The sequence below is a fragment of the Nyctereutes procyonoides genome, unplaced genomic scaffold (assembly GCF_905146905.1).
Source record: "Nyctereutes procyonoides isolate TBG_1078 unplaced genomic scaffold, NYPRO_anot_genome, whole genome shotgun sequence".
Taxonomy (NCBI): Eukaryota; Metazoa; Chordata; class Mammalia; order Carnivora; family Canidae; genus Nyctereutes; species Nyctereutes procyonoides.
Genome location: NW_026575123.1, coordinates 512,340 through 656,518, shown reverse-complemented (window position 1 = coordinate 656,518; position 144,179 = coordinate 512,340). Strand labels below are relative to the sequence as shown.

Below are 144,179 nucleotides of genomic sequence, written 5' to 3'. Positions count from 1 at the left end.
TCTCTCTCTCTCGAATAAATGAAATGCTTAAAAAGTAAAAAAAATTTAAAAATGTTTATTTAAATTCAATTTGCCAACATATACTATAACACCCATTGCTTATCACATCATGTGCTCCCCTTAATGCTCATCACCCAGTTACTCTATCCCCCCACCCATCTCCCCTTCCACAACTCTTTGTTTCTCAGAATCAAGGGTCTCTCATGGTTTGTCCTCCTCTCTAATTTTTCCACTCAGATTCCCCTCCTTCCTTTGATCCCTTTCACTATTTCTTACATTCCACATATAAGTGAAACCATATGATAATTGTCTTTCTCTGATGGATGTATTTCACTCAGCATAATACCCTCCAGTTCCATCTACTTTGATGTAAATGGTAAGTATTCAACCTTTCTGAAAGCTGAGTAATATTCCATTGTGTATACATATACCACATCTTCTGTATCCATTCATCTGTCAAAGGATATCATGGCTCCTTCCACAGTTTAACTATTGTGGACATTGCTGCTATGAACATTGGGGTGAAAGTATCCCATTGTTTCACTACATCTGTATATTTGGGATAAATACCCAGTAGTGCAATTTCTGGGTTGTAAGGTAGTTCTATTTTTAACTTCTTGAGGAATCTCTATACTGTTTTCCAGAGTGCATACACCAGCTTGCATTCCTACCAACAGTGTAAGAGGGTTCCCCTTTCTCCACATCCTCACCAATATTTGTTGTTTCCTGTCTTATTAATTTCAGCCATTCTAACTAGTGTAAAGTGGTATATCATTGTGGTTTTGATTTGTATTTCCCTGATGACAAGTGATGTGGAGCATTTTTCATGTGGCTGTTGGCCATGTGTAGGTCTTGGGCAGAAGACATGAACAGACATTTCTCTCTCTTTGGAGAAATGTCTGTTCATGTCTTCTGCCCATTTCTTACTAGGGATTCTTTATTTTTGTAGTGTTGAGTTTGGTAATTTCTTTATAGATCTTGGATACTAGCCTTTTATCTGATATATCCTTTGCAAATATCTTCTCCCATTCTGTAGGTTGCCTTATAGTTTGGTTGAGTGTTTCCTTTGCTGTGCAGATCTTTTTATTATGATAAAGTCCCAATAGTTCATTATTGCTTTTGTTTCCCCGGCTTTAGAGACATGTCTTGTAAGAAGTTGCTATTGCTGATTTCAAAAAGGTTGCTGCCTGTGTTCTCCGCTAGAAGTTTTATGGATTCTTGTCTCATCTTTAGGTCTTTCATCCATTTTGAGTTTATTTTTGTGTGTAGTGAAAGACATTGGTCCAGCTTCATTCTTTTGCATGTGGCCATCCAATTTTCTTAACACTATTTATTGAAGAGACTGTCTTTTTTCCATCAGATATTCTTGCCTGCTTTGTCGAAGGTGAGTAGACCATAGAATTGAGGGTCCATTTCTGGGTTCTCTATTCTGTTCCATTGATTTATGTGTCTGTGTTTGTGCCAGTATCATGCTCTATTGATGATCATGGCTCAGTAATATAGTTTGAAGTCAGGTATTGTCATGCCCCCAGCTTTGGTTTTCTTTTTCAACATTCCTCTGGCTATTTGGTGTCTTTCCTGGTTTCATACAAATATTAGGATTATTTGTTACAAATCTGTGAAGAAAGTCCATGGTATTTTGATAGGTATTGATTGAATGCATAAATTGCTTTGGGTAGCATAGACATTTTCACAATATTTATTCTTCCAATCCATGAGCATGGAATGTTTTCCCATCTCTTTGTGTCTTCTTCAATTTCTTTCATAAGTGTTCTGTTGTTTTTAGGGTATGGGTCTCTTACCTCTTTGGTTAGGTTTATTCCTAGGTATCTTATGAGTTTTGGCACAATTGAAAATGGGATAAATTCCTTAATTTCTTTCTTCAGTCTCATTGTTAGTGTATAGAAATGCCACTGAGTTCTGGGCATTGATTTTGTATCCTGCCATATTGCTGAATTGCTGTATGAGTTCTAGCAATCTTGAGGTGGAGTCTTTTGGGTTTTCTATATACAGGATCATGTCATCTACAAAGAGTGAGAGTTTGACTTCTTCTTTGCCAGTTTGAATGCCTTTTACTTCTTTTTGTTGTCTGATTGCTGAGGCTAGGACTTCTACTACTATGTTGAACAACAGTGGTGAGAATGGGCATTCCTATTATTTTCGTGATCTTACAGGAAAGACTCTCAGTTTTTCCCCATTGAAAATGACATCCACTGTGAGCTTTTTGTAGATGGATTTTATGATATGGAAGTATCTCTATCCCTACACTTTAAAGAGTTTTAATCAAGAAAGAGTTTTGTATTTTGTCAAATGTTTCTTCTGCATGAATTAAGAGGATCATATGGTTCTTGCCTTTTCTCTTATCAATTGATCAATCACTTTAATGATTTACAAATGTTGAACCACCTGTGCATCCCAGGAATAAATCCCACTTGGTCATGGTGAATGATCCTTTTAATGTACTGTTGGATCCTATTGACTAGTATCTCAGTGAGTATTTTGACCCCCATGTTCATCAGGGATATTGGGCTGTAATTCTCCTTGTTGATGGGGTCTTTGTCTAGTTTTGGGATCAAGGTGATGCTGGCCTCATAGAACAAGTTGGAAGTTTTCTTTCCATTATATCTTTTGAAACAGCTTCTGTAGAAAAGGCATTATTTCTTTTTTAAATGCTTGGTAGAATTCCCCCTGTAAAGCCATCTGGCTATGGACTCTTTTTTCTTGGGAAGTTTTTGATGACTGTGTCAATTTCCTCACTGATTATAAGTCTGTTCAGGTTTTCTATTTCTCCACTTTCAGTTTTAGTAATTTATAAATTTCCAGGAATGCATCCATTTCTTCCAGATTGCCTAATTTGTTGGCATTTGGTTAATCATAATGCATTCTGAAAATTGTTTTATTTCCTTGATGTTGGTCATGATCTATCCTCTTTCATTCATGATTTTATTAATCTGAGTCTTTCTTTTTAATAGATTTTCTTTTTAATAAGTCTGGGTAAGGGGTTATTTTTATTATTAATTCTTTCAAATACCAGCTTCTAGTTTCATTGATCATTCTACTATTCTTCTGGTCTCTAAGTCATTGAGTTATGCTCTAATCTTTATTATTTCTCTTCTCCTGCTTTGTTTAGGCTTTATTTGCTGTTCTTTCTCCAGCTTCTTTAGGTGTAAGTTTAGCTTGTGTATTTGAGATTTTTCTAATTTTTTGAGAAAGTCATCTATTCAAATGTATTTCCCTCCTAGGACAGTCTTTGCTCTATCCCAAAGATTCTGAACACCTGTGCTTTCATTTCCATTAGTTTCCATGAATCTTTTTAATTCTTCTCTAATTTCCTGGGTGACCTACTCATTTTTTAGTAGAATGCTCTTTAACCTCCAAATATTTGAGTTCCTTCCAAATGTCTTCTTGTAATTGAGTTCTCATTTCAAAGCATTGTAGTCTGAAAATATGCAGAGAATATTTTCAGTCTTTTGGTATCAATTGAGACCTGATTTGTGACCCAGTATGTGGTCTATTCTGGAGAACGTTCCAAGTGCAGTTGAGAAGAATATGTGTTCTGTTGCGTTAGGATTGAATGTTCTGTATATATCCATGAAGTCCACCTGGTCCAGTGTGTCGTTCAAAGCTCTGATTTCTTTGTTGATCTTCTGCTTAGATAATCTGTCCCTTGCTGAGAGTGGAGTGTTGAAGTCTCCTACTATTAATGCTTTATTATTTATATATTTCTTTACTTTGGATATTAATTGGTTGATATAATTGGCTGCTCCCCTATTAGGAGCATATATATTTGTAATTGCTATATCTTCTTGCTTGATAGATCCTTTAAGTGTGATACAGTGTCCCTCTTCATCTCTTACTATAGTCTTGGTTTAAAATCCAGTTTATTAATATGAGGGTTGCTACTCCAGTTTTCTATTGAGGTCCATATGCATGGTAAATGGTTCTCCATCCCCTCATTTTCAGTCTGTTGGTATATTTAGGTCTAAAATGAGTCTCTTGTAGCTTGCTTTTTTATCCAGTCTAATACCCTGTGCCTTTTGACTGAAGCATTTAGTCCATTCACATTCAGAGTAACCATTGAAAGATATGAATTTAGTGCCATTGTATTACCTGTACAGTCCCTGTTTCTGCAGATTGTCTCTGTTTATTTGGGCTGCCTCTTTGCCTACAGGATACCCCCCCCCCCTTAATATTTCTTGCAGAGCTGGCTTGGTGGTCACATATTTTCAGTTTTAAGGTAGAGTTTTCCATCCTCTCCATTTGCTTTGAAATCTAACTTTTATTTTGTTAGGCACTACTACAGAAAGACTCTCCCAAAATGATCAGACAGTAGAATCTTCGGAAAGTTTGGCAGCCATTTCACAGATTTACATTTGTTTGATAATAACTGCACTATTTTGCGAAGACTTAGTTTCCCTAATAAAGAATTTTGTGTCTATGCCCTCAACTAATTATATTTCACCATAAAGTTTTAGTAATCAGACAAGAATGTTATTCTCAGTAATTATTCTCAATTAAAAAAATGTTTTTATAAACTGCTTTTGTCTTTATTTTTGCTTGTATATGGATTTTTTTGACATATTAAAACTCTTGCTTTTTTTAGATTTAAAAATTTTTTATTTATTGATTCATGAGAGACACACAAAGAGAGGCAGAGACATAAGCAGAGGGAGAAGCAGGCTTCCCCCAGGGAACCCAATGTGGGACTCCATCCTGATTCCAGGATCACTCCATGAGCCAAAAGCAGACGCTCAACCACTGAGCCACCCAGGCATCCCGTTGTTTTTAGTTTTTATAAGACAATTTTATTGAATCATTTTATTAACTTTAAAATTTATTTTCCCATTGATGATTTCAGCTTTATATTTTAACATGTAAGTTAAAAACACAATCTCTAAAATAAATAGACTAGGTTCAAGTCCTAGTTTGTGCAATTTGTTAATCCATGTGTGCATGAATTTCCTTGCCTATTAAATTGAAATAATAGTATCAACTACTTCATTGTATTACTGTAAGGATGGAATGTATTAATAAATGTCACATTCTTAGGATAGTACCTGTTCTATGGCAAGCACTTAGCAAATTGTCCTTGTATGGTGCTATAGCAAAATAGTGACATTTAATCTCTTCCTTATTATTTTTCTGGTGAAAATCAGATATATTGTTTGAGGAAAAAAAATGGCCTTTCAACTAACTATCTTTCCTATGTCTCTGAATATATAAGAAATGAATGAAAGGGCATTTGTAGCAGAAGCTACTTGTTTATCTTGTGACACTCTGCTCTGCAAATCCAACAAGCTCTGTTAGAGTCTGGTTTTTTTTTTTTTTGCTTGAGTGTTTGTTTGCTTTTCACCTTCAAACTGAGTCTCATGTGTTCAGCAGATGTTTTTAAGCATGGTAGAGTTAGATCTCAGAATTTAAACTATTTATTTTTAGAGTATTTCCCTCCCCTCTGCATCTTCAGTGGCACCTAGATTATTCCAAAACCACAGCAAAAAAGAAAACAGACTAAAAAAAAACTATTTATATAAGAGCAGGGCAATAAGATCCTCACACAGAGCCAGATTTTTCTCTCCCAATGTCTCAATAAGGATGGATGACCAACCATCTTGATCTACTAAAGTCTGTCTTACTAGCAGTAATGAAATCCTATTTCCCAGGAAGTCACACCCCAGGATGCAAAAAAGATTTTTGGAAATGAGAAGTTGGATAAAAACACAAATGATGATACAAAATAATACGGGCTGAAGACAACACTGTTTTGAATGTCAAGTGTATATGGCATTATCAGCCTCTTGTAGGTACTGTTTTTTTCCAACCACTCATATAGACAACCATAATCTGTGGATCACAAAATGGACCCTTTATTATTTCATCACTCAAAGTGATGCTACTTAAACATGTAACTTAAGTGTGTCATGGTCATAAACATTAACAATCCATCCTTAACTTTGTGAACTAGTTGTTGTCTGTATTAAGACAGTGTTACTTTAATTTTTAACATTGTGACTATTTTGATTATGTAGTAGGAGTTCAGATAATGAAAATAAAAATGCTTGCATTACAGTCTTAGTCAGTTTGGGCTGCTATAAAGAAGACATCATAGACCAGGGAGCTTAAGCAACAAATATTTCATAGTTCTGGAGGCTGAAAGTTTGAGATCAGAGCGTTATCATGATCCAGATCTGGTGAGACCCCTCTTACTGGTGTTCAGATGATTGTCTTCTTGCTCTGTCTTCACATGCTATAGAGAAAGACTTTGTGTCTCCCTCTTTCTTCATTGGGGCAGTAATCCCAGTACAAGGGCCCCAGCCTACCATGAAGTACTCTAACGCTAAGTGCCTCCCAAAGGCTCCACCTCTAAAAACCATCTCATTAGAGATTAGGGTCTCCCTATGTGAACTTTGGGAAGATACATTCAGTCCAGGGCATATACCAAAGCCAGCATCACCCAGACATTACAAAAAACAAAACACAAACCTAGATGTGTTATTTTAATGATAGATGAAAGGACATATGCAATTGGATCAAGATGCTAGTCAAAACAGCATACCGCACAATATGCAGAGAAAAATTTGGGATTAAGCATGGTGGAGCAAAGGATATAAAAGACCATGAAGACTGAATCTCTCAAAAAACAATAATAATAATAAAGAGAATGGGAAAACTTTTGGAGGTGATGAATATGTTTATGGCTCTGGTGATAATTACACAGGTGTATATTCATCTACAAACATCATTGTATGCATTAAATATATACAGTTTTTTGCATATTAGTCATACCTCAAAGTTATTTTAAAGAAAAATACTGAATTTCACAAGTCTCCAGTATGGTGACTATCCCAAAATCAAACAAAAGTTTTTTTCATTTCCCAAAGCAATTACTCAGTTAAAAATATAACTGCCACTGAATTTTTTGAGCATACCACTCAAAGGGACACACAAAATTGCATCTGTCCTTGAATTGTTCTTTGAGAAACTAAGTAAAATTACATTTCCTGATTTAGGGTCACAACTAAAATGTCTTGTGGGCAAATTTTGATGACACATGTGTCTGTTGGTCCTTGGAGGATAGAGGCATTTTTTTTTCAGCTCCTACCAAAGATCATGATTTCAACAGCATATCAAGTAACTTTTATCAAATTATGTTCACAAAAATGTCCTCCTTAGATCCTATGCACTCTGATTTAAAAGATGAAATTTCAAATCCTCCTCTTGATTTCTATGAAGACTTTAACAAAACCACAGAAAACATAAAACAAAAAATTGTTAATATCTTCTCCAAATACAAACTAGATTAATCATGTTTGTCAGTCCATTAAAATGCAAATTTTGACAAATTCCTTTTAGTCTGTAAATTTTTACCAAAAAAAAGAAGAAAAATATCTTGCATGTTATGTACACAAATGGCTAAAAAGGGTGTAATTTGCCTACCTGTAGTAGTGAAGCTTCCATAATGAAAGATTTATTACTTTTCAGCTTTCTTAAAATGTGCAGAAACACTTAAATAAGATTTCTGACATTATAGAAATGGAAAGAGATAGCCTAGTCAGACATGTGCTCCCAAGATGATTGTCATTGTTGCTGGCCATATCAAAGATGTGGAAATGTTGACCTGTCATAAAATCTTATTTTCAAATTACAGGGCAAAAAGAGTGTCCTTCTCTGATTTGGAAATGCATTGAAGATAAGAATGGATAAAGGGATAACAGTAAAACAGAATTTATGTATTTCTCCAAAACTGTTTAATGATATTTGAAGAAGTCATACAGAGCACCCAAAAGGAGAAGCTGCCTGAACCCAAGTTATTCAGTGTTATATGTACATTGCAACAAATACACAGCAGGCAAATTACCTCATTTTGGAAATAAGACTATTCCATAACAACAACAACAAGTCATCAGAAAAGAACAACCAAATAAAGGAGGTCTTCTTAATTTCTTTACTAAAATTGTGACTTATTTGGAATCCAACATAAGTTTTACAAGTTCAAACCATTCCTATGCTTTACAACCATTTCCCTGATAAAGAGAGGTTTAAGTTTGATAACATCCAGGATGCTTGGGAGTGTTCTAAAATGATAGACATTTAGACATGAATAGCCTATATGAAAAATTTATACATGCAATGAACCTGATTGACAGCCAGTCAGTTTTCAAGAAATTATCAAGGAAAATAAATTACAGGGAAGCCGATCTATGATTTGAAAAGGGAAAAGAGCTTTATTTTTTTAATTTTTATTTATTTATGATAGTCACAGAGAGAGAGAGAGAGAGAGAGAGAGAGAGAGGCAGAGACATAGGCAGAGGGAGAAGCAGGCTCCATGCACCGGGAGCCCGATGTGGGATTCGATCCTGGGTCTCCAGGATCGCGCCCTGGGCTAAAGGCAGGCGCCAAACCGCTGTGGCCAGGGATCCCGGGAAAAGAGCTTTAAAAGGAGAGTAAACAAAACTTCTGAAACATGGATTCTAGTAAATTCTTTTGGCCCAGACATCCTTGGAGCTCCATGAGACAAACATCTTCTCATATGAGTAGAGAAAAAGCTGAAAAACAAAATAACTGAACAAAAAGTCTAACTTCTTTCTCAAGAATAGCAAAAAAATAAAAATCTAAAAACTGCTATGCAAATAAACTATAGGGTTGACAGAACTGAGATTACAAACTATTTAAAAAGAAATGAAAATCAAAGATTCTTCATACCACAACCACCAGAGCAGAAGAAAAGTAATTCTCTGAGGAAAATGTTTGACTTAAAATATGCTAATCAAAATATGCTTAACAGACCATAAATTATGATCTTCATGACTCACTTTATGAAATTAAAAATATTACCAAAAGCTTTCAGAAACTTGAGTGAATTAATAAAGATCAAAGTAAAATAAGTAAAATAGAAAATCGCACTTAGAAGAGTAGTGAAATCTAAAAGCAAATTATTTGAAATAAATGTAAAAACTAACCTTCTTACGAAATTTAAGAATAGAGAGCCATAGATTACAGCATTGGAATAAGAAAGGATATGTAAGTTCTGCCTAAACAAGCAATGAATAATTTCTGAGTGAAGAACTTATGTACTAAATTTATGTGTTAGTCAGCCTGAGACCAACTAACTTATGCCTGCTGTCCTCAAATAATTATTCCTAGTAGCCATTTTATCTCAAAAGTCCTAAATTGGGCAAGATATTATATAGTTTCACTACTTATAAGACATTATTATAGTGCATATCAGCACAATAATTTGAAAATAAAGAGAAAGTAGACTTTTCCTAGTATAAAGTAAATGACTAAAATTGACACAAAGGTAACAGAAAGCTAGAACAGAATAAATACCACTTAAAGATTAGCAAGCTTATTTTATCAATAAAGACAGCTAGATATGGTTTCCTGAGCTATAGTTAACCTTTAGCCAGCTGGGGACTTCAATAATTTCAACTATCCCCATCTAAGATCTCCACTTCATTTTATAAAGTCAGCTTAATGCCATATCCCAGAGATAAGACTCCAGAAATGAAAATTAATCAATACCAGTTAGGAGCATAAGTAATTCTAAATGAAATGCCATTAAATACAGTCTAGTAATATATCGAAAAACAGATTTTACTCATAGATACAAGAATAATTCAGCATCTAGACATCTTTCGATATATTTTATTATTATGTCAACGTTTATTCATTGGATTCTTCACTTATCAGAAATACAGTTTCCTTTAAAAAGTCATTTCTCAAGTTTAGATGCTGCTCTATAATTGTGCTGGTGACAAGTACACCTGAGCCAATGTAGAAAGCATTAACAGATATTCACAATATTTTACCATTTGACATCTTGAGTCACTGAAAGAAAGTCCACAAATATTTACAGTTGGCCAATCTTCTAAAAGCAGTAGTCATTTCAGAAGATGGAGCATATTTGAAACAAGTTCTTCCTGGAAGAAATTTTTAAAAGATGTTCAGATTAATTGTACAGCTTCCATGTATTTGTGAGCAACTGGAGACTTGGTTAAAATACATATTTCAGAAACAAAGTGTGAAACGAAATATCCTCATAATTGGTCGGAAAAGTATGTTCTATATATTGTCATGGTATTCTAAAGGAGAACACAATAGACTAGGATTAAAATTTGTAAGATTTTCCACCACAATACTAAGAGAGACAGCACATGTAAAGAAGCACATACAGAGAGAAAGAACCATGAGAAGTAGCAAGCAGAGCAAGAGGAATGGAAGAAAGATAAAAAAAAAAAAAGGCAAAGGGAGGATGAGCAGCTGGTTTATGACCTTTCTTCCAGCCTCAGGATGTCTAAGGGGTTTATCTTTGGTCAAATCCTCCTTGAACTACTAATTCAAATAATTTATAAGAGTATCTCAGAAGTAAGATAATGAGAATGTGGGTAAGGTCACCCTGGACTCACTGTCAAGTTTATTGAGTAAAGAGTAATCTGAAAGATAAGGCTCAGACATTGAGTAGGGAAAGGATTACTGTGTAAGCAGAGAAAGATAGGGGGGTCCTGACTAGGATCCTGGCAGACAGAGGCTCCGAGACAGAGAGTAACCAGAGATAAAGGAACAAACCAGACCATCGTGCCCTGGATGTCAGGGGTTTTTTAGGGCAGCCACATTGTAACCACAGAAAATGACCAGACCTCAAAGAAGAAATAAGCCATGAAGGATGCTATCAATAGTCCTTGCTCAAATCAAGATGGCACAAGAATCTCAGGGCCACAAACTTCCCCATCAATCCTCAAGAAAAGACTGCCACTAAAAGCCCTGAGTGGCAACCCATATGGGGCCACTCTCATTCTAGAAAGCTTTTTTTATTCCTTACTGCTCTCACCTTCACTTAATAAACTTTCACTTCTCTTCATCCATTTTTGTCCATGAGATTCATTCTTTGACTCTGTGAGACAAGAACCCTGTAATAACACCAGAGAAAGGAGCCAGTCCCATATGCCTGGGATGAGCACTGGAAGAGATTATGTGACTAACACAGCATAAAAACTGAAAGTACTGATGTCTGATGGCTGCCAGGGCTGAGGTGGTCTCAGCAATTCCATTTTATTTATCATGACCTTATGACCCCAGGGGTCTGAAGCACTATATGATTTAGGGATTCCAGAATGTCATCCTGGGAGACCTCTGTTACACTGTTCCTGAAAATGCTGTGTTTTTCCTGCCTTATATATTTTTTAATTAATGTATTTATTTGATAACGAGAGAGAGGGAGGGAGAGTACATGAGGAGGAAGGGCAAAGGGAGAGGGAGAGAATCCTAAGCAGACTCCTCACTGAGCAGGGAATCCAATGTGGGGCTCAATCTCACCACCCTGAGATCATGACCTGAGCTGAAACCAAGAGTCGGACACAACAGACTGAGCCAGCCAGGTGCCCTTGTCCTGTGTATTTTCATAAAGAAAGTAGATTGGGCAGGATGAAGCCTGTTGTGTTTTGTGGGTTTCATTGTTTAATGTGAACTTGAGGTCAAAGCTGCTGGGTAAGCCAAATAAGCATTGCAAAGAAACCAATAGAATTATTGAGAGGAAAGAGTATTCAGTGACTAGGGGCAGACAGAAAGTACTCACACAGCTCTCCACATATTCCATTGTTTCATACAATATTTTCAGTAACATTCTCTTCTTTTTGTGGTGCAGGTGTGCCTTAATTAAAATACAATTAAATTGTATTTATTATTCAATCTTAATTTAAATATAAGGAAACTATTATTTCATTGTTTGTTTTTTAATCACGGTAAAATTTTCATGTTCATGTACTCTCCAGATGAGTAGAACTTTGGGAAATTTCAAATACTTGAAACGACCATCTTTTCCTTCCTAATGTTATCAGGTTAAAGGCAATTCTCCTTTTAAGGAAGCCTCTGACATAAAAACAAATGTCCATTTTGAGAGTTGAGTTTTACTCACAAATTACCATTGGCCCCACTTACCTTTTTTCTGACATGGTGGCAAGTTTTCCTTAGTGTCTTCTCTGTTCTTGACTCACGCACTCCACCCTGGTCCTTCTCAGAAACCATAAGTATCTTTCCTCCCTCTTGATCATCCAGCTTCAAATTTGACACCCCAAAGAAAACTAGCCCTGAAACGGAAATGACAAATGTCAGTTTTTCCTGACTCAGGGATATTTGAGCTTAAGATCATGCATGTAGGAATATATACACGAAAGAGTGATTATTTGTATGAGCAATTCAATTTATAGAGGCTAAAAACTTCAAACAGATCCTACACAAATATAGGAAACCAATAATAAAATATCTTGTGTCTTACATTCATCTCTACATTTTTACCCCACCCCAATTCTCTTCAAAACCTCTCATAGAGACACACAAACCAGGTGAAGTAGCTTGAGATGCCTCATTCTGTCTTTCTAGCTCTTTTTCTCTACTTGATGGGATCTCCAATAGCATTCAAACATCTTCTTCCATTTCATAGTTTTGTAAAAACATTACTAGAAATTCGTTGCCAATGATGGGTTTATCTGATAATATAGGGGTAAAAAACCTGCTGAGAATGGTTATCTCCTAAGGAATTATATTTTACAAAAAAGTATTCCTCTTGTTCAACATACAGTAACATCCCTGCTTCATTAATTAGTTATGGCACAAGTGAGCACAATGGAGAGCAAAAGAGTAAAAGCAAATAAGCAAACAAGAGTTAGATAACTGAGAGAGAGACAGGCACAGACAGAGAGATGAGAAGTGGCCCACTGTATTCATTCAGGTGTAAAGTGAAACAGAAGTGAAGATTTCAATTCATACAAGACTAAAAGCTCTGACAATTTGAAGATATAGCCTTCTCTTGGGCCTTGATTTTTTCCTTTCCTTAATCAAAATAGAAAAGTGTTGAAAAGTCAAAAAACAAATATTAAGCCTCCAAAAGACAACAGCTAAAGGAATAATACACATAAATTCTGAGGAGAGGGACAAACGTTGTGAAAAAGATACCTGTCTGGGAGAGATCCTCTTTTCTAAGCATGTTCATAGGAGTTTCCAATGAATGATTCTGGAAAATAAGATTGAGAGAAGACTTTCATTTTTGTGAGATGCCTAAGCATACTGGAGCAATTTGATTTATTAGACATGATGGATAACCAAATTTGACATTTGTGGGTGGCTCTTTGCTGAATATTGTCACCGGATGATAAAGTGAAGCTAAGGCTGTAGTTATCTCCACAAACTTAAATTTTATCTGATAGATTTTAGTCAGCACATTCTTTGGCAATTGGGTCATCAAAGTCAAGTTGGAGAGAGTTCCATAGTCTATGGCTTTACCCCAATACCATTGTGAATCTGTGCCCAACATTGAGCTCATGAAAAATCCAATACAGTTGCAGTGAATTCGTGCTCCATTTTTGTACTATCATAATCTTCACAAGGACATTTACAATTATATATAATTTTCTAGAGCACACAGCTATTAAGTGGTGAAGTAGTTCAATACTAATATTTCCTTTATGCAACATTCCCTTTACCTAAAGCACGCCCTGGACATGGAGTCACTAGTATTTTCATGTGTCCAACATCATTATTCCCTCAGCAATTCCAGGATGCTTGCTTGCCTAAAATAATTATACAAACTTGATTATAGTGTTCTGCTATTCCAATTTTCCTCTAACTCCTGGAGGTAAATGGTAACTTACCTTGGGTGGCAACCACTCCATTTCTGAAATCTCAGAAGCTAGATTTCCACTAGAGAATTTGCTTTTAAGGGAAAGTAAATTTAATCAGCGTAAATCCAATCAATGCAAATCCAGTGATTAAGTCAAGTTTGGCTCTCACATAACCCTGATAATCTGAGGAAGCTTCAGACTTTTTAACCATGAAGATTGAACTCCTACTTTCATATGAATGTGTAAATTTTCTAGGGATATATTTAATCCCCGAAGCCCATTTCTATAAGTCATATTTAAACACCTGGATAAGTGAATTTTCCCTGAAAATATTACTGTGTCTAATACTGCTGTTTAAACACAGTGATAATGATCTTGCACCTAAAATTTAGGGAGATCTGTAGTAGTGCCAAGGAAGAGCTATTTTAACTATACTGAGAAGTTTACCAGAAAAGAACTCTCCTATTCAAATTGTTTTTCACTTCTAGAATTTCAATTTCAGAAAGAAAACACAAATTTGCTATTGTAGTAATGGCTTTAAAATATATGATACATTCCTAAAAATTTATTTTTTACTCTGTCAAGCGACAGAGTAACAGTGTGTTCTTTTCTCAGCTCATTGTTTGTTTTTTTATTTTGAACAAGATCAGCCAACAAGACCCTACAAAGAAATCAATTAAAGATAGTGTTTCCCACCCACGCTGCTCCTAAAAATGCTGACATGGGAGACCTTGGCAGCTCATGACCTTGCTGACCATGAGAGACTTTGTGCCTAAGAATTGCTTGCAAATGAAGTTTTCCATATTTAGGCAGAGTCGAAAGACATTCCAATTTCAGTAATACTAAATATTATTTTGGTGTTGTGTTTAGAAAGCGAACTAATTATCTGTGAATTCCTTTCATTGACTTTTGTTTATCAATGCCCTTAAATATTTGCCCTATTAGAATGAAAAAAAAAGTAACTTCAGTTTTTCTTTGAAAAAGAAGTTACTCCTAATTAGAAAAAAATACAACCTAAGTCTCTCCTTAATCCTCTATAAATCTGATCTTTCAGAAGCTTGTGAAATCCATTAACTTTTTCCTAAAAGATATACATGCAAGAAGTAAACTATAATGTGAATAAGTTTCATTTAAAAAACCAACTGAAAACACCACACATGTATTAGTTCATTATTCATTTACTTGGGGGAAAAAATGATCCAATTCTTTGTTTTCAAAAGTAGGATCCTTTTAGAAAACTGTTTATCAAGCAAAACTTCGGAGACTTTTGTTTTATAATCAATATGTTTTCAGTGACTAAAGTTACTTATTTAAGCAAATCATATCTGCATTGCTGCAGCATTAGTGAGAGGTAAAATCAGTCTTTGCCAGGGCTTTCTTCCCCGTAGCCTCAGTCACCTAGAATAGAGGAACTGTAAAGTCTTCCTTACTTGGCTTTCAGCTTCCAAACCAAGGTCAAAAGAAGCCTAGAATCACTTTTGGCAAGGAATAAAAGCTCACAAAACGTTCAATCACTTTTCTCTAACAAGTTTTTTTTTTCTAATATGGATATCCTGGATGTCCCCAGCATCCACTCACCACTCACACTTTTTTTTTCCCCTGGAGGGGAAGGGGGGCTGGCAGGACAAAAGGATCCAGACCAGGTACACTTTCGCAGCACTTAAAGCAGCGAACCTCATCAAGTCCCTCTTGCCTGTTCATGGTTAAGACAAGCAGAAGCCTAAAGGATAGGCTTAAACCAACAGCACAGTTTTTAATGGATCTATAATTTTGAGAAAGTGTCAATATTTCCTTTCAAATACTTCATGTCTTTCCTGTCACTTCAAAATCAAAATATCTGTGTTGAGAACTTAAAAATCATTCGTAAAGATGAGAGAAAGAGGGGATCCCTGGGTGGCTCAGTGGTTTAGCGCCTGCCTTTGGCCCAGGACGTGATCCTGGAGTCCTGGGATCGAGTCCCACATTGGCTCCCTGCATGGAGCCTGCTCCTCCTTCTGCCTGTGTCTCTGCTCCTCTCTCTCTCTCTCTCTCTCTGTGTGTGTGTGTGTGTGTGTGTGTGTCTCATGAATAAATAAAATCTTAAAAAAAAAAAAGATGAGAGAGAGAGAGATTTGTCACCATACTCCCTAATACAATTTTCTTTCAGGAAGTCTTACTTAAGTCTAACTTATGTCTTAAACTGTACCCTATTATGACTTCCAATGCTCAAAACCCAGGAATTCAAAATGTCTATCTCTTTATCTTTTGGATCTTCATCATTATATTCGTTCTATTTCATTTTTTTTCTGAGGCAAATCCCTCCACGGGTTCCAGGACCTGAACACATCACTTCTCCCTACTTTGTTCCTCTGAGTCTCCTCCCCTTTTACATCCAAACCTTTCAGTTTGAAAACAAGTTGTGACATCTTTATTCCTGTAATACCTTTTCCATTTATTAGGATGCCTTAAAAGGCACAGATTATATTTATTTTGAATTATCTTTCTCTGAGTGTGAACATAATTTTCAAATTCCTTTTAACTTATGTGAGTCTCAGTTCATACTTATTATCTATGTCAGTAATTCTACTTTGAATTACTGTTTGAGGGTTTTTTTAAGATTATATTTATTTTGACAAAGAGAGAGAGAGAGAGAGCACATGCAGGAGGAGGGACAGAGGGAGAAGCACGCTCCCTGCTGAGCAGGGACCCCAAGGTGGGACTGGATCCCAGGACCCTGGGATCATGACCTGAGCCAAAGGCAGACGCTTAACCAACTGAGCCACTCAAGTGCCCCAATGTTTGAGTATTTTAATGATGTTTCATGGTGATACATTTTACCTCAATATATTTTAATATACTCTGTCATCTTACTCTCCACTTTATTTCTTTTTTAAAATAAACATGTACTAGAGTAATTATTGTACCTAATTTCTCTCTTTACCAAATGTTATGTACTAACTAAACTTTCTTTTCATTCTAAGTTTTATTTTATCTCTTTAATACATGATCCTTTTTTTTCTACATAATACTGACTTAAAACCTTAAAACAAAACAGTACAAATCATATTGATTAGCATAGATCTGTCAATATCTTAAAAGACTTCTAACAAAAGTAGTATGTTCAGAGGAAGTATGCTTTACTTCAAGAATTAATGTTCATATCAATGAACATTATCTGTCTATGTTGTAAATTAACAATGGAAACTGAGAAGAAAATATCAGGTGATAATCCTGATAGGTGTAAAAAGAAAAAATGTGATGCTCTACAAGAAACTTCTGATTTAAAAAATTCTTATTAGATACCGTGAAGTACTTTTTAAAAAATATGTCAATTTATATAATACAGATATGTTAATGCCAAAATTTTTTCTTCTCTTATATTTTTAAGTATTACTTCTATCTCATTTGTTATAACATTTTTATAAACATACACTTCATACTTCCTTTCCTTTCTATTTTGCTTTCTATATTTTCTTTCCCAACGTTTTCACCCTTACATAACTTTGCCTGCATCATTATTTCAGAAACTGCTCAAATTTTAGCCTACAATCCTTTATTCTCTAATTCGGATTCATTTTTTTATTAACTTTAGTACTTTAAGTGTACTTTAGTACACTTTTTAATTGTCTTATTATAATTTATAATTCTATTATGTCATTTCATTTCTTTATTTCCTTTCTTAAAAGATTTCATGTATTTATTCATGAATGACACAGAGAGAGAAGCAGAGACACAGGCCGAGGGAGAAGCAGGCTCCATGTAGGGAGCCTGATGCGGGAATTGATCCCAGGACTCCGGGATCATGCCCTGAGTCAAAGGCAGACACTCAAACACTGAGTCACCCAGGCGTCCCTCTTTATTTCCTTTTATCTAGTTTTCCTAGAACCTCAATCTCTTCTTTCCAAGCTTTTCATGCTTGTTCCCTGGAGGTCATGTCTTTCATACTCTGTTATTGATGATGAGTAGTTTTAACTTTAAATTTCTAACTTATTTAGTAAATCATTTAAAAAATTGAGCCTTTCTTTGAGTCTTAAGATTTATGATCATTTTTCTCAATATTTAAGATTTTTTCCCTTTTTGATACTCCCATTTAAAAAAATATTTTGGGTGCTCGTTTTGGCAGCACATATACTAAAATATATTTTAAAATATTTTTGTTTATCTTCAAATGAGTAGAAATCTTTCCAGACTCCATGCTAAGAGGCATGTAGATTTTACTTGATTCCATTCACCTGATATACATATATATGGCTTGAATGCCAAGTGTAAGACCTACACTTATGGGTCACTTTATTGTCAATTTGTCAACTTATAGGTCAATTCCCAATGCTCTTACCCAAACTCTGTAATCTAAGGCAACGTTTTTCTTTTCTTTCTTTTTTTTTTTAAGATTTTATATATATAATCATGGGAGACACAGAGCAAGGCAGAGACATAGACAGAGGGAGAAGCAGACTCCCTCTGGGGAGCTTGATGCAGGATGCAATTCCAGGACCCTGGGATCACACCCTGAGCCAAAGGCAGATGCTCAACCCCTGAGCCACCCAGGCGACCTAAGGCAATGTTTTTCAAACTGAAGATTATACCATATTAATAGATCCTGAAATCACTTTAGAAAATTACAACTAGCAATGTCAGTGTGTATTGCACATAACTGTTTTAAGTATTGCTTGGCAATGGCTTTTTTCAGTTGTAGGTACATATACATATATATGTTCATAAAATGCATTTCTTACTATAAACATAGAATTGTTTGAAGAGCACTGCTCTTGGCTGGATCTGCTTTGCTAAAGTTGGTTTATATTATAGTCCCACTGCCTATCTAATCCTTTGAAATACTGTAACACTGGGTGTTATGCTACATGTTGGCAAAACGAACTCCAATAATAAAAAAAAAGATCAGATCAAAATATCAAAAAAAAAAGAAATATTGGAACATAACGAAATTCAAATTCACTTTCAGATCTACATTTTGTTACATATCAGGATACAATAAAACTTCCTTTGATACCCTGACACATTTCTCCTTGCCTCTCTCCCTAACCCCTTCTGTCCCTGTCCTTAACAAACACTGCTTTCAAAGATTAAATAAAATAAAAGCAGAAAGATGATTGAAAGAGTTTCTGTCTTTCTCCAATGGACAGCATACACAGTTCAGGGACTACTGTTCAATTTTAGGGTTTCACAGGACCCTATGTTTCTAAACAAAGGAGACAAGAATGAAGTGTCTTTCAGCCTTCTTTCACGTAGATGGAGCTGCTGTATCTGTTTGGAACCTATCATCGCCAGCTGTGTGTTCAGTGGAAGAAAATGACGGTAACATTTCTAGTCTGATGACATTTGAAAGCACTTATTTTATGTAAAATTGCTTGCCTGTTTTGTTTTTGTTTTTGTTTCTTGTTATATCTGTTTTTCCTTTACCATCTTTCCCTTTTGGTTTACTTTACTTTATGAAAGAATTTTGATCTAAAATGGAACCAGAGGATATAAAATGAAAAATCTCATGCATATGCTCTCTGCACCTAAAAAAACAAAATGTACAAAACTGATTTTCCATAAATGCCTGATTTACAGAAAACTGGTAATGTTGAAATTTTCTTAAATGATAAGGAATTGGTCAAGGGTTATCTTAAATGAAACTTGGGATTTTTTTTTTTTACAGTTTCCAGAAATGTGAACAAGAAAAGACCAAGATCAGGTCAATCACACAAAATAAGGGGAACTGAGCTTTATTTGTACGGTTGGACTAGTTTTGTCTGCTAGGGGAATTTTCAAAGCTGATCTCTGCTTTTGATTTTAAGTCTGCAAAGTGATCTCTCCCCTCTTTACATTCCCTGCTCATAAATACAGGCTACCCCAAACCCTCATCATATTTCTCTGTAACTTACTACAGTTTGTGCATCCCAAATTGTAATTCCTCTGCTATTCCTATGTAAACTCATCTTTTTTTGACAATGTTAAGCTTCTTCAATTTACCTCTTTTTCAGATCAATATTCCTTGGTATCAGAAGTAGGATCCAGGGATGTCTAGGTGACTCAGTTGGTTAAGCATCCTACTCTTGATTTCCTCACAGGTCATGATCTCAGGGTTGTGAAATGTAGCTCTGCAATGGGCTGGGTGTGGAGCCTGCTTGAGTTTCTCTCTCTCTCTCTCTCTAACTCTGCCTCTGCCCCTCCCCACCCACCCCCTGCTCACTCCCTCGGTCTAAAAAAAAAGAAGAAAGAAAGAAAAAAGAAAGAAAGAAAGAAAGAAAGAAAGAAAGAAAGAAAGAAAGAAAGAAAGAAAGAAAGAAAGAAAGAAAGAAGATGACCATGAAGGATGACAATCCTACAAATAGAGCAAGGTGCGCTCTCTTCTCCAAGCCCCTTGAGCTCCTCGCTTCCAGAAATTGCTGTTTATGATCAGTTCATGTGTCTCTCACATTCTGAGATCCCTCCTTTTAGATGAGCTTTCTAATTTCATGCTAGATCTGTTCAAGAGCTTTGTCTTTTTTGGTGAATACTCATTTGTTTTCTTGGTTTCCAGAAGCATGCTAGAATTTTAGTATAATTCTTTGGAATTCTTAAGAGCAAAACAGAAAATATATGTTGGTCAGCACAGGTTAAACAAATAACTGCTGCTAGGGGACCCACCTCCTCCTTATGAAAGATTTTGGTGTCCGAAGCAAAAGACTCTTATAAGAGGATAAGTTGGTCATGCACAGGCCAAATTGGCATTTAGTCACCTGCCAACTACAAGACAACTTCGGTGGGATAAGGGACACCTGGTCATTGTTGGACAACTAGGGCAATGGCCAGGAAAAAAAGAAGCATCCCATGAAAGGAACACTAAAAAAAAAACCCACAACTCCCAACCCTAAAAACACATCCATCAGGCTATTCAGGAATTTTTTTTTTCTTTGCCCTCAAGAAAGGGATTTTCTTTGCCCTCTTAGCTAAGGGATTCCAACCACCTAAGTGCTCTAACAGTGGCACATTTAGAGACTTGAGTGGTCCCTAAGTGGCCCCACTTTGCCAAAGGTAATTTAGAGCTTCAGAGGCCACTACAGGGAACTTTCCATCCCACCTTTTCTTCAGACTATGTTAGAAGACCACAATAATTGAACAAAAAAACATTAAATAGGATAGCTATTTTAATCAATACCTAGAGGATTCTAGATGTACTCAGCATTCTAAATTTGCCTCTTTATAAAATACTATTTCCAAGTTAACTGAAAAACAAAAAGGTGATTTAAAAAAAATTGAGTCCTCATCTTTAGCAATATGAGCAAAGGTTCCCCCAACTCCATTGCTTCACTTCCTCTAGATACACCATTACCTTCTTCTAACGCCTTCCTTTATCTGAACTCTTCTTCTCTATAGCTGAAACTTTACCAATTGAGCCTGTTAAAATTCTCTCTTTTATTTTTTAAAAGATTTTATTTATTCATTCATGAGAGACACAGAGAGAGAGAGAGAGATAGAGAGAGAGAGAGAGAGGCAGAGACATAGGTAGAGAAAGAAAGCAGGCTCCATGAAGGGAATCCAAGGAAGCCAATCCCAGGATCAGGCCCTAAGCCAAAGGCAGACGCTCAACTGCTGAGCCATCCAGGCATCCCAAAATTCTCCCTTTTAAAATAAGGCCTCCGAAGGTCCTGCTAAACCATTGATTTCTTACGTTCCATAGATCAAAGCTGAACTTAGTGCTACAGTCAAAAATTTTCCCAAGGTAACTGGGATCTTCATAGATTTGCCAAAGGATTCAATATTGTAATTCAGATTTACCAACCTGCCTTCTCTGACCTTTATCAATTAGTCCACGTGCTTGTTGAAGGAGGTTAAGCCCAATATTGGATGAAAACTGCTAATTGGAAAAGCGCTGAACCATCTTTAGAATTCCAGTTAAGTCAACCACCAGATCTTTTATGTGATCAAGCTCATGCCATGTCCAAAAGGCTGCATCTGTTCATGATTACTATAGTAGACTCCAAGTTGTTTTTAAAGAAAATTCTGGACTCCCTGTGCACATTGAATCACCAGGGAAGCCTTTAATTCAGAGTCTACAAATGGCTTAGAGATCTATTTCTGTTAGTCAAGAGAACCTATGTAGCATGGGGAATAGTATCCACCCTTGATCTCATCAAACTACCTAATCTGTTAGCCCACACCCTAGAATATGATTCCAAAGGAAGGGAACTGCAATTTTAAATTTCCAAATTCAGTATGTGGAATTTTTTTTCTCTTGAAAGGGAAAAATAACTCTTGAGTTCGAATGCCTGAACTGAATGTATATCCCTTGAATATAACCCCCTCCCAAAAGTCTGACACCTTTTTCCTTTCACATATACTTTACAAATCAGAGAAGATCAAACTTCAGTTTTCTTCTTCATTATTAATTTTAACATCCCTACTCGATGGGCAAAATCCATAGACATACACAGAATTCATAGTGTCCTTCCTATTAAGATCCAAATTGATCCCTTATAACCTCTCCCCCAAATTATCAACATCCTATAAACAATGAATTTTGCAAGACATAAGACCTATCATAGAGGACTATAGAGTGCACAGACTTATTATTCCTTGCATCAATGCTCAAAATATCCCTGTTTTACCTATAAGAAAACCTAACTGGGGAAAAAAAAAAGAAAAAGAAAGCCTAATGGTTAAAGATAGAGACTTGTCCAAGACCTCCAAGCAATAAATAACATTGTTATTCCTTCATCCTGTTGTTTCTAATCCCATTAGAAACTTTCCCTATGAAGGACCATATACCTAGACAGTAATGTACCTGGGTTTTACTGAAAGTTCTTACTTTTCACAAATTTCAATAGGTGATCTAGAAGATATAAAATTTTCTGGAGACCCCACCTTAGTACAATATGTAGATTATTTACTTCTCTGGCTCACCCTCTCAAGCTTCCTCACAAAAAAGACTCCTCTGTTAAAACTCTTAGCCACTAAGAGACACAGGGTCTCAAAGGAAAAGTTGCAATTTATTCAAACTTAAGTACATTACTGGCCCAACATCTATACATCTTATTTTAAAAAAGCAAGAAGTCCTAAATATGACCCTATGATCTAGGAAAATCAAGATGACTTGGCCTTGAAGACCTTGATGGGAAGTTTAATAAATTAAACTGCTCTTGGATATTCAAATTATTGGCTGCCCTTTTTTGGTTTTGTATATGCAAAGGAGGAAAATGTTCTCAGATATCCAAAAACAAGGGGGCTGCCACCAATGTGTATATTACTACAGCCAACAATGAGGTTTCGCCATCTGAGGTTACCCTTATGCTTTAGAACCATACTGCCCTTCTGGTAAAGGTCACTGAAAAAATAGTTATCAGACCTGGGGCCCCTGGGTGGCTCAGTGGTTGAGCATCTGCCTCTGGCTCAGGGCATGACCCTGGGGTCCTGGGATGGAGTCCTACGTCAGGCTCCCTGCAGGGAGCCTGCTTCTCCACCTGCCTATGTCTCTGCCTCTCTATCTCATTAATAAATAAATTAAAATCTTTAAAAAAAAAAAGAAAAGAAAAGAAAAATAGTTATGGAACCCTTTATGACCATCTCTGTTCCCTCATGCTATCAAAGCTCTCTTGAACTCACACCATATCCAGCACCTTTCAGCAAGTCACCTAGCTTCTCATAAAATTCTCTTGCTAGCCACCTCTAACCACCTGTCATACCACTCTCATTTATTGTGACAATTTCAACCTTGCTACCCTTCTCTTTTTTCAGGGGACAAAATCCCCTATGACTGTTTAACTTTCAATTAAGTGATTAGTTACAAGAAATCCCCTTGAAAAATATTGATTTATCACGATTTACTGACGGCTCTTACCTGAAAAAGGAAAATGGTAAATATTTTACTGGATATGTGATATCGACTCCTTTTGAAGTCATTCAGACTGCAAACTTACCTTTGGCCATTTCAGGCTAACAAGGCCAACAAGCTGAATTTGAGCCTCTACTCTAGCTAAAGGTAAAACGACAAACATCTATACCAGTTGCTAAAGGAGTAGCCCATGGTTTTGGAATATTGTGGAAACAATGAGGTTTCCTAACTTCCAGAAGATGCAAAATTAAAAGTGGTCCTTATGTCCAAAATTTACTAGATGCTATGCTCCTACAGCGGCTCTAGATATTATTACAGTCCCTGAGCATTCTAAATCTGACTCCTGGGAGCCATAAGGAACTACCTTGCTGATGCCTCCACAAAAACCATGGCTCTTATTGTTTTTCCCTGGTGATGACCTAAGAGGACTAATCAGGGAAATACAAAAATTGGCCTCTGAATAGGAAAAACAGATTTGGAAGTCTAAGGGATTATGAAGAAAAGAAACTTTGATTTGAGCTCAATAACAAACCAGTCCTACTAGAAAGATCTAAAAATTTCCTTTATTAACTACACTAATTAAGTCATTAGTCAACTGATAAAATGATAACATTCATGAATCAATATTGGTGGTGAAACATTGACAAGGTCACAAAAAGTGCTTATCTTGCTTGTTCCATCTGTCCTGAATTTAACCCAGGGAAACCTATCTGTTCTTCTCCTGAACATTTTAATTTCCTCAATGGACTATTCAAGGTTTGGCAAATGGATTTCCCACAATTGCTCCCATCTTACAGATATAAGTATGTTATTTAGCCAAAAGTATTATTCAGCCAAAAGTAATAACCAAAAGTATTACTGTTGGTTCTTCTATATCTTATATCTACTTCCTCCAGGACGCATAAGCTTTTGCCTTTTGAAATAATTACAACAGATATTGTAATTGTCTACTCCCACTTATTTTTACCCACAACTAATAAAGGGCGATATACTTCAGTTTTGCAAAAGCCTGACCAAGCACCTAGAAAATAATAATGCTCTGGTAGAACAATCTTTCCACAGTGCATTTCCAGGAGATGAAGACAAACTCACATCTTACAATGTGGAAACTTGATCTATTGGAAAGACATCGCCAAAGAAACTGTTCAGCCTCACTGGCAAGATCTCTACCAGGTGAATTAACTAATCTCTGTGCAGCCAGACTTCAAGGAATAGACTCTTAGATTCATGTGTCACATCTCAAGAAAGCCCCAAAACCTCAATGGACTTGTATACCAACTGGTGACTTCAAACTGGGAATATCTGGGAACTGAGGCAGATAGCATCTGAAATAGACAACTTACTCAAGATACACAAATGAGGTATGTATGACTTTACATTTTTTTAAAAACTTACTCTACATTCAGTTGATCATATCATTCAGGGCTTCAACTGATCTTTCTCTGGTTTTCCTACTGTTCTTTAACTTTAAAACAGTATTTTATCCTCACCTTGCAGAAACTCTGAATCTGCTACCTTACTGATTATTGGATTTGTGCCAGAGCAAATAATGTTCATGATGAACCTGAATTGTGGCCTGGCTACTGTCCTTAGAAGGGTGGTGAAACCTATCTAGTAAAGATAAAGGATTTTCCTATTGCACCTTTGAAACTACATGTCGCTGCACCTGGATGGCTCAGTCTGTTAAGCATCTGCCTTCAGTTCAGATCATGATCTCAGGGTCCTGGGATCAAGCCATTCAGCAAAGAGTCTGCTTCTCCTTCTACCCCCTGCCCCTTCTCTCTCTCTCTCTCAAATAAAATAAATAAAATCTTAAAAAAAACCATAAATGCCCTCTTTCTAGAGGACTGGTGCCAAATATGATGGCTACAGAACTGTCAAACTCTAAATGTGATTACTGCTTAGCAGGGGGGAACCTGGGCCCTGCTTGGAGAAGAATGTTATTTTTATGTCAGTAATTTAAGAAAAATAACACAAGAACTAAAAATAATGAAAGACAATATCAAGCTGCTAGCAGAAGTTGGCCAAACTACAGGAACCTGGGACAGTTTTTATCTATGAAACAAAGGCAATTGGGGAAATTGGCTGAGAAGTATGTTTCAATCAATAGCTATCATTGGGCTTTTGGTCATCAGTTTAATTGTAGTATTAAATTTCTATCATTTTTGTGTTAGTAAGCAGATGTCTTCTCCCCAAATGTAGGTACAAAATAAAATTATTTTCCTTTGGAAGGCTTTTCCTGAGACTCAACTGACCATAGAAACTAAACCATGTGTCTTAGAGGAACATAATGGAGATTCTTCATTTTCTACTCTCTCATTCAAATAAGGCCAGGAAAATTCCATTGTATGTCCCTCCTCTGTGGGACAAGACATATGAGGATGGTCCCCCTGGATTCTTGGAAAAGATACCTGAGAACAATCCTTCTCAGCTCCATGCCAACATACAATAAAATCTATAAAGAGCTATGCCCTTGACAAAAATTAGCAACACCTGAAAGACAGAATTGGCCAGCATTGTTTTCTTTGAAAGATGTCGATCAAAGGGGGAAATGTGAAGAAAAGAGGGGCATGTGAAAGAATTTCTAACTAAAAAGGAAAATCTCTGGGGCACCTGGGTGGTGCAGTGGTTGAGCATTGGCCTTCAGCTCAGGGCATTATCTTAGAGTACTGGGATCGAGGGTCCCACATCAGGTTCCCCGAGGTGAGCCTGCTTCTCCCTCTGTCTGTGTCTTTGTGTCTCTCATGAGTAAATGGGTAGAATTTAAAAAGAAGAAAGAGAAGAAAAAAAGAAAAAAGAAGAAAGAAAGAAGAAGAAGAAAGAAAGAAAGAAAGAAGAAAGAAAGAAGAAGAAAGAAAGAAAGAGAAAGAAAGAAAGAAAGAAAGAAAGAAAGAAAGAAAGAAAATTGCAGAACAGCATCTCTCAGACTCACATTTTTATTTGACAAAAATCAGGGTTTAGAGATTGTGCTGTTACTCTTAATCATTGCTATACCCTATCATTTTATCACAGAATCAATCATGAAAACATAAACCTGTTTACCACTGAAACTGAGCTTTGACTTTTGACTCTGCGGTCATTCACTGGCTATGGAATGAACTTCCTGGACTCAAAATGGAGTTTTATCATTTTGCAAAATCCTTGTTTGTAATACCACCTCAAAATATAATTATGTAGAAATATTCTATCATCAGAAACAATGGTAAACAAGAAGACTGTGAAAGAGAATGGCATTTCTATCTTCCTTGCATTTACCTATTCTCTTCACTATTTAAAAATATGTTTCCATGTATGAAGTATGTATTTTTACCCATGTCATTAAGAAAAAGGGAAGAAAGTCCTTGTTCTGCTCATAACAGTATGTAATTGAGTCTCATATATGACTTCTTGCAAAAAGACTAACTCAACAATACATTAGGTAAATCTTTATATATATATTTTTTTTATTGGAGTTCGATTTGCCACCCAGTGCTCATCCCGTCAAGTGCCCCCCTCAGTGCCCGTCACCCAGTCACCCCAACCCCCCGCCTGCCCACCTCCCCTTCCACTACCCCTTGTTTGTTTCCCAGAGTTAGGAGTCTCTCATGTCACATTAGGTAAATCTTAACCCATTCTTAACCTTTGAGATGTTGTTCTATGTTAAATATATACATGCAATTCAATGTATTCCCTTATAATTGTTATATACTTTATAAGAGAGAAGAAGCAAGTGTCATGTCTCATGGGCACATGGTTCTTCATTCATTTACTCATCAATGATTGAACGCTTGCTGGATATAAGTGCATTCACAAGGAACAGTGACCAACAAAACAAAATCAATTTATATTCCAGTGAGAGGTGCCAGGCAATAAACAATAAATACAATAAGTAAGGCATTATATAATATGTCAGAAAACGGTAAGCATTTAAAATTGTAGTCTACCTCCTTATCTTGTGCCACTACTGATCTCCCTTGCTCTGCTAGTAACTGCAAGCTTTAAATAATTATTTGTTGGGACCCTGGGTGGCTCGGTAGTTGGGCTCTGCTATCAGCTCAGGGCATGATCTTGGAGTACCAGGATCGAGTCCCACATCAGGCTCCTCTCGTGGTGCCTGCTTCTCCCTCTGCCTATGTCTCTGCCTCTGTGTGTGTCTGTCTCTCATGAACAAATATATAAAATCTTTTTTAAAAATAAGGAATGTGGGATCCCTGGGTGGCGCAGTGGTTTGGCGTCTGCCTTTGGCCCAGGGCCCGATCCTGGAGACCCGGGATCGAATCCCACATCTGGCTCCTGGTGCATGGAGCCTGCTTCTCCCTCTGCCTGTGTCTCTGCCTCTCTCTCTCTCTCTCTCTCTCTCTCTGTGTGTGTGTGTGTGTGTGTGTGTGTGACTATCATAAATAAATTAAAAAAAGAATAAAAAAGAAATGTTTAATAATATATAAATAAATATTTGATGAATAAATGAATGAAAAATAATGTACCCATGAGACATGACACTTGCTTCTCACTGAGAAGATGCTAGATGAGCAAAGGTATAAGGTGAGGAAGTTAGCTATGTCAACATCTGAGAGATAGTAGTGGCAAGCAAAAAGCACAAAGTCTTTCAGATAGGAAGACTTCTAGATCCTGGAAGAAAGCAAGTTCAGTACGACTAAAGCAGACAAAATAGAATCAGCAGGTTGGGGTTGTGGCAACTGAGGATCAGAGGAATGTGGGGGAAGGTTGTGCAGGTATGGAAAACATCATCCTTCTGAACAAAATTTCCATTAAAGATTCAGAGGAAGAAAATTGAGCCACATAGAATATTATTTTTCCACTGGGGCAATTTTTAATGAAGAAAATACAATTGCAGTCTAAATAAAGAATCACAGTTCAGTTGACAAGCCCACTGACCCCAATCTCTAAATCAGCATGGTGATATTAAACTTGAGTCTTTGTAGTAAGACCCCCCAAAAAAGACATTTCTTGTATTCTTTTTATCATTTGTGTTGCTTCTCAAAATCTGTGCCTGAACTGTTATATGTGAGTGATGAATTACCAAATTCTACTCCTGAAACCAATATTACACTACATGTTAATTAACTTGAATTTAAAAAATAAAACCTGTGCCTGGAAATCCTTGATGCATAAAAATGTGCCCTTCAAGCTTCAGAATTTTCCAGCCTACTCTCTACTAGGCCAAGTATTCACAGGGAGAAAAACATATACAGAAAATCAGCAAGTTATCATAAAGGATAAATTAGCACAGCCAGGATTCCTCTTTCTTTTATTCATTAAAAATATTTTTATGAATGTCCCATGTGTGTTAATATGAGTTTCAATGTTATTCTGGCAATTCTCCTAACTCTACCCCCATTCCATGTACACTAATATGACAAGGACACTCATTCTCACCCACTCACAGTTGCTCAATGCTCTGTAAACACATCTTTCTTTGGAAATAACATTGGTTTAGAAATATGTCCAAAGGTAATGATGTCTTTTGTAGAGTTTCTTTTAAATAGCTTTATTTTAATAATAAAAATCATAAAGGAATTATTATTATTAAGCCAATTTTACAGATGAGGAAGGAGAAGTCGTGTAATTTGCCCAACACAGCACAGTAAGTAAGGATTTCACCCCAGGCAGTTTGACAGGTGACTCTATCCTGTTAACCCTTGTGTTGTCCAATCCTAAATCCAGTTAAAATACTCCCACAGGTGCCTGAGTGGCTCAGTCAGTTAAGCATCAACTCTTGATTTCCACTCAGATTATGATCTCAGGGTTGTGAGATCAAACCCCATGTCAAGTTCTGTGCTCACCATAGAGCCTGTTTGACCCTCCTCCTCTGCTCCTTCTCATTGCTCTCTCTCTCTCTCAAATAAATAAATAAAATCTTTTTTAAAATATCCCACATTGTATTTCGGATTTCTTCTTTTCCAGATACTTTTCTTGCTTATATGAACTTTCTTGCTTATCTTCCTTTTAGCAGGAAATGATATCAAATGATTTTATTTATTACTTCATTTCACAAATATTTATTGAGTGCCTATTAAACTGATGACTGGAATCTCATCACTGTATTTTCATTTGTGTGACTGTGTGGTAAGTGGCTACTTACCATTAAAAATTGGAATGCTGACATTGATCCCTGACTTTGACGTTTGGCTAAAATCTGCCATTCAGGTTCAGCTTTGGCCTCAACCTATTTCAACATCATTTCTGGATCCTTGAAACAGTGTATAATCAATAAACCTATGATCTTTGTAGGTAACGATTATATAAAAGCCACTATTATAATGCTAATAATATAATCAAGGCATAATTTGCAGATCTATTTTAATATACAAATATTCACTTTTATGTATTTAGATTTATCTTGGAGTGGAAAATTCTTGCTAGTCTCTTTCAAAAAGACAATTCAATTGATATTTGCAAAAATTCCCTTAAGACTCAAAGCCCATTATTGGCCTTATTTATCCATCTGTCCTAAATATATTCCCAGAATTAAAAAATATGACATTATAATGGGTAATTTAGGGCCATTTTTAAATATTCTGTATTCTTCGTAGGGGTGAGTGCAGAAATGATGCCAATTTTCATTTAAAACCCCGCCTCCTTTCCCCAATCCTTTTCAATGCCTATTGCCCCTGAGAGTTAGTTCCATAAGAATAAAGCAGAAAGCGTGGGAAGAAATACTGAAGCGGAAATGTCTTGCTGCATCTAGATAACAAATAACCAGCAAGATTCTAGCTTATCTTAGAATTTATAAGTCTAACAATTATCACAGAGATGGATATTTACGAGTTTATTGGAATTTAAAGTGAGGCATTATTCGTCCTATCAGAAATGTCTCATTTTTTAAAATAGATTTTATTTATTTATTCATAAGAGACACACAGAGAGAGAGAGAGGCAGAGACACAGGCAGAGGGAGAAGCAGGCTCCATGCGGGGAGCCAGACGTGGGACTCGATCCTGGGTCTCCAGGATCACGCCCTGGGCTGAAGGCGGGGCCAAACCGCTGAGCCACCGGGATGCCCAAAAATGTCTCATTTGACCAATTATTTTGACAATGAGAACTGACTTTGCAAAATTAGGTCATTGGAGACCATTTTCTAAAAATTTAATCAGCTAAATGTATGTTCTAAAAAAATAAGTTAAATAATTTTATGAGGTTTTATATTTACAAAAGTATAATTGAGTTAATAATATTTAATTTTTCTAAGACTTCTTAAGTGTATTAGGAATCTTTAAGCAAGAGAATAGCAATCAGTAGCCATTTATAAGTGCTGGTAAGTCTTTTTTGCATACTTTCTAGAAACTAAGAATGAGATTGATTCTAATGACTGAGTTCCAAATTCTTTTGCAATTGACCTAGTTTCCAGTGTTTTGCTTTCAAAGAAATTAAGAAGGCTATTTTTTTCAACTGATAAATAAATAAAATTATATTTAATGATAATTATAATGTGAACTTTGGCTTATAACTTAGATGTATAAATAAATGATATTGTTCTAATAGAATTTCTCTCATTTCTCTCTTTATTTAAATAAGATATCTTGGTGCTTACACTTATATGATAGGGAATAGAACAGGAATATTCTAGAAGAGAAATAAAATAAAATAGAAAAAATAGGAAGTAAAGAGATAGTGGAAATTGTCTCAATTGACCAATAAGTAATATTCATCCAAGGATACAAAATCTGATTGGGAAAACCAGATGGATGAAATGTACAATTTATTTCATTAAGAAAGCATTTTCATGTTGGCAAATTGAACTCCAATAAAAAAATTTAAAAAGCATTTTTTAAAAAAGATTTTATTTATTTATTTATGAGAATACACAGAGAGGAGAGAGAGAGAGAGAGAGAGAGGGAGAGAGAGAGAAGCAGAGACACAGGCAGAGGGAGAAGCATGCTCCACGCAGGGAGCCCAACGCGGGACTGATCCCCCGTCCCCAGGATCACACCCTGGGCGGTAGTCGGCACTAAACCGCTGAGCCACCCGGGCTGCCCAAAAGAAAACATTTTCAAACAAAGTTTTATCTCATGCATTTCATATGTATTAAGATTGTAGTATATGTATGGGGGGGGGTTGTATATTTTTTTATTGGAGTTCGATTTGCTAACATATAGATTAACACTCAGTGGTCATCCCATCTTCATAAGTAATACATTGACAACACTAGTAATGATAATTCAATCCAGAAAAATTGCATTACTACTCAGAATCTTATAGGTACAAAAACTTTTTTATGATTTTGATTGTCTTTAGCTATAGAAATGAATGACAAAATGTTCATTAAAATATATTGAAGAACAAACACCGGGATAAAATTAAGTGGGAAATTACAATGTAAATACAAGATCAAGAAGAAACAAGAATGACTTAAAATTTCCAACTGGTTACAAAAGAATTCATGTATGTTTAAAATGAATGATGGTAGGCAATAAATGACTAATGGTATTTAAGTCACATTGGATATGTTTAAAAAGTGATATTACAGTTTTCTTTTTAAATATCAGTATTTATAATACACTTTTTTATCATCTCGCATATGATGAAAAATTTTAAGTTAGGAGGAGTTACATGTTTAATCAAATTCTTGCAAATAAAAGAAAAAGGTTGAAAACCAAAGAGTCTAAAAGCCTTAATTGAGAATGCTAAGAAAAGTATTATTTATGCCACATAATATATATTTTAAATGTGCCTAATAAAATTTGCAATTAAAAATCAAAATGATTAAATTTTGATGACATTCAATTTATTCTTCCTTTCCTGAAGTTCAAGATGTGATGATGATTTATGCTTCATCCAAATATGGATTCTTATTTTTAGTCATTAAGTATTTGGCCAAAATATAGGTTTGTTGCACATCCAGTAAGTTTTAGTTATCGCTGGAAAACGTAACATAAGGGCCTCTTAAAATCATTTATTATTTATTATAAGTTAATTTATCCCACATTGAGCTGGTGCAGAGTAAGTGTATTATTTATGACAGTGCAGGAGTGGAGGGTGAGAATAGTAGGGAGCTCAGAGAAGAGAAAAGAGCATAAAAGATTCTAGTGAGAGAAGGACCCAAAATGACACAGAAGAGTTTTATATTCATTCAGCAAACATCTGCCAACTCCTAAGAGCCAGGACAATATTTTATTAGAATTTATGCTGTTTGATTTGGCATTATATCTCCCCTAGTTTATTATCCTCCTTGGAATTTAGATATCTTACATATCTGTAGTTTTACATACAGTTCACAAGGGTTGCATGTACATTATCTTCACTTCTCACTCTCTCAGACCATTTACAAAAATGTACATCAAAGGAGTGCCTGAGTGACTCAGTTGGTTAATCGTGGGACTCTTGATTTTGGCTCAAAACATGATCTCTGGGATCTTGAGATTGAGCCCCGCGGAGGGCTCCATGCCCAGCCATGACCAGAGTGGAGCCTACTTGGGATTTTCTCTCTCCCTCTCCCTCTGCTCCTCCCCCTGCTCATGTGCTCTCCCTCTTTCTCTCTCAAATAAGTAAATAAATCTTTAAAAAACAATGTATGTCAAAACAAAATAGACCTCATCCATAGAAGCGCCTGTTTCTCATCACATCATATTTTAGAGTTTAAACTAGTTCTCTATTCAAAATATGTACACTTCATCTTGTGAGTTCCTAGTTAAATTAACGTAACAGTGTGGATCTTTCTTATTTTTAAGATTCCATAAAGATAGATTCCTCAATCTCCCTTGGAAAGTAAATAGGATGATGAATCACTATTGATAACATTTTTTAAAAAGACTGTTTATTGGAGAGAGAGAGAAAAAAAGAGAGAGAGTACAGGCAAGACGGAGAGGCAGAAGGAGAGGAAGAAGCAGACGCTCCACTGAGCAGGGAGCCCTACGCTTGCGGGGCTCCATCCCAGGACCCTGAGATCATGAGCTGAGCCAAAAGCAGATGCTTAACCAACTGAGCCACCCAGGCACCTTGATAAAATATTTTTATATTGCTCAAAGTAGAATTAAATAAGAATGTTCATCAAGAATCATAAATTAATTGACTTTCTATTCTAGGTGTTCAATGAACTAAGAAATAATATGTATTGCATGGGCTGTATCCAAATGAACTATCATTCTCTTTATAAACAAACATAAGGAGAGCTATAAAATGCAAACATTAAGTGGTTAAACAAGGAAGAGATTGTCTTCAAATTTATTGTGTCTAAAACCCTGTGATAAACTTCACTTCTTTGTTTCATTAAAGAACCATAGAGGATGAAGCTCAGAGGAATATGTGATGCTCCCTGGACTACCAAGAACCAATTTGGTATATGTATTTACATTAATAGCTCTTTAAAAAAAGAAAATGCAAGTCAAGAATATTAATTGATTTCATCAAGTCCATATAATTTATTTTGTTTCTTCTTGAAAATATTTAAGATACTGATTAATAATCAGAGCTAATATAGGCTAACAGCAGTATTTTTAAAAGGCTTCGAGAATTTGAGAAAGTGGATAAAAGAATACTGATGGTCATAGAAAAAATCTGGAATTGATTTTTTTATACTGGAAGTAGTTAATATGTTACAAAAATAAATGGTTAGCAGCTTACTTGCACTGCCCATCAGGTAAAATAAAAACAAGTGATTCTGGAACAAGAACAGAGTTCAAGGAATCAAGGACTGAGACTCCTATTATTTCCCCTTTCTCTCCACACCATGAGGAGAAATCCACTGCCCATCCCAGTCTTGATTCTGTTTTTCCTGCTCCTTCCCAGAGATGCTTCCACTACTTCAAAACCGTAAGCAACATTTCTATTAAATTCTACTGTCCTTTTCTTTCTCATTGTGTTATCTGCTTCTTGATATGTCTGTCTTACTTTTCTGATTTCCTGTGAAATTATCTGCTGTTTAAGGGGTTTGGAAAGGTCAGTAAGTTGTTATGGCTCATGTGGAAAAAAGCATACTCCAATTCTAGAAAACACGGAGACATAGGTCAGTTACATTTGTGAAATATTCACCTAATAAGAATACAGAATTATACAACATTCATTAAATAATAATACAGAATTTCTGCCCCAAAGGGGAAAAAAAGGTACACTCTTTATTGTCTCATAAAAAAAGGCTGCAGTGTCTCCTCCACTGTAAAATGACCTAGTGTCTGTATTTTCCCCCAGTCAGGATCACCAAGATGGATTCATGACCTTCAGACAAGCCAACATTTGTGTGTCAGATCATGCAATTCTTCAGCGAACCTGTGTGGGCTGGCATTACACCTTGGGAATATACAGATTTAACAAAATGTGGATCCTGCCCTCAATTTCTCACAGTACATAGAGGAACTAGTGTACAGAGAAAGGAATGCGGTGCAAAACCAGAAGCAAGCATTGCAGGATTCTGTGAGAATGCTCACAGAAAAATCTACCTCCTCCTGGAGCCTTTAAGGGATATAAGAGAAAGGGGCACCACCTAAGTCTGCAGAAAGTTGTTTTTGAGATAAATCTTATGAAGCAAATAGACTGTATCCAGATAGAAAAAGGCCACTTCAGAAAAAGAGAGAGGCATAGGAAACCAGAGCATTGCAAAGTACAGGGCATTTGAGTGGTTGTAAATGATGGACAAAGAGCAACAAGAAAGTGTTATTTTTTTCTGGGTGTCCATGATAATATATTTGGTGATTAGCCTTGCATGGCTCTCTGATATCAAAGAAATAGAGAGAAATAGAAAAGAGCCTAAATTACTTCTGAAATAGTACTGAAAAGCACTTTAGCTCCTCCTTTTCTATTGTTATTTCTTTAGTGTCCTGGAATAAAGAAATTCATATCATCCACATGAAACTCAAGACCCCATGTAAATAGGTTATTAAGACTTTCAATGATAATTAATTGGTTAATTACACTTTGTCATTGCTAAAAAAAAGTTTTGAGCTTTATAGACATAATTGACCAAAAAATTACAAAATAATGAAAGTATATCACATGATGGTTTCATATACATATATAATGGAAGGATTCCTCCCATTGGGTTAATTTAAATACCTATCTTCACCTTCTTCTTTCTTCTTCTTCTCCTTTCTTCTTCTTCTTCTTCTTCTTCTTCTTCTTCTTCTTCTTCTTCTTCTTCTTTCTTCTTCTTCTTCTTTCTTCTTCTTCTTCTTTCTTCTTTCTTCTTTCTTCTTCTTCTCCTCATCCTCCCCCTCCTCCTCCTCTTTCCTCTTTTTTGGTGAGAACATTTAAATTCTATAGTCACCACATTATACATTATGTCCTCAGACTTTGCTTACCTTACTTTAATTGAAAGTTTGTACCCTTTTACCAACCTCTCCCTATTTCCTTCAACACCCTCACCCCGCCCCAGCCCCTGGCAGCCATTTTTCTACTCTCTGTTTCTATGAATTTGACTTTTTTTTAAAGATTCTACATATAAGTGATAGCATGCAATATTACCTGTCTCTGACATATTTCACTTATAGTACCCTGAAATTCCATCCATGTTATTGCAAATGATAAGACTTCTTTATTTAAGGCTGAACTATATCCCATAATATATAATCTCAGCTTTCTTGATCCATTCCTAAATTTGACAATAATCTTTTTTTACTTCACTCAGCACTGGGTGTTATACTATATGTTGGCAAATCTAAATTCGATAAAAAATAATCCTTTTTTAAAATGATTTTATTTATTTGAGAGGAAAGGAGAGAGGGAGAGAGAGAGAGCATGAGCAATGGGTCAGGATAGAGGGAGTGAGAGAATCAGGCTCCCCTCTGAGTAGGGAGACATTTGTGGGACTTGATCCCAGGACCCCAAGATCATGACCTGAGCCAAAGCCAGACACTTAACCAGCTGAGCCATGCAGGCGCCCTTGAAAACTTCTATCCAAAATACATAATGACTCAAGGATTGTTCATCCATAGCTTATTCAAATATTGTGAGGGTGAATATCTCCACAACACAAGAGAAGCATAGCGTTTAACTTGTTGGAGGTTTCTGAGTTTCTAAGATCTTTTGGATTGGGCTTTGAAGAATACACTCCTCCGCCCTCTTGCTAAAACCCGGCTCTGTTCTGTGATTGGTGATTACAGAAAAGATGATCTAGAAAACAGCCACAAAAATGATGTCTTTTTAACTTCTCCATGGTTGATCCAGACCCCTATTCTCCACAGGCAGTACCTAGTGCTGGTCCCATCACAGCTGTACACTAAGGTTCCTGAGAAGGCCTGTGTTATGCTTAATGACCTGAATGAGACAGTGACAGTAAACTTAATTCTGGAGTATGCAACGCAAACCAGAACCCTCCTCTCAGACGTGGTGACAAAGAATTCCTTCTACTGCAGGCCCTTCACGGTCAGTATAATTCATTAGGATATGGGTGCACATTAGAGGAAGAGCATATTCGCTGCTACTTTGTGTTCTGACCCACCAACAATAAAAAAGCATAAGTACAAAGTGAACTTCAAATTCAGTCCTAAAAATGAACGTCCTACTGAATATGCTTTCATGATATCTACAAACAATTCTAGCACAATAAGCAAAAGGTGGTGGTAGCTATAGGAAAGATAAACTTGTGAGGTAAATAAAGTTCTTGCCATTACCCATAAAAACTCTGAAACTCATAATTTAAGTGACTTAAGATCTCACAAGTGGTTGATGGTTAATATCTTGTCCTTGTAACCTTTTATTATGTAAGGAATTAAATAGGTAATCATACTGGCTTACTACCAGTGATAGTATATAATGTCGATGTTGACTATTGGAAAATAACATTTGGTAATTATTTTAATAGCATTATATTGCTATGGAAATAAGAGCATGTTATTTTCTTCACTGTCATGACTGGAAGAACTAGTTTGTTTTACTGCAATGACATTTTCCCCTTAAATCAACAAAGCATTACTGTCATGTTACATAAGCATAAGAATCTATAAGTCCAGGGACATAATTCTTGACTTATTCCTTATTCATTCTCTGGGACTAAGCAGAGAATAAGAAAGTCATAAAGGCTGAGACATTCAGAAGTAGATCTGGGCAGATTTTTCAACTCGTTTCTGTTTTACAGATTCCAGAGTTGCCATCGTCCCCAGGGCTCATTACCGTGGAGGTGAAGGGACCAACCCAACTGTTCATAAAGAAGAAGAAAGTACACATCACAAAAGCAGACAGCCTGATCTTTGTCCAAACAGACAAACCCATCTACAAGCCAGGACAAACAGGTCAGTAACCAAATGAGCAAGGCCAACTTTAAGGGATAGGTGGGTGGTTCTCTAGAACTTATTCTGCAGTCATGAAAATCCAGCCATGTCATTATCTGTGTTACTATGGTGGATTCCCATTGGAGGGTTTCATGGGAAAAAATCTTTATGTTTCAGTGAGATTCCGTGTTGTCTCTGTGGATATCAGTTTTCATCCTTTGAATGAAACCGTAAGTCCCATAACAGTGGATGAGTTGGGAGGAAACAGGCAAAAATGTCAATCCCATCCTTTTGGAGAACCTAAGACCCGTATGATCTCATAAGAGTACCACTACCGGAAGATGGGGAAATCAGTTCATCAACTGCACTATTAAAATAAAATATTCAGTTGAAATTATGCTTTTCAAGATCCCAGTAATTTTTATTGAACACAAGAGATAAATTTCATCTGTAAAATAAACTTATAATTATAATTTGGACTTTTTTACCTTAGTATACATTTCCTCAATTGTATAGTACTTCATAAAAGTAAAGTCATGATTTGTCAAGAGATATATGTCCCAAACTAAACAAGGAAATATGCACCAGTTTGGGTCACAGCAACTTATATGTTTAGTTTGGGACATATATCTCTTGACAAATCATGACTTCCTGATTCAGATATTCTATGTTGACAGATCCTGATGTCATGCATTTCTTTTTCTAACCTCTATCTCACACTCATACTATTTTTTTTCTTTACAGTTCCCAGTGGTTTATATTGAGGTAGGTAATATCTTATATATGTTGGGATGAGGCCTTACGACAAGTTCTGTTCCATTGCCACCTCCTTGCTCCTCACCAGCACTTCACCAAGACTAAACAGTTTTTCCTGTCTATTTTAAGTCCTCTGGGCAGTGGGTAAGATGTAAATGAAGGAACAAAATCCCCGGAGCTGGTACAACTTAGTGGCTCTTATGGAAGAGCCAAATTCCTAACCAATTTGGGTATGCATAATTCCAAAAAGAGGTACTACAATCTGTAGTATCTCATAGCTGGTAACCCTGCCGCCCTTTCCTCAGTGTAGAATTCCTAGACAACTTTGCTCAGTACCTTTGATGTCAATTTACAAAACATCTACTATCCAAGCCCCAATGTGCCCTCCCTGAAAAGCTGTCCCTCTACTCAAAATACATATTTTAATTTTTTCTATGAACTCATAATGTTCTAACCTATAGAATCCCAAAAGGAACCGAATTTTCCAATGGCAAAATCTCAGATTGCAAGGAGGACTCAGCCAGCTCTCCTTCCCACTCTCAGTGGAGCCCACCCTGGGTGCTTATAAGGTCAAGCTGGAGAAGGAGTCAGGGGAAAAAATAGAGCACCCCTTTGAAGTGAAGGAATACGGTAAGAATTCTACCTGTGTCCAAGACATTTATGACATTATTTAAGAGTGTAAGAGTTTTTACACATAGGTACTAGCAAAAATCTAGCATATGATAGTTGGAAATTAGCAATTTTTTAATTTACCTAAATATTCACTATGCCATTTTCATGCACTATCTCATTTAATCCTCTTATCAACCATCTGAGGCAGATAGTATGTTATCTCCATTTTACAAACGAGTACATCAATAACTAGTACAGTTAGTAATTTACCAAAATTGCAGAGCCAGCAAGAGGTAAAAGAGATTTTAATAGGTCCATTACCCTATTCGAACAGAAATTGTGAACCAAAACAATAAATATCTGCATGCATCTGTTGAACTATAACTTATAGCTGAAGGCACCTCCTGGTTGTCTATGACCTACACCTATACTACTCTAATCAAAGCAGCCAGGTACTGAAGCCATTTTATGAGTTATCAGTCATGTGGATTTTCTAATATAAATTAAGTATATCATGCCATGGATGAAGAGACTTACCACAAAACGTGATTCCCCAAACTCACCTGGATTGTCATGAGGATTATAGGACCAGGATTTGTTATAGGAACAGCCAGTCTTGTACAACTGTGAGAGAGGCTAGAAAAGTAAGGGCCCAGCAGGAGGAGCTGGTGGATTGGAGGCACTCACTAACCAGTTCTCCTGAAGCATTAGTGGCGATGAATAAATTATCACCTGTAAGGGTGCCTTCAGATGCTAAAGTGACCATGAAGGGAAACTGATAGAACAATCGATGGAAAACTGTATGTATATGTACCACTTCAATACTTCCGTAATCAAGTTTCTGGTGATGAGTATGGGGCTTCCATTAGTCAGTAGGACCAGCAGTTGGAAAGAACTGGACACACAGAGGGAAAGAATAAGAACAAACTGGAATCCAGAGGCCTCTCTGCACCTCTCACTACATCTAACCATGACCATCTTCAGAGACTAATGGTGCTGCTGTTTCCTTCCATCTTTGAAAGGAGATCCTAGGAAATGTAGTGCCAGAGTAATCAAGTTAACGTGGTACAAAATACCCATGATCATAAACACATCTCCGTTGTCAGTACAGTTCTGCTGCTTCTTATTGTAATTATAATCATTTCATGTGATCCTACGTTATAAGGTTCTGTAATAGAGTCATTACTAATACTTGCAAGATATCCTACCCACCCACCTTCACCTCTTTCTTCCTTCTGCTGACAACAGTTTTGCCCAAATTTGAGGTCCAAGTGAAAATGCCCAAGACGATTAGTTTTCTGGATGAAGAATTTGAAGTATCCGCCTGTGGCCTGTGAGTTATATTTATTCCATCCCATTTCTATCTCCCTACTCTAAGTGCATTGCAAGTAATTATACTGGACTTCAAGTATTTGAATTAGAGAATGACTTTCTCTCCGACATGTCTGAGCTCCAGAGAGTGAGCAAGGGTGGTGGCACAGGACACTTACTTCTACCAATAACAGTATTTACTGAACACTTAAAATGTTCCAGATAATGTTTTAAGTGCCTTGTGAGATAGGGATAGTTACCTTTAGTTTGCAAATGAGGAAAATATAACACATAGGGGATAGAAAACGCGTTCAAGTTGCTACATATAATAAACAGCAGATTGGAATTTAAATCCAACAGTCTGACTCCAGACCCTGAACTCTTCACCACTATCCTATATTGCCTCTGCAATTGAAAAAAAAATCTAGCTTCAGGAAGCATTCTACATGCCAGACACTGTCCCAAACTGAACACAGGACATTCAGCTTAAGCTCATGCTCATGCTCATAACATCTATGCTATTCTTTGTCTTATTGCCTCCATTTCTTATTGCTCCCAATTTCTTAAACTATGGGAAATTAGGGGAAAAAACTAAGCAGATCTTCTTAAATAAATATATAGATACATAATGTAGAATTCACAATACATGTCATAGTTATTTCTTCCCTGATTGCCTTTTAGTTCACTAGAACATACTCCACATGCACTGAGGAGAGACACTTTACCTCTTGCTTTTGAAAACAATATGAGGATCATATTTTCATCTTTGTCACTAGTTTTGGTGCTTTAGATTTTTCCCTCATGAGAGAGAGCCCTTTGAGTCAGATTTAAAGATAAGATTCAACAAAGTGAGATTTAATAAATAATTTATTGCTTTATCAGTACTTCTAGAAATTGGGGGGAAAAAAACTATAATGAGGGGATGATTAGAGCCATCAAAGCCAAAGCTCACCTACCTCACAGTTTTGGCTAAAGCAATAGGCCTCAAACTTAGTGAGCATCAGATTCTATGGCGGTGATTCATTAAAATGTAGACTCCTTTGGCCCCAAATCTAAAGATTCCAATCATAGGGTGTCTGGGTGGCTCAGTGGCTGAGCATCTGCCTTTGGCTCAGGTCATGATCCAGGGGTTCTAGGATCTAGGCCGGCATCGGGCTCCCCACAAGGAGCCTGTTTCTCCTTCTGCCTATGTCTCTGCCTCTCTCTCTCTGTGTGTCTCTCATGAATAAATAAATTTTAAAAATATATATATATATAAATTTCAATCATAAACCTAAGGAAAGATTTAGGACTCTGAATCTCAATAAATATCTCAGGTAATTTTAGCATAGGTGTTCCATAAAGCACACTCTGAGAAACAAGACTAAGTTTGGCTTCCCATCATATCTTACTTCACTCAGCCTGCTATGACAAAATACCACAGAGTAGGTAGTTTATAAACAACAGAAATTTATTGCTCATAGTTCTAGAGGCTAGAAATCCAAATTCAAGTTACCAGCATGGTCACATTCTGGTGAAGCTTCTCTCTCTATCATAGCTGATGCCTTCTTGTCATGTCCTCATGTGGTGGGAGGGGCAAAGGATCTTGCTGGAGCCTTTTTTATAAAGACTCCAACCACATTTATGAGGGCTCCACTCACATCATCAACATACCTCCCAAAGACCTTACCTCCTAAGACTATCATCTATGGGTTTTAGGATTTCCACATATAAATTTGGAGGGATGCAAACATTCAGACCATACCATAGCATATCTTTCCATCAGATTTGGCATAATCAGACTAAGTTATTATGATACTGTTCATTTATAACATATCTGTTCTGCGTGGTTAGTGCTTTTGAATATTTAAATTCCCATTCAAGTTCTCACTTATCCTCTTAAAATACATATGAATTAGGGAGGACTTAGAAATACACTGTCTACATATCCTTAAATTTCGCCTTAAAACACCTTAGAAGGTGTTATCAAAACTGGAATTATTACCTAGATAATCTGAAGGCAGAGAAAAAGGAAATAAGATAGTCTTAGAGTAAAACCACAGCTAAAAAGTAAGGAAAGATCTGAGAAAAACTACATTGTTAAATTTTCATTTAGAGGTATTTTAAAAAGATCCAGTAGGCATTTTCTTAGAGTTGTAGACATGGGTAATAATTAAAATAATTAGATAATTAAGATGTAGTTTCAGAATAAGTGCTTCTAAAGTATAACTATGTGAACAAGACGGCTATATGTGTGGATCAAATCATGTGAACAAATATCCGAGTTATTTATATTAAATATCCCATTGTATAACTGCTTTACCATTATAGATACACGTATGGAAAGCCTGTCTCTGGTGTGGTGACAATTAACATATGCAGAAAATACTCACAATATCATTTTGCCTGCCATGGAATGCATTCGCAAGGTGTCTGTGAAGAATTCAGTCAACAGGTATATGGAAACCATTCTTCCCAAGACACGAACACCAGAGCCTGTTTTCTCATGGATTGTAATGCAATAAAGAATATCATACAATAGAATACAATACTGTATTGTGAAAACAGTACAACAGAGAGCAGTGTGAGGTAGGGGAAACACTGTAAGATTGCCAGGCAATGTTAGGAGCCTACTTGAGAATTTGGTTCATTAATTTATAGTGGTATTTATTTGGCCAGTTTTATAATTTCCTTCTGACACCAATTAACATGCCAAATATAAAGAAATAAAATAATGTGAAAGTATCCAAAGTCGGCTTTTATCAAACAGATAAAAGAAAAAGAATGTGGCAGGTGTTAAGAATTTGGTTAGTGGGAGGAGGTGCCTGGCTGGCTTAGGTGGTAAAGCCTGTGACTCTTGAATTCATGGTCATAAATTCTAGCCCCATGTTGGGTGAAGAGCTTACTTTAAAAAAGGGGGAGGGGGAAGAATTCGGTTAGTGGTAGAATTAAATGACTTGCTATGGGATCTAAAGCTCATATGGAAGAATATGAAACCCACATAGAAAGATAACATAAAAGCCCAGAGAATGGCAGTGAGTGTAAGGATATGAAAAAGAAAGTTATCAAAGCTGCAGCGAGGGGCGCCTGGGTGACTTAGTTGGTTGAGCATCCAACTCTTGGTTTCAGCTCAGGTCATGGTCTTGGGGTGGTGGAATTGAGCCTCACTTTGGGCTTTGTGCTGAGTCTGGAGCCTGCTTAAGAGTCTCTCTCTCCCTCTGCCCCTCCCCCAACCCCACTCACCCACACATATGTGCATGAAAACAAATCTTTCTTAAGATGTGGGCCCCAAAATTTAATTTGGAAATCTAATTACTATAATTATTCATAGATTCAATGAATATATATCTTTTTATTAATGTCCTAGACATGGATAAATACAGTTAAAAAAATATAATCCTTAGTCGATATGTAGATGAAAGTGGTCACAGAGGAGATGTTATATCTGAGCTGAGTTTAGAAGAGCAGTAACTCTTAACCAAGATAAGAATGGAAGAAAGAATGTTATCACTTGTGAAGCAATGTATGCAGAGAGAGTACACTGGTACATTTAGAAACTAGGAAGTTTAATTTGGCAGAAATGGGATAGGCTTTCAGAAGAGAAGGGGGAAGGCAGAGGTTGGCAATGAGTAACTCAATGATCAATGAAGAAACTGGATGTCATTTTTGGCTTGGGAAAGGGTAAGCACCTAAAGGATGGTCAGAATATTTGTAAAATTTCCTTTGGCCAACAAAAATCTTTCACAAATTGATAACTGACTTTTTTTATATCAAACTGGAGGACCCAGGAACTCTCTTTCTTTCTCTTCAGGCAGATAATAAAGGCTGTTTCACACAACTCGTGAAGACCAAAGTATTTCAGCTGAGACAAAGGGGGTATGACATGACAATACAAGTGGAAGCCAAAATCAGAGAGGAGGGAACAGGTTTGTTTGTATTACTTATAAATATTAATTCATTAAGTCACCAATATATTAAGCATCTATCAAACTTCCATTCCATGTAAAACACTTTGTAGTTTCTGGGGACTATGAAAATAACATGGTACCTGCTGTCAAGGAACTAGAAATCTAAGAAGAAATTATATATAGGTTTGTATATATGTATATGTATACTTGTGTGTATGTATTTATAACCACAACAAAATTTCCATAAGAAATGTAAAAACTAACAGCCAAATGAGTATGAAAAGAGAGAATTAATTTTTATATAGAAACAAAGAAAGTTGATAAACTAGCATGTGAGCTGATTTGGATAATATTTTGAAAGCTTGTGATGAACTGGGAAAGCGTGATTCTTCTTTTTTTAAACTTTTTTTTTATTTTAATTTATGATAGTATAAAACAAATATGTTTAGTCTCAGAAGAAACTGAAAATGTAGGCTGGGGCTAAGGTGTGTAAAAAAGTAAATCATATGCTAAAAAGATTATATTTTGGGGATTCCTGGATGGCTCAGTGGCTTAGTGCCTGCCTTTGGCCCAGGGCATAGTCCCGGAGTCTCGGGATCAAATCCCATGTTGGGCTCCCTGTATGGAGCCTGCTCCTCTCTCTGCCTTTGTCTCTCATAAGTAAATAAATAAAATCTTTTTTAAAAAGGTTAAATTTTATTATGAAATGCCTTAGGTATCTACAGATATATTTGAGGAGAATGTTCTAAATATATTGATATTTTGAAAATATAGTTCTAGCAGACATGAAGAGGACAGGCTAGATGAAACAATTTTACGGTGTTACAATTTGATACATCAGATTATTATTCAAAATTGCCCCAAAGATTACAAACCTGGGACCTGGGAAATGGAAATGCCATTTATCAAAGATAAGAAGTAGATAAAAAGAAATATAATGAAATGGGTCAAAGAAAATTCATTCAACAATGAATCATTGCATCAATGAGTTATTGTAATCTGGAACATCAAGATAGAAGTTGATTCATTCAGCTTTAAAAATAATTTTAAAAAAATAAAAATAATTTTTTTAAAAAATCAGAGCAAAATCAGGACCAAAATCGATTCCCATTGTATCTATAGCTCCTAAGAGTAAGGGCAATCATTCTAAAAGTGAACTCACTTAGCATTGCTAAATTGAAGCTAGAGACAGACAAGGAGAGCCCAAGGACAGAAACAACTACATTTAGGACATAGTATCAAATAAACCAGCATAATAAAATTAGAAGTCACAGGCATGGGGGAAAATAATAAAGTACAATTTCTTAGAAGACACTGGAAGAGTCTCGGTGGCACTGATTTATAAAGTACTTCTAGGAGTTCATTTTGATCAAGTCTGAGATGAGAATGCTATACTGGGAAGGGTGCCAGGGTGGCTCAGTTGGTTAAATGTCCAATCCTTAATCTCAGCTCAGGTCTTGATCTCAGGATCGTGAGTTCAAGCCCTGCACTGGGCTCCACACTGGGCATGGAACCTAATTTAAAAGAGAGAGAGAGAGAATATTATATTTGGAGCAAATAAGAGATCTTTTAGACTTTGATAGACCAATGCTTTAGATAATGAAGCCAAGGTACAGATTGCATTTCACTAACTGGAAAGGCACCAGGTGTTGGCTATACTGTGGAAGGGGCATACAGCGAAAAGAAGGGTCTTGCTGGGGAAGTAGTTTGTGATAGACATGTAAACATATTCTGAGACCAATGTGAAGAATCCTGTTGTATGCAGAAAGTCATGGGGAGAGGAGAGGGATCTGAGAGAGGCTGAAACAAAAATGGAGCAAGATCACAGATCTGAGAAGAGCTTAAGAACACAGATGGAACAAATAAGATACCGGTGAAACCAGAAGAATTGGGAAATTAGTTATAATAATTTTTTATCTTGAAGGTGAAACTAACGTCAAGTTGCTTGTATTTTCTAAGTGTGAAAAATTCTGGAAAGAGTAAGAAATAGAATAGGGATAGTACTTTGTCATGACAGAGCAAAGCTGGAGTGGAAGTAGGAAGTGAGTTGAGTATATAGAACAGTTCGATTTCACTTTTCTTTTTCAGAGGTGGAACTAACTGGGCATGGATCATGTGAAATCACAAATATCCTGAGCAAGCTGAAATTTACAAAAGCGGATACATATTATAGACCTGGGCTTCCTTTTTATGGGCAGGTAAAATATCTTTTCAATAAAATTCATGTTTTGGGAGAGGTGGCCATTAAGAAAATAAATTTTACTACCAAAAGAGTACAATTTATTATAAAAATAAATATTTATTTCGAATGGGGAAAGAAATGGTAGCCATGACAAACTTAAAAGGCAAATAACATCATATCCAGAAAAACAAAGCACACTTTTATTGACTAACTTCCTAACACATTTCTGAAAGACATTTTTCCTGTGTAGTTTGGCTGCATACTCAGATTGCTCCTTTAGAAACAATGATTTTGTAATACAATTCTTTTTTAAAGATACTCTTTCATCTAGATGATTGAGTTTTTTTTTCATATTGATAGTTTTTAAAAGTTTTTTTTTCCAGTTTCAAAGCTCAGTATTGGTAATAATATTGGTAAGTTTTCAGACTGATATCTAACTTAGTAAACTATCAGTTTCTGTCATATAAGAGATATAAGGTTTCTAGGCATTTTAAATTTCCTTTTTTAGTAACTAATATTTGAATTGACAGTTGATAGGCTATTGACAGTTGATAGGCAATTTCTTCATTAACTGAAATTCCTAAGTATTTCACAGTTGATGACATTACGAATTTTGTATTTTCTTCATTTATTACAGTATTATGTTGCAAATTGGCAAGAAATTAATACATGTATAGATATGATTGGGCAAAGCCATCTTGGAACAAGTGAAGAATGTGAGAAAACTGAGGATTAAAAGGATGAATATGACTTGGCCAGAAGTTTAAGAAAGGGGAGAATGGTCAAGGTCCTAGGTGTGAAACAGCTTTTAAAGAGCAACTATGTGACAGGCTGAGGTAGGAGATATAGCTGGAGATGGCTGTAAGTAAGCCGGAACAGATCTTGAGGGCTTTATAGAATATGTTCAGAATTTTGATGGGCTTTTGTTTGTTTGTTTTTCTTTTTTTTTTTTCTTAAGAATTTATTTGAGAGAGACAGAGATGGTGACAGATATAGCGAGAGAGAGCACAAGCAGAGAGGAAAGGGAGAAAAGCAGATTATCTGCTGAGCAGGGACCACCCCACCCTCCCAAACATGGGGCTCGATCCCAGGACTCCGGGATCATGACCTGAGCCAAAGGCAGATAGATGCTTAACCAAATGAGCCACTCAGGCACCCCTGCTCAGAATTTTGGATTGAGAAGTTACCGAAAGTTTTAAGGAGAATAACATGACCAATTTAGCTCAGGCCATAGAGAGAGTGATTTGAAGCAAGCATGAAGCAGTAAGAGAATGAACTGTGAAAGACCAAATAAAAAGCTGCTGGAAATGAGATGGGGGGAAAACATTATGTTTTGTCTGTGGAGGAAAGAAATAGAGCTAAAATAAAAACAAGACATCTATTTGGGACCTCAGATTGCAATTCAAGAAACATGGATTTGGGCAGCAATCCACATAGTGTATCTTCTCCCTGAGAACAGATATAAATGGTTTTAAAGACAAAGGAGGATTCTTGTACATGTTATTCATGAGGAATTTTGATTGGTGTTGGTGGCAGAAATCTAATCTTGACTGAATATAATTGGTTGCTAAGGCTTTCACTGAGCAAAATCTTCTGTAGCAGGTTACAGGCATTTGGGATGAGTTTGGCCCAATTCAAAAGTTCATGGTTCCACTCAGCTCCACTGTAAACCCTTTGATAAGTGATCTCATTTTATTTCACCTTAAACAGATTTTAACTGGAATGATAGCAATGGGTCTGAAGAGAAGTAAGTAAAATGTGTTGAACAGAGTTAAGAGATAGCACTTGGCCTTGGGTTAGATGTAGTCAGCAAAAGAGGGAAAATGATGGGAAAAGGCCTTTGATATTGTTGGATAATCTATGGGAATGGATAGAAGCACTGTATCCTGAGATAGAGCAGACAGGGATGAAGAAAATTGAGAAAGGTGATATTTTGAGCTCATTTTTGCATATTCTTAATTGTTATATGCTCACGGAACATCTAAATAGAAATGTCAGAAAGAAAAATAGTTTAGAGCCCAGAAAAACAAATCTTATTTTCAGATTCTAAGATCTTTAGTAAATGACAGTGGCCAATAGGTCAAGAGGTGAACACAAGAGAGAGTGGAAGGCGTCATTGCTATGTAACCCTTGACACCAGCTATTACTTCCACTTCTAGGTTCTTCTAGTTGACGAGAAGGATCAGCCAATGGCCCATAAAACTGTAGTCGTCAGTGTGGACATAACCACATACCAATCCAGCCTTACCACGAATGAACATGGTTTGGTGAACATTTACATTGATACCACCAACTTCACATCTTCTCCCTTTACAGTTATGGTAAGTGGGAAGGGGCATCTGGGACTGAAAAGACATTGCTGAGGCCACATAACTTAAACATATCCGGGAAGCACATAAATTCTAGGGAGGAAAGAAATGGCAATAAAGAGTAAAATAGAAATTAAGCAAATCAGAGACCTAAGTTATAAGAAAAATATTATCTGCCAGAAAACTTTTACTCTAGCATCGTCTAGTGTCAGGAGACACTTATTAGATCATCTTGATATCCCCATATAAAATTCAATATTTTTACAGTATTAGAGCTTAGATGTTATTTGGTTTTTTTGGTGTTACCACCATTTTTTATTTTTTGTAAAAAATGTAAATATCTTTATGCAGTTTAGAGGCTTAAGAGGATTAAGAAAAAGTAATTGTTCTCGACTATGAGGGAATATTATCTATTAAATCAATATAGCACAACCTTAAATAAACTTAAGGAAAAGTCACTCACAGATTATGCTTTATTTGGGAGAGCAGACTATGATGGAATCAAACAGGCCTGGTTCACATTAAATCTTCAGTACATGACATTTCAGGTTGACCAAGATATACATAATGTACATTAACAGCCTTTTTAAGACCTTTTATTCTTTACACTAGGTGACTTACAAACAGAATGCCCACTGTTTTGATAATTGGTGGCTTGAAGAACGTCATAACGAAGCACAGCACACTGTAAAACATATTTTCTCCCCGAGCAAGAGTTACGTTCACCTTGAACTTGTTGCTGGTACCATAACCTGTGGACAAACCCAGGAGATCCGGGCGCACTACATCCTGAATGGACAGATTCTGAAGGATGAAAAAGAATTAACCTTCTATTATTTGGTAAGAATGGAAACCACTATCGCTCTTTCTAATCATGTGGAGATTGAGTTCCTATCTAAGTAATGCGCTGTGCTAGATATCAGTGTGCACCTTTTTTTTTTTTTTTGGAAGAAAAGTTACTTCCTAATAAAATTCCTAATGCTTTAATTTCTTACCTATGCCCTGGTCCCTACTGAAACTTTTTAGTTTTATGAGTTCCAATGGAAAATTATTGAATGAGAGGAAAAAGACTAAGAAAAAATGCTTTCTTAGTCAAAAAGAATGTTTTTCTTAGAACTTAACAGATAAATAAGCAAAGTATAAGAAATCAAGAACTAAGGAAATCAAGAACCATAGGAAATAAAAATTATAAACATTTGGGGACTTAGGTGGCTCAGTTGCTGGTTAGGCATCCAAGTCTTGATTGATCTCAGCTCAGGTCATGATCTCAAGGTTGTGAGTTCAAGCCCCATGTTGGGCTCTGGGTTGGGTATGGAGTGACTTAAAAATATATATATTATAAACAATCTTCTAAAAATGTTCAATTTTGACATTAATTGGAGAAGTGAAAATAAAACAGTAAAGCAGTAACATTTTACACCTATAAAGCTTATAAATAGTTTACAAAGTTCTTAATAGTGCATTTGAAGGAAAAAAGGACATTGACAGGCATATTATAAATTGGTATCATACTTTTGGGGTCAATAAACTTATTTGTGCCCTGAGATTAAAAATATGATCCAAAACTGGTAGTTACTCAAGTAAGTCATTTTAAGAAAAATTAATGTGTAGGAAATTCTAGGTAGGATTAACTATAAATAATATTTTTTAAAAATCCATGAAAAAGCAAAAAGAAATTGACAATAAGAATCTTAGTTTTATTGCTTCCTAGTTATGTGACTTTGGGCAATTTATGTAATCTCATTTGTAAGACAAATATCAGTCATCTTTCTTAAATACTAGGGATAGGATTTATACCTACTTCATGCGAATATTGCGCACATTAAATAAAATCTTAAAACCAAATTATTTAGTTCAACGTCTGGCACATACAGAGTGTCAATACATTTAGGTTTTTAACAATAGAGAAAACTTACATGTACTTTATATCCTCCTCTACTGCATATTGCTTTGTGTATGTTTAAAATATCTATTGAAAGAATATGTAAATTTGAAGTATTAATATTCAAGAAAAGCAGCAAATATTAAGTAAAACACTAAAACATTGCAAAATATATATTTGTTACTTAAAGTGTGTAACTATACATACAGGAAAATGCTGAAAAATATTCAAAACTTCTGGGTTGGGGGATCTCTGGGTGGCTCAGAGGTTTGGCGCATGCCTTCTGCCTGGGGCGTGATCCTGGAGACCCGGAATCGAGTCCCGCATCGGCTCCCTGCATGAAGCCTGCTTCTCCCTCTGCCTGTGTCTCTGCCTCTCTCTCTCTGTCTCTCTCTGTCTCTCTCTCTCTCTCTCTGTGTCTTTCATTAATAAATAAATAAAATATAAAAAAAAACTTCTGGGTTGGAGTAGTGAGATTATTTATATATTTTAAATATGTTTATGTAAGTTTACTATGTGCTCTTTAAGATGATAATGGATATATTTCCCTCTTCAGATCAAAGCAAGAGGAATGATCTCCCGATCAGGAATCCATGTGCTGTCCATTGAACAAGGAGACTGTAAGTACTTCCAGGATTTCCTTGTTTTTCTCTCATATAATCAGATCCTAAACATTTTAGCAAGATGGAGTTACTTTTACATCTTACATTTTACATGTACATTTTACAGAGGCGATGGTCACCAACCTTCTTCCATCAACCAGAGATGAGGAAGCTAATATAAAAACATGGCATACTAGATTCATTTTTTAAAAGATTTTATTTATTTATTTATTTGACAGAAAGGGAGTGAGAGAGCACAAGCAGCGGGAGGAGCAAAGGGAGTGGGAGAAGCAGGCTCCCCACTGAGCAGGGATCCCAACTCAGGGCTTTATCCCAGGCCCCTAGGACCATGACGTAAACCAAAGGCTGATACTTAACTGACTAAGCCACCCAGGCACCCCCATTTTAGTCCATTTAGTATCTTTTCTTCATTTTATAGCATTTCTATATTTTAAATTTTATTCCTCAAGTAAAATATATTCATTTTATAATTAAATGTCTTAAGATGCATAAATAATTTAAAAGCACAGAAATCACAGAAAAATCTTACTGTGTAGGTCTTTGTATTTGTTTCCTATTGCTGCTGTAATAGATTGCCACCCTCTTTCTGGCTTAAAACCATGCAAATTTATCAGCCTACAGTTTTGTAGGTCACATGTCACACTGGACTAAATATCAAGGTGTCCAAAGACTGCAGGCTTTCTGGAGCTCTCAGGAATTAATTATCCATTTCCTTTCCTAAAGACCTCCTACATCCTTCAGTTTCTATCTTCAACACCAGAAATACATCATCTTCAAATCTCTCTCTTTCATTTCTGCCCCCTCTTTAAAGATTACTGTGATTACATTGGGCTCACTTGGATAATGCAGGATAATCTTCTCATCTCAAAGTTCTTGACTTAATCACATTTGCAAAGTCCCCTTTTGCTATACAAAGTTTTTGAGATCTATCTTTGGGAGACATTATTCTGCATACCACAAACTGCCTCCTGGCCCCAAAGATTCACATCCATCCCATATGCAAAATGCATTCACCGCATCCCAACAACCCTAAAAGCCTCAATCCTTTATAGCATTAACTCAAGTCCAAAATCTCATGTAAGTCTCATCAGCTTGAAAGGCCCAAATATCATCATCTCAATTATCTAAATTAGATACTGATGGGGCCTTGGGTGTAATCCTTTCTAGGATGACAAGAGTCATCAGTCAGAAGAAATTTTGAAAGCAGTTGGACAAACAGCATTAGGTTTCAAGATACTGCTTTGTCTACATCTTACAATTATTTGCATGTGATATTTTCATTTATGTTCAGTAAAAACATTTTCAAATTTCCCTTTTAATATCTTCTTTGGACTATGGGTGATTCATAAAATATATGTTATTTAATTTCCAAATACCAAGATATTTATCAGAGATTTTTCTTATTTATTTCTAATTTAATGCTGCTGTGATTATTTCTTTAAAATTTAGTAAGACATGGGACACCTGGCTGGATGGCTCTGTCGGTTAGGTGTCCAATTCTTCATTTCAGCTCAGATCATGATCTCAGGATGGTGAAATTAACCCCCAAATCGGCTCTGCACCCAGCATGAAGTAGGCTTCAGATTCTCTCCCCACAAACCTCATCTCCCTGCTCCTGCATGCTCTATAGATAAATACATACATACATACATGCAATCTTTTTTAAAGAATTTTTTAAAAAATTTAGTGAGACATATTTTATGGCCCCACATATGATCTATCTTGGTAAATGTAAGAATTTCTATTCTTCTGCTCTTAAGCAGTGTTTTCTAAATGTCATTTAAGTCAAGTGATTCACAACATTTCTATATCTTAGATAATACTTTCCTTCTGGATTTTCTTGAATCATTAACATCTCTTAATGAAAGAATAAATAACTTTTTTAAAAAAGGATCTGTTACAAAAAGATAAATACATTTGGTCTATTTATTTATTGCATGTCCCCAGTCTAAATCTCATAATTAGCTTCCCTTTTTTCTATTCATTTGAATGATTATAGGCTATCATTTAGCTAAGGCAAAATAAAATTTTTTTATTAATAGAGCATATTTAGGGACATCAAAAAGCTCACCTACCCAAAGTAAGTCAGAATATCTAGGAAAAGATGAAGAATACATATTACAAAAATTAAAATGTATTTGTCCTTTATCTTTGAAACCCCATTTTTTCTATTAGTCCTTGGCATGCTTGTGGGTACATAATAAATATTTTAAACTAATTCATCAGTGAAGGATATCTCTTTGTTTACAATTTGTGATAGCTAAACTTTATTTGAAGTTTATATATTTGAACTATACTTGAAGAGAACTAAATTTGAAGATAATATATCTTTCTTCATATATCTCTATAATAAGGCTTTTGGATAAAAACATTAATAAAATATGGTCCATGCCTTCAAGATGCCCTCAGGATATTATGTTTTTTATGTGCCCATTATATGGTTTTAGTATTATCATTTCAAATTATTTTATGAAGTATAGTTAATATAATGGGATATTAATTTCAGGTGTACAATATATTGATTTGACAATTCTATACGTTACTCAGTGTTCACCATGATAAGTATAGTCATCATCTGTCATCATACAATGTTATTACAATATTATTGACTACATTCCCTATGCTGTACTACTCAGCCATAAAAAAATGGATGAGATCTTGCCACTTGGAACAACATGGATGGCCTCTAGAGGGTAATATGCTAAGTGACATAAGTGAGAAGTTTCAAGTTTATTTCAACCCTCCTATTTCTATGTATTTTCACCACAAGCTGTCTTCAAATTTTCTATAGATATAGGATGGCTATAATTTTTAAATAATTTCATGCAACAAGGAACTTAGAACATTTATGAGAAAATTAAGTGGGCATACCTATAAGCACTGTGTATGCACACAGAAAGGAACCACTAAGATAAATGCAGGAAATTCTCTGATAAAAATCAGAAACATGGCATGTTTTGTATATGATTATTTGTACCTATATCTCTGCAGTATTGAAAATGGCCTGAAGGTAGAGATTGTGTTGCGTTCTTTGAATTATCCTCATGCATATGACAGGAATTGTGTTGATTTGGATCATAAATAGAGATAATTAAAGATGTCTAGAGATTCTTCTCTCTTGGCTTTTTTTCTTGAGAAATATTTTTAGGGGCACCTGGCTGGCTCAGTGGGTTAAGCGTCCAACTCTTGGGTTCAACTCAAGTCACAATCCCAGGTTTCTGGGATAGAGCCAAGCTGGGTTCTGCACTCAGCGAGGAGTCTGCTTTCCCCCTGCTTGTTCTTTCTCTCAAGTAAATCTTTAAAAACAAAAACAGAAACAAACAAACAAAAAAAACCCTCCTTTTTAATTTTTTTTGGGGGGGCAGAGGGGGGCAGGAGTACCGGGCGCCCTGCTCCCGCCCCTGCGGCCCGGCCCGTGGACTCCCCGGGACCCCCAAACCTCCTTTTTTATTTCTTTTATTTTTTTTAAAGATTTATTTTTATTTATTTATGATAGACATAGAGAGAGAGAGAGAGAGAGAGAGAGAGAGGCATAGACACAGGCAGAGAGAGAAGCAAGTTCCATGCAGGAGCCCGACGCGGGACTCCATCCCGGGACTCCAGGATCACGCCCTGGGCCAAAGGCAGGCGCAAAACCACTGAGCCACCCAGGAATCCCCCCCAACCTCCTTTTTTAAACTGTAAAACAGAAATGTGTATGAAATGGATTTTTTCTACTTAAGCAAAGGAAATAATTTATCCTACATCTTTGAGGAAAACTATTGTTGGTTTGGCGTGTAGGTGTTGGACACAACTACATGTGCAATGGTATAAATGCAAATCCTCTCTTTAGTGTGCTCCTGATTGTGAATAAGTGAAATAATTGGAGAGCCTCTTCCTTATAAAATTGAGAACTCTTCCTTCTTCCTAATCAGTTATCTTGAACTTTCTTTATTCTCCAGTGAAAGGGGTATTTTCCTTCTCCTTTCGAGTGGAATCAGACATTGCTCCTGCAGCCCAGCTGCTCATTTATGCTATTTTGCCCAATGGAGAAATTGTTGCCGATACTGAGAAACTCGAGATTGAAAAGTGTTTTGCCAATAAGGTGGGTCTTTTGTGTAAGCAGTTCTTTTATTCATCTCCCCTTTTGAAGTATGGAAAAGAAGGAAATTGTATACATTTTTTAAACTGCCATAGAGTGCTCCTAAAACTACCCTCTGTAAGACCTCCAAAGGCAGAGAATGATGCCATACCCTGCCTGAGAGGGTTAGTGGAGAAGTCTGGAACAGATGGCCATAAGTCCAATGTTTTCAAAGTTTCTTGTTTTATCTTAAAATTCATATGGAATTCAAAATATGCTCTGCTATAAAGCTTTCATAGTGTTAATTTTGAAATATTTGTTACCCAAGTGTTTCATTAAAAATGATGCTTCACAAGGACCTGACAGTTTTATCCCATCATCCCCCCTGACATACCTCCATATACTATTTGATACCAGCAACTCACTGTGAGTTAAATCCTGATAATACAGAACAGAGGTATGTGTGTGTGTGTGCCCCATTTTGAGAAACATAACCTGAGCACTCTAATGACTATAGCAGAAAAACCAAACTTGCAAATGGAATCTTATATTTCCAAAGAATACATAGCTGTAAGAAGAAGCCTACTGAAATATAAAGCTTTATCTCAAGAGAGTTTTGTGCTATAGTCATAACATTACAATCAGATAGCATTCACCAGCTTCACATATCTTTTTTAAAATATACTTATAGGGATCCCTGGGTGGCACAGCGGTTTGGCGCCTGCCTTTGGCCCAGGGCGTGATCCTGGAGACCCGGGATCGAATCCCATGTCGGGGTCCCGGTGCATGGAGCCTGCTTCTCCCTCTGCCTGTGTCTCTGCCTCTCTCTCACTGTGACTATCATAAAATAAAATAAAATTTAAAATATACTTATAGAGCATGAGCTTTATGGAGATTTAAACTATGCATTACAGCAAATGAGCATTTCTTCAATGAAAACTATATTAGATTATCCCTCTTTAAATATATAAGGTCTAAATAAATAAATAATGATCCAAGAAAAAAACACAATGGATGCTGATTTAATTTTAATTCCATCTTATTAAAGATTAAACCTGGACAGGTATCCAAGAGCATAGTTTCTGTTCTGCTTGAATGTACCGTGTGTTCCTTGTGAACCTAGAGGAGATTCCTGTCTCAAACTTCAATGCCTTTACTGCTAATCATGGGTAGTTAATTATTCGTTAAATTCTGGAATGGCCATGTTATGCTACAGCTTTTGTCACACTTTGTTCATTCCAGCAGTGGTTTCTCTCTGGTACAAAGCATGTGACACCTCCTGAGTAACATCAGAAAACTTTCACACAGAAGCATAAGTCCCTGGACATTATTCTCAATCTCTTCATGTTAAATATCTTGTAACTTAGTCATCAGAAGTAGAAATGCTGAGGCACCTGGGTGGCTCAGACTGTCAAGTGACTGATTCTTGCTTTCAGCTTAGGTCAGGATCTCAGGGTTGTGGGTGCATGCTCTCTCTCTCAAAAAAAAAAAAGTAGAGAAAGCTATTAAAAAAGAAAAGTATTTAGAAGAAAGTTGACTATTTTTATTTACCACTAAAAGTTAGAAAAGAGAGTTATTAAAGTTATAAACTGAGGATATTACCTGATGCTACTAAAGTATCTAAATTCTAAATGACTTATTTTATATTTTACTCAAAATATATTCAAATTTTTACTCAAAATTTACTCAAAATAAAATAAAACTCAGATTCTACTCAAGAAATGTTTACATAAACATAGGGAACTGATAGACTCACTTATCAGTGAGTTTCTACTGGCCAAAACAGAATCAAATCTGAAAAAATTATTGGACAATTTTCCATTATTTTGTAGTTCTTATTCTTTATTCACAGTTCTTTGAATTATCTCAGCCAGTTAACTCTCAGGATGCATGTTAGATGTTCAATTTTTTAAATGACCCAATAAATCCCGGATCCTGATAAACAATAAAGCACCCTTCTAGAATGTCAGATGACTAAGACTGCCCCCTGGAGGAGACTTCAGGTGGCTGGTCTCAGAGGCCGAGCATGATTTTTCAGGGCACCAGGCAAACTACACACATTCACCACAAAAACCTGCACAGAGAGAAGACAACTACAGCAAGGTATGTATCTTTGTTAGGGGATGTGTTCTCATTCCCACTCAGGATTCTATTTCAATGTGACCGAAACCAATTTACATTTCACCAGTTATTTTTTTTTTAAAGATTGTATTTATTTATTCATTAGAGACCCAGGGAGAGAGAGAGAGAGAGAGAGAGAGAGAGAGAGAGAGGCAGAGACAAAAGCAGAGGGAGAAGCAGGCTCCATGCAGGGAACTCGATGTGGGACTCAATCCCAGGACTCCAGGATCACGCCCTGGGCCGGAGGCAGACGTTCAACCACTGAGCCATCCAGGCGTCCCAATTTCACCAGTTATTAAAGGAACAGGAAACCTGAGTTAACTGGAACCACATTTCCAGTTCATTCCTGAGATCGTTAACTGGTAGTCCCGCAGTGTACACATCTCTTAAGCCTGGTCTAAAATGGATGAAAAAAAAGCCAAGTGAAGAAAGAGCTAGCCCTCTTCTAGAGAGTGTTGAGGTTGTAATACTTAGAAAATTTGTTGCCATAATTGTATTCTCTTTACAGGTAAATTTGAGCTTCTCCTCAGACCAGAGCCTGCCGGCCTCACACACCAACCTAGAGGTCAGGGCCTTTCCTAACTCTCTCTGTGCCCTCCGAGCAGTAGACCAGAGTGTTCTGCTGATGAAGCCTGAAACTGAGCTCTCCCCTCAGTCGGTGAGTCTTGCATGTCAGAGCACGCACACAGGAGAAGACCAGTTCAGGAAACTGGAGGTTATAGCTGAAAGGACATGTGTTCTTCTAAGTGTCAGGCATGGTGTAGTAGGTTATGTATGAAACAGAATATAATTCAGTTCCACAAAAGACGTTTTGCACAAATGCTTTCCATGTCTCACTTCACTTCATTCTCTGTTATAATATATTCTCATTGAGGGAGCAACATGGCTCCCCACCGCATTCCCTGCCTAGCCCAGTACCTTATGTAGGTACAAAGATGCCAGTACATTGTCAATGAATGAATACATGAGTAATAATTCTTTCAGATGGGTATTATTACCTTAATTTTATGAATGAAGAAAATATAGCTAGGATAGATAAAACCACTACCAAAGGAGCAGGCCAAAAATATATTTTAAATGTGGAATTTGGAATCAGATTTCTTATTCAATGCTACCTTTAATGTACCACGTTTCAAGGTAGTTTGTGAAATGCCTGATTTTTAAGCTTGCTCTAAAAATCTAGGCACTTACTCACTGGTTTGAAATATGGACAAAAGAGAGTTTCCATTCAAACTAGTAATGAAGCACTTTCAAAAAGGCCTTGTGGTTTACTTTCATTGTCCCCTAATAAAGGGACAATGTTCACTTTGTGACAAAGTGACAAATGTTCGCTGTATCTTGACCAGGGGCTGGATCCTGCTCTAGGAACAGGCATTCTATTGGTGAACAACCAGATATGGGTTTTGACCATCTTAGACTTACAGTCTTATGAGGTATTAAAATAAACAAACAAGCAACAGGGGACACCTGGGTGGCTCAGTGGTTGAGCATCTGCGTTCTGCTCATATCGTGATCTCAGGGTCCTGGGATCGAGTACAGCATTGACCTCCCTGCAGGGTACCATAGCATTTACTGTCTGTTCCAAATTTATCTGAAGAGTTTTATTTTTTATTTTTTTATAATAAATTTATTTTTTATTGGTGTTCAATTTACCAACATACAGAATAACACCCAGTGCTCATCCTGTCAAGTGACTACCTCAGTGCCCATCACCCATTCACCCCCATCCCCCCGCCCTCCTCCCCTTCCACCACCCCTAGTTCGTTTCCCAGAGTTAGGAGTCTTTATGTTCTGTCTCCCTTTCTGATATTTCCCACACATTTCTTCTCCCTTCCCTTCTATTCCCTTTCACTATTATTTATATTCCCCAAATGAATGAGAACATACCCTGTTTGTCCCTCTCCGATTGACTTACTTCACTCAGCATAATACCCTCCAGTTCCATCCACGTCGAAGCAAATGGTGGGTATTTGTCGTTTCTAATGGCTGAGGAATATTCCATTGTATACATAAACCACATCTTCTTTATCCATTCATCTTTCGATGGACACCGAGGCTCCTTCCACAGTTTGGCTATTGTGGACATTGCTGCTAGAAACATCGGGGTGCAGGTGTCCCAGCGTTTCATTGCATCTGAATCTTTGGGGTAAATCCCCAACAGTGCAATTGCTGGGTCATAGGGCAGGTCTATTTTTAACTCTTTGAGGAACCTGAACCTGCTGAACCTGGAATCTGAAGAGTTTTAAACAGAAGAATGACAATTCAGATTTCTCTGTTAAGGAGATGCTGTTTGCTGCTGAGAGGATAAGAACTGAATTGAAAGAATGGGAAGGGTTAGTAGGTTATTGTCGTAGCATAGATAAGAGATGAACGCAGCCAGATTAAACTGTCTGCACAGAGGCCAGTATTTGTTTAATGACCTGGATACCATGTGACTAAGCAGATACCTGACACTAGGCTCTGGGCAAAGACTGAACTGCAGATGGTTTATTTCTAGGTTGCCTGTGCACCTAGTTTTTTCTCAAACTAGACATGGTCCCAAAATAGTAGACTAAAACAAACAAAAAACTTCATAAGAGTTGGAAACAGTTATATAAAGTGGAGAAAGGAATGAATCAAGAATTTACAGTGATTATTTCTGAGTGATAGGATTATGAGTGGCTTCTGTTCTTTCATCACACTTCTCTGTACTGTTCACATTTTTTGCTTCCTTTTTTTTTAAGATTTATTTATTTATTTGAGAGACCGCACGGGAAAGTGGAGGAGGGGAACAGATGGAGAGGGAGAGGAAGAATAACAAGCAGATTCCCCATTGAGTGTGGAGCCCAAAAGGGACTCAATCTCATGACCCTAAGATCATGACCTGAGATGAAATCAAGAATTGGACCCTTAACCAACTAAGCCACTCAGGCACCCCTCTGCTTCATTTTAAAGGAAGGCATTTGGGCTAGGACATAGGAGACTTGAGTTTTATTCTTAACCAAAATGGGCTGTGAGACTTTGATCAATTAATTTGATTTCTCTACGTATTAATTTCCTTTGCATAAGAGGATTAGGATCCATAACTCTTATTATTTCCCCATGATTATCTGTGTTGCTTTTTATAACATCAGCATGGGAGTATCAAACAAACACCATGATCTTCTAAATCTCAGGTTGAACATTATCACACTTAAAATTTAAAAAAAATGAGTTTTCCCTCTTTCTCTCGATTTTGCAGGTCTATAATTTGCTACCAGTAAAGGGTATCTTTAGTGTTGGTTATGGAGATCTCAGAAGAGAAGATGGTGAGCAATGTATCCACGCAGAAGACTTAATTCACAAGGGGATCATTTACACGCCAAAGCAGATCCTGGATAATGATGACATTTACAGTATTTTTGAGGTAATTCATCTTCCTGAAAATATAACCAAATTGAGTTTCAAGTCTTTACTAAAATGGAGAATAAGTGGGCTTCTGAGCTCTAGAATCTGGTCCTGTGCTTCCTAAAACAAAGCTAAGATTAATAGAAAAATACTGAAACATCAGAGGCATGGAGAACTTTGTACACATACTGATATTCTATCACAAATTTATCTGGCTCTTTAAAGAGCAAGGGGTGTACTTTTAGGGTTCACAACCTCAACCAAGTGGATCCCAAAGCTATTCACTACTGTCATATCCCCTCTCAGCCACTGTCAGAGATTCTAGTATGTGAGGATAACACAACATTTCCCATATGTTGGAAAGGTGAATTCCTTATTGGCAGCCATCATATCAGTCTGATGCACAATAAATACATATTGAATGAATAAATGACTGAACATACAAGTATGATACTTTCATCATCTTCAGCAAGTGCAGCAAAATTTCAGGAAAACTTGAAAGTAATCTTTCATGAAGAAAAGATTCACAAAACTTGGGTAGTAATGCTAGTATTACGGGTATGTTAGATAAAATATTTATCTTTGAGATTAACTAGGCAGTGTTGTGAAAGGAGAGTTTATCTAGCTTGTGAGATTAAACCTTATCACACCAGAAGGACTGACAACTCTCTTTACACTTTGAGGAAAGTATGTCATTCTTCTGCAGAGTGGCCGACAGCAATTTAAATCTGTCTCTTCTGGAGCCTCCAGAATCATAAATCAGTTGGTGGTAGGGAAAAGGAAGAGGACTTCTTAGGTTTCCTAGCTTATTGTTTAATCCTTAAACATGTATTTCTGACTTCTTTCTATCTCATGTCACTACCACCACTGACAGCTGTGCCTCAGTTCTCACAGTCTCTCACTACACTGAAATAAGACAGCAAATAATATTTACCTGTGGCTAATATTGGGGGAAAAAAAAGGCAGCTGAGACCAGGTGGGTTGTAGGAACCAGGTGACTGCAGGCATCTGCATGTCTGTTTTGGATACAACGATTCAAGATACTTAAAAGAAAGGGAGAAAAAGAAATAAGAATAAATTATGAAAGAGCTGAGTTGAGCACAGTGATTCAGGGAAAGGCATATTTTCCAACAAAACATAAAGAAAGCAAAGTTTACTAGGATTGTGAAGAAAAATCTCCACTATGCAACCCTATAATTTCAAATGAAAAGAAACAAAAAAAGTACTCTGTGCCATAAGACCATGACTTACACACACAGACACACACCAGCACACCCACATTATATTTGTTTGAAGGGAGAAAAGAAAGGAAACATAAACATCCAAGTGTAAAATATTTAGTTTCTTTGATGCAAAAGATAATTAAAGGGGCATCAGCATATAGCACACAAAATTCAGAAATAGGAATCAGAAGACATGAGTTCGAATCCCAACTTCTCTTCACTAACTGGATGAACTGGACTTTCTGTGACTCTGTTCTCATATTTTAAAAATAGGTCTCTTCCCTATTGTGTGGCATTTTCATGAAGATCTTATGAACTCTGTACATAATAATAATGAAAGTATGATAGTGTCGGGAAGGAAATACTCTTCCTCAGGGTCTTCCAGCTGAACTAAGAATTAAATTTCCATGAGACAGATTAAGTGGAGAAAAAAACAATTTTAGGTACTCACGCAAGCCCAATAATGAAATTGAGACCTAGAGAAATGAACAAGCAGGCAGTTCTCACACTTTTTAGACAAAGACAAATACATTTGTGAGAAATTGACAGGATAAGGAAAGCAGATGTTGGGAACTCTAGAATTCTAAATGGAATTTGGGCTGAAAAAAAAAGGAATTTGGGCTGAGGTCATAGATTAGAAAAAAAAATAACAGAGATCGTTTCTATAGCTTTCTTGGCTTTAAAGTTTCTATCTCTGCTGATAAGGAATTTTTTTTTTCATCCTTACTACAGGGAGGGTACTTTTCACATGGGAGATGTGTTTCCTGCTCTGAAAGGACAGAGGAGGGACTTAGTGTCCTTGTACCAACTGTTTCTCAAGTAGCTTCAATTCCAAAAAATCAATATGCCATATGGTTCATTTTGGGGCAGCCTGCTCTTGGCCCCTTACAGTACAAATGTAAGACAATATTCCACTCTTACGATTGGATTGCCAATATGCTTTAATCATTCATTTTCATCCAGTCCGCAGGATTATATATTTTTACCAACTCAAAAATCCACAGGCCGAATTTTTGTCAGCTGCCACAGCCATATCCGGGAATGCCTATGGCCCATGCAGGAGTTAACGGTGAGATTTATTTGCCGGGTAGGATAATGGGAAAAAAATGATGTTTTTCCCCAAATAACATCCCCCCCCCGCAAAGAATAGGACCTTTTTTTTTTTTTTTATGATAGTCACAGAGAGAGAGAGAGAGAGAGGCAGAGACACAGGCAGAGGGAGAAGCAGGCTCCATGCACCGGAAGCCGATGTGGGATTCGATACCGGGTCTCCAGGATCGCGCCCTGGGCCAAAGGCAGGCGCCAAACCGCTGCGCCACCCAGGGACCCCAGAATAGGAACTTTAAAAAGATTATTGTTTCTTTTTTTACTGTCTCTGTCTGAAATCAAATTTGACTGCCTTTTTGACTTAGCCTTCAATAGTCGCTATTTCAAGTCCTTCTTATCCAAGGTGGTTTCAACACCTAAATTGGTCAGAATAAGAGAAACTGTACTACAGTAACAAAGAAACCCCGAATCTCAGTGGCTAAGCATATAACAGTTTATTTTTTGCTCACATAAAACTGCTTTTTGAGTCCAGTAGCTGTCCAGAGCAGCTTCTTGCCAAACAGTGAGTCAGGGATACCCATTCTGCTTTCATCTTGTGACTCCACCTCCAATGCAGCAATTAAGATCATTACCATGGGAAAGGAGTTGGTTTGCACAGGACTTTTTTGGCCAGCTGTACAAGTGGCATATATTACATCTGTCCTTACTGCAAAGGAGGCTGAGAAATGTGAAGGACATGAATTGTCTGTGTCACATTCTTTTATGAAAACCAAAGTGAGGGCAGCCCTGGTGGCACAGCTGTTTAGTGCTGCCTGCAGCCTGGGGTGTGATCCTGGAGACCCAGAATCGAGTCCCACATCAGGCTTCCTGCATGGAGCCTGCTTGTGTCTCTGCCTCTCTCTCTGAGTAAATAAATAAATCTTAAAAAAAAAAAGAAAATATATTGGACAAAATAGAATAATCCAACTTTCAGCAGATATACTACTAGTCTCCCTGTGTGTTTCAAGTGTATCTGGAAAGGGAAATGAGGGAAAGTTGGAAAGATTCTGAGTATTCTTTTCTATTTCTGTCAGGCCTAGAGAGAAGTCTCTCACTGCATGTTTGTATAACTACTAATCCTACTTCCTAATAAGAAATGTGCTGTAAAAAGTGTTTCTTAAAAATAAACACATATTTTAACACAGTAGAAATTAGTTACCAAAGAAGACAAAGAATAAAGTTCTAGTTGACAACAGAGAAGTAACTAAGAATATTCCCTTAACAGAAAGAAAATTTTGTGTACAGGGGCACCTGAGTGGCTCAGCAGTTGAGCATCTGCCTTTGGCTCGGGGCATGATCCCGGGGTCCCGAGATCAAGTCCTACATCAGGCTCCCTGCATGGAGGCTGCTTCTCTCTCTGCCTATGTCTCTGCCTTTCTCTTAGTGTCTCAAATAAATAAATAAATATAATAAATATAAGTTTTTCTTTTAAAAAAGAAAAGAAAATTCTGTGTATGGAAAAAGAGCACTGTGCTAAGAGTAAAGGGACATATTCTCATTATACTCCAACATGGTAGGACCTATGGAACTTCAAAAATTCACAGACTCATAAGCTATCAAAGGCTCAATTTCTTCGAACCTAAATTAAGAGTGATAAAGTCACTGAGCATATATGTGAGCATAAATGAAGAAAATAGAATTATGATTCCATAAATAGTATGTTTTTTAAAAAAAATTGTAAAGCACTATTACTTTATGTTCATATTCCTCTTAATACCAAGTAGGTATTTTCTTGTCAATCCTAAGAGAAAACATGGTCATAGAATGATCAAGAAAACCTGAAAACAGAGTACCTTCATTGCATTCCTTTTTTCTTTTAAAGATTTATTTATTTATTTATTTATTTATTTATTTATTTATTTATTTGTGAGAGAGAGACAGAGAAAAGGAGGAGGCCCATGTGAGCAGGGGGAGGAGTAGAGGGAGAGGGAGAAGGAGACTCCTCACTCCTCAGTCCCAACCCTGAGATCACAACCTGAGCAGAGCGATAACCAAGAGTGGGACGCTTAACCAATTGCGCCACCCATGGGCCCCCATCATTACATTCTTATCCCACATACTCTGTAAGGCTCTATGCAAATTTTGCAGCTGTATTTATCACCTATCCATTCTTTCCTTTCTATTCTCAGTAACACCAGCTTAGTCTTGTGCCTCATTATTTCATAAAGAAATTATTTTAAAAACCATCCTAAAAAAATAAAATATAAATAAAAACCATCCTAACTTACCTTTCTTGCCTCCAGTCCTTTTCCACTTCAATCTGTCCTCAATACTGTGAAAGGTGTCATCACCCTTAAACTTTGCTTTTATCACGTCACATATTTCTCATAGACAGTCACTATTTCCAGAATTCATAGAATTACTGTCCTTGAGGTTTGAAAAAAGAATGTCCCATGTTATTGTTTTATATATGTATATAAAATATAAATGTATATATTTATCACATTTATATTTATATATTTATACCTGTAATCTTTATATATCTTTTGAACTCTGAAGTATTGTTATTTTTAAATCAAGCTAACTCCTACTTTAACAGATCTAATTTATTTGTCCTAATCTTCAAGGTGTTTCATTATATAATTATACCTACTATTTCCTCAACACAGCCCTAAAATAGACATCCTACTCCATTTTCCCTGTGGAGCATCCTTTCTGACCTCGGTGTGTGTATTCGTTAAGCCATTTCCATCAAATACCTCTTCCATGTTCCTCTGTTTCTCATTCTTCAATGATCATCTAAAAGTCTACTTTGGTGAAGTCTTCTCTGGCTAATCTAAACTTCACTTTATGTCCTTTGCTGAATCTCTACTCTCTATAACACATACTTAACTGTTTCCTAGGGTTTGTGTCCATATCTTATTCACTGTAAAATAAAAAACCATTTCAGAAATCCTCTTGCTGTAGCTACTCATCATTCTTCTTGTTTGATTCTCACTGCAAATGGAGATCATGTGCTTTCAGCGTTAAAGCAGCATTTGGTGCATTAAATTACTCTTTATTCTTTCCTTTACCCATTGAATAATCAGCTTATAGAGAGCTACAATTGTTTTCATGTATAGAGAAAATAAATTTTTTATAAATTTATTTTTTATCGGTGTTCAATTTGTCAACATATAGAATAACACCCAGTGCTCATCCCGTCAAGTGACTACCTCAGTGCCCGCCACCCAGTCACCCCCACCCCCCGCCCTCCTCCCCTTCCACCACCCCTAGTTCGTTTCCCAGAGTTAGGAGTCTTTCATGTTCTGTCTCCCTTTCTGATATTTCCCACTTATTTTTTCTCCTTTCCCCTTTATTCCCTTTCACTATTTTTTATATTCCCCAAATGAATGAGACCATATAATGTTTGTCCCTCTCCGATTGACTTACTTCACTCAGCATAATACCCTCCAGTTCCATCCACGTTGAAGCAAATGGTGGGTATTTGTCGTTTCTAATGGCTGAGTAATATTCCATTGTATACATAGACCACATCTTCTTTATCCATTCATCTTTCGATGGACACCAAGGCTCCTTCCACAGTTCGGCTATTGTGGACATTGTTGCTAGAAACATCGGGGTGCAGGTGTCCCAGTGTTTCACTGCATCTGTATCTTTGGGGTAAATCCCCAGCAGTACAACTGCTGGGTCGTAGGGCAGATCTATTTTTCACTCTTTGAGGAACCTCCACACAGTTTTCCAGAGTGGCTGCACCATTTCACATTCCCACCAACAGTGCAGGAGGGTCCCCCTTTCTCCACATCCTCTCCAACACTGGTTGTTTCCTGCCTTGTTGATTTTCCCCATTCTAACTGGAGTGAGGTGGCATCTCATTGTGGTTTTGATTTGTATTTCCCTAATGGCCAGTGATGCGGAGCATTTTCTCATGTGCTTGTTGGCCATGTGTGTGTTCCTCTGTGAGATTTCTGTTCATGTCTTTTGCCCATTTCATGATTGGATTGTTTATTTCTTTGGTGTTGAGTTTAATAAGTTCTTTATAGATCTTGGAAACTAGCCCTTTATCTGATAGGTCATTTGCAAATATCTTCTCCCATTCTGTAGGTTGTCTTTGAGTTTTGTTGACTGTATCCTTTGCTGTGCAAAAGTTCATTTTTGCTTTTGTTTCTTTTGCCTTCATGGATGTATCTTGCAAGAAGTTACTGTGGCCAAGTTCAAAAAGGGTGTTGCCTGTGTTCTCCTCTAGGATTTTGATGGAATCTTGTCTCACATTTAGATCTTTCATCCATTTTGAGTTTATCTTTGTGTATGGTGCAAGGGAGTGGTCTAGTTTCATTCTTCTGCATGTGGATGTCCAATTTTCCCAGCACCATTTATTGAAGAGACTGTCTTTCTTCCAATGGATAGTCTTTCCTCCTTTATCGAATATTAGTTGACCATAAAGTTGAGGGTCCACTTCTGGGTTCTCTATTCTGTTCCGTTGATCTATGTGTCTGTTTTTGTGCCAGTACCACACTGTCTTGATGACCACAGCTTTGTAGCACAACCTGAAATCTGGCATTGTGATGCCCCCAGATATGGTTTTCTTTTTTAAAATTCCCCTGGCTATTCGGGGTCTTTTCTGATTCCACACAAATCTTAAAATAATTTGTTTCAACTCTCTGAAGAAAGTCCATGGTATTTTGATAGGGATTGCATTAAACGTGTAGATTGCCCTGGGTAACATTGACATTTTCACAATATTAATTCTGCCAATCCATGAGCATGGAATATTTTTCCATCTCTTTGTGTCTTCCTCAATTTCTTTCAGAAGTGTTCTGTAGTTTTTAGGGTATAGATCCTTTACCTCTTTGGTTAGGTTTATTCCTAGGGATCTTATGCTTTTGGGTGCAATTGTAAATGAGATTGACTCCTTCATGTCTCTTTCTTCAGTCTCATTGTTAGTGTATAGAAATGCCACTGACTTCTGGGCATTGATTTTGTATCCTGCCACACTGCCGAATTGCTGTATGAGTTCTAGCAATCTTGGGGTGGAGGCTTTTGGGTTTTCTATGTAGAGTATCATGTCATTGGTGAAGAGGGAGAGTTTGACTTCTTCTTTGCCAATTTGAATGCCTTTAATGTCTTTTTGTTGTCTGATTGCTGAGGCTAGGACTTCCAGTACTATGTTGAATAGCAGTGGTGAGAGTGGACATCCCTGTCTTGTTCCTGATCTTAGGGGAAAGGCTCCCAGTGCTTCCCCATTGAGAATGATATTTGCTGTGGGCTTTTCATAGATGGCTTTTAAGATGTTGAGAAATGTTCCCTCTATCCCTACACTCTGAAGAGTTTTGATCAGGAATGGATGCTGTATTTTGTCAAATGCTTTCTCTGTATCTATTGAAAGGATCATATGGTTCTTGTTGAGAAAAATACATTTATGTCCAGACTCTTTGAAGAAGCAGCAGGATTAGCTTTCCTAGAGGACAGAATAGATAAATGTACAAAGTAACAAGCTGGTGTGTTAAATTGTTCCAATAATAAACCTTCCCTGAGCAAATGACCTTATTCTATTTGAGAAATTAGGCAACTCTAAGAAACTCATGATAAAAATGAGGTTTACATTGGGCCCTTTGTACTGTCTTTCCACAGTCCTGCCTCTAGCACGCGGTAGTGCAGGAGCAGTTTATCCAGTGGTCATGAGACACAGTTCTCCAGCCGTGGAAGTGAAAGAGACAGTGCGGAAGTACTTCCCTGAGACCTGGATCTGGGACTTGGCACCAGTCGAGTAAGTCGTGTATTGCCCAGAATTTAGTTCAGGAGAAGATGCGACCCATCCTCTATGATTCTGGTGTTCCTCAGCCTTTTGGTTCTGCTCCACTTCTTCCTGGTAAACATTTAAGTTCATAGTTCATTGATCTCAGATCTTAAAATGCAGTTTTTTTCCTAATTTGGTCCTGATATGTCTAAAATCATGGAAAGTAGGAGACTACCTTTGCCCCTAAAAGGAAAAAATGAACTTTCAGAGACTTTGCTAGAAGTGCCCAACCTTGTATCAGGTTTAGTGTTGACCACACTGGGTGACTAGGTTACCAAGCTCCATAATCAGCTAGGCCCTGTGCTAAAAAAAAAAAAAAAAAGAAAGAAAGAAAAAAAAAACTGACTCACAAGTCTCCCTCTCTTTCCCTCCTCTAGTTTATCAGGTAGAAGTGAGCTGGCAGTGAAGGTCCCTGACACCATCACAGAGTGGAAGGCCAGTGCCCTCTGCTTGTCAGAAACGACAGGGCTAGGCCTCTCCCCCACCATCTCTCTTCAAGTATTCCAGCCTTTTTTCTTGGAACTCACTCTTCCCTACTCTGTGGTGCGAGGAGAAGCCTTCACACTCAAAGCAACCGTGTTCAACTATTTGTCCCACTGCATTCGGGTAAGGACACTCCTCTGGGAGCGAGCAAAGTGCAAAGAAGACTCATGACCGCCACTTAATATCTGGATCTCCTGGGTCATTTCCCAGGGATGGTAGCTGAAGAATGCTGTAGCCAAACTGGGGAATGGAATAGGTGTTAAGAGCAAAGCTCCCTGATTGATCCAAGGTGATAAGGTCATATTCACTGAGGGCTGTTTCCTAAATTCAGACGTTAACAGCCACCTGATTACCTTATTATTTTTTTTTCACTCTGACTAAAGCAAACATGTCCTCCTTGTGTTGGCATGAAAGCCTAAGCCCTGGGAATATCTCAATTCCATTGGCTTTTCAGTTTCCTATGGGCAACAGCTATACTACAAAGCGTTGGACAGGATTTACCTCATTTGAACAATTCCTCGAAGCCTCTCAGTTGGTTCACATTGTCCTTTGAAGCTCCATTCCCCTGTTACTGTCCTTCTGCCTGTGTTCTTTCTCAGATTTGTGGGTGGGTGTGGGGGACAGGTCAGTGTGCAGCTAGAAGCCTCTCCTGACAAGTCGGCTGACCTAGTGAGAAAGAACGAAGAAACTCCCTGTATCTGTGGAAATCGCCAGAAAACTATGTTCTGGGCTGTGACCCCAAAGTCACTGGGTAAGTGGTAAAGTTGTTAACAAATCCTACTTCCTATGTTGTAATGATTTTTTTCCACTATGACCCAGATATGTGCTTTTTTTGTCTTCCTTCAACAATGATGAAAGAAATTTTATATATATATATATATATAACCATATATATAATATATCTTCAAAAGGCAAGCCATGCAATATGGAATCACTGTTTAACTCCTTAAGAATCTTATTCCCCAGGAAAGATGAATTTCACAGCTACTGTGGAAGCCTTGCAGTCTCAGGAATTGTGTGGCAATGAGGTGCCAAGAGTCCCAGAACTTGGACAGAAGGATACTGTAATCAAGCCCTTATTAGTTGAGGTATGCAGGTATACTTTCTCTGACTCTCAGGGGCCTTATCATATTATATAGCATTACCCACTATTTCTGGGACAATCACATTTCATTTCCCAAAAATATAGATGTGTCTACAACTCAGTTTCTTACTAACATTTTCTCTTCCACTTTAAAGTGGTTGATGTTTTTCCTATATATTCAATATTACCTTACTTTTTCACCTTTTTTTTTTCAATATAAAGCCTGAAGGAATAGAAAAGGAGGAAACTTTCAACACACTCCTCTGTGCAGCAGGTGAGTATCAAAAACAAACAAAATTCTCATGTTAAGCCACTTGCCAAAGTGTATGGTGGCAGAATGCTATTTGGGGGTATATTTTCCTCTGGAAAAAAAAATTGGCATACCCTCCCATGTGCAAATCTAAAAATCTTTGATTCAGAACAATTTTTTCCTGATGAAGGCTTAAAGAAGTAAAAAGACTTACCTAAAAGCTCCTAACAATGAGAACTAAAGCGGATGACCATAGAACAGGATTTTTTCCAACACTCAAGCTTCTTCCTAAACAATTTTCAAAGTGTTAAAATATCTGTGTGGCAATAGTACTATTTATTATTCAATTAATAGTTTAAAGATACTCAAGTTTAACTTATGTAAGTTACTTGAAGAAGAACTTCAGGTCAATAACATATATAGGAAACCAATGTTTTATTAATACCATTAATATAATCATATAAAAATTATCATTAAAATGTTTCACTCTGCACCATCTAGAATCATCTTGGGATGATGCTCAGTGTGCAGATCTCTCTTCTCTATCAGCATCCCCTGATAATCTCATTTAGTCACAGAACTTGAACTAATAACTTTGTACTGGAGACAACAAAATGTACTACTTGGGTCCATGCCCTTTTCCTAACTCAAACTTGTTTATTCAGTTGCCCACTAATCATCTGCACTAACAGGCCAAGAGGCTAATACGCATCTCAAAACCAGCATGTTCAAAACTACACTTCTGCTGGTCTCCACTCCACTCCTGCTGGCCCACTCCTCCTATTATTTTCTCCGTCTCAGATTATGGAAATTCCATTTTTTTTCTACTTACTTGAGATAAAATCTTTGTAGTCACCCTTTATTATGTTCTTTCTCTTAGACTCCACAACCAAACTATTTTCAAATCTAATTAGCTCCACCTTCACATTATATCCAGAATCTTCCCATTTCTTACCAAGTCCACTTCTACTCTAGTTTTTCCGCTCCTGGATCATCTCAACAATCTCCTAACTGATCTCCTGGTCATCTTCCCTTGATCCTGTACAGAAAGAGGGATCATTTAAAGCACATGTCAGATCATGTGGCTCTTCTGTTCAAATCTTCCAAGAGTTTCCCATGACCTGAAAGTTAGAGCCTATATCTTCAATGTCCCATCCAAACCCTTGCTACTGCCATGACTTCATATCCTGTTACTTTCTCCCTCACCCTCCTCTGGCCACAGTGGACTCCTAGTGTGGTCTTGCAACACAACCAGCATGCTCAAATTTTTGGAGTATTTTCACTTTTTGTTCCTTCTTTCTGGAAGTCTTTTCCCCCAGACATCTATAAATCTTACTCCTTGACACATATGAAGTCTTCAATCACCTATGATTTTGTTTTATCAAAGAGGGGAGCCCGATTCCCACACCCTACACTTCCTGATTTATTTTGTCATACTAGCTCACCCATATTAACTCTCTGCTTTAATTTTCTCTATAGAGCTATATTATTACTATGTAGAACTATATATTGCTCTGTAGAACTATATCTCTAACATCTATCATAATAAATATGTATTTGTTATTTTATTACTCCCATTAAAATAAAAACTCTAGAAATTCAGGAAATTTTTTTGAAAATTGTTTTATCATTGCACTTAAAACAGAACCTGGAATATATTATGCACTTAATACGTACTTATGACATGAGTGTTTTTTTAAAGATTTTATTTTTATTTATTTACTTGAGAAAGAGAGATAGTAAAAGAAGTAGGAGCCCACTGAGGAGGGAACCTGATGTGGGGCTCAATCCCAGGATCCTGGGATCATGACCTAAGCCAAAGGCAGACACTTAACAGACTGAGACACCCAGGCACCCCAGGAACATTATTTTTAAAAAAACACTAATAATAAATATTGACATAAACAATGAAGGAAAAGAAATAAGCATAACATAAAGTATATGCTTATTTACTGTAAGGAAATCCATAAAAATTTAGCACAAACATATATTATTATGAACTTAACTGACATGAATCATGACTTTAGGAGAAACTTGGGTTACATCAAATAATATAACTTGGGTTACATTATTATAGAATAGTCAAGAGAAATGACAGGTTGGAATTTGATCAAAAAGGGGGAAAAATTAAAAAATAGAATATTTCTCTCATTCTTTTTCCCTCTCTTATATATCTTTGTCTTCTTTCATTAGAAACTGATGTACCTGAAAAGTTGTCACTAAAAGTTCCTCCAGATGTGGTTGAAGGATCTGCCAGGGCGACATATTCAGTTTTGGGTGAGTCGGCCAGCCCAAGGCAAGCAGCTGTCCATCTCATTATTCTAGTGCATGTAGCCTCACCATCCACGGTTAATGAAGACTTCGGGTGTAGGCACTGGATTGAGAGAAAGAGCACTAAGCTAAGAATTGCTTTGTATATTAGTCAGAACGGGGGTTGGATGGATGTTGTGCTATTTATTCTACCTTGACATACTTGAAGGAATAAGAAGGGTCACCCCTCTCTGCCCTCATCTTCAAGAGATTGACTAGGTGATGATGCTTCCTAATAGTTTTGAAAACAGTTAGCTTTTCCCAGGCATGCAGTTCATCAGAAAAGATGTGCCCTGCCATTATTTTTCCCATCCTGGAATCATCAACTTTATTTTTCCCACTTTTTTCTATCCTTTCTATTTCCTGTTTCTCTTCACTTCTTATACTCGTGTCCTTCCCTCCATAAGTGATTTGACCTCTCATTTAGCTAGTAATCTATCTTCCAATCCCAACAGAAACCAGCTCTGATTTTTTTTAAAGATTAATTTATTATTTTAGAGAGCTCAAACTAGGGAGTGGGGGGAGGGACAAAGACAGAGGGAGAAAATCCTCAAGTAGACTCCGCATTGAGCACAGAGCCCAACTCAGGGCTGGATCCTGCACTCATGAGATCATGACCTGAGTGGAAACCAAGATTTTTTTTAAAAAAAGATTTTTTTATTCATGAGAGATACACACACAGAGAGAGATAGAGAGGCAGAGGGAGAAGCAGGCTCCATGCAGGAAGCCTGATATAGGACTCGATCCTGGGACTCTGGGATCACGCCCTGAGCCCAAGGCAGACGCTCAACTGCTGAGCCACCCAGGCATCCCGGAAACCAAGATTTGGACACTTAACTGACTGAGCCACCCAGGTACCCCTCCTCTGATTTTTTAATATCTTTCATTCCCCAGGTGACATTCTAAGCTCTGCAATGCAAAATCTTCAGAATCTTCTCCGGATGCCATATGGTTGTGGAGAGCAAAATATGGTCCTATTCGTCCCTAACATCTATGTTCTGAACTACCTGAATGAGACACGACAACTGACAGAGACTATCAAGTCCAAAGCCATCAACTACCTCATCAGTGGTGAGAGATAACTCCAAAAAGAGAAATCTTAATTGATTCCCTAAATATCTCTTTCAGTGAACTCAAATCAACATCCGTTTGGTTAAGATTTCATAATCACTGTTGCTTCCATAGCCAATAAAATGTCTTACTCTACTGCCAGGAAATTCAATGGCATTATCAAGCCTTGGAGACATCTTAATAAAGTAATAGTTTTCCTTCCTATGATTCCTAACCAAGTTTTTAGGGAAAAAAACTAATTAATTCTCCAAAGTCTCTGCTATTTCATAAATCTATGAATACTTCCTCTTCAGGGTACCAAAGGCAGTTGAATTATAAGCACAGTGATGGTTCATACAGCACTTTTGGGGATCATGATGGAAGAAGTCAGGGAAACACTTGGTAAGATCATTGTTTCCATATGTTTGCTATGGGTCCATTCTAATCTGGAATTCTGGGAAGTTCTTTCATGGAAATGTGTTATCCTTTAAAAATCCATATGTCTGTCATTCTACTGTGTAATATCACCATTTTGTGTATGAATACACACCAGCTGTGGGAGCACAGTAAATAGCAGGAAAATAAAGATTGCTCGAAATGAAAATATAAGGCAGAAAGTGTTATAATGTGAAATGGTAGTAAGAGAAGCTTCTATAGTGTACATTAAGGAAAAGGACAGAAAGAGACTGTGATGGTATTAAAATCATTCAGGAGGGCATCTGGGTGGCTCAGTGGTTGAGCATCTGCCTTTGACTCAGGTCATGATCCCGGAGGTCCTGGGATTGAGGCCCACATCAGGCTCCCCGCTCTAGAGCCTGTTTCTCCCTCTGCCTCTCTCTTAATGTCTCTCACGAATAATAAATAACATCTTTAAAAAATAAATAATTAATTAAATTAAATTAAATCATTCAGGAGTTGGCAGTTTGGGTGATGGAAAGGTTTGGAGGCTCCAAACAAACATTTCATGAGAGAAAAAAAGTAAAAAGCATTAATTCTGTAGAAACCAATAAAGTTAAGATTTTTAAAAGACGCTCATATTTGCTGGACAAACAAAAGAATATTTAGGGGGTAAGTGTCATTTCCCCACCAATTCTTCCCAAGAATTTCCTCTACTGGATGGCAAAGACCAATGACTGAGAGAAGAGCACTAAGCTAAGAATTGCTTTGTATATTAGCTCACTAGTTGCCCAAAGTGAGCTTTAAATGTGAAATGGTCCTTACGTCTGTCTCTTCTGTGCTGGACAGGCTCACTGCATTTGTGCTCAAGTCTTTTGCTCAAGCCCGGTCACACATTTTTGTGGAGATGTCACACATCACGAGTTCCCTCACCTGGCTCTCACAAAGACAGAAGGAAAATGGTTGTTTCCAACGCTCTGGATCACTACTAAACAATGCTATTAAGGTGGTGCCATTAATTTTGTTCTGGTCCCTGAAAATAGTGATGTGTAGGAGCAAAGATACACCTGTTGATTCTTCACGTCTTGGCGACATAGCTTTGAGGAAGGATGGTAATCTCTAAAGCTTCTGAAATCTGACAATAAATCAGTAGTTATTTATTGAATTATAAAACTGCATGCAAAAACCCTAATATATTACTGAAAGTGAGAGGAAATGATGTGAGACAGATTCAAGAATTTTCGGGTGGAGGAGAAAGAGGGAAAAATCAATAATGTTGCACAAGAAAAAATGCTTTCTGGTGAAGAGTGTGCAGGGGGAAAGTAGAATTAGCCAACTCCGGCTAATGAATATTGAAGTGTTTGAATATCTCTGCCTCTGATCTTTACAGGGTGGGGTAGATGATGAATTGACACTCTCTGCCTACATCACCATTGCTCTGCTGGAGATGCCACTGCCTGTCACTGTATGTACCAGCACAGTCCCTCACAAATACAAGGAATACAAATCTTGAAACTATGAGTAAAATGAGTTGCGGTTTTTATGTTATTTAATTTTGGTATATATTTCACTGGAACATAAAAGACTAGATCCTTCTGGAAACTGCAGAGGAAATTATTCTCTGGTCAGAACCATGATGTTACATGATACATTGTGCCTTTTAATCTGGTATTAGCCTACCAACAATTCATTAGCCTGGTTCTGCTACCTAAAGATCTCTTTTTATCTTCCTTATAGCACCCTCTTGTCCGCAATGCTCTATTCTGCCTGGAAAGTGCCTGGGGATCCATCTCAGAGGCCCAAGGAAGTCTTGTATATACGAAGGCATTATTGGCTTATGCCTTTGCCCTAGCAGGAAACCAGGTCAAGCGAAATGAGCTTCTTAAATCACTAGACAAAGATGCTGTGAAAGAAGGTAAGGGCTGCTATTGCAAAATTTACCTCCCAAATCACCAGTGATTGAAAGAAGAAGGAAGATCCATCATGATTATATCATATCATATATCATATCATATTATATTATTATAAGGATAAGAACAATTATCACTGAGGCACCTGGGTGGCTCAGTGCATCTGCCTTTGATTCAAATCATGATTCCAGGGTTCTGGGATTAAGTCCTGCATCAGGCTCCCTACTGGGAGCCTACTTCTCCCTCTGCCTATGTCTCTGCCTCTCTCTCTCTCTCTCTGTCTCTCATGAATAAATAAAATCTTTTTTAAAAAATTTTAACAAAAAAACAATTACCATTGATCCAACACTTTGATTCTGTTACTAACATGAATCATTTTTTCAGTTCACACATTATAAACTATACAGCCCAACTTCTAATATCACGCAAGAATGTAATAGACACAAAGACAAAATGTGATTTGCTAGAAATTTAATTTCCTTTTTTAGCAAAGATTTATGTGATATTTTTACATCAGTTTACCAGGTGAGCTCTGATTGTAATGATTGTTCATGAATTAGATTTTTAAACCATTCTTTAAATTTAAGAGCATATTCTTTTCCATTTCAAAGAGGACTCAATCCACTGGCAGCGTCCTGGGAAAGTTGAAGAAGTTACGACATTCTATCAACCCCGGGCTCCTTCAGTTGAAGTGGAGATGACCTCTTACCTGCTCCTTGCCTATCTTACTGCTTGGCCTGCCCCATCTTCAGAAGACCTGTCTGTGGCTTCACGTATTGTGAAATGGATCACCAAGCAACAAAACGCCAATGGGGGCTTCTCTTCCACTCAGGTCTGTGAAGAGACGCTAGGAAGAAAAAAATATATATTAATACATAAACACAACTATATTCTAGGAATTGAATACTTGGATAATATTTTCTAATTCATACTTTCTCCATTCCTCCACCACCAGAAAGATTCCAGCCTCATTATTTTATATATTCATTGTTGCTCTGTTCTCTGTACCATCGCTAATATCTTTTCTTTTTAATCAACTCTCAAATATAAAATAGATCAATCTTCCTAAAGCAATATTTCATAAACTTAATTTCCTGATAAAGTAAATCTTTTCTTCATACAAAGACTAAAATTATCTAACATGTTATTCAAAATATTTCCTCTCCCCCAGTAAACACGGATACTCCTATCTAATGAGGCTAATCCCACCCCTTTTTCTGGAATTGGCTCTCTCCTTTCTCTGTCTCCACATAATATTTCCCACCCTGGTAGTTCCTGATGCCTCTCTTTCTATCCATATAAACCTTTCTCATGAAACATACATAATTTTATTTCTTCTTCATGGTAGCTTCTTCAGTAAGTCTTATTTACCTTCTCATTAGTAAATTTTCTCTTACTAATCTAGTTCTGCTTTCTTCTCCTTTCTCTGAATATTTACAACAAATATTGTGTATTGTTACCTAAATTTATAAATTATTGAAACAGCCTCTGGTTTATGTCAGCTGTTTGGGTCTAATCTCCATTATGTATAAACTATTTGAATAGGGAGACTTTTTCATGTTCCCCTCAAGTACATAGAGTAGTTTATGGTTAAGAGCAGGGAGGGCTGTGTTTGTCATGAAATAACTCTGAGAGAAAATACAGTTGATCTGATACACATCCAATATGATTTTGTTACTTTCTCTCCTGTGATTTCTGCCCCATCTTTTTTCAGGATACAGTGGTAGCTCTCCAAGCCCTGTCCAAATATGGAGCAGCAACTTTCAGTAAAAGGGAGAAAACAACTGTAGTCACTGTCAAGTCTTCAGAGACATTCTCCGAAAAATTCGAAGTACACGATGCCAATCGCCTGTTGCTACAGGAAGTTAGGTTGCCAGAGATTCCAGGGGAGTACAGCACAACAGTGTCGGGGTCAGGATGTGTGTACCTCCAGGTGAGACTTCTGGGATTTAGGGAATGCTGCAAATGAGAGAATAGGTCTCAGGAACTACATATGAATCTCCAAGTTGCAGAAGAAATATGAACTAAGGAGAGATATGAATCATCTAGAAGAGACAGACTATTAGCATGCAAAGATAAAAAAATTTTTTTCAATTTGTTTTAGACATCCCTGAGATACAACATCCTGCCCAAGAAAGAAGGCAAAGTTCCCTTCAATCTGAAGGTTGATACTTTCCCCAAGAATTGTGATGGAGTAGACGCTCACAGGAAATTTCAGATTCACATCAACATTAGGTAAATCCTTTTGTAATAATATCTTTTGTAGAATATGGAGAAATTTATTTCCTTTGCTGGGAAACTGCATTGTCCAAAGGCACACAATATGAATATGGAATTCTTGCAAAATTTACTAACAAGAAAATTATCTTCACTCTTACTGAAAAAAACCTTAACATTGAGTGTGTGATGTTGCCATACTGGCAGTGTGAGTTCAAAATAATGGTTTTTTGTAACAAGCATAGCGGAACAGATAGAATGGATGGGGAAGCTGAGTGGTAGTTAAGGATCAGGAACACCAGAAATAAAAGAGAAGAGGGATGGATTTCTGTCTTGGTTGAACTCCAAAGAATTTTGTTTGAATTCCTTGTCCCTATGCCTTGACTTCATAGTTATACTGGGGAACGATCAAGCTCCAACATGGTCATTGTTGACGTGAAGATGGTATCAGGCTTCATACCTGTGAAATCATCAGTGAGAAAGGTAAACCTTAAATATCTTATGGATAGCAAAGCCATGATAAATGCTGACATTTATGCTTGTCAATTTTATTTCACTGATTGGGTTTTCAAGAGGTTTACTCCCTCAAACTCACTTCTCTAGAGTGTCTTCCTTATTTTAATAGTGAATAGCCCTGTTATGCAGTCTCCAGTGTAAGACATAAGTCATAGATAGACATGGTTAAAAATGCTCCAGCAAGCCCTGAGACATCTAGATATGTGGAGAGGTACTGAATTATCTTCCTATCATATATTTTAAGAAGGGAAAATATATAATATACACATATGTATGATATAAAAATATATCTCATATACTCATATATACACACATATATGATATATGTGATATTCTCCCTTGTTTCTTTATATATATATAGCCTTTATATATATATAAGGCTAATGCTCTCTCTTATATGCATGAAAATGTATATGTTAGAGATAGATTGGATAGGTAGATGGTAAGTTGACAGATGATAAGCAGCTGGACAGACAGATACAGGTACACATAGATGATACATAGAGATACTTAAGTATAAATAGATGATAGAGATGATAGACAATAGAAAAAGGGTTTAATAAATATTGCTATTAACCTTGAAGAAATCACAATTAGCAGTTTGGATGTTTCTGAGCAGCCAGTTAGATCATAAGTACATAAAAAGGGCTCTCAGCCGGTAATTTCCTCATCCATATGTCTGGCTTATCCTCTTGGCCAACAGCTCCAAGAAAAGCCTCAGATTCAAAGGACTGAAGTGAGCACCAACCATGTTCTGATTTACTTTGAAGAGGTAAGATTATGTGACTCTGCTGGACCTGAGAAAACTGCTGGAGGTTCCAATACACCATTCCAGATTCCAGATAATGTTTTACACACACGTAGGTGAGGGAAGAGAAAATAGCCATAGAGGGAAATGAAGACTGGACCAGTCAGCAAGTCTCAATTTACTGTTCATAAAATCATCTCTTTTGTCCTCCTTGTATCTGCCACTGAGTGTATGACCTCAGTCTCAAAATGTCCCATCCTTTCCATAGGTTTTGGGGCAGATGGATAGCATAACCATAAGATTTGATAAAACCGTAGGAAGACAGGATGGTAACTATTCACGATGTTAATCTTTGATTCCAATCCCATTTTCCTGTCTCTCCAGCTAACCAATCAAACTCTGAGTTTCTCCTTCTCAGTGGAACAAGACATCCAAGTTGACAATTTAAAACCAGCTACTGTAAAAGCCTATGACTATTATGAGACAGGTGAGTGAGATTCCAAGGGAGTACAGCACGACAGTGTTGGGGTCAGGATGTGCTTTGAAAGAAAAAAACTGACTAACCTGGTAAAAGTTCACCTTAACTAAATCGAAATTCCACAATCTTTCACTGGAAAAGAAAGTGAGTTTACAGACACTGGATAATCATGTGCCTCCTAAACTAGTCTTAGAAGCATTCTTCTAGATCAATCATAAAGCAATGTTAGTATCAGTTCTTTCTAAATTCTCCTATAAAGTTGTTTGTTCTGGTTTGAATTATTCCAGAAATATAAGTAGAGTAGTACTAACTAAAAAGCATCTGAATATTGATTTGTGATATGAGACTTAAAATCTGATCAGTTTTTAAAAGATATTTATTTATTTATTTATTTATTTATTTATTTATTTATTTATTTGAAAGACAGTGTGCACTGGCGAGAACATGACCAGAGGGGAGGGGTAGAGGGAGAGGGAGAAGCAGACTCCCTGCTGAGCAGCCAGCCCACCATGGGGCTTGATTCCAGGACCCTGAGATCATGCCCTAAGCCAAAGGTAGACATTTAGCCAACTGAGCCACCCGGGAGCTCCAAATTTGATCCATTTTGACTTGTGCCTTGAGTAGTCTCACAAAAGTTGGGAAAATTTGTAATATATCAGTAAATTCTTCCTTTTGCTCACGACTTTGAACTAGAAACCAGTGTCTTAGCAGCTGATCCTATTAAAACTTGACTCCTTCCTGGACTGTGAAAGAGTTCAGAGAGGAAGTTGTTTAACTCTCCAATAAGGAGAACACAGCTGTGGAGCGGGCCATACATTATCCTATAGATAGATAGTCTTTCACTATAAAAGTGAAACTTGCCCCTGAATTCTTGAATTCCCCAATCCCAATATTCTCCTCATGTCCCCTCCACCAGTCCTGCATGGTTTAGTACAGAAGTCATTTGCTTTCAATGGCTCCATAATTGTCTTTATACTTTCTTTCCTAGCTTATACAGTATATTTGTAATTACTTGCTCATATGCCTACTACTGAATGTCTTCACCCTTGCTGTCTTATCATTTTGTGTTTCAGAGGAATTCACTATTGAAGAGTACAGGGATCCCTGCAGTGCTGGTAAAGTATAAACCATAAAGCCTAATGCCAACATAAAGAAAATAAATAAAACATCAGTTGTCTGTATAAGTTTGCTTCTTGACCATATCCTTATCATATTATAAAAGCCCATGGTGTATCATTTAGGAATTTAAACTATTTAAAATGTATTATAGACTTTCTCAGTAGGAAAAGAATGCATGTGAAGAAAAAAAATGCATGTGAAGTATAATTACTGGGCCTGGGGTGACTCGTTTGCAGATGAACCCAGAAATTTGCCACGTATAAAACCTAATCATCTAATATTTAGTTTATAGTCTATCCCTAGTGGTGATATATTTATCACCTATGACCTTTTTAGGATGTTTCTAAACTTATACAGTTAGGGTCAGGAAAGCTTTCCCTGTAATTTTCCATATAGCACAGCAAGAGAGATGTGATCTATAAGATTTTCCTGTAGGCTGGTTGACAATGTTCATCTTTGACAGTATAGCACTTGCTATGAGACATTCACTTCTCCATTCTAAAATAGGAAACAAAAAAACAAGAACATACTTAACATTTAAAATAAATTCTATTAAGTTCAAATATTCACAATTGAAATATGAAAAAATCATTCCTTTAGTAGATGATAGAATTTTCCTAATTTTCCCACCTTTTATTCTACTGTTTAGAATCTGAACACAGAACTGTTTAAAAATGGAAATTTGTGGACCTTATCAAATGACCTTCTCCAGTTGCAAAGGACTCATCAGGAGAGAAGATTGTGAGAGAAACAAGGGACAGGAATTGGATAAATAAAAAATTTATATGTTGAATAAATTCATGACATATACACCTCTACCATTTCCTTTGTTTTTTTATCAACGTGATATTTCCCTTCTGAAACATGTATCTATTTCCCTCAGTATTTTTAAAAACACTATAAAAGCTATATGAAAAACTGGCTCAAAACACTACAGATTAATCAAAATGGAATTCCAAAATGTGTTCAAGTAACCCACAGGAAGATAGGCAAAAGATAACAATGTTTCCAAATACTGGAAACAATCAAAATGTCCCCTAATATGGGAGTGGTGATACTAGTGGTACATTCAATTCATGCCATGGAATATGACCCAACAATAAAAAGAAACAAGCTGTTGATCTACACAACTATTTGAATGGATCTCAAAAATATTATGCCTGGTGAAAATAAAACCAATTTCCAAGATCATACTGTATTATTCTTTTTATTTAACAGCCTTGAAATGAAAAAAATTATAGAAATGGGAAAAAATGGTGATTTTCAGGGATTAGGGATGGTAAGGCAAGAGGGGATTGACATGACTATAAAGGGATAACTTTAGATCTTTGGGGTGATGGAGTCCTGCATATGTTTCTATACAAGTAAAATATTTGCTATTCTTTAGTTTAATAAAATGTTTTAGTAACTACTAAAGGCAGGGCCCCTGGGGGTCTCAGTCAGTTAAGTGTCTGCCTTTGACTCAGGTCATAATCCCAGGGTCTTGGGATTGAGCCCCCCATCAGGCTTCCTGCTCAGCAAGGAGTCTACTTATCCTTCTCCCTCTGCCCTCCACCCCCTCATGCTCACTGTCTCTCTCTCAAATAAGTGAATAAATCTTCTTAGAAAAATTAAAAAAAGAAACTACTATGGCTGGTTCCTCCCATCTCTCTGTTTTTATCTTTTTTTCCTGCAATGCTGTTTATTATTTTCTTTGAAATCTTTCGTCAAGTTAATTATCCCCATAATCATATTGGGTACTGTTTAGTGTTGCATTGAATATAAATCAAGTTATAATGATTATGAATATCAGTAGTTTACAATATTTAGCCTTCCCTATTCAGATATAGTTTTATTTTCATTTATTCAAGTCATATGAAGTGAATTCTAAATTTGATATACTTTCTGAATTTGGACTGAACTACAAAGTTGAAGGTTAACTTCATGAATATACATAGTATGCTAAATTGAAAGCATAAAACAATGTATACACGGAGACAAATTAAAAAATATGTGCAAGAATAAGATTACAAGATAATGAAATACTAGAGCAATATTTTTCATTTGTTGATAGAAACCATTGAAAGAGGGATGCCAATGAGGGTGGCTCAGTGGTGGAGCATCTGCTTTGGCTCAGGGTATGATCCAGGGGTCCTGGATCAAGTCTTGCATCAAGTTCCCCACAGGGGGCCTGCTTCTCTCTCTCTCTCTCTCTTTCTCTCTCTCTCTCTCTCTCTCTCTCTCTCTCGCTCTCTCGGTGTGTGTATGTCTGTCTCTCATGAATAAATAAATAAAATCTTTCAAAAAAAAGAAACCATTGAAAGATTTGAAGCAAGAGAATATTTCATCTTAAAAGCCATCTACGAAAAGCCCACAGCAAATATCACTCTCAATGGGGAAACATTGGGAGCCTTTCCCCTAAGATCAGGAACAAGACAGGGATGTCCACTCTCACCACTACTATTCAACATAGTACTGGAAGTCCTAGCCTCAGCAATCAGACAACAAAAAGACATTAAAGGCATCCAAATTGGCAAAGAAGAAGTCAAACTCTCCCTCTTCACCGATGACACGATACTCTACATAGAAAACCCAAAAGACTCCAACCCAAGATTGCTAGAACTCATACAGCAATTCGGCAGTGTGGCAGGATACAAAATCAATGCCCAGAAATCAATGGCATTCCTATACACTAACAATGAGACTGAAGAAAGAGAAATGAAAGAGTCAATCCCATTTACAATTGCACCCCAAAGCATAAGATAACTAGGAATAAATCTAACCAAAGAGGTAAAGGATCTATACCCTAAAAACTATAGAACACTTCTGAAAGAAATTGAGGAAGACACAAAGAGATGGAAAAATATTCCATGCTCATGGATTGGCAGAATTAATATTGTGAAAATGTCAATGTTACCAAAGGCAATTTACACATTCAATGCAATCCCTATCAAAATACCATGGACTTTCTTCAGAGAGTTGGAACAAATTATTTTAAGATTTGTGTGGAATCAGAAAAGACCCCAAATAGCCAGGGGGAATTTTAAAAAAGAAAACCATATCTGGGGGCATCACAATGCCAGATTTCAGGTTGTACTACAAAGCTGTGGTCATCAAGACAGTGTGGTACTGGCACAAAAACAGACACATAGATCAACAGAACAGAACAGAGAATCCAGAAGTGGACCCTCAACTTTATGGTCAACTAATATTCGATAAAGGAGGAAAGACTATCCATTGGAAGAAAGACAGTCTCTTCAATAAATGGTGCTGGGAAAATTGGGCATCCACATGCAGAAGAATGAAACTGGACCATTCTCTTACACCATACACAAAAATAAACTCAAAATGGATGAAAGATCTAAATGTGAGACAAGATTTCATTAAAATGCTAGAGGAGAACACAGGCAACACCCTTTTTGAACTTGGCCACAGTAACTTCTTGTAAGATACATCCATGAAGACAAGAGAAACAAAAGCAGAAATGAACTATTGGGACTTCATCAGATTTGCATAATAAGAGTTCATCTTCAATTGCTTCTCAGCCTTTTGGCTAAGATCAAGTGTAGTATCTGTTCTTATCAGTTTAATATCTGATACATCCTCTATCCGAGGACAACATATTAAATGGATTTTTGGAATTAAGAGATGGAATAGGAGTTTGCTCCATCCACTCCAAGCATTGACCTGGTATTGCAGTACTTCCAGGAATGGTGCACCCACCTCAGGGGAAATAACGGTTGCTTAAAAATAAAAATAAATAAAAAATAAAAGTTCACCTTCTAGGCAAAGGGAAGAAGGAAATTTTTGCTGAAATCAAAATACACAGACCATTTGTTTAGAGCTGGGCTTTCTTCTTTATACATAATTAAATGGTTTAGCACATTATCTCTCTTCCACATTATACAATTCCACACTTTAAAAAATTGTTTTCTGGGGAACCCAGGTGTCTCAGTCAGTTAACTGTCTGCCTTCAGCTCAGGCCATAGTCTCAGGGTCTTGGGATCAAGCCCCATGTAGGGGTCCCCACTCAGCGGGTAGTCTGTTTGGCCTTCTCTCTCTCCCCCCAACTCATGCTCTTCTCTCTTTTCTCAAATAAATGACTAAAATCTATTTTAAGAAAGAATAATTAAAAAAATTATTTTCCTCTCATCTATAACTCAGACATCTTTGAAAACCAAACCTGTATCTTAATCACATTTGCAGCCTGTTCACTCAGCACAGCACCGTGACTATTGTAGGCACTCAGTGAAACAAAGGAGTGACTGAATGGGTCAGTGGCCGAGTGAGTATATTCCCACAGGTAGCTAGGTAGAGGAGAAATGGATGAACACAAAGTGTTGGAATACACAAATAAAGCAAATGAACTACAAGGGTTGCTGGAGAGGAAGAGATAGGGGGATGCGTTAAGTGGGTGATGGGCATGAAGGAGGGCACTTGAAGTAATGAGCACCTGGTGTTTGTATGCAACTGATGAATCACTAAATTCCACCTCTGAAACTAAAAAAGAATAAAAATAAAAGAACATAGAAAAAGAAAAGAAAATGAGCTAGAAACACCATTTCAGTCAAATCGTTTAATGCTTCACAAATATTTTATGGGAAAGATTTTCATACTTTTCCAAAGTCAAATAAATGAGGAGGAAACAGAATTTTGGTTATTCATTGGCACTTTAAGCAAAACTTGTTTAAAAGTAATTTTATATATTCACCAAGCTCTAAGAGGAAAATTGTTGCCTCTGTCTTGCAAAACTAGCTGTCAGCAATCATCAAAAGGGTAAATACACATTATATCTGTTGTGAGTTCAACTGTGTCACAGAAAAAGATATGTTGAAGTCCCAAATCCTGGTATCTGTGAATGTGACCTTATCTGGAAGTAGGGTCTTTGCTTCGCTCTCTGCCTATGTCTCTGCCTCTCTCTGTGTGCCTCTCATGAATACATAAATAAAATTTTTAAATAATAATAATAATCTTTTCACTCCTGGCCCAGTTTACCTAATTCATTCTTATTTGTCTTTTAAATTAGAACAAATAGGTGCACCTGGGTGGCTGTCAGTTAAGCGTCTAACTTTGGCTCAGGTCATGATCTCCCGATCCTGGGGTGGAGCCCTGTGTCAGGCTCTATGCCCACGGTCGGGTCTGCTTGAGGCTCTCTCTTTTCCTCTGCCCCTCCCCTCACTTGTGCTCTCCCTTCTTCCCTCTCTCTCTCTCTCTCTCTCACATACACACACACACACACACACACATAAATAAATGATAAAAAATCTTTTAAAAAAAATAAAATAAGAACAAATAAATGAGCATATTCTAAATGATTGAATGGTGGAAGGAGAAGCCAAGAAATTTTCTTTTTGTTTTATATATTCCCACACAGTTTAATAATTAAATATCTTGTTCCATAACTTAAACAAAAATTAAGATGAGATATGGGGTCTAGTTTTCACATCTAGTCTTCTGCCATGTTTATAGCTTATCTCAAAAAAGAAGAATCTCTTCTTGCTGTTAAAATTCTCCAGGAGAATTTTCTCATATATTTCTCCTTTGGTCATAAGGAAAATAAAACGATTCATAATACAAATAAATAAATTAATGAGTCATTAATATTGCTGAACTTCAAGGTAAATTTGGGGGAAAATGCTGATCTATAGATATTTATCTGTGCTAGTACCTCCTTCAAGGACTATTTGTTTAGTACTTAATACAAAGTAGAAGTATTCTTGTAGACCTTCTTCTTAGTGATTTTAAAAATATAAAAGTAGTCATTGTTACTTAAATAACAACAGTATGCAAAATGTCTTTATGCTTTTCACTTAATATTCTCAGGCCCTTTTCTTATAACATTTAGGAATCAGAATTAATGAGATAATATTAAAATAAAGAATATTCAAGCCACTAAATGCAAAAGGTCTGCAAGGATTCAAGTTATTGTTGAACAAAGCTTGGCCTCAGAAAATCCATGCCAAGATCTAATGTGTGTTTAATCTGAAAATGAAACTTGTCATGTCCAGTAAATGATCTTTGATTACCCAAACTCTGTTAATATATAAGCCACACAAAAGATTTTCATCCTCACTACACTTGGATATCACTTGGCTCAGAAATTCTATCCCAGAAATACAAAGCAGCTGAATATAAAATTAAATTGCTTCTTTTTTTAAAAAAATATTTTATTTATTTATTCATGAGAAACACAGAGAGAAAGAGAGAGAAGCAGACACACAGGCAGAGGGAGAAGCAGGCCCCATGCAGAGAGCCCGACATGGGACTCGATCCCAGGTCTCCAGGATCACGCCCTAGGCTGAAGGCAGGCATCAAACTGCTGAGCCACCCAGAGATCCCAAATTGCTTCTTGATATCAGGCATAAAAAAGAAAAGATTAAAAATAAAAGAGAATGCCTTTGCCAATTTGTGTAAAATCTTTTAAAATTTATAGTAGGACTCATAGATGAATATTATTAACTATGGTATCTTATTTTAACAAATTCTTCATCACAGTATAATTTTCAAAAATAAAATATATATTCATATATATACATATTTACTTTATATTCTCAAGCAAACATAAAGTGAACACATGTCAAAGATTTTATTTAACCCATTAATTAACTAACCACTAAGATGTTATAACTATTTCAAAAAACATCCAAAATGTTCAGATATTTACAGACAACATAACAAAAACTATTAAGATAAGAAGGATAGGTTAGGTATAAAATTAAACAATATAAAATATGCCATAAAACCTTTGGGGTTATTTGTTCCACGAGACAGAAATTATTTGCATGTGTACCTGACAAAAATCAATAAGTAGCTTCACGGAGTCTGGAGCCTTTCATTGTAGTAAATAATGAAATGAATTAAGTATATTTTCCCTGATAATCTTTAAGTGACCCTTGCCCCCAAGTTGTACTGAAAGAATGTGCAACCTCCTATTTTTGCCTTATTGCTGAGTTTCTGATGGTTTCCCCTCTCCAAAGATCATTCTTGACTTAAAAAAAAGAGAAGTGGCAGTCTCATTAGGTCTGTACTAATTGTTTTCATAAGTGCTAGGAGGGTTAATCGGCCATGTAGGCCTCCTGGATTTTGTCTGCAAATCTTGAGCCTTCAGTATTAAGCAACTACCAAAGCCACATAATTACCTTCTGTCCAGCAACTTTCATGAGGAATCTTGGTTTAGACCTTTAAGACCCTCTAGGACCTACTATTTCACCTATAGTACTCACAAAGTTAAATGAATGTCTCTCATGTAAAAGTCCCCCAATTCCAGGGTCCTTGGCTTGCAAGGAAACGATCTTACTTATACTTGTGAGACTGAAGCCTTGTAAGTCAGGTACCAGGTCAATTTCATAAAAGAACTTTGTACGCATTGACTCCACCAATACTTCTCAATAGTGAATTTATCATGTCTGATTGAATGAGAATTAACTTCAAATATCATTTCTCCAAGTAGGCCTTGATTACACAACTTGTCCAATTACATCCATTTTAAAAGAAAATAGCAGATTCTTATTAGTCTATGCAATATTTGCCTTGAAAAGTATATAGATTTGATGAAAGTATGTGTTTGAACTCTAAGGAATCAGTGGGAGTCAAATATCATTTTTAAACGACAAATACCCACCATTTGCTTCAACGTGGATGGAACTGGAGGGTATTATGCTGAGTGAAGTAAGTCAATCAGAGAAGGACAAACAGTGTATGTTCTCATTCATTTGGGGAATATAAATAATAGAGAAAGGGAATATAAGGGAAGGGAGAAGAAATGGGTGGGAAATATCAGAAAGGGAGATAAAACATAAAGACTCCTAACTCTGAGAAACGAACTAGGGGTGGTGGAAGGGGAGGAGGGCAGGGGGTGGGGGTGAATGGGTGACGGGCACTGAGGGGGACACTTGATGGGATGAGCACTGGGTGTTATTCTGTATGTTGGTAAATTGAACACCAATAAAAAATTAATTTATTAAAAAAATAAAAAATAAATGTTTTATTTGCATCCAAAGAAACAAAATCTACTAAATTAGATACAATATAAAGAGAATGAGAAAAAAATACTTTTCCTGTATTTGTTAAAAACACAATATTTAAAATAACACTTACCATATTCCAAATAGATAACGATATTTTAATTTCCTCCTTGGTTTATTCAATTCTAGTAATTTTTATTCTGCTTGATCTTATGTCAAGCATTCTTCTTTCATGGAATATATTTGCTTCTAAACTAAAAAAGAGTCCGGGATATCTTGGCTAATCCATTAGCACAATCTGAAAGTTGTCTAAGGAAGAACAGCTCAGAAAACTGATCCAAGAAGTATCAATGTTCATAGTATCTAATACAGGACTTTCCAGAAGCATTCAGCAAGAATCAAGAAATAGACACCTGGGGCACCAGGGTGGCTCAGTTGGTTAGGTGTCCAACTCTTGATTTTGGCTCAGGTCAGGATCTCATAGTTGTGAGACCCAGCCCCACACTGGGCTCAAGTTGAGCAAGGAGCTTGCTTGAAATTCTCTCTCCCTCTCCCACTGGTCCTCCCCCGACTCTAAAATTAAAAAAAAAAAAGTAGAAACCTGCTTTATAGCAAAATTGGTTAAAATTTATAACAGTAACCAATAACATCACAATAAAAGAAGGTAAATTTCTCTATAGACATACTATACAGAGCTATTTCACAAGGGTTTGATCAATGTTTTCTTAGAAGTGACTATAGGGGTGCCTGGGTGGCCCAGTCAGCTAAAGCAACCAACTCCTGGTTTTGACTCAAGAAATGATCACAGGATCATGAGATTGAGTCCTACATTGTGCTCTGCACTCAGCCTGGAATCTGCTTGAGATTCTCTCTCCCTCTCCTTCTGCCCCTCCCTCTTGTGCTCTCCTTCCTTCTCTCCCTCAAATAAACAAATAAATCTTAAGAAAAAAAGTGAGAATATACTATGAACAGTGAAGACATTGACAAATCCCCAGTGTCTTCATATAAAAGGTACGATTTCTGAAATATTTATATTGACATTTTGCCTGTGCAAGTTTAACCTAGGGAAAGCTGACTATATCTTCCAATTGGATCATTCTTCAAATTTTAGTAGATTTTACAACACTGATAATTAATAAATATAATGAAAAATATCCTGACTTTATAATTTTTTTTTAAATTTAGGATTCCATCCAAAGAAAGTAGCCAAATTGTACCTGGTGACTAGCTTAAATAGGGAAAATGATATTTTGTTACCTATTGCTTAATCAAAGTGAAAATATTTTAAAGTTAACATAAGAGAAGAAAGATAACATGATTGTAAAGTTAATGAAAAGCAAAGAAAAATATTCTGGTGCAACACTAAATAGTTGCTATCTGGACACATTAAAAAAGAAAAAATAATAATCTCAACCACTGTTGAGAGCAAAACCTACTAACTTGAGTTAGATATAGCATAAAAAGAAATAAAAAGAACTTTTCTGGGGATCCCTGGGTGGCTCAGTGGTTTAATGCCTGCCTTTGGCCCAGGGCGTGATCCTGGAGACCCAGGATTGAGTCCCACATCGGGCTCCCTGCATGGAGCCTGCTTCTCCCTCTGCCTCTCTCTCTCTCTCTCTCTCTCTCTCTCTCTCTCTCTCTCTCCCTGTGTCTCTCATGAATAAATAAATAAAATCTTTTTTTAAAAAAAAAAGAACTTTTCTTATATTCTTTAAAAAGCACAGTATTTATAATAATATGTACTATATTCCAAGAAACTAACCACAACTTAATTTATAACAACAATATGCCATTAACAAAGAAACTCAATTAGTTTTGCATTAACATAACATTTCGCAGTAAAAGTTTTATAAGTTTTTTAAAATTAATAAACCCATCAAAATTGAGCCAAGAGTAACATCAGCAAAAATGTAGGGTAAGGAACTCCAAAATAATAAATGTTCATGGATTGAAAGACATAGATTAATATAAAATATATGACATAGAGTAATGAAATATTTAAATTTTAGTGTACTCATATATTGATATTCTTAAGATGGCAATATCCCTCAAAGTGATCAGTGCAATAAATTCAGTGCAAGCTCAACCAAAATTACAAGGGCTTTTCTTTCAAAAATGGACAGGTTGATCCTGAAATTCATTTGGAGATGCAAGGAACCTAAATTAGCCAAAGCCATATTGAAAAAGAAGAAGACAGACTCATTATTTCTCTATTTCAAAACTATTTCCAAAACTGGATCTAGGATCCAGAACACATAAAAACCTCTCACAACTCAACTATAAGAAAACAAACAATCAAATTAAAATATGGTAAAGGAATTCAGTAGAAACATCTCTAAAGAAGACATGCTCATAACAATATTTTCAACATTGTCAGTTATTAGGGAAATGCAAATCAAAACCACAATGAGACACCTCTTCACACCTAGGAGGATGGGGACAATAAAATAAACAAACAACAACAAAACGACAAGTGTGGAGAAAAGCCTCATTTATGGAATGCAGCATTGTAAAAAGCTGCAGCTGTTTGGAAAACAGTTTGGCAGTTCCCCAAAATGTTAAACAGAGTTCCAGTGTGATCCAACAATTTTACTCCACACCAAAGAGAATTGAGAACATATATTCACACAAAAAACTTTACCACAGCTGTTCATGGCAGCATTATTCATAGTGCCAAAAAATGGAAATAGCTCCAATGTCTTATCAACTGAATAATAGATAAAATATGATATGTCCATACAAAAGGGTATCTTTTATTCATATAACAAAGTAAAGTACTGGGGTGCCTGGGTGGCTAGTTGGCTAAGGGTCTGCCTTCAGCTCAGGTGATGATCCTGGAGTCTTGGGATCAAGCCCTGCATTGGCTTCCTGCTCAGCAGGGAGCCTGCTTCTCCTTCTCCCTCTGCCCCCTACCCCACTCATGCTCACTCTCTCTTGCACCCTCTCTCTCTCTCTCAAACAAATAAATAAAATATTTTTTAAAGAGTAAAATACTGATACAGGCAGCAAGTGTGATGAACCTTGAAAATATCATGCTAAGTGAAAAAGCCAGACACAAGTAGCCACATAAGGTATTATTCCATTTATTTGTTTAAAACATCCAACTAGACAAATCCATAGAGACGGAAAATAGATTAAAGATTGTCCAAAACTGAGGAGGAAAAAATTAGGAGCAAATACATTTCTTTTGGGAGTAATGGAATATTTAATAATTAGACAGTGGTAATGATTGCCTAACACTATGAATATACTAAAGTCACTTAATTTACACTGGAAAACGACTTCTGTGTTACGTGAGTTACATCTAAATGAAAAATTACCCCCAAAATGTGCCAGCTATGGAAAAAAATGTATTGCTTCTTCCCAGATTCAATGTTATAAATAAACATTGAAGGGGTGGGGAATGAAAGAGGAAAAAAAAAGCATTTCCTGCAGACCTTGTTCTACATTCATTCCGGTTTTCTCTTTCACTGTTCCATTTCATATTATGAAAGAACCAAGCATTTTAAAATAAAAATACTCTCATTTTAACCTTGGGAAACAGCCTACTACTTTGCAAAATTGTGTTTTTCTGTTCCCACTATAATCTCTCCTTATTCATAATTAAAGCTTTTAGCTGTACATACAGAAAGACAACTGGAAGAGAGATCATTGAGAAGCATCTCCATACTTTACTTTAGAAGGCTAATAAAGCTCTGAAGAAAACATATAATCCAGTTTTCTGCAGCCACACCTATCCCTTTCACAACTTTTCAAAGTTTGGAGTTGTAAAAACAAGCAACAGAACACATAAGACAAGGAAAACACGGCTAATTTGAAAAAACACCAACTGCAAATAATTCAAGAAACAAAAAATTAATTCATTGAAATAAAAAAGAAATCAGGGGTGCCTGGGTGGCTCAGCAGGTTAAAAGTCAGACTCTTGATTTCAATTCGGGTCCTGATCTCAGGGTTGTGAGTTCAGACCCCCCTTTGGGCTCTGGGCTGAGTGTGGAGCCTATTTTTTTAAAAAAGTTTAAAAAAAAAAGAGAGACATCAACTAATGGTTTAAGCAGTAGATCTGACAGAGGAAAAAATGTAAATTAATAAATTAGTAGTAAGATCTGAGGAAATTACTCATATTGCAGAAGAGAATAAGAAAATTAACTGAAATATCAAAAACAAGTAAAAAAAATACAAAAAGCAGAGAATAGAGTTAACACTTAACTCCAACACAAAAAACGAGTACAGACTGTTTCTTCCTTCTTCCAGATAACCCTCGAGAAACAATATAAGCAAGAGAGAAACATAAGTTTTAGGAACCAACAAAATATTATAAAAGAACTGTAGGATATGAAAGCAATCTAGAGCTGATAAGAAAGTGGCAGGGGAGGAGGTAGTCAAATAGAAAGGAATTGGGGAAATAGCTGACTTGATACATTAAAAGAAAGTTATTTAAATTCTGCTGTTGACTTTCTTTCAAACTGGTTTGGGACAATCATTATCTCTTCACCACAGAAATCAGCAGCAAAAGCCTAGAGTAAAATCTTATTAGACAAAAAGCTCTGCAAGTATGAAAATGAAATCAGATGTGGAATAACCAGGTACGTCAGGCATTCACTTTTCCATTCTGTCCCCTATTCAGCCCTCCAAACTCCAGATATGATCTCTTTTCACTGCTGTCTCCTACAAATATAAAAACATAGCAAGTAAAAGTGATCACTTGGTGACTGAGGATTTCCTCCCTGGACTCTCCTTCCCTATACTTTAAAGTCACTAGCATGATCACAGACAAGGATCTTATCTTTGGCTCTTCCCCTACATATATTATTGGACAAAGTAACCCATTAATAATGGGCACACAGACCAAAATAACTAAACAAATGTTGGCTGTTCAAATCCTATAAAAGAAACACGCAAACTGGCCAACATATATTATCTAAAGAAGAATTACCAGAATAAACATAACATAAAATAATCCTAATATTTAAAGTAGATAATAAAAGGTATACAAAATATAAATTAAAAACAAGAAATCATAGTACAAAAAAATGAGAACATTAGATATAAATACATAATGTTCAATATTCATGAGATTAATATTCTGATGTGTATAACAAGAACAAAATAATGAGCTTGAAGATGCAGTTGAGGAACTTTACAAGAAAGCAGCAGAAAAGTTTAAATAAATACATAGAAAATGCTCATGGAAAGCTAAATAATATGAAAGATTGAAGTAAAAGCATGAACATCTACATCTTAGACTTCTGAGGTGAAATGAAAGTAGAAGTGAAAAGGAAAAAATATAAAGACATAATGGAAATAAGTTTCCTAGAATCAAAAAAATATGAATAACAACATAAAAGAGATGAAAAAAACACAAAACTGGACATATACTAAACTTTTAAAATTTATAAGATAAAGAAAAACTTATCTTTATAAGATAAATTCTAAATAATTCCAGAGAAAAAGGCACTAAGGAAAAACTTCACATCAAGAATTTTAGATCCAAAAAATAAATAATAAAATAATGAAATAAATTAAATAATGAAGAACTTTATGTCCAAGAAAATCATGACTTAAATGTGAGAACATAAAAATATTTTCATGTATACCCAGCCTCAGAAGTTTTGCTAGACAAGAGCCCTCCAATGAAAAGCATTCAAGAGATAGTCTGCAGACAAAAAAGAGAAATAAATCAAGGTGTGCTATAAAAGATATGAAAGCAATAATGATTTAAAGTATTAATGCTATTTATGGATTTCTTTAAATAAAATGGGTAAGAAAGAAACTTGAGATAGTATAATTTTGTATCAGGCAAGGCACAGTCAGGGGATCAGAACCGCATTGTAATTTGAAGAGAGGGAGTTTAGTATAAAGTGTTTTAAACAAAAACAGTTCAGGATAATGAGAGATTATTTGGAGCAGACACTATTCCTGGGCTGAAATAGTGCACCAAGGAAAAGACAGAACTGAAGTGCATCCAGAGGAACTGCTCAATGCTAAGTACTGAACTTTGTTGGAGAGGGAGCAACCCTGGCTCACTGGATGATAGAGAAGTTCACCAAGGCTTTGAAACCAGATGACAAGGGAAGGTACTGGGCTGGTGGCAGTCTTGCTATGAAACACCTCAGTTGGTGTTGGAGAAAGTCACCCACAGGAAGTTGCCACGTGCTGCTGGCTCTGGAGCACCGTAGAAGCGTAGCAGTGCAGAAGCCACACACAGTGCTGAAAATGGGTGCCCACCACACCAGAGGAGCTGGGCCGGGACTGCAGAAACCACACCTGCAGAAGGAGTACCTTAGAACCAAGAAGAGAAATTTCTTCTTTTGCCAATGTTCCTCTAGAACTCTTTATTAGAAAAGTTTAACATCCTAAAAAAAAAAAAAAGAAAGAAAAGAAAAGTTTAACATCCTGGCAAAGGATAAAAATTCACAGATACCAGCTCCACAAAGGAAAGTAGCCAATGAAGGATGGATTTGGAAGGTTTTGAATTGGTAACTGGCACAAACCTCAATAACTCATTACTTTTTTTAAAAGTATATAAGAGAGCACCTGAGTGACTCAGTTGGTTAAGCGTCTGCCTTTGGCTCAGGTTATGATCCCAGAATCTTGGGATGGCATTCTGCATCACGTTCCCAGCTCAGCAGAGAATCTGCTTCTTCCTCTCCCCATGCCCCTCCCCCTTGCTCATGCTCACAATCTCTCTCTCTCTCTCAAATAAATAAATAAATAAAATCTTTTTTAAAAAGTATATGGGAAGTGGGATAGATGTATAAGAGACTAAATGTACATAGGAAATTTCTAAAATACCTGCCTTATTACATGGAAGATGTGGAAAGCCTAAGCTACCACAGGAATAAATAAACATGAGTATACATCTTTGTTAATAGCAACAATCCTAAGACAAAACAGAATGTTTATATTTTAAATCAGATGAATAAAACTTCCAGAAATTACAATAACTGTAAACATATTAAGCCTAACAACTAAATGAGAGGAACTATTAAACTAGCTGATAAAAGGGGGGAGAATTTAGCAATGTGTTTTCTATTCTTAAAAAAAGAAAAAAGTTTAAAAAAAGAAAATGTGCAATGAGATAAAGCAATAAATATGAACCAAAGAAAAGCTACCTCAGGTAGCAATCTTATCTTATATCTATCAAAATTAAATTTAAGGAAAAATAAAATCAGAAGAGACTATGAGGAACATTATATACTTTAAAAGAAATACAAAGCAGGAAGCTATGCCCATTGTCAATACATAGTCATTAAAATTATACAAACAAAAGTGAAAATAAATTTAAATTCAAAATAAATATTAACTGTCCCTCTCAGCAACTGACAGATGCTGCAGAGGAAAACAAAACAAAACAAAGCAAGAAAGCAAATACTTAGATAATGAAATGAATAAGCTCAAGTTACACGTAGGTGGGGAAGAAGGATACTGGTGCAAGAATGAACGGGTAGGAAATAAAGTGTTCAGAGATAGATTGATGTATATATGAGACTATAACAGACATACAAGTGGCACCACAAATCTATGGCATTTAAAAAGATCGTTAATACAAGGGGCTAGGAAAATTAAAGGTTAAAAAAACACACACAACTTGAATCTGTAAAGAAAACTACATGCACAGTTAGAATACAGAGGGATCCCTGGGTGGCGCAGTGGTTTGGCACCTGCCTTTGGCCCAGGGCGCGATCCTGGAGACTCGGGATCGAGTCCCACATCGGGCTCCCGGTGCGTGGAGCCTGCTTCTCCCTCTGCCTGTGTCTCTGCCCCTCTCTCTCTCTCTGTGACTATCATAAATAAATAAATTAAAAAAAAAAAAGAATACAGATAGTTTGCTGATACACTTAATGAAGGGTCAGTCAAATTTGGGCCAGGAAAAAATATCTTAAACCAAGATATGAAAGCATAAATCATAAGGAAAAGAAGTTGAAGTTGATCAGTCAACATTAAGAAATAAAGGATACTATGGACAGAATTATAGATGCAAAAATGAAAGAAATATTCAGAAGGTCTAAAATGGCAAGGAATTGCTATCTAGGTTTATACAAGAAATTTCAGGAAATGTGCACCTGGGTGGCTCAGCAGTTGAGCTTCTGCCTTCTGCTCAGGCCTTGATCCTCAGGTCTTAGGATCAAGTACTGCATGGACTCCCTGCAAGGAGTCTGCTTCTCCCTCTGCCTATGTGTCTGCTTCTCTCTCTGTGTCTCTCATAAATAAATGAATAAAATCCCCAAAAGAAAAAGAAATTTCAGGAAATCAACTAGACTGGGATAGCAACTATAATTTTAAAAATTAGGAAAGGAAATGAACAAGCAATTTACAAACTAAAGGCATATTTTAAAAAAAAACATCTGAAGTCATTGATAGTGAGACAAATACAAATTAAAACAGTGATACAACACCACTTCACACCCATTTGTTTAGCAAAATGTAAAGATCAGCTGTCAGCAGAAATTTGAGGCTATGAAAATCTCATGCACTCACTGGTGGAATTATAGTGTAATACAACCATTCTGGAAAGTAATCTGGCAGTGTTTAGTCAGTTGAGTATACGCCTTGGATCCAGCAGTCCCACATGTGTGTATGTGTCCTCCAAAAAGTTTTGCCTAAGTGTCTAAGAAAACATGCTAAAAAGATATTTATCAAAGAGTTATTTGTGATGTCAGAGAGATGGAGACAATCTTGATTCTATCACTGGGAGAGTGGAAACATAACATCTGGTTGATGATAACCAAGAAGTGTTCTACTCTAACAAAATACAACGATATAATAGACATTCATGAATCTCTTCTAAGGAGCTGCTGTCAAAGTAATAAAAAGTTCATTCTAATTAAAATATGAATTTTATCCTCTGGAAACACCTCAGAGCCTGTCAGAGCCTTGAGGGTAATGAGGCAATCACGGAGAGCAATGGCCTTTTGGGAGAAGCTTTGCCCAATTCTGAGCTCCATTTGGAGGCCTTGGGGTGGAGCTTGTTTGCAAATAGCAGCCACATAAAGCTTGGTAAATTTAAGATGTCTCGAGCAGCAGGCTGAGGGCAGGGAGTTGGGCTCAATATAGTTGCTGAGATTTGTCCCTCGCTATGGAGAAAGACAGACTTCCTTATTCATGTTTCATGCTACTTCTTGTCCTGCTCTCTACCAATGCTTCAGATCCTGCAGAACCCTAAGTCTCTTTTAAAGTCCCCTCCTTAAAAAAATAAATAAATAAATAAATAAAATAAAATAGTAAAATAAAATAAAAAAGTCCCCTCCTTGAATGTGAACTGGTGCAGCCACTCTGGAAAACTGTGTGGAGGTTCCTCAAAGAGTTAAAAATAGACCTGCCCTACGACCCAGCAATTGCACTGCTGGGGATTTACCCCAAAGATTCAGATGCAGGGAAACGCCGGGACACCTGCACCCCGATGTTTATAGCAGCCATGTCCACAATAGCCGAACTGTGGAAGGAGCCTCGGTGTCCATCGAAAGATGAATGGATAAAGAAGATGTGGTCTATGTATACAATGGAATATTCCTCAGCCATTAGAAACGACAAATACCCACCATCTGCTTCGACGTGGATGGAACTGGAGGGTATTATGCTGAGTGAAATAAGTCACTTGTCGGAGAAGGACAAACATTATATGGTCTCATTCATTTGAGGAATATAAAAATTAGTGAAAGGGAAAAAAGGGAAAGGAGAGAAAATGAGTGAAAATATCAGTGAGGGTGACAAAACATGAGAGACACCTAACTCTGGGAAATGAACAAGGGGTAGTGGAAAGGGAGGTGGGCGGGGGGTTGGGGTGACTGGATGATGGGCACTGAGGGGGCACTTGGGATGAGCACTGGGTGTTATGCTAAATGTTGGCAAATTGAACTCCAATAAAAAAAAATTTTTAAATAAAAATAAAGTTCCCTCCTTAAGAGTCTGTGCTTTATCTCCCTCTCTTCTTTATATCTTTGCTTTGACTTTCCCATTAAATGCTACCCTTCCATTTCTTAAGATGCCTTCCAATCATAAGAGATGAATCATAAATGGGATTCTTTCTTTCATTTTTTTCTACACTTTAATTTTTTTTCATTGGGTCATCATAATCAGAAATAGAATAAGTGGTCACTAGAAGGCATGATTTGATTAGACACTGAAATCTCAAATCCCACCTTCACAGAATCGTTCTTTGGGATGGAAAGCATTGGCTATAAAAATAGTTATACTGTATAGTGGGGTGCAGTTTAATTCCTATTGTAGATCACACGGGTAGAGGAAGTATGGCTCCTTTGTTTTTTGATAATGACTGAGCCTTCAGCAGAGACCCCAGTAACTAGCCAACCAGGGAGGGGGAAAGGGAATAATTGAAAACTATTGAGTTGTAAAGTTCGTGAAATCCAATAATCTAAGACTTCTCTTCCACCTCTCCCCAGTTCCTCCTCAAAGTAGGAGCTAGAAGGTTGTGACCTCCATTCCTTCCTGGTGGAGAAAAAGGCTCAGTCTTTGGTCTGAGAGTCCTTGGTCTTCTTTGGCCACGGTTAATCTGGCTTCTCCTTACCTGCCAACATTCATCATTTGAATCTTCAGCCATTTGTCTCAGCTTGGTCCCTTGACCAAGAAGTGCCAGAAGTCCTCTCAGGCTGACCCTCATTCATGTCAGCTCTTTTTTATCCTATAGAATCCCCAGTTTGTGACAGCAGCCTGCCTCCAATCCTGTGGCTATTCCAATACAACCTGTACTGGAGAGTCCCCTTCGTAGTTCAGAACCCTACCCACTCTGTATTCCTGACTTTAATGTAGCTACATTCCAGAGTAATACAGGAGACTCCAGAGTTCTAAATGTGCAGGGATCAAAGGATCCTTCTCTCTGTGTTAGCTTAATCCACTTAATCCACTTGGCCTTCTCCAGGCCAAAGTACAGGAAGCAGAAATCAGAACCAACTTGCTTTCCTTTCTTCTTCAAATTTCTTCCAGGCACAATTTCCCAGTAACCGGTAGGGGTACATTTTTCTGCCATCATTCCCCTACCTCATGTACAACTGTGGATGGTACCACCTTCCACTGCATTCCACCCAGAGAGCATCTGGAAATACATAGGGGCTGTTCAGATTTCTGAGTAAAGGCTAAATGGATGAAGCAAGTGGCATTTATTGGGGTTGGTAATATTAAGAGGACTGTGTTCAGTCCAACACAACATATGATCATTCTGCCCACTGAAAATTATATCTTTACATCACGTCCACCATTTGATAAAGAACAACAAACTTCATGGCCTGGTTGTCATGAACAGAAGAGATATCTTCTCATTATGCAGAAAACATCCCATATCCCTCCAGCATTATTATCCCTTGATGTGAGATATTACCCAAAAGACCCAGTAACTGTTCTCCTTTTGCCTTCAGAGAGACGGAGGTGGCACGGGAACATGAAGAAAAAGAGAAAATTAAAAGTTATCTGTTTAATATTTGCAAAATTTAGTCACTCCTGCAAAGGCAAATATTTAAAATGCAAACATCCATGATTAAATAATATTTTAGTAGTTTGATTGCTCACTTACAGATGAAATCTTGGGCAAATTACTTAACCTTAATGAATTCCAATTTCAATATCTATTGAATGAATACTAACCAAATCTTCATGAAATAGTTGTTTGAAGTATCTACTATACATGGAATTAATTTTTGAATTATGGTATCAACTAGGTTTATAATTAATAATAATAAAAATAGTATATTGAATAAAATTATAATACCCTGATGCCTTCTTTCCTATGAAGATCAAAGACCTGGAGGGGAAAACATATGGATGAGGAGGTAAAAAAAAATGATCATTTTTATCACTTACCATTTTTGAAAGAGTAGGCAATTCAGATAAAGGAAATTTATCAATAAAGTCAAGAAAGTAAACTCACAGGGATGCCTGACTGGCTGCATATGACTCTTGATCTTGGAGTTGTAAGTTCAAGCCTTCTTCTTTTCCCAGGTAGTATGTGGTGGTGGTCCCCTCCCTGTTGAATGTAACTGGGAGCCCTGAGAAGGGCTGCCTCCTTCTGAGGTACCTGAATGAGACAGTGTCTATAAGGGCTTCCTTGGAGTCCCTCAGGGGAACCAGAGTCTCTTCACTGACCTGGTGGTGGAAAAGGACTTAGTCTACTGGGTCTCCTTCACTGTGATCCTATCTGCCTGTCCTTGTTTGATACATTATATTGCATCATGGGGAGCTGATGTTGAATCCCAAAGAATGACTTTAAGAATGTTAGGGAGGACTTATAAAAAGAGTGAGTTTTCAGCTACAAAGGAACAAAGCATGGATTTTCCACCAGCATAGGAGACAAATATTTTTCTAATGCTAAAATTCAATTTAAGTTCAAAAAAATCCTATCAGCTATAGAAAACATATGACTTAGAGAGATTTTCTAGCTTTGATATGTCATTAAGGCCAGAGTAGGCCAATACCTAGAAAGAGATTATACAAAAGTCTCATGGTAGGACAGTATGTAGCAGAACTTTTCTCCTGTAGTGAGACATTAGGTGTCTTTGTCCTCTGAATGTATAAATGGTGCAAGATGCTCAAAGTAAACATCCAGTACCTCTTGAAGTTTGCCCAGCTCGAGATATTCAGCTATCATATTCTCCCACATTTTTACAGAGGCTTCTTTCCATTCATTCACAATATATATAACTATGATTTAATAACTAGAGTTCCAGGTAAACTATCTGAAGATATGGGTCCCACTTATGGCTGCTCTCACTGATATATCTCCCCTATATCTTATATTATTATCTTCAGTCATATTGTAGAAACATTTTTACTAATCTAGCCCTTTGTGAAGCTGAAAGAGAGTTTGAAAACAGTAATGAATAAAAGATTTGGAGGGAGAAGACTGTGTAATTCCTCAGCAATATTCTTCGTTTGTTAGCTCCCAAGGATCTTGTCCTCTTCAGAGGTGGCATTCCTCACTGTCCAGATAAAGGGACCAACACAATATTTTAGGAAGAGGAGCACAGTGTTGGTAAAGAATACTCAAAATCTGATCTTTGTCCAGACAGACAAACCCATCTATGAACTAGGACAGAAAGGTATGTAGGGAAATTCCACTATTTGGGGCAACACTGAGGAAGAAAGGCCACCTCTCAGCAGGTTTTGCAACCAGTCATCAAAATCCCTATCTCTGAGCCTCCTGCCCTATTACTCACATTACCTGCTTTATCATGTATGAGTCTGACTAGGGAATTTGTTTTTCAGCAAAATTCCGTGTTGTCTCTGTGGATGAGAACTTTCATCCCCTAAATGAACTGGTAAGTATCTCAAGAGTTATGGTTTTGGTGGGGGGTAGGATGGGAGTACTCATCCAAAAGGGTGCAGGAAGGTCCAGGAAAAGCAAGAAGACGAAAGACATTCCTTTAGGAACCTGGGCTCCAGCCGCACCACAGATTTAGATTCTTGTGTAAGGCATAATTGAAGGGTGAGAGATGCGGAAGCTGTTTCTCTTATAATAGTAACTAATCATTCAACAATAGCTACATTTATTGCCATGAGCACAATACATTAAACATAATGAAGAGACACAATAAAAAGTTAGGTTATCCATACCCATACTCTCAAGAAGTTTATGACTAAAGCACAAAGAGTTTCACTGATTCTGAATATATAGATATATAGATATATAGATGCACATACAATAGACAATATCATAACATATTGTATAAAGTATATTAATATATAATGTAACACAGATATAGTATAGAATATATATTATGTATAAATATTTTGGTTTTGCTGATCAGGTGTCCCTTCTTCTAATTAGCTTTCAACAAAGCAAGGAAACAAAGCTTCTTTAAAAATGCAATTTTAGGGGCCACCTGGGTGGCTCAATTGGTTAAGCATCTGCCTTTGGCTCAGGTCATAATCCCGGGATCCTGGAATCAAGCCCCACATTGGGCTCCCTACTTAGTGAAGAGTCTGCTTCTTCCTGTCCCCCTGCCATTCCCCCTGCTTGTGCTCTTTGCTCTTTCTCTCTCTCTCTCTCTCTCTCTCTCTCTAATTAATAAAATCTTTTTTAAATTAAATTAAATTAAATTAAAAAGCAATTTTTAAGTTAGAAAAAATATGCTTAGTTAACTGTTAACCAAGTCATTCTGGAATTCTATCCCTATTTGGTCTAAATTATAATGACATGTCACTCTATTAATATCTATTAACATCCATTTCCTAATGTATATAAGTAAACAATATAGTCATGTTCTTTACTATATATTACTGGTAAATAATATTAATAAGCTAATAAATATTAATAAATTAATACAAGTTATTCACCAATAATATTTTCCAGAGAAATAGCAACACAATGATTGCTGTGGAAATACATTATTTATGCTTTTCTTAGAACTATTTACTGGTTTCCCTAAGCAATTTTATTTCTTCAATATTTCAGGCTAAATTTTGTTATATCTTACTACAGATACTATTTTTCCTGAGTAAGCTATTGGATCATAAGTCTGAAATCATAGCCTTTGGTTAAATTCTAATCACATCTCTCCTTTCCTTTTTTCAGATAGATTCCACTGTTATACCTTGAGAGAGTCTTGTAATGGAAATCAGCACATATAAGGTTACAAGTTCTGACATTCCTTACAGATGAATCACTATTAAAAAAATCTTTCAGATCTAAAATTTCCAACTCCCAGGTGTCAGGTTTATTCTGTTTTATCTTTTTTCTGTGTTTATCTCTTCTGAAGACAATGCCAGTTACCAACCCCAAAGTCATTTGTTTGCTTTAAGGATTATTATGGCTGCATAACTATTCCCCATGCTCCTTGTTTACCTCCAGGACCCAAAAAAAAAATTGAGTTGGACAACTGCAGAGTCTCAGGTTGGAGAGTGGCCTCCAACAGCTGGTCTTTACCCTCTCATGTGAGCCCATTCAGGGCTTTTACAAGGTGATGGTACAGAAGGAATCAGACGAAAGGACAGAGCACCCCTTTACCGTAGAATTTGGTATGGATACTGAAAAATGAAAAAGCCATAACTTTTTGGTTCATACCATGCACTCACTTAGACTTTCTCTATCTCCCATAGGTATGTTAAACATGGTTTATTTTTATGTAAATATTTTATTTATTTATTCATGAGTAACACAAAAAGAGAGGCAGAGAGAGAAGCAGGCTCCAGGCAGGGAGCCTGATGTGGGACTTGATCCCAGGACTCTAGGATCACACCCTGAGCTGAAGGCAGCCGCTTAACCATTGAGACACCCAGGTGTCCCTTAGAATCAGTTTGAGCTGTTTGTAAAGCCATCATAATTCGTAACCAGAAGCTCACAAGAGCTTGATTTTCAGTAGCAAGTTACACTTTGCCAAGTATCAAAATTCTTATTTCAGTGGGGCCAGCATCTTTTGTTAGTGTCATCAAGATCTGCTGTGACCACAAAGTCAGATAATTTTGCATGAATTGTTAAAATTTACCATCTTAAAGTTGGCACTTGAAAAAAGCATCCAGCATTTCAGGGTATTATTTTGGGAAATGTTATAGACATGAGATATTTGCATTTCCATTAAATGTTTACCAGCCTCCCTATTTCCATTATCTCTATCAACAGTACTTCCCAAGTTTGAGGTCAAAGTTCAGATGCCAAAGAAAATCAATATCCTGGATGAAAAAGTGAATGTATCAGTACATGGGATGTGAATTAAATTGCTTTTGTCTGAAATTTCATATTTTGCCTCAATTTTGAGAGATTACTTGGCCAGGTACATAATACAAATCAATTTTCCACAGAATTTTAAAAATTATTTCAATGACTTATCTTGACCACCTATTATTAAAAATTTCAAATACACAAAAGAATAGAGGCATCCTAATCATGATTTAACAATTAACATCTGTCTATATTTGCTGCATCTTTTTTTTTTTTTTGCTCTAACATTTCAGGATAAACTACAAAGATCATGAATTGTGGGCCCTAGATGCAGTACTATGTACCTCTAAAAATTGCTAACATTTTCCTACATAGTCATGATGCCATTATCACACCTTACAAAATTAAAAGTAATTTTCCAATACTAATCCTTATTTTACACTCAAGTTCCCTCAATATTTCTAAGAATAGTGTTTACTCATTTGGCTTTTGATTACTATGACTCAAATGTACCCCATAAAGCTTTCCCCCCATAGCTTTGATAGAAATGTTATCATTTCAGATCTTACATTTAAGTCTTTATTTTGAACCAACTTTTGTGTATGGTGTAACATAAGGGTTTAATTTCATTCTTTTGCATGTGGATATCCAGTCTTCTCAATACTTTTGTTGAAGATACTATCCTTTCCTCCTTACTGTGTATTCTTGGCATCCTTATCAAAAACCAATTAAAAAAAACAATTTACAGAAATGAATTTATTTCTTGGCTTTGTTCCATTGATCTACATATCCATCTTCATGCCAGGACCATACTGTATTAAACTAGGAAGTGTGATGTCTTCAATTCCTGTAAAGAATACTATTAGGATTTTGATAGAGATTGTATCAAATCTAGAGATTGCTTTGGGTAATATGGATATTTTAATATTGTCTTCCAATCTGTGAACATAGGATGTCTTTTCATTTATTTGTGATTACTTTCATTGATGTTTTGTAGTTTTCAGTGAACAAGTCTTTCACCTCCTTGGTTAAGTATGTTACTAAGTCTTTTTGTTGCTATTATAAATAGGATTGTTTTCTTCATTCTTTTTCATGTAGCTCATTGTTAGTGTACAAAAACATATTTGGATTTGTATGTTGATTTTGTATGCTGAAATTTTATGGGATTTGTTTATTAGTTCTAATAGTTTTTTTATGAAGTCATTAGAGGGGTTTCTATATATAATATGTCCTCTGCAAAGAGTGATAAGTTTTACTTCTTTTCTGATTTGGATGACTTGTTTTTTGGTATGTGTTCCTTTTTTTATTTGAGTTGAGTTGAGTAGACACATAATGTAACATTAGTTTCAAGTGTACAACACAGGGATTCAACATTTATATGTTATGCTGTGCTCACTCCAAGTGCAGCTACCATTCGTCACCATTCAACACTATTACAATACCATTGACTATATTCCCTGTGCTGTGCCTTTTATTCCCATGACTTATTCATTCCATAACTGGAAGACTGCATTTTGCATTTCCTTTCACCCATTTTGTCCATCCCGTCTGGCAATAATTAGTATGTTCTCTGCGTTTTGTAAGTCTGATTCTGCCTTTTGTTTGTTTTTCAGATTCCATTTATAAATGAAATTATACAGAATCTTTCTTTCTCTGTCTGACATATTTCATTTAGCATAATACCCTCCAGGTTCAAACATGCTATTGCAAAATGAAAAGACTTCATCTTTTTTATGGCTGAGTCATATTCTACTGTGTATATACATACATCTTCTTTATCCATTCATCTCTCGATGGACACTTGGGTTGCTTCCATACCTTGGTTATTTAAGAAAATGCTGCAATAAACATGGTGATGCATATACCTTTTGAAATTAGTATTTTCATTTTCTTTGGATAAATATCCAGTAGTGGAATTATTGGGTCACATGGTAATTCCATTTTTAATTTTTTTGAAAACCTCCATAGTTTTCCACAGTGGTTGTACCAATTTACATTTCTACCAAGAGTGCACAAGTATTCCTTTTCTCCAAATCTCTGCCAACACTGGGGTATAATATTCTAAATATGTCTCTTAAGACCATACAGTCTCTAAGGTTGATCAGTCTCACTGTTTCCTTACTGTATAGTCTTGATAGTCTTGTCTATTATTATTATTATTATTGAATAGTCTGGATAGTCTTGTGTATTATTGAAATACTGCAGTATTATTGTATTGTTGTCTATTTCTCCTTTATGTTCCAGCAGTGTTTGCTTCATATATTTAAGTGCTTTGATGCTGGGTGCATATATATTTATAATTGCTATATCTTTTTGGCGAATTGACCCTTTTATCATTGTATAATTTCTTCTCTGTCTCTTGTAATAGTTCTCAACTTAAAGTCAATTTTGTGTGATGTTAGTATAACCACCCCTGATCTTTTTTGGTTATCATTTTTATGGAACATCTTTTTCTATCCCTTCACTTTCATCTTCTGTGTGTCCTTAAATCTAAAGTGTTTCTCTTGTATGTAGCATATTGTTGGATTTTTATCCATTTACCCTATTTTTTTACTGGATAATTTAATCTGCTACATTTAAAGTAATTATTGATAGTGAAAGACTTACTAATACTAGTTTTGAAAATGTTTTCTGTCTTGTAGCATTCCCTTCTTTAACCTTTTGCAATTGCAAATAACTCTTATATAGTTCATTTCAGCTTTGAGAATTAAAACTCATTTCCTACAAATCATCAGTAGCAGAGGGAGCATGCAGGGAAAAATAAAAAAACAGAAAACAAAGCAAAACAAAACAAAAAAATATGCCCATCTGAATATTATATACTGAAAGCATCAAAGCATCTGGACCTCTGCCTCAATTCTGTCTTGAAGTAATGACCAAGGAATTATTTGTCTAATTTAATGGCATCCGAGTACTGATATCTGTATCTTAGAAAAGGGTTTCAGAATAAGTTGCTCTGATTATGTTTTTTATTTGAAGTGATATTGGATGCATTTACAAATAGAAAAGTAATGCCCTGGGATCCCTGGGTGGCGCAGCGGTTTGGCACCTGCCTTTGGCCCAGGGCACGATCCTGGAGACCCGGGATCGAATCCCACGTCGGGCTCCTGGTGCATGGAGCCTGCTTCTCCCTCTGTCTGTGTCTCTGCCTCTCTCTGTGACTATCATAAATAAATAAAAATTAAAAAAAAAGAAAAGTAATGCCCAAAGCAAACCAATTATTAATTGTTCTGTTAAGAGAAAGAACTAAGAGAAATATGGAGTATACACACACACAATTTTTTATATGCCTTATGGTTGTTAGGTTTTATCAGGACTCTCTCTCTGTCTTTCTGTGTGTGTGCATGTTATTATGTTGGGTTTATTATTTCTATTATTTGTTTATCTATGTTCAATTTATTACATAAGTTTTCTCACCTGGTATAAACAAGTTTTTATTTTATAATGACAGAATAAAAAGAATGATAAAAAATAAATAGTTTAAAAGGAAGTTTTTTTTTAATCGTGAAGGAAATTTGATTGTACATTGAAGCAAAAATGCCTTAATGAGTAGTACCTCTTGATAAAGATATTTTCCAGATATATTTCAACTGATATGAGCCCAAAATAATAAAGAAGTGCAAGGAACTGCAGAAAGAAATTGTTTGGGCTGTGGTGGATTAGTAGTGGAAAATGTAGATACCTTTCCTCAGTTCCTGATTTATTTCTTATGTGACACATACACCTATGGGAAACCTGTCCCAGGACTTGCGACTGTAAGCATGTGCAGAAAATTATTTCATTCTGCTTACTGTCAAAAACAAGAATTCTGCGAGAAATTCAGTCAACAGGTTAGTTTAGTGTTCTCTCTAGGCACTATCATTGTTGACAACCATTGAGCTACCCCATTTTACTAAATGGAAAGAAGACATTGGAGTAAGCTTGTCCCAAAATATTTCCCACCAAAAAGGAAAAAGAATTTCTACTTTTTGTCAATAAAATTCTCATTTTGATGACTAACCCTTAGAGATGATAAAACAGATGTGAATATTAAACTTCTGAAGATAAATTAACATGTTTAACCCAAAGAAGTCATCTCAGCATCGGAAAGAAAATAATAGATTTGGTGACTATTGTCTTAATCAGTATGGTATTTATCAATTTTTTTTAATTTCTCTCAGTTTAACAGCAATGGCTGCATCACCCAACAAGTAAAATCAAACTTACTCCAGATTAAAAATATGGGTTATGAAATGCAACTTAAAGTGGAAGCCAAGACCAGAGAAGAGAGAACAGGTTTGAACTCTAAATTAATATAGGGAGTGAAACAATAAACATTTGTTTGTTTTCCATAACAAAATAAGGGTCATAGGAAGGTGGAAGGAAATTAATTCTAAGACTAAAGTAACTTCCAAGAATACTTACTCTTCTCTACATATTTTTAGAACCAGTATTTACTGGTTATGAGACCAGTGAAATCACAAACATTGTAACCAGACTCAGGTTCGTGAAAGTGGATTCGCACTTTAGACGAGGAATTCCCTTCTTTGGACAGGTAGAGTATATTGCAGTTCACAAAAAAGGAAGTATCCAGTTGTACCTACCTTCAGGGCACAATGATATAACCTACATCTAGTTAGTGATATCAATTAATTACTATGACCCAAACCATGAAACCAGTAAAACTACTTTCCTTTGTAAATATCACTGATAAAATGTGAAAACATGTACTATAGCATTTTGAGAATCAGAGGTATTATTTCTTTTTAGAACATGTAGCTAATGAAAATGCTTAATATCATATGAGTTAGTTATTGTGTCAAATCTCTTCTACCATGTATCTAACAATAAATATATTTCTGCCAATCTCCAGCCAGCTTCAGAATTTTAAGAGAATTTCTCAAAAATTATTCTAAATTTATGGCTATCAGTATTCTCCTGTATACTTGCTGTTCTATTTAGAAATGAATAAATAAGCGGTTTTATTTTTAATTTTTTCTTTTTCAAATTTTTATTTAAATTCTACTTAATTAACATATAGTGTAATATTGGTTTCAGGAGTAGAATTTAGTGGTTCATCACTTAAATATAATACCCAGTGCTCATCACAGGTCCTTAAACCCATCACCCATCTAGCACATGCCCTACCCATCACCCTCCATCAACCCTCAGTTTGTTCTCTGTCATTAAGACTATGTTATGGCTTGCTCTCTCTCTCTCTTTTTTTGCCTTCCCATATGTTTAGACTAGATATGTGTAGTTTTATTCTTAGACGTAAGAACTATAATAGTGTACACTTTGTGGCTATTATTAAATTATTTTCATATTTACAGTATACACTTTATATTTAACTAATAATTTTACCCCTTTTACAAGTACTTATCATTAATTATCCATTTTATAAGTATTTCTTTCAAACTACTTATAATTTTTCTCAAAAAGAAACATTTTTTTATGGGGTTGCTTACGTGGTTTGTTTCAGGAGATGAAAAAGACCTGAGGATCCAAGGAGAAGGTAAAAAAAAAAAAAAGGTGAAAGACATGAGGATACAAATGGGAAAAAAATCGATTTTGTAGTAAACATGGAAGTGTTGTTTTCAGGATTTGCATTTGCTTTTGCTTTTGCCTTCAATTATGGAAGCAAAGGAATTTGTTCCCAAGAGTTCTGTCTTCTCTGAGTATTATCCACATAACTTATCAAGTTCTTTTCTTCTTTAGGTGCTTCTGATAGATGGGAAAGATGTGCCTATCCCCAATAAATGTATCTTTATCTCTACAAGTGAAGCAAATTATCTTTACAACGCAACTACCAATGAACAGGGTCTTGTTCAGTTTTCAGTCAATACTACTAATATCTTGGCTAACAAAATTTCTGTCATGGTAAGTATGAGAGAAAAAAAAAAAAACACCTGAGGACAAAGAGAAACCTTAGTATACCAATCATTGATTCAGAAGTAAAGAAGCACATATATTGTACTTAAGAGAGAGAAATAAGAAGCTGCCCAATTTAGAGATAAACTTGGAGATTAAAATTTTCATTAAAAACCACAAAAGCATTAGAAGATACCATCAGTGTCTGATCATTTCATTAGCATTATCTTTAAATTTTTATGTATTATGCAAAAAAATCTTATTGGATTTTGTCCTAAACCATATCAGTTTTTCAATAGATAAGTAATTCATGTAATTTGTTTTATGTTTTTTCTCTATATGCACTCAGATAATTTTAAAAATGATTAAGAACCCACATACATACTTAAAATATATTGCCTAATGAAGATGATCAAAAGATTTCTACAACCAAAAAGATTTTATGCTTTTAATCACAAGCAAAGTAGTGGTAAAACACAATGATTTATTGATTCGAGCCTAGATAAATAGCATTTAAATTATTTCCATTTCCCAAAGTCTAAATGTTAGTTCAATTTAAAATATGGAATTAAAAATAAATAAATAAAATATGGAATGATGCTTAATGTTTTCTTTGTGATAGATACCTCCTCTTCACTAGCATTGCAAAGATGAGTGTCCCTATATTTGAAACTCTATAATGATAGAGTTAACAGGACTGTAAATTAGTATGATATATTTAAGAGCAATAATAATAAAACAAAAACAGGAACTTTATCATGAAAGCAAAAAGAAAGGTCTACAAAATACATCTAATAAATTCAGAAAAAGAAAATAAGTGTACCCATAAAACAGGGAAGGAGCAACCACTGCAGTGGAAATAAATGGAATTATCTACTAAAGAACATTTTTTTGTATATTTTTTATTGGAGTTCGATTTGCCAACATATAGTGTAACACCCAATGCTCATCCCGTCAAGCACCCCCTTCAGTACCTGTCACCCGGTCACCCCAACCGCCGCCCACCTCCCCTTCCACTACCCCTTGTTTGTTTTCCAGAGTTAGGAGTCTCTCATGTTCTGTCACCCTCTCTGATTTTTCCCACTCATTTTCTCTCCTTTCCCCTTTAATCCCTTTCACTATTTTTTATATTCCCCATATGAGTGAAATCATATAATGTTTGTCCTTCTCCAATTGACTTACTTCACTCAGCATAATACCCTCCAGTTCCATCCACGTCGAATCAAATGGTGGATATTCATCCTTTCTAATGGCTGAGTAATATTCCACTGTACATATATAGACCACATCTTCTTTATCCATTCATCTTTTGATGGACTCCGAGGTTCCTTCCACAGTTTAGCTATTGTGGACATTGCTGCTATAAACATTGGGGTGCAGGTGTCCCGGTGTTTCACTGCATCTGTGTCTTTGGGGTAAATGCCCAGCAGTGCAAATGCTGGGTCATAGGGCAGATCTATTTTTAACTCTTTGAGGAACCTCTACACAGTTTTCCAGAGTGGCTGTACCAGTTCACATTCCCACCAACAGTGCAAGAGGGTTCCCCTTTCTCCACATCCTCTCCAACACTTGTTGTTTCCTGTCTTGTTAATTTTCCCCATTCTCACTGGTGTGAGGTGGTATCTCATTGTGGTTTTGATTTGTATTTCCCTGATGGCCAGTGATGTGGAGCATTTTCTCATGTGCTTGTTGGCCATGTACATAGGGACATCTCTAAGGAAAATATATTTCATATATTCTAATCAAGTTTACAAACCTATTGAGTTATCACTTTTACAGGGTATGGGGTTAAATGTGTTCACAAATTCTAAAATCTGAAAACCAAAGTCATATTCACAATCCATCCACCTGTAGGAACAGAAAGGCACCATTGCTCTCAGGTAAAATGGCAAGTTGCTTTCAATTTTGTATTACAACCAACAATATTACTTTGAAGAAAAAAATGAGGTAGTGTAGCCTTATCTCCATTTTAAGCATAGAGAAACCAATATTCAGGTAAAATGTTTTTTGCTGAGATTATTTAGCTGGTAAATGGCATAGCCAGAACTGACCAGAATGCTTTAAAATGAGTCAGATACATTAGGGCACAAAATCAGATGAAACACAAGATTCTACTGTAATGATATGAAAGGAAAAAGTTTACAATGTAGGGAGAGAATAATTCTAACTATAGAATCAAGAAACATTTATAAGGCTGGTGTATCTTAAAGAGTAGAATGGAGGAGAAAAGGCCTCCCTGGTTTAAAAAAAAAAAAAAGCGCCATCTTCACACTAATGGCAGCAAAACTTCTTAATCCAATGCCAAAAAAAATAAAAAATAAAAAAAATAAAACATCAAATTATGCAGCCCATAATTTAAACATATGTCCCAATCCCAAGGTCAATTTATACTTGCAGCCATTTAAACATATGCAAACATATGCAATTTATACTTGCAGCCATTTAAACATATGTCCCAATCCCAAGGTCAATTTATACTTGCAGCCATTAACCAATACTTTTTTCTTCCTTTCTCCCATGATTCTGACTATCCATTTTTCCAAGATATTCTTGTCTATTTTTTTGAAGATTAACATCATTTGAGTTTTGGACTATAAACAGGTTTTATGTGTCAATGGGCATGTAATGCCTCTTCTCTACGTGTCAAGTCCTTCATCAACAACTTGAAGGAATTTGCCTGAAGGCTCTTCAAGGCTTTTCAAAATACCCAATAAAATAACAAAATGTAAAGTACCAAAACAATTTCAGGATTTAGACTGCTTAAAAATTGTTCCCTCTGTTCTGAGAAATTGAGCCTACGTGTAAGGCTAATTACACCTCCATAAACCAACCCTATCATGAAGAAAACAAAGCTATTGGCTTACTTTTAAAAGACCATAGACTATTTTTCTCAATAATAACACAAGTAAATTCCAAACAGTTTTCCAGTGATGGTAAATATGATTTTGTCAGGTAACTTATGTTATATAAATGATAGAGAATATGAAAAAGGAAAATAATCATGAATGTTACAAAAAAATAAGTTCAAGTTTAAACCATGAAAGTTTGAGGGGGAAGCAGATTTTTTGGAAATTGATAAGGATGGAATTGTAGGCATATGATAGAACTCAAAAAGAAACTTATAAAAAGTATAGATATAAATAACTGAAAATTAAAAAAAATAAATAAATAAAATTAAATTAAAATAAAAATAAATAAATAAATAAATAACTGAAAATTGAAACAGGTAGATATAGTGAATGATAAATGGATAGATATAAATGAATCAAGTATATGGTGCAATGGAAGAGGTACAAAAACTAGACTATTTTGTAAAAGTTCTTGAAAATAATTTGAAGAACACAAAACCTATTCCCATGTCTATTTGGAATGCCATCATACAACCTCAAAGGGTTTGATGACACAGAACAATATACATGGAGAATAAAACTTTAATAATGTCCCTAGCATGAGAGAGAGAGAGAGGCAGAGCATGGTTCATCTAAAAAAGACACTAAAATCATGTTAGACAATGATAGAAATGATTAGAGCCTGAAATTGCAAAAATTAAGAAATTATAAAAATTTGAATTATTATTCATTCATGAGTTCCATGAATATTTGCTGAACACTTACTGACCTACTTTCTGGACATATAACAAATATTGAGAACAAAAATCTTCACCTTTTTGAAGGTTATGTCCTAATGGGCACAGAAGGAATATAAACAAAATAAGCAAGTATATTATATAGTCTATTAGAAGATGATAAAGGCTATAGGAAAAATTAAAAGAGAAAATAGAATATTGAGATTAAAGTAATTGTAAGTTTCAATAAAGTGCTCAGTGACTATCCCACCAAGAGAGTGAAATTTGAGCTAAGACTTGAAGGGAGAGAACTAAGAGACTCCTCTGGAAGAAGAGTATTTCAGTCTTAGACAGCAACACCAATAACAGAAAATGCCTGTGGAGTGCTTACTCTGTCTTGGAGACCAATGAGATGTAGATAGATGATAGATGGCCTTATTGAGATGTAACTGACATATAACATTTTATATATAAGTTTAAGGTGTACAAGGTGCTTATCTGATACACTTATTTTTTAGGGGGGGCAGAGGGAGAGGGAGAGAATTTCAAGCAGACTCCCCACTGAGCACAGAGCCCAATGCAGAGCTCAGTCTCCCCACCCTGAGATAATGATCTGAGCCAAAACCAAGAGTCGGACACTTAACCACTGAGCCACCTAGGTGCACCTTGATGCACTTGTATATTGCAAAATGATTATCACCGCAGCATTAACTAAAGTTTCCATCACCTCAAAATTTCCATTTAAGTTTTTATTTTAATCCCAGTTAGTTAGCATACAGTTAACTAATACAACCTACAGTTATATTAGTTTCAGGTGTAGAATTCAGTGATTTCATCACTTCCATACATCACTCTGCACTCATCACAAGTGCCCTCCTTACTCCCCATTATTTATTTCACCCATCCCCCCAACCACCTCCCCTCTGGCAACCATCAGTTTGTTCCCTACAGTTAAGTCTGTTTCTTAGTTTGTCTCTCTCTCTCTCTTTTTTTTTCTTTTGCTTGTTTGTTCTGTTTCTTAAATTCCACATATGAGTGAAATCATATGGTATTCATCTTTGTCTGACTGCCTTAGGAATATTATTCATCCATTAAAAAAATGAAATCTTGCCATTTGCAACAACATGGATGGAGCTAGAGAATAAGTGCTAAACAAAATAAGTCAATCCATTTCTTTTTTACGGTTATCACCACTTTTCAAATGGAAAAACTGAACTCAAAAAGACTAAGTAACTCAGGCCATTAAGATGCCATAGCCAGCAAGATATGGAATGGAGATGGACTCAATCCTGGCTGTTTGACTCCAGATCCATGTTTTCTAACTTCTATGCTATTCTGTCTCTCAAAGACTCTACATGAGAGCTAGTCTGGAATGTTCTAGGACTAAGGAAACCAGTGTGGTTGGAATAGTGAATAAAGGGAGAGCAATTGGAGAGAGAGATCAATGGAATAATTGAGGCCAAATTGTGGAGGGCTTTCTAGGTCATTGTAAGAATTTGAACTTTTACTCTACGTGAGATGGGAAGACTTTCAGAAGGGGTGGTGAGGTGATCTCTAAGGATCTTATAAGGATCACACTAAATACTGCATTTAGAAGAAAATTAAACTTTGAGTTTTTATACTTTTTTGCTTGAAAGTAGCAATGGCCAAAAAAAATGTAAACAAGTATTACAAAGCTGGGTTGAGTGGCCCTTTAACAGCCATGAACAGAATGTCCAGTAGAAAGTATTTTGTGATCAGCAAGGAAATAAAATATTAGTGGGAGTGGCCAGTGATCAACACAATTTTGATGAAGTCAGATGGGAAAAAGAAGCAAAATTATAATAACATTTTGTCTTGGAAAATTATTCTAAAGGCATTTACTGTAGAGTTTATGAGTTGTGACATAAGGAAGAATAGAATTTTAATGTCAACACGTGAAAGGATCAGTAGAAAGTCAAGCTGACCATGACAATGAGATGATAAGGAAAATATAGTTATCATCCAATGAATGGAGTTAAAAATAACACATTAAGCTATCATTAACTGCAATAGCTAGAGAAGTTGAAGGGTCTTTGACATCTGGAGCAGGAAAGAGAAAATGGTTTATTTAGATGCATCAATTAGATAAACTTGAGTAGTAATAATCCACTTACATATTCAACATAAGAGTAAAGACAGAGACAATAGAGCAATATCACTGTAAAACCAAAGTCAGAGATAGAGATGGCTACCACTTGGACGGACAAGGGGGAAAGAAGTTGTATGATATTCTTTTAAAAAGATTAGTACTGATGCTTTTTACAGTTGAGCAAGGTATTGAGGGAAAATGTCTGGCAATGTTTTTCCTTATAAATATACTGTCACAAAGGCAATTCTGAAAGATCAGATGGGGTGCTTGGATGCAAAGCCTCACTCAAACTTAATTTATAAGCATGATTTCAGGCACAACATATAACCAAAAAGGCTTTGTGTTTAGATCTCTACCCCCCTCACTTTTGTAAATAATTTCTATCTCCATCATAGAGCTATACCAAATGGAAATGTCCCTCTTTGGCATCTTGAATTTTTCATTCCTCCTTCCCAAGATATAAAGAGAATAAGATCTAATGCTCTAGCCTTGTTATCAAGAGAACAATGAGTTTAAAAGCTTCAATACACTGCAAAGAGTTGATAATATTAAATTCTGTTCACCACATTGGTAATTCAAACAACTGAACACATGTTGCCTAAAGAGAGTTTTACATTTTCTGTTCAATCCTTCTTATGGAGGAAACAATACTCTGTGACCTAGAAAACCCACTATTTCTCCCACAAACCATAAATGCATCTCCAAGTTATCTTGTCCTACAAGCCTCAATCAACATAGAACTATGCTGTCTCTAGGATACATGGAATTTCTACCTTTAACAAAGACTCCTGTCTGCTCAAAGAATAAGGGCTTAACAAGTTATTTCCAAAATTCTTCAACTCTTAGGAGACTATCTGATCAGGAAAACTGAAAATTTGCTCTTCTAAGCCTTGCACGTGCACCATGAAAGGAATGGATGCTTTTTCTTTAACTAAATTGTAATTTTACCTTATTTTAATAGCAGGAATGGCAGCAAGTCCATATATTCCTCAATTTCACTCATCTAATATAATGTCCAAAAATAATATGCAAAGTCCAGAGCCAATCTCTGAAACACTGAGACCTGGATCTAGGAGTTGGTGGTGGTGAAGTAAGTACCTTCACTCTCCTCCATTTGCCTTGGGTGAGGGAATGCTGATCCTCCAGCATTTTCAACTCCAAGATAATCTTTCTGAGAAGCTCAACCTCTCATCCTTTCAGAATGGGCCTAAGAAAATGCTTTTATTATATAGGCTTATTAGTAAAATTGTCTCAGAGATGAGCAATTCTAAAAGAATTATTCCTGAGACTGCCAGAAAACAGATATGGGTGCTAAAATTATCCAAATGAGGAATAGAAAAAATAGTGAAAGGGAATAAAGGGGAAAGGAGAGAAAATGAGTGGGAAAAATCAGAGAGGGTGACAGAACATGAGAGACTTCTAACTGGGAAACGAACAAGGGGTGGTGGAAGGGGAGGTGGGCGGGTGGTGACTGGGTGACGGGCACTGAGGGGGGCACTTGACAGGATGAGCACTGGGTGTTACGCTATATGTTGGCAAATCGAACTCCAATAAAAAAATATAATAAATAAATAAATAAATAAATAAATAAATAAATGTATCCAAATGATAGATTGCCTAATGCCATTGGGGAAACCTTCCATAAACAAGATTAGAATGTGCACATAAGGCAGCCCTGGTGGCTCAGTGGTTTAGCGCCGCCTTCAACCCAGGGTGTGATCCTGGAGACCCGGAATCCAGTCCCATGTCAGGCTCCCTGCTCAGTGGGCAGCCTGCTTCTCCCTCTGCCTGTGTCTCTGCCTCTCTCTCTCTCTCTCTGTCTCATGAATAAATAAATAAAATCTTAAAAAAAAGTGGAATGCATCTGCGTTAAAAAAACATGTGCACATAAACACATCAGGCCACGTAAATGTAATGGTCTGCTTGTTGGATCATGATTCTTAAGTATGCTGGTTTATGGGATCGCTACAACAGTGAGGGAAGTTTAAGGACCAAATCAAATCACATTTGAATATTTTTCTTTAAGGTACAGACATGCTGATAAGAAAAAGAGGCAGCATTTAGTACCTTTTGTTTTCTCAACTCGGTTTCCCAGTAATAATCTAATGTCCATAAGTGCATATATTGATTCTCACTTGAGAAAAGACGTTTCGGGCACCCCGGTGGCTCAGCGGTTTAGCGCCGCCTTCAGCCCGGGGCGTGATCCTGGAGACCCGGGATTGAGTCCCGCATCGGGCTCCCTGCTTGGAGCCTACTTCTCCCTCTGCCTGTGTCTCTGCCTCTCTCTCTCTCTCTCTCTCTCTGTGCCTCTCATGAATAAATAAATAAAATCTTAAAAAAAAAAAAAAAGACGGAGAAAAGATGCTTCATTTGCTTCCTCTCTGTTCTTCACATCTCTATCCTCCCCAGCTCATCAGGGGTGGCTGAAGTGGAAGTGACAGTACCTGATACCATCACGGAGTGGAAGGCGGCCGCCCTCTGCCTGTCCAATGACACTGGACGTGGTCTCTCTCTCTCTGCCTCCCTCCGAGCCTTCCAGCCCTTCTTTTGGAGCTCACAATGCCCTACTCTGCCATCCTCAGAGAAGCCTTCACACTTAAGGCCACCATCTTCGACTACCTTTCCAAATGCATCTGGGTAAAGAAAACAAGGGAGGTTTGAAAGAGTGGATAGAATCAAGACTTCTTTGGTCAGGCAGCTCCTGATTGTTTTCAAGACTGGATAATTCTGGGAATTCTGCATTAGCCCTACTTGTGCTAAGCAAGGCAGGACAGGATCAGAAAGATCACACAATGACGTTTAAGCCACAGGTACTGAAATCATGGATCTCCAAATCACATGCTTTCTTTAAAAAAATTTCCTGAATCCTCTAGCATGGGATAGGCTTTTTACCAGGAAAATTCTTGATGCTGACACAAACTAAGTTTTCTTAATTCCATGAGTGCCATTCTTAAAGTTCTCCCATCTTTAAACTCCCACAATATGCTTATAACTTCTCTATTCTTTTGTAAATAATGGCAGAGTGGTTTTTTGGAGTTTTTTTTTAAAGATTTTATTTATTCATGAGAGACACAGAGAGACAGAGACATAGACGGAGGGAGAAGCAGGCTCCCTGCAGGGAGCCCGATGTGGGACTTGATCTCGGGATCCCGGGATCACAACCTGAGCCAAAGGCAGACACTCAACTGCTGAGCCACCCAAGTGTCCCAGAGTTTTGTATATAGATTATCCCCTTTGTAACACAATATCCTCGAGGTCAGGAAATTCCCACATACTCTTCATAATTTGCTATGCCTTGTACATAGTAGACATGTGATATATGTTGCAGGAAGTGGCAAAAGGTAAGAAGGAAGAAAATCCACAAGAAAGGTAGGAGCCAACAAGCAGAAACCAGTAGCTAGTGCCCCCAAGGGCAATATACCATTGCTGCTTTTCTCTCCTACCCACTGCTGCCACATGTGCAGGTTTCTCCAATTTACCCTGAAGAAAAGACCAGATCCTCCCAGTAAGTTAATCATCTTTGATTTGTATAATCGCCATACTCATACTTCTCAGAGCATGCATGAACTTAAGGTGACATCATTTTCCAAATTCCAATTTAGTGTAGCATCTCATATGTGGCCCCAATTCTGCGCATGCATTGTCTCTCCCTGTCCTGATAATCTCTCTCCCCATGCCTCACTTGCGAATGATAGGTCAGTGGAACTGAAAGCTTTTTAGCCTTCCCACAATCCCAAAATGAAAAGAGAAGAGAGTCCTATTGCATCTGTGCAAATGAGCAGGAAACCCTGTCTTGGACGATAACTGCTAAAGCTCTGGGTGAGTGACATCCCCTACAAAAGGTTCTCGGATCAACAGGGGTGGTGGATATCTGAACACTACTTACATCATATTCACTTTTTTGCTTCCCACAAATATAGTTCATAAAGTAAGGGGTTTTTTTCTTCTTTTGATTTCTATGCACAATGGTCTCCTCCCACTACTCCCACTGCACCTGGGCCCCACAATCACTGTGCTTGGACACTGATTACTCAGTGTACATTAGCCTTGAGGGTCTTTTTCAGCTTTATTTCCTATTCTATCCAGCAGTAAGGTTAAAGTGCAGCCCTTCGGAGATTACAGAGCACAAAGCCATTTTCAACTATTAGGGATGGCTTAGATTGCTATCAACATGGATGCTCATTTTTTTCTATGTTCTCTGTTTTAGGGAATGTGAACTTCTCAGTAAGTGCAGAGGCAGTGCAGTTCCTAGCACTGTGTGGAAATGAGGTTGCTGAGGTCCCTGAGATTGGGAGAAAAGACATGGTCATCAAAACCCTGTTGGTGGAGGTAAGTCGGTCGAGACCACTTCACTATTTTTCTGAGACTCTAAGAATAGTAACAATGAAAAGCAGCATGGCCATATTCCTGAGATAAAAAAAGAATAATTAATACCATACTCCCACAATCCACCTGATAAGACAGATCAAATTTCTTGTCCTAAAAGTATTATAATAAACTTTTTTAGCTAACCTTTTTAGCTTATCATAAATACTTTTTCTCACAAATTATTTCAGAGCTATTCCCTTTTCCTGACCTCTCCATCTCTTCTAAGATCCATTTATTTCTTACACTGTTTACCATTGATTCTCCTTCTTTATTACCCCTCATTTTCTCCTCTGCTGAACTCCATGGTTTTTCAGAGTTTTATGGATTTATAATAATTTGATAATAGGTAGGGTGTTAAGGTTGTTTAGTGTAAACCCCACCCTTCAAATGAATCTGTGATTGTCCTTAAAAAACCTGGACATTTATCTCTTTTCTCCTTTTTCTTTTTTCACCAGAGCCTGAAGGTATTGAGCAAGAAAAGACTTTCAACTCTATGACCTGCACTTCAGGTAAGAGTTCATCTTCATAATCATAGTGAGAATAATGCCCCACAGGGATATATATGTCAAGTTACAATACATGTCCATACATTTTGCCTCCCTTATTTTTATAATGTTCCCTTAAATTTGGCATTGAAATAAGTATTTCTTTATATGCATTTTACAGAAGAGGACACTGAGCACAAGAGAGTGCATTAATGTGGCTTAGGGGTGCAGACTAGTGCTGGGGCTTGCTCAGTTCACATTTAGCTTTTATCTCCACAGCCCAGTGGCTGCTCATGAATCAGTCAGGACATAGTAGCTTAGAGTGTCATAGTTTAGGTAGAAAGAGAGCAGAATCATTGATAAGTTTGAATGACCGTAATATTCTCTAAAAGAACGATAAAACATGGGGCATTTTGTACTCATCTTCCTGCAAAAATGTTTCATGGCAAAAAAAAAAAAAAACTTACCACTTTACATTAGGATTTTATCATATCATTAAGAAATAGCTCTTGCAAAAAGAAAGAAAGAAGAAAGAAAGAAAGAAAGAAAAAGAAAGAAAGAAAGAAATAGCTGTTGCTTCTAAATTACATTACCACATTAGTATTAGTTCTAACTCCATAGTGTATATGACACTGTTTTTGTCATTTGAGAAGGACCATTTAGAGTATAAAATCAGAGAACAAATAACTGGAGAATTATATAAACAAAGACCTATATGCCCCCTACCAGTTCCCAGGCCTCTTTTAGAAAGCCACCATGTACAGCTTCACAGAACATAATAAAGTGAGAGGGGAAAGGACTTTAGAAGCCATACAGTACCAAGAAGAGCTGGACAATTAAAAGTAATCTCATCATAAGCCAAAGTCCTTATTCCTCAGACCCTGCATTCCCGAACTCCTTTATATTTAGCGGACATAATAATATTGCTAAATATAATCATAACAACAATAATAACTGCTCACATGTATTGAGATTTAAGATGTTGCAGAGGCTGTTCTAATGCACATGTATTTTACATGCATTCTTCCACTGAATCATCACATGAGCAAGTTAGACTATGAGGAAGTTAAGTAACGTGTCCAAAGTACATAGCTAATAAGTGGCAGGGCTGGACTCAGGCAGGAGGGCGCACTACAGTACGTTGCTATAAGAGATGTTGCACTTTGATATGGGTTGTCTGTTTTCAAAGGTACTGAAATATCTGAGCAATTATCCCTGAAGCTCCCACCAAATGTGGTCAAAGAATCTGCCAGAGCCTCTTTCTCAGTTTTGGGTGAGTCATCTTGCACCAGGAAACTTGGGACAAAAGAGCAGTCATCATACATCTATATCTATATACATATATCTACATATCTGAGGGGGTTAAGATTTATTTATTTATTTGACAGAGAGAGAGAGAGAGAGAGAGAGAGAGTGTGTGTGTGTGTGTGTGTGTGTGTGTGTGCGCAAGTAGGGGGAGGGGCAGAGAGAGACAATCTTCAAGCAGACTCCTCGCTGAGCACGGAGCCTGACTCTGGGCTCCACTTCACGACCCTGAGATTATACCCTGAGCTGACACCAAAAGTCAGACGTACAACTGACTGAGCCACCCAAGCACCCCAATACTTGTGTTTTAAATCTCCACTTATCGATAGCATCTATTTCTTTCAGGATTCTGGAAGTCTCACTGTCTAAATGTAAATTTCCTTTTGCCTAAATGATAGTGCCTGTGACTCTAAATATGAAAATAATTTGTCTTTAATAATGTTGGCTACTTAGGAGCTGACATCTAATTATTCTGACATCTAATCTTTCATATTCCCTAGGTGACATAATATGTCTGCTATGCAAAATATACAGAATCTCCTCCAAGTGCCCTGTGGCTGTGGAGAACAAAACATGGTCCTGTTTTCTCCTAATATGTATGTCTGGAACTATCTGAATGAAACCCAACAGTTGACTCCAGAGATCAAGTCCAAGGCCCTTGGTTATCTTATCAGTGGTGAGACAAAAGTTTACTTTGTTACTCTAATGAGACTTTTCCTGGTTTAACATGAATTGTATTACCAGATATTAAGCTAATAATGGTGATTTTTGTGGAAATGACAATTTTCCAACCATTTAATAGATGTTATATTGTGACATATCTGTAATATTCCTCAAACTATGTCAGATCCTATGCACAGAAGACCATACAATGTCTGTGGCTTCTGGATGCATCAGCTGGCACCTATGGGTGGCCTGCCTTTCTATATGACTTTTCTTGACTTGTTGAATCTTTCATTCCAGGTTACCAGAGACAGCTGAACTACAAACACCAAGATAGTTCCTATAGCACTTTTGGGGGACAATAGGGCAGGAATCAGGGTAACACTTGGTGAGAAAAGAAAATCTATTCTGAGATTTGACCATGAGTTCACAGCATGTACATATATTAGTCTTTTTACTTCTTTAAACAATCCTGTGAAGTGAGAGCTATTCACTTCATTTTACAAAGGAGAAAATCACACTCAGCATGGATTAATATTTACGTCTCTAGTATAAACAACTAATAATCAACTTGGAAGTTGATTCATTTTATATCTAACACACCAAGCATCTTTTCTTTCTCATGTTGCTAAGAGACCATTGTAAGTTTGTGGTTTTTCCTCTCAAGCACTTGAAAGTGCTAAAAACATGCTAGAAAAACTGAGTGTACTTTATTACCTTCTACTAAATGACAATGTGTGTGTCTGTCTCTCTCTGTTTATCCATCCGTCTGTCCATCTGTCTGGTTTCTGTTTGTCCACCCATCTATCCCATCTATCTGCCTGACCACCCATCTGCTCATCTACCTCTCAGTTTATCTATCTGTCTGAATAAGTCTGACCACACAGGAAAACAAGAGGAAATCAGTGGGACACCTGGGTAGCTCAGCAGTTAAGCATCTGACTTCCAGCTCAGGACATGATCCTGGAGTCCCGGGATCAAGTCCCACATCGGGCTCCCTGCATGGAGCCTGCCTCTCCCTCTGCCTGTGTCTCTGTCTCTCTCTCTCTCTCTCTCTCTCTGTGTGTGTGTGTGTGTGTGTGTGTCTCATGAACAAATAAATAAAATCTTTAAAAAATTTTTTTAAAAAGAGGAAATCAGTGACCCAGGAAGTGGTGGAGGAGCTAGGTGATGTGGAGGGAAATATTTACTGAAGCAAGACATTAAAAGGAGTTAGTTCATTAGAGCATTAGCTGCAAAAGAGAAGATAAGAAACCTGTGAAAAGAAGAAAGACAGGAAGCACAGGATGTGAGAGCAAATATCATAACCACCTAGAACACTGGGAGACACGTGAATCTCTAAAGTGACACAGAAATGCTTTAGAATGCATTACCAGTAAGTAATGCATTTAACAACATGTTGTAGCTAAACAAAAAGGATATGGAAGCTGCCAGGTTAACAGAAAAAGTCTCCAAACTCTTAGTAATAGCTCACTGACTCTCTTGAGGGTGCACTGGGGGGAGAAGGAATCTGTGTGCAAAACAGAGTGTTAGTGCTGCATGGAAAACAGCACGCCATGCTTCCTCACCCTTCAGGCTCACGACCTTTGAACTGAAAACTTTTGCCCAGTCTTGAACCTACATCTTTATTGATGAAGCACATATCACCCAAGCCCTTGCCTGGCTCTCCTAAAGGCTGAAGGACAATGGCTGTTTCAGGAGTTCTGGGTGTCGGCTCAACAAAGCCATTAAGTTGAGGTGTTCTGAGTACATATCCTGAACCTCGTGATACACCGATTCTAACGTTCCTCCAAAAGTGAGGAAAGAAAGAAGGCACAGAGAAATTGCAAAGATGAAGTCCAGCAGTGTGAGAGGGCATCAGGGAAAGACTATAATATTAAACCCAAAAATTATAGAGGAGAAAGAAATGGTGCTTTGCATGAGGATGTTATTTTGCTTGATAGGGACAGATACTGAGGAGGGTCTCCATGAAACAACAGAAGAGAATATATTAAAATCTGAGAGTAGAGTGAATAAAAATTTCTTCTCTCTCTCTCTCTCTCTCCACAAGGAAAAGTAGAAGACGAAGTGGTCCATTCTGCCTATATTACCATTGCTTTTCTGAAGATTCCTCTTCCGGACACTGTAAGGTTCGCTATCAGTGTAAGGTTCATCTCAGCCCCAATTCCTACCATGGAAACCACAGGCCTGATGTCTGGAACACACCCTACTAAAAGTCAAGTCTCACCTTTCCTTTTGCTCAATGCTGAGGCATTTCTCAGCTAGATGAGCTCTTTGGTTAATTAACTAAGGGGAACTTATACTTGCCTGGCCATGCCCTTGGACTAGGTACCAAAACTAATCCTAAAAACACAGATTCACTAGCCTTATTCCTTTAAGGCTTAACTATAAAACTAAGAGTTGTAAAATATTTTTTCGATTTCAATATTGTGGATATCTGGCTGTCTCCCTGGCTGGTTGGCAACCATGAATAACATCTGCCGAGCAATATCCAACGCAAGGTTTGCTCCATCCTCTACTTACCCTAGTTTGACATCGTTTCCTCTTTGTCTCTGCAGCACCCTGTTATCCACAATGCCCTGCTCTGCCTAGAGACCACCTAGAACACAGCAAAAGAGGGGACACATGGGAGCCATAGCTATACCAAGACGCTGTTGGCCTATGCTTTTGCCCTAGTAGGAAACCAAGATAAGAAAAGAGAAATACTGAAGTCTCTTGATGAGGAAGCTGTGAAAGAAGGTGAGAGCAAGTGGTCAAAAAATTTCCCCTTTCACTTACACTGATGCTACAAAACGAGAGGAGCTATATTCCTACTGAAAGTAACAAGCTTCATCTGGAATTCCTTAGCCAGTTCATATAGTGTGAAATCAGAGCACCTCTTATAAAAACGTCTCCTTGAGTGCCTGGGTAGCTTAGTCATGTAAGCCTCCAACTCTTGATTTCAGTTCAGGTTTGTGGAATGAAGCCCCATGTTGGATACTCTACTCAGCAGTGAGTCAGCTTGAGAGTCTCCTTCTCCCTTTGCCCCTTCCCCCCCAGTGCTCTCACTCCCTCAAATAAATAAATAAAATCTTTTTTTATAAACATCTTCTGTGTGATTTCATATGTTATACAGAGTATAACATAATTGACAATGCTGCAAGTAAATTATGGAATTATATTCCTAACTACTACATATATATATTTCACATATCTGTCTCCCTACTTGGATAAAAAGAGGCACAATCAAAAATCATACTAAAGGAAGTGTAATAACATTCTCAAAGTGTTTTTATCTCTATTTGTCAGAGATTATCATAAAAGTCCTTTGAGATCAATAGATGGATTTTATATTCCAATTTATCCTTCAATTTCCAGGAAATATCTCAAGCAATAAGGGAACTCTCTGTTGCTTTCTCTTCCTGATTCAATTAAAATAAAATTTGAGAGACTGATAAGGATGCTCTAGGCTTCCGCCTCCAAGCATTAAACATTCTTCAACTTATCCCCATAGGAGTAAACCAACATTAGCATGGAAATGTTACTGAATTTGCAGGGCTTATGACAGAGAAGCATTACTTCATCTCTGTATTATATTCAACTCTATATGATACAAATGTGTATTCAGTATCATCTACTTATAATTAGGATTCTCTCCTTTTTCTCACCCTTAAGATAATTCAGTCCACTGGGAGTGACCTCAGAAACCCAGGGCACCAGTGGAGCATTTTTACCAACCCCAGGCTCCCTCAGCTGAGGTGGAGATGATGTCCTATGTGCTCCTGGCTTACCTCATGGCCCAGCCTGCCCTGACCTTAGAGGAGCTGACTTCTGCCTCGCGCATCATGAAGTGGATCACAAAGCAACAGAATTCCCAGGAGGGCTTCTCCTTCACCCAGGTCTCCTCCAGATTCACTTAGCACACAGGAAGCTTAAAAATACAATAGTTAACAAGGAAAAGAGAAAAGACCGTTAAATCTTGGGAGAGTTATTTAGGGATATTTGAGGACCGTGGGAATATGAAAAGATCTAAGACATTCCCCAAAATTTTTCCCTAAGCACTATGTTAACATCCTATACATTTGGCTACTTACCATAAGCATCATTCCTCTATAAAGCTTATACACATAGGTCATTGGCCACACTCTAGTGTCTTTGAATATCAGTGCTCTTGACATTTTGGGCCAGATAATTACTGTTCTTGTGGGGCTGTCCTGGACCTTTAAGATGTATCACCACTCGTGGCCAGTTTATCTCACTCTTCTGTATACATTAACAACAGTACTCTTTTTCCCAACTTGCTAATTTTCAACCCAATCTGTGAAAGATATAATGAAGAGGACTGTTGATGAGAAAGATCAGGCTGCAACTTCTCAATAGATAGAATTGTCCCTTAGGACAAAACCAATATATGGGAAAATAAATGGTGAGGCTAATTGGCATCAATAATCTTGTATTTCATTTTCAGAAACTGTAGCATAACTTTGATGATGCCTGAAAGGCAGAGATAAAGGAAAAACTGTGAAAGGGGTATAATTCAGGGGGAAAAAAAGCCAGTGTCCCCTTGTGGTAACCAACACAGATTTTGGGGGAAAATCCCTGCTTCCAAAACTTACTCTGTGGGGGTGGGTGGGCCCTCCACTCATCTCTTCCTGAGCCACAGTAGTGGCTTTCCAGGCCTTGTCCCGATATGGAACACCCACATTCACCAGGACTGGGAAAGCTGCACAGGTAACCATTTAGAATTCCTGACATTTGTTACAAATTTCCAAGTGGATAACAACAACCCCTTGTTATTGCATCAGGTCTCATTGCCAGAGCTGCCTGGGGAATATGTTGCAACAGTGGCTGGGGACAGATGTGTGTATCTTCAGGTGAGACTCCAGTTATGTTGGAAATTTTAACCTCACCAAATGAAAGGGGAGCTCTGATCTCTCCTTCCTGGACAAGTGATGGGCAAATCAAGAGAGGTTGAATGATGGAACAGTGAGGAGTCCCAGGTAAAGAGAGAAACTGATGATGTGCTTGGTGTTCCACAGACACCATGAAATACAATATTTTTCCAGAGAAGGAGGACTACCCATTTGCCTTGAAGATGCAGACTGTACCCCATACTTGTGATGGACCCAAAGTTCACACCAGCTTCCAGATCTCACTGAATGTCAGGTAAGACTTCTGATTGAATCATCTAATCCTCAGTTTAAATGTTACCTGGAACCTTCAGTAATTAATAATATATTTGGAAGCTATGCTATTTGGTGAATATAATTTAAAATTGAAATATCTACTAATGAAGTTGGCCCTTGTATCATTACAAAGTGATCCTTTTCTCTAGCAATTTTTTTGTTTTAAAGTTTCAGTAATACTTTTTTTTAAGATTTTGTTTATTTATTCATGAGAAACACAGAGAAAATCAGAGACATAGGCAGAGGGAGAAGCAAGCTCCCCGTGGGGTCTCAATCCCAGGACCCTGGGATCATGACCTGAGCCAAAGGCAGACGCTCAACCACTGAGCCACCCAGGTGCCCCTCAGTGCTTTTGAAGCATTTAAAAGCAAAGTCTGGTCTCAAACTGTCAAAAAAAATGTATACTATTCAAACGTTCTAATAAATTCCTACTTTTACACTACTTTTTGTTCAAATCACTGCTAAAGACTAAATTACTTTCCACAGAGATTTATACTTTAGGTTGAAGTAAGTCTTCCTTACCTTTTCTGAATAATTAAATTCTCTTTTATTATTTTTCTAATCAAATACATAAATAGCAAATGCTAATATTAAATAGAAGTATAAATTAAATATAAAATAGAGAAATTGCCTTATAATAACCCATCAAAAACTTATAGGATTTTTGGGCATCTGGGTGGCTCAATCAGATGAGCGTTAGACTCTTGGTTCAGGTCATGATCTTGCAGTTGTGAGATCCAGTCCTGCGTCAGGCTCTGCACTCAGCACAGAGACCATTTCAAATTCTCTCTCCCTCTGCCCCTCCCCCTGCTCACACATGTGCTCTCTCTCTCTCTAAAATAATAAATACATACATACATACATACATACATACATACATACAATCTTTAATAAAAACAAAACAAAACAAAACACAGGGCACTTGGGTGGCTCAGTCAGTTAAGCATCTGCCTTCAGCTCAGGTCATGATTCCAGAGTCCTGGGATTGAGTCCCAAATGTGACTCCCTGCTCAGCTGGGAGTCTGCTTCTCCTTCTACCCCTCCCCCTTGCTTGTGCACTCTCTCTCTCTCAAATAAATAAATAAAAATCTTTAAAAGAACACTTATAGGAATCCTAAGAAAACATAGCAGCATATGATACTATGTATCTACTACTAATGATATTGATATTGTAAAACAAATGGTATTTCAGACAACCAACCAAATTAGTAAACATCAATTTATCCAAAGTATAAAGCGTTAAGAGCCTATCTGATCTCACAACACTTTGGAGACTCTCTGGAGACATGCTACATTAAAGTTAACTCAAAATAGAAAAGTAATACCTACAAAATAGCAAATGTATAGTATAAATGGAGTGTCCCAAAACTGGGAGTGTGTTAACGAATGCAGATTACCAAGCTCCATTCCCAAAGATTCTGATTTTTGGGACTTAAATATCTGTGATTGTAATAAGCCATAGATCTGATGTATATTCAGGGTTCCAAACATCAATGTCCTACATGTCCAGGTAACACAGATTTCTAGGAGTTATAATGTTACAGAAAACTTCGTGAAGATAGGCAGATTTATGGTCGGTCTTGAGGAGGGGTCTGGCTTAGTTTCACATACAAAGCCCTTACTCCCTTTTCCTTTGACACTACAGTTACATGGGGAGCTGTCCCACTTCCAGTATGGTGATTGTTGATGCTGTCTGGTTTCATCCCCTTGAAACCAACAGTAAAAATGGTAGGTGTATTTTAAGCCTAACAGATCTCATATAAAAGGATGCTCTGTATCTTCCAACTAAGACCATACCAATATCAAAGCCTTATCAATATCAGCCTCCCTCAAAAAATATTTTCCCCAAACCCAGAAAATTAAATTCAATAATTGTTTATTTGTCTCTAAGCTGAGGGACTTGTGTGATACCAGAGAAACACAAGAGGAGTCCCTGTCCTTGAGACATTCACAGTCTAGCTGGGGACTTAAAGCGCATAGGCATGTAACTTTAGTTTACTATAACAATACTAGAAAGACTGGGACACCTGGGTGGCTCTGTGGTTGAGCATCTGCCTTCAGCTTGAGTCATGATCCCGGGGTCCCTGCAGAGCCCTCTGCCTATGTCTTTGCCTCTCTCGGTGTGTCTCTCATGAATAAATAAATAAAATCTTTTTTAAAAAATACTAGAAAGACATACTATGATTAAGTACCAAATTGACTGATATATCCTAAAAAATTTGACAATGATAAAGTCAATATGAACTAGAATCATCACAGATGCCAGAGGGTGCAGTGTGTTACCTGGATATTGAAGCATGGTAGAAATCCTGATCTGAGAATACCTGGCTTCCTTCTCTTCATAGAAAGTCAGGTGATTTTTTTTCACAGTCAAAACATGACAATTCTGAAGACTATCCAAATATGATTCCTCCCTCTCTCTCATCTTTTATATCTTTAATGTACCCTAGTTATTTAATCATGAAAATGATTTATAGGAGTCTTACCTCTGACATCATTGCAACTCTTACTACAATCTGCTCTCATTTTCTAGCTTTCAAATTTTCTGATTTTCCTCAGCTTGAAAGATCTAGCCATATGAGCAGGACAGAGGTAAGCAACAACCATGTCCTCATTTATGTGGAACAGGTAAGAGCTCTGACATTTTGGCTGACACTGTACATATTGGTGGTCTCTTAATGGGGTCTCTTCACTAGAAAATGAGTAATATGAGGAAAGCTGTAACTAATAGCATCCTTCCAGAAAATTCCTTTATTCTAAGAGAATAAAAATCGCATTTTAGATCCATGGAATGTTCTGCTCTCTTTAATTATGTTGAAATTGGAATGTATTTCCATAAATTTCAAGTAGAAAACAATAGAACAAAAGGTTGATTGTATCTGTTAATTTTAAAAACCTTCCCCAAAATAATCAATATACCACAATGGTTAGTTAATGATAGTGTAAACATTCTAATATATCACTATATAAGATAAAATAAAATATAGACCTCATGAGTATCTTCAAATCTGATTAGAAAGCAAAGAGAATGTTTTACAGAAGCACACAAAAAGAATAGTTTGATAATTACAAAAGGTACAAAGACAAGTCTCTGCATCTTAGAAAATGTTCACATGGACCCAGAGAGTTAATCTCATACAGAAGACTACAAGAAAATATGGATTGTCTCAGTTGTTTAGGAGAAAATTTGTGGAATTTTGTTCATGGTAAAGTGTTTCCAAAGTTGTATTTAAAACCCATCTTGGGGGCACCTGGGTGGCTCAGTGGTTGAGCATCTATCTGCCTTTGGCTTAGGCTGCAAACCCAGGGTTCTGGGATCGAGTCCCACATCAGACTCCCCGCAGGAGCTTGCTTCTCCCTCTGCCTATGTCTCTGCCTCTCTCTGTGTGTCTCTCATGAATAAATAAATAAAATCTTTTTTAAAAATAAAGTAAAAATAAATGAAACCCATCCTGGGGGCCCCTGGGTGGCTCAGATGGTTAAGAACCCAAGCCTTGATTTTGGCTTAGGACATGATATCAGGGTTGAAATTGAGCTCCACATCAGGCTCTGTGCTCAGTGGGGAGTCTGCTTGGGATTGTCCCTCTTCATCTGCCCCTTCCCTTGCTCATGTGCTCGCGAGCTCTCTCTCCCAAATAAATAAATATTTTTAAAAAATAAAAAATAAAACCCATCTTGTCATTTATAAATGCTCACCTAAAAGACACCAGGTGCATAAGAATCAGAGAACAATAAAGAGTATAATTTACTCAAGGAAGAAGGAAGGAGGTTTTCAAGCCTCTTCATTACTCCCACTTTGTCTTTTAGGTAACAAATTAGACACTCAGCTTTTCCTTCACGGTTCTGCAAGACATCCCAGTAAGAGACCTCAAGCCAGCAACTGTTAAAGTCTACAATTACTATGAGACAGATAAGTCAAAGGAAACTGAAACAGCTAAAGAATCTCAACCCAGAGCCAAGAAGGGGATTCTATTGTTACAGTAGATCCTAGCTTTAATCCATCAGTCAGTAGTACATCTATTTGTCTCTTTGCTCAGAGATACATATTGTAGAAACCATTAACAGAACAGATTTATCAGTATCTACTGAGTCAGAAATTGAGAAATTGAAAAAGGTATTGAGTCCAGCTCTCAAAGAGTTTAGAGACATAGAGAATGTAATACACTTAAAAAGATAAGGAGGAAAAGCAGTTTATGAAAAATGAATGTTAAGAGATATTTTAACTATCCTGTTCAGCACTTGTGTATTTACACAGTTTTGACAATCCTAATATGATGTACATTTCTTCAAAAGTAAAGTAAACAAACTTAATATGGGCTCCAATTTATAGATTTATTAATTTTTTTGTCTCCTTTCATTCAACAATTCTTTCAGATGAGCCTGCCATTGCTGAGTACATCACCCCCTGCAGCGTAGGTAAGAGATCACATGCCAGGACAATCATCATTCCGCATTAACTATGCTCCTGAAACTTTCTTCTAAATTTAAAATTCTCTATAAGTCTTTTCCTAGATCCAAGACAGTTCATAGGGCATGTTCTCACACAAAGAGAAAACTATGGCGAAGAGCACTTATTCTGTAGGTGGACTCCAACCTCAGATGTTCACACCTTTATGAGTAAAGTCAGTAAGTTTTGCTTGTTTGTTAGTAGGATAGTTATCGCAAATAAGCAACATTTTACATCACAACTAATTCATTTCCTTCAACCCAAGGGTCAGCTAATTTTAATACTCTTACCAAATGTAGCCAACCTCTATTTTTGTAAATGCAGTTTTTATTGAAACAGAGCCATACTCATTAAATTATTTTCTATGGCTTCTTTCATAAGTTGAGTAGCTATGACATAAGTCACATGGCCTGCAACATCCAAAATACTTACCATATGGCCTTTAATGCCATATGCCAAACTCTGCTCTAGCCGGCTTGCTGCCCAGGCTCAACTGAGGGAGTATTCCTGAGGAAACCCCATAATCTTCCTATTTTTCTCTTTTCTCCATAGATGCAGAGCATGGCAATGTTTGAGAACCATATGTAGGCTACATATTTTGCTGGATTCCCTGTCCTGTACTTCTACTTAAAAGAAATGAAGGGCAGGAGGAGGGGCTAGATGGCGGAAGAGTAGGGTCCCCAAATCACCTGTCCCCACCAAATTACCTAGACAACCTTCACATCATTCTGAAAATCTACGAATTCGGCCTGAGATTTAAAGAGAGACCACCTGGAACGTTACAGTGAGAAGAGTCCGCGCTTCTATCAAGGTAGGAAGACGGGGAAAAAGAAATAAAGAAACAAAAGGCCTCCGAGGGGGAGTGGCCCCGCGAGGAGCCGGGCTGAGGCCGGGGCGAGTGTCCCCAGGACAGGAGAGCCCCGTCCCGGAGGAGCAGGAGCTGCACCAACCTTCCCGGGCGAAAAGGGGCCCGCAGGGAGTTAGAGCAGGACCCAGGAGGGCGGGGATGCCCTCGGGCTCCCGGGGACACTAACAGGCACCTGCGCCCCGGGAGAGTGCGCCGAGCTCCCTAAGGGCTGCAGCGCGCACGGCGGGACCCGGAGCACAGGGCGCCGGGACACAGCCCAGGATCCAGCCTCCCCCGGGACAGGCAGAGGCCGGGAGGGCTCAGGACAGCAAGGACGCTCCTGCCCCAGAGCTGAGGAGATCAGCGGCCCCGCCCCGGAGCCTCCAGGCCCTGAAGACGGAGAGCCCCGTAGTTCCTGTGGGGCCTGACTCCAGGCTTCCAGAGCTGCCATAGCCACTGCGGCTGTTCCTCCAGGGGCCTCACGGGGTAAACAACCCCCGCTGAGCCCTGCAGCAGGCAGGGGCAGAGCAGCTCCCCCAAGTGCTAACACCTGAAAATCAGCACAGCAGGCCCCTCCCCCAGAAGACCAGCTGGACGGACCAGTTCCAGGGGAAGTCAAGGGACTTAAAGTCTACAGAATCAGAAGATACTCCCCCGTGGTTTCTGTTTTTTTTCTCTTTTTTTTTTCTTTTTGATTTCTGATTGCTTCCCCCACCCCCTTTTTTTTTCACCTTTCTTTCTTTTTCTTTCTCTTTTTCTTCTCTTTTTTCCTTTTTTTTTTCTTTTTCTTTTTTCTTTTTCTCTTTTCTTTCCTTCTCTCTCTCTCTTTTCTCCTTTTCCCAATACAACTTGCCTTTGGCCACTCTGCACTGAGCAAAATGACTAGAAGGAAAACCTCACCTCAAAAGAAAATATCAGAAACAGTCCTCTCTCCCACAGAGTTATAAAATCTGGATTACAATTCAATGTCAGAAAGCCAATTCAGAAGCACTATTATACAGCTACTGGTGGCTCTAGAAAAAAGCATTAAGGACTCACGAGACTTCATGACTGCAGAATTTAGGTCCAATCAGGCATAAATTAAAAATCAATTGAATGAGATGTAATCCAAACTAGAAGTCCTAACGATGAGGGTAACGAGGTGGAAGAACAAGTGAATGACATACAAGACAAGTTAATGGCAAAGAGGGAAACTGAGGAAAAAAGAGACAGACAATTAAAAGACCATGAAGACAGATTAAGGGAAATAAACGGTAGCCTAAGGAAGAAAAACCTACGTTTAATTGGGGTTCCCGAGAGCGCCGAAAGGGACAGAGGGCCAGAATATGTATTTCAACAAATCCTAGCTGAAAACTTTCCCAATCTGGGAAGGGAAAAAGGCATTCAGATCCAGGAAATAGAGAGATCCCCCCCTAAAATCAATCAAAACCGTTCAACACCTCAACATTTAATAGTGAAGCTTGCAAATTCCGAAGATAAAGAGAAGATCCTTAAAGCAGCAAGAGACAAGAAGTCCCTGACTTTTATGGGGAGGAATATTAGGGTAACAGCAGACCTCTCCACAGAGACGTGGCAAGCCAGAAAGGGCTGGCAGGATATATTCAGGGTCCTAAATGAGAAGAACATGCAACCAAGAATACTTTATCCAGCAAGGCTCTCATTCAGAATGGAAGGAGAGATAAAGAGCTTCCAAGACAGGCAGGAACTGAAAGAATATGTGACCTCCAAACCAGCTCTGCAAGAAATTTTAAGGAGGACTCTTAAAATTCCCCTTTAAGAAGAAGTTCAGTGGAACAATCCACAAAAACAAGGACTGAATAGATATCATGATGACACTAAACTCATATCTGTCAATAGTAACTCTGAACGTGAATGGGCTTAATGACCCCATCAAAAGGCGCAGGGTTTCAGACTGGATAAAAAAGTAGGACCCATCTATTTGCTGTCTACAAGAGACTCATTTTAGACAGAAGGACACCTACAACCTGAAAATAAAAGGTTGGAGAACCGTTTACCATTCAAATGGTTCTCAAAAGAAAGCAGGGTTAGCCATCCTTATATCAGATAAACTAATATTTACCCCGAAGACAGTAGTGAGAGACGAAGAGGGACACTATATCATACTTAAAGGATCTATCCAGCAAGAGGACTTAACAATCCTCAATATATATGCCCCTAATGTGGGAGCTGCCAAATACTTAAATGAATTATTAACCAAAGTGAAGAAATACTTAGATAATAATACACTTATACTTGGTGACTTCAATCTAGCTCTTTCTACCCTTGATAGGTCTTCTAAGCACAACATCTCCAAAGAAACGAGAGCTTTAAATGATTACACTGGACCAGATAGATTTCACAGATATCTACAGAACTTTACATCCAAACTCAACTGAATACACATTCTTCTCAAGTGCACATGGAACTTTCTCCAGAATAGACCACATACTGGGTCACAAATCGGGTCTGAACCGATACCAAAAGATTGGGATCGTCCCCTGCATATTCTCAGACCATAACGCCTTGAAATTAGAACTAAATCACAAGAAGAAGTTTGGAAGGACCTCAAACACGTGGAGGTTAAGGACCATCCTGCTAAAAGATAAAAGGGTCAACCAGGAAATTATGGAAGAATTAAAAAGATTCATGGAAACTAATGAGAATGAAGATACAACCGTTCAAAATCTTTGGTATGCAGCAAAAGCAGTCCTGAGGGGGAAATACATCGCAATACAAGCATCCATTCAAAAACTGGAAAGAACTCAAATACAAAAGCTAACCTTACACATAAAGGAGCTAGAGAAAAAACAGCACATGGACCCTACGCCCAGCAGAAGAGAGTTAATTAAAATTCGAGCAGAACTCAACGAAATTGAGACCAGAACAACTGTGGAACAGATCAACAGAACCAGGAGTTGGTTCTTTGAAAGAATTAATAAGATAGATAAACCATTAGCCACCTTTATTAAAAAGAAGAGAGAGAAGACTCAAATTAATAAAATCATGAATGAGAAAGGAGAGATCACTACCAACACCAAGGAAATACAAACGATTTTAAAAACATATTATAAACAGCTCTACGCCAGTAAATTAGGCAATCTAGAAGAAATGGACGCATTCCTGGAAAGCCACAAACTACCAAAACTGGAACAGGAAGAAATAGAAAACCTGAACAGGCCAATAACCAGGGAGGAAATTGAAGAAGTCATCAAAAACCTCCCAAGACACAAGAGTCCAGGCCCAGATGGCTTCCCAGGGGAATTCTATCAAACGTTTAAAGAAGAAATCATACCTATTCTACTAAAGCTGTTTGGAAAGATAGAAAGAGATGGAGTACTTCCAAATTCATTCTATGAGGCCAGCATCACCTTAATCCCAAAACCAGACAAAGACCCCACCAAAAAGGAGAATTACAGACCAATATCCCTGATGAACATGGATGCAAAAATTCTCAACAAGATACTAGCCAATAGGATACAACAACACATTAAGAAAATTATTCACCATGACCAAGTAGGATTTATCCCTGGGACACAAGGCTGGTTCAACACTCGTAAAACAATCAATGTGATTCATTATATCAGCAAGAGAAAAACCAAGAACCATATGATCCTCTCATTAGATGCAGAGAAAGCATTTGACAAAATACAGCATCCATTCCTGATCAAAACTCTTCAGAGTGTAGGGATAGAGGGAACTTTCCTCGACATCTTAAAAGCCATCTACGAAAAGCCCACAGCAAATATCATTCTCAATGGGGAAGCACTGGGAGCCTTTCCCCTAAGATCAGGAACAAGACAGGGATGTCCACTCTCACCACTGCTATTCAACATAGTACTGGAAGTCCTAGCCTCAGCAATCAGACAACAAAAAGACATTAAAGGCATTCAAATTGGCAAAGAAAAAGTCAAACTCTCCCTCTTCGCAGGTGACATGATACTCTACATAGAAAACCCAAAAGCCTCCACCCCAAGATTGCTAGAACTCATACAGCAATTTGGTAGCGTGGCAGGATACAAAATCAATGCCCAGAAATCAATGGCATTTCTATACACTAACAATGAGACTGAAAAAGAGAAATTATGGAGTCAATCCCATTTGCAATTGCACACAAAAGCATAAGATACCTAGGAATAAACCTAACCAAAGAGGTAAAGGATCTATACCCTAAAAACTATAGAACACTTCTGAAAGAAATTGAGGAAGACACAAAGAGATGGAGAAATATCCCATGCTCATGGATTGGAAGAATTAACATTGTGAAATGTCAATGTTACCCAGTGCAATTTACATGTTCAATGCAATCCCTATCCAAATACCATGGACATTCTTCAGAGAGTTGGCAGAGATCATCTTAAGATTTGTGTGAAATCAGAAAAGACCCCAAACAGCCAGGGGAATTTTAAAAAAGAAAACCATAGCTGGGGGCATCACAATGCCAGATTTCAGGTTGTACTACAAAGCTCCACAGCTTTGTCATCAAGACAGTGTGGTAGTGGCACAAAAACAGACACATAGATCAATGGAACAGAATAGAGAACCCAGAAGTGGACCCTGAACTTTATGGTCAACTAATATTCGATAAAGGAGGAAAGACGATCCATTGGAAGAAAGACAGTCTCTTCAATAAATGGTGCTGGGAAAATTGGACATCCACATGCAGAAGAATGAAACTGGACCATTCTCTTATACCATACATAAAGGTAAACAGAAAATGGATGAAAGATCTAAATGTGAGACAAGATTCCATCAAAATCCTAGAGGAGAACACAGGCAACAAACTTTTTGAACTTGGCCACAGCAACTTATTGCAAGATACATCCATGAAGGCAAGGGAAACAAAAGCAAAAATGAACTATTGGGACTTCATCAAGATAAGAAGCTTCTGCACAGCCAAAGAAACAGTCAACAAAACTCAAAGACAACCTACAGAATGGGAGAAGAGATTTGCAAATAACATATCAGATAAAGGGCTAGTTTCCAAAATCTATAAAGAACTTATTAAACTCAACAGCAAAGAAACAAACAATCCAATCATGAAATGGGCAAAAGACATGAAGAGAAATCTCACAGAGGAAGACATAGACATGGCCAACAGGCACATGAGAAAATGCTCTGCATCACTTGCCATCAGGGAAATACAAATCAAAACCACAATGAGATACCACCTCACACCAGTGAGAATGGGGAAAATTAACAAGGCAGGAAACCACAAATGTTGGAGAGGATGCGGAGAAAAGGGAACCCTCTTACACTGTTGGTGGGAATGTGAACTGGTGCAGCCACTCTGGAAAACTGTGTGGAGGTTCCTCAAAGAGTTAAAAATAGACCTGCCTTACGACCCAGCAATTGCACTGTTGGGGATTTACCCCAAAGATACAGATGCAATGAAACGCCGGGACACCTGCACCCCGATGTTTCTAGCAGCAATGTCCACAATAACCAAACTGTGGAAGGAGCCTCGGTGTCTATCGAAAGATGAATGGATAAAGAAGATGTGGTTTATGTATACAATGGAATATTCCTCAGCCATAAGAAACGACAAATACCCACCATTTGCTTCAACGTGGATGGAACTGGAGGGTATTATGCTGAGTGAAGTAAGTCAATCGGAGAAGGACAAACATTGTATGTTCTCATTCATTTGGGGAATATAAATAATAGTGAAAGGGAATATAAGGGAAGGGAGAAGAAATGTGTGGGAAATATCAGAAAGGGAGACAGAACATAGAGACTCCTAACTCTGGGAAATGAACTGGGGGTGGTAGAAGGGGGGAGGGCGGGGGGTGGGGGTGAATGGGTGACAGGCACTGAGGGGGACACTTGACGGGATGAGCACTGGGTGTTATTCTGTATGTTGGTAAATTGAACACCAATAAAAATTAATTTATTAAATAAATAAATAAATAAATAAATAAATAAATAAATAAATAAATAAATGAAATGAAGGGCAGCCCAGGCAGCTCAGCAATTTAGCGCTGCCTTCAGCCCAGGGCCTGATCCTAGAGACCCGGGATCGAGTCCCATGTTGTTGAATAAATATATGTTTCTGGTCAAGCTATAATTTGTCCAGTCGTTCACTTATAAAATGTTAATTACATGTTCACATAAAGAGTTGTATTATTTTAAATAATGTGAAGAACAAACGTTTAACAAATCTGCTTATAGTTCAGCTGTGGATGTTACATATAAAGTCAAACAGGGATTAAATGGTGATAGTTTATATTCTGAGAGGCCTCAGGAAAAAAACTCATCCATTAGTCTAGGAAGCCTTTGCTTAGAGACAGATAAGTAAGTAGTACTGATTATTTGAAATATTGAAAACATTTGTCTTTGTCCCTAAGCTAAGACATCAAAAACAGACTTCATAAAGACTAAAATGTGCTGGAGAAAGGCAATATTGTGCAATGGTTAAAGTCTAGACACTGAAGCCAGATTGCCTAGAGACAGTTTCAGTTCCATCCATGTCTCACTAACTGAATAAGGAGGACAGTTAATCTCTCTGCTTCAGATTCCTCACAAAGAAATGGGAATAATAGAGTGACTTTTAGTTTTGACTAAAATGAAAAGTATATAACTTCCATTTGCATTCTACTGGTTAAAGCAAGTCATATGACCAAGCCAAACTTTAACAGGGCACTCACTCAGTATATTCTCACGTTCCCTCAGGGAAAAAAAATCACAGGCCATGAGGGTCTGTCCTGGCATCAAACTGTGCCACCTTGGGGGAAGGTGATGAAAGCAAAGTAAAGATATTTCTCTTACACTCTTCGGTGCATCTATTCTTGAATTATCCCCCCAAGTGTGTTGTGATTTCCCCACTGGACTCCCCAACTCCCCCAGGGTACTCTCATCCATAACTACTAAAATCAATTTTTGTGTAGGGTGATGGTGCAGAATTCTTACCTGATGATGGCCCCTCTCATTTTCAGCCCTACTGCAGGTTTCTTGCTGTCTTCAACATCCTTTAAATGGGTGACTGGGAAGAGGAAAGGAGGTAAATGAACCTACATTTTATTCAGAAGCCAAATTATCTTGCAGTTGCTGTCCCGTTGGTGAAAGAATTCTCAATCTACAAACATTTTTGTGGAGGAAATTTATTTACTTTTTATTTTTAACTTATATGAGTCTTCTCTTCCTCCTTCCCTTCCCCACCTCTCCCCTCTTTCTCCCCTGCCCTGCATTCTTCCCCTCCTGCTCCTCCTTCTCCAAGGTCTCCACCTCCCCCTGCTCCTCCTTCTCCCCTTCTACCCCTCTTCTTCTACTCATCTTCCTCCTCCTCCTTTTTCTCAAGAAAATCTAATATGATGTAATTCACTATTTGCATAGCATTTTAAATATCTCAGAGACTTTTCTATATATCTCATATTATCTAAACCAGTTTGCAACTCATAATAAAATAACCTATTTAGGTCTTGAACACCAACAATTGCTAACATCACAAAGAGAGAAATAATTAGATATTAGGTGCATATTGGGGGATGCATATAATATTTCCTAGGAAGTAGCACTCCCAAAAAATCAAATCTAATTCTCTATTCCCGAGTAAAAGCTAAGAAGCTGTATGAAAAATCATTCTCCTTGGTCTTCTTCAGAATCAAAAACATATTTCAAAATGGAAAATTTAGAAGAAATCTTTAAAGATGACCCAAAAGATCTGATCCCAAATGAATGTGGGAATTTTGTAAGAAACAAGAGGTTTCTCAATCACAGGGATTAGAAGGGAAAACAAGAGGGAAGACAGGAAGGCAGGTCAACTAGGAGTCTAAAAAATCCTCTCCTTAATCCAGACCACTTTTTTATTTCACCGTAGGTTTTCCAAAGAGAAGAGAATAAACTGCATTAGTCCCTTCTTTCAAATGATGCAGGCAGTGCTATTTATCACTATGAATTTTGATCCCTTTCTTATGAGGCCAAGTATTGCTGATCCATTTATACATAACGAATGGGAGAGGTAATAAAAAGAGATTAACACATTTTCCCAACATTTCACTATTCCCAGAAAAAGAGGTAAGTCTTTTAATGCTAGTGCTCTTTATTAAATCCTGGGATTAAAACTCCATATTTCTAGGATCATATTTCTGCTTGCACAAGCAAGAAGAATATATGAGTGGGCAGTAATGGCATTATCAAATATAGGCTAAAGAAGAAATTGGGGGGAGGGTAAATTATCCACTCCTGTATAAGAAAATCATACATGGGAGTTTAGCACCAGAAGTCTTTGCATGTTTTTATGTTTTAGCCAACAATGTGAGGCTATGGAGGTATATATATTAAAATGGAAATTACCAAAATGATAACTAGACTGTTCTCCCCTTCCTTTTCTTTTCCTTTATCTTTTAAAAAAAACTATATATATATACACATATATACACATATATACACATACCTGAACTGAAACTATACGTGCTCATTTCTCTTTTCCCAAAATATGTGAAATATTTCTCAGTTTCCCTGCTTCCTTCCCTGAATAACATGGAAAGATAACTTACTGAAATATCAACTGGTGTTTTGTTTTCACTCCTAAAAAGGATTTAGGAAAAATGTGATCTATGCTGATTATAATCCCTTGTTTTTCCCTCCCCTATTTCAAAAGTATAGCCAGACTCTTGTGTTCCTTTGCCTTAAGAATTGTCAGGGTCAGAAGCAGAGGTTACTTAAAGATAACTTTGTGAGAGCCCTGACTACTGAGCAAATTACTTACTCTAGGTGCTCCTGAAGAAGAGAAAGAAGTCTCTTGCAAGAAGGAAAGAGTTGCCATATACAATGCTATAAATGCTATAAATGTAACTGTCATCAGTTTCTTCCTTCCCTCTTTTTTGATAAGAACATTTAACATAAGATACTCTTTTAAGAAACTTTTTACAGACAGCCACATGTAAAAGAATGAAACTGGACCATTTTCTTACACCATACACAAAGATAAATTCAATATAGATGAAAGACCTAAATCTGAGACAGGAATCCATCAAAATCCTAGAGGAGAACACAGGTAGCAATCTCTGTGGTCTCAGTCACAGCAACTTCTTCCTAGACACATCTCCAGAGGCAAGGGAAACAAAGACAAAAATGAACTATTAGAACTTCATCAAGATAAAAAGCTTCTGCACAGCAAAGGAAACAGTCAACAAAACCAAAAGACAACAAAACCAAAAGACAACTGACAGAATGAGAGAAGATATTTGCAAATGACATATCTGATAAAGGGCTAGTATTCAAAATCTATAAAGAATTCATCAAACTTATGCCCAAAGAACAAATAATCCAATTAAGAAATGGGCAGAAGATAAAATAGACATTTCTCCATAGAAGATATACAAATGGCCAACAGACACATGAAAAAATGCTCACTATCATTGGGCATCAGAGAAATACAAATCAAGGGCAGCCCAGAGGCTCAGCGGTTTAGCGCTGCCTTCAGCCCGGGGCATGATCCTGGAGACCCGGGATCAAGTCCCACATCGGGCTCCCTGCGTGGAGCCTGCTTCTCCCTCTGCCTGTGTCTCTGCCTCTCTCTCTCTCTCTCTCTCTCTCTCTGTCTCTCATGAATAAATAAATAAAATCTTTAAAAAAAATACAAACCAAAACCACAGTGAGATACCACCTCACACCAATCAGAATGGCTAAAATTAACAAGCCAGGAAATGACAGATGTTGGCAAGGATGTGGAGAAAGGGAAACTCTCTTACACTATTGGTGGGAATGTAAGCTGGTGCAGACATGACAACAGTATGGAGGTTCCTCAAAAAATTAAAAATAGAGCTACCTTACAACCCAGCAATTGCACTACTAGGTATTTACCCAAAAGATACAAATGTAGTGATCCAAAGGGACACCTGCACCCCAGTGTTTATAGTGGTAACATCCACAATAGCCAAACTATGGAAAAAGCCCAAATGTCCATCAACAGATGAATAGATAAAGAAGATGTGGTATACACACATACAATGAAATATTACTCAGCCATCAAAAAATGAAGTCTTACCATTTGCAATGATGTGGATGGAACTAGAGTGTATTGTGCTAAGCAAAATAAATCAATGAGAGAAGGAAAATTTTCATATCATTTCACTCATATGTGAAATTTAAGAAATAAAACAGAGGATCATAGGGGAAGGGAGGAAAAAGTAAAATAAGATGAAATCAGAGAGGGAGATAAATTATAAGAGACACTTAACTACAGGAAACAAACAGGGTTGCTGCAGTGGAGATGGGTGTGGGATGGGGTAACTGGGTAATGGGCATTAAGGAGGTATGTGATATAGTGAGTACTGGGTATTATATGCAACTGATGAATCACTGAACTCTACCTCTGAAACTAATAATACACTGTAAGTTAATTGAATTAAAATAAAATAAAAAGAAACTTTAAACATACAATACAATATTGTTAACTATATGCGCTATACTATACAGATTTCTAAAGTTTATTCACCTTGGGTAAGTAAAACTATATACTCTTTTTTAAAAAGATTATATTTATTTATTCATGAGAGAATCAGAGACATAGGCAGAGGGAGAAGCAGGCTCCCTGTAGAGAGCCAGATACGGGACTCGATGCCAGG

General features: G+C 37.1%; 1 protein-coding gene, 1 non-coding gene and 1 pseudogene across 2 annotated transcripts; all 3 read left to right on the top strand.

Annotated features, from left to right (window-relative positions):
- Window positions 1-34,017: 34,017 nt before the first annotated feature.
- Window positions 34,018-82,074, top strand: LOC129517182 (pregnancy zone protein-like). The gene is made up of 36 exons (XM_055336839.1): window positions 34,018-34,157; window positions 36,521-36,701; window positions 37,414-37,567; window positions 37,724-37,776; window positions 38,291-38,311; window positions 38,764-38,932; window positions 40,163-40,247; window positions 42,536-42,659; window positions 44,016-44,130; window positions 46,201-46,310; window positions 48,454-48,615; window positions 49,216-49,443; window positions 51,042-51,105; window positions 55,050-55,192; window positions 57,798-57,947; window positions 60,510-60,674; window positions 62,842-62,947; window positions 68,536-68,671; window positions 69,079-69,307; window positions 69,809-69,935; window positions 70,151-70,272; window positions 70,491-70,542; window positions 72,712-72,795; window positions 73,723-73,899; window positions 74,193-74,280; window positions 75,124-75,280; window positions 75,665-75,739; window positions 76,012-76,189; window positions 76,796-77,016; window positions 77,899-78,117; window positions 78,289-78,419; window positions 78,794-78,884; window positions 79,621-79,689; window positions 80,050-80,152; window positions 81,217-81,258; window positions 81,912-82,074. Exons 1-36 carry the CDS (start codon window positions 34,075-34,077, stop codon window positions 81,932-81,934), a joined length of 4,437 nt encoding a protein of 1,478 aa, XP_055192814.1. The 5' UTR covers window positions 34,018-34,074; the 3' UTR covers window positions 81,935-82,074.
- Window positions 82,075-84,774: 2,700 nt separating this feature from the next.
- On the top strand, window positions 84,775-84,965 carry LOC129517183 (U2 spliceosomal RNA). Its single transcript, XR_008665963.1, has one exon. It is a non-coding gene; the product is annotated as a U2 spliceosomal RNA (small nuclear RNA).
- A 13,316-nt stretch (window positions 84,966-98,281) lies between these two features.
- On the top strand, window positions 98,282-133,342 carry LOC129517095 (pregnancy zone protein-like; annotated as a pseudogene).
- Window positions 133,343-144,179: the final 10,837 nt, after the last annotated feature.

Excerpts from the sequence above, each read along its gene's own strand:
- LOC129517182 (XM_055336839.1), top strand. The coding sequence starts at position 34,075 with ATGAGGAGAAATCCACTGCCCATCCCAGTCTTGATTCTGTTTTTCCTG. Across the intron at positions 51,106-55,049 it reads GTCCATTGAACAAGGAGACT|TGAAAGGGGTATTTTCCTTC; the intron begins GTAAGTACTTCC and ends TTTATTCTCCAG. Across the intron at positions 60,675-62,841 it reads ACATTTACAGTATTTTTGAG|TCCGCAGGATTATATATTTT; the intron begins GTAATTCATCTT and ends ATTTTCATCCAG.